The 112,071-nt window shown below is 38.5% G+C and overlaps 2 protein-coding genes across 2 annotated transcripts in view; one reads left to right on the top strand and one right to left on the bottom strand.

Annotated features, from left to right (window-relative positions):
* The first annotated feature begins 6,653 nt into the window (after positions 1 to 6,653).
* Mcf2 (MCF.2 cell line derived transforming sequence) lies at positions 6,654 to 67,275 on the top strand. Its single transcript, XM_051141920.1, has 25 exons — positions 6,654 to 7,059; positions 18,641 to 18,760; positions 19,560 to 19,676; positions 21,044 to 21,193; positions 23,898 to 24,031; positions 24,641 to 24,755; positions 26,195 to 26,314; positions 28,748 to 28,939; positions 30,852 to 31,043; positions 32,811 to 32,982; positions 34,418 to 34,465; positions 37,908 to 37,951; positions 39,473 to 39,555; positions 42,560 to 42,626; positions 43,301 to 43,416; positions 43,869 to 43,938; positions 45,297 to 45,389; positions 52,484 to 52,576; positions 53,579 to 53,704; positions 55,563 to 55,784; positions 59,898 to 59,990; positions 62,816 to 62,894; positions 64,151 to 64,214; positions 65,068 to 65,228; positions 67,115 to 67,275. Exons 1-25 carry the CDS (start codon positions 7,009 to 7,011, stop codon positions 67,273 to 67,275), a joined length of 2,883 nt encoding a protein of 960 aa, XP_050997877.1. The 5' UTR covers positions 6,654 to 7,008.
* Positions 67,276 to 93,265: 25,990 nt separating this feature from the next.
* The window catches only part of F9 (coagulation factor IX), a 28,681-nt gene continuing 9,875 nt past the window's right edge, over positions 93,266 to 112,071 (bottom strand). Inside the window, exons 4-8 of the mRNA XM_051141301.1 lie at positions 110,428 to 110,541; positions 105,618 to 105,746; positions 102,852 to 103,084; positions 94,168 to 94,282; positions 93,266 to 93,817 (exon numbers count right to left, since the gene is read on the bottom strand). Coding sequence (XP_050997258.1) covers positions 93,270 to 93,817; positions 94,168 to 94,282; positions 102,852 to 103,084; positions 105,618 to 105,746; positions 110,428 to 110,541 — 1,139 coding nt within the window. The 3' untranslated portion in view covers positions 93,266 to 93,269. The remainder of the gene's footprint in view (positions 93,818 to 94,167; positions 94,283 to 102,851; positions 103,085 to 105,617; positions 105,747 to 110,427; positions 110,542 to 112,071) is intronic.

The following is a 112,071-nucleotide window of genomic DNA, read 5'->3' as shown; positions in this document are numbered from 1 at the left end:
ATTCACAGAGATCTACCTAGTTCTGTTTCCAGAGTACTGGGATTAAAGGGCTGTGCCACCATGCCAACCAAGATAAAATTTTTAAAGGAAGAAATTTCTACTTATTACCCCTCAAAGAATAGAGAACATAATTTATTTGAAGAGTCTTATGAACAAAAATCAAGCTCAGGAAGAGCAAATTTATAGTGCACTTATTGAAGCTTAAAAGTATTTTTAGGGCAAATCGAAGTTATATTATCTATTATAATACCTTCCTTCAAGCTCAAAGAGCAGCCGGCAGTGAAAAATGATATATTTAACTATATATATTTTTCAAGTGAAGTTAAGCTTGATGCTATGAAAGGCAGTAGTTGTTGAATTTTCTCATCACAAAGATTTCAGGATTCCAAATCCATTTTCCAAACTCATCTTTATCGTAAAACAATTTCTTATTTCATGTTATGTATTTTTATTTTATTTCATATGTATATGTGTTTTTTTGAATGACACATCTGTGTGTGTACCTGTGGAAGCCAGAAAAGGGCAACAAATCCCTTGGAACTGGAGTTACAGGTGGTTGTGTACTAGGAACCAAACACAGGACCTCTGCAAGAGGAGCAAGTAGTCTTAACCACTGAGCCATCTCTGCAGATGCTTCCTTTCCCTACTTAAAATATTGAAAAGGAAAATTTAAATAAAAAATAAGAGAATAAAAATTTAATTTTTAAAAACTCTGTGACTGAGCCGGGCGTGGTGGCGCACGCCTTTAATCCCAGCACTCGGGAGGCAGAGGCAGGCGGATCGCTGTGAGTTCGAGGCCAGCCTGGTCTACAAAGCGAGTCCATGATGGCCAAGGCTACACGGAGAAACCCTGTCTCGAAAAACCAAAAAAAAAAAAAAAAAACTCTGTGACTGAGGTTGTCTGTGTAGCCCTGGCTGTCCTAGAACTTACTCTGTAGACCAGCCTGGTCTCAGACTCAGAGATCCTCCTGCCTCTGCCTCCTGAGTGCTGGGATTACAGGCATTTACCACTATGCCCAGACCTCTTGAATTTGTTTTATATTTAGTAATAGTCATCATTCTGAACTCTAGTTTAAAAATAATTTTTAAAGATAGCAGGGTTTTTTGCTATTGTTGTTTATTTTGATAAGGTCTAACTTTGTAGCTCTTGATGTCCTGGAACTCACTCTTATATTTTTGGTTTGGAGTCTGGCCTTTAACAGGGAGCCATCTCTCTAGCCTCTGGAACTCACTCTGTAGACCAGACTGGCCTCAAATTCAGAGAGATCAACGTGCCTCAGCCTCCCTGAGTGCTGGGATTAAAGGCATGCAGCACTACTCCTAGCTAAGCTAGCACTTCCAAATCTAAACTTGGCTTCAGTTAAGCATCCACTATAAAATACATAATCAGAAATAAAGACACTTAACAAGTAAGGGTTATTACTGACAAAAACGATTTCTTCTTCTCCTATAGGCAAAGTGGCTCTGATTCCCGATTTACTATTATTCTGGATCGAAGACTGGATACATGGTCTTCCCTCAAAATTTCCCTCCAGAAAATTTCAGTAAGTACCATGCACTTTTCTAGTACTAGCTTCTTCTTTTATATATACTTAGCCTTTTGAAAGTATAGGTACAGTAAACTTGATATAATGAGAAGGGAAAGTAGGAAGAAGATTTTGTGGTCTGAAGTAAAGAACTCTCTCTCCCCAATACAAATCCCAGTGGGAAGGAATGAGCAATTGATGGTTCAAGTTATACGTGAGCAAAGACTTGTGGTTCTATATGACTTTCAGGGAAGGCATATATTCCATGGGACCTTTTAGAAAACAGAGATAGCTCTGTTGTATACCTATGGTACATAGCACAATATAAAGGAAAAAGTTTCAAGCAGCAGTTGGTACCCCATACACCTAGAGATAAGCTTCTCCTTTAAGATTTTTGGTGTGTATCTTTCTAGATTTGTTTTTCTTAGGATAGAATACAGAGAAGATTCCTCCCAAATTCTTTCGAACTGAAAGGTAGTCTTTAGTTTTCAAAGACCCAGAAAGAGAAAACAGTTTTCCTAAAAGACACAGTACAATCTTGCCCACAGTCATGAGAGACTTACATTATTAGGATCTCCAGGAGCTAGTGGCTGTTCGAAGCCTCCCTTTAGTAAAAAATTAGGCAAATGAGGAGGTCTGTGGAAAATTCATGTGGCCCATGTTCTTTCTCAGAACCATGTTGCTGGGACCCAGTATACTTGTTCTTTGGGATTACAGTATAATCATGATAAATTCTTTTTTTCCATGTAATTTTTTATTTCCGTCACTTTATTTGAAAAATAAATCCAGAGAACTAAGCAACAAACAACACAACAGGAATTGTTTATTTTTAAGCTATTACATAAAAATATGTTTCATATTTAAGATTATCATGTAAGATTTCATACATCTACCCACTGTATAATGCTTAAATCAAGAAAAGCATCTGCCTTTTCAAACATTTATTGTGCCTGTCAGGTTTTTTGAATGGGATAGTATACTATTGTTGTTATCTCTTATAAGCTCGTGTGTAATAGCTCGCCAGAACTTCTTGCTCCTTTGGTCTTCTCTTTCTCCTGACTTACTCAAAGACCACTCTCACCAGAGGAAGCTTATTTGGTTGCAAAGGCATGACAAATATTGAGGTTGTTGAAATTCTGAGTCAGTGCTTTTTTGCTATATTATTTGTTGATGAACACACAAAAAATATAGTAACACCTGGAGCCAGATATAATAATAGCAAAGTGAGTAGATCTTCTGTTTATATTCATTGTGAATTACTTATTTGGGGGTCATTCGGTAGTAGTTTCCTGTTACTTGTTTAGAACAGGTATTTAATCATGAACAGTGCATCTTAATTTCCTTTTCTGTTGTTGTAATAAAGCTCTCTTGGGAAAGCAACAGAAGGGAGAAAGCTCATGATTCTAGGCTGTAGGCAGAGAAGTCATAGTAGCACGAACTTGAAGCAGCTGATTTCATTATATCCTCAGCCAAAACAACGGAGAAATGAATGTCACATAATCCAGGATTCACTGCCTTGGGAAGGGTGCTTCCACAGTGGGTAGGCCTTCCCCACAGTTAAAATAATCCCCACAGACACATCCAGAAGCCCATCACCCAGGTGATTTTAGATTTTGTCAAATTGACACTTATCACTATCACATAGTAAAGAAGATACCACAAAAAGTCAAACAATTTACTAAAATAAAATAACAGCACTGACTGTAACTCTGTTGGTAAAGTGCCTGCCTACAAAGCCCTGGGTTCTATGAATCAGGCATGGTGGTACATGCTTATAATCTTTGTCCTAAGGAGGCAGAGGCAGGCGATTAAGTTCATACTCCACTATGTAGTGACCGTAAAACCAGTTTGGACTATATGAGACCCTGTTTCAAACAACAAAGCTACAGCAAAGCCTTCATGAGTATATTTTCCCACTGAAGAGCATCTGTATTTATTTAGTAGCATTTTTACCTCTATTTCTTGATTAAGAACTATCATCAAGCGGTGGGTTGGAGAGATGGCTCAGAGGTTAAGAGCACTGACTGCTCTTCCAGAGGTCCTGAGTTCAATTCCCAGAAACCACATGGTGCCTCACAACCATCTGTAATGTGATCTGGTGCCCTCTTCTGGCACGCATGTGTATAGGCAGGCAGAGCACTGTGGTCTTAATAATAAATAAATAAAATCTTAAAAAAAGAACTATCATCAAGCACCAGAATGATCTCATATATACTTACATTACATATGGATATAAAATTTGTTGAAAGGTATATGATGCAGTAAATAAAAAGTCAGAGCAGGAATTGAAATTTTATGAATTCTAAGTGGTGTCCTTCCTACCTGTTTCTTTATATAATTCATTACGTGGATTATAGATAAACAACTAAATTGAATGCTTTAAAAAAAGATAAATTCTTTTGTGGTGATATATCTGCCCTTCATATACTATTGAGTTGTATCAATGCCTACAATGAAATAAAAGCTATTTCCCTTGTTTTATAAACTTGAGGTCAGTAGAGGGTAATGACTTGTTTCTTCTTGTCCTAAGGCCATTTCCCAGATGGGAAGTAATTCTATTCTCAAAAACAGCTTGGAGCTCAGGGGATTTTTATTCTTAAATTACCAAATTAAGCAAGATTGGGGGTACAAGATTTTATGGCATGTAATTGGCTATATTGAGACTCTGTCTCTAAAACACAAAATATAAGCCTGGGGAGATGGTTCAGTATATAAGAGCACTCGCCACACAAGCATGAGGACCTGAGTTAAAATTCTCAGACCCCATAAAATGCTGTGGAAACAGGAGAATCGGTGGGGCTTACTGACTGCTAGCCTAGCTCTAGGTTCTATGACAGAATTTGTCTCATTGGAGCAAGGCAGAGAGTGACAGAGCAGGACACGCAACATCTTCATCTGGCTTCTGTGCACACATGGATGTGTCAACGCACATATTATCACACTCATTGTATTAGTTTCTGTGGCTCTGATAAAACACTTTAGCCAAAGCAAGTTATAGAAGAAAGAGTTTACTTGGGCTTCTGGTTCCAGAGGGAAGAAAGCCCATTATGGCAGGGAATCATGACAGAAAGAGGCAGGCATGGCTGCAGGAAATGTATGCTGAGAATTCACATCATGAGCTACAAGCATGAAGAAGAGGGAGTAATTGGAAATGATGAGTCTTTAAACTCTCAAAGCTTGTTGCCTGAGCCATAATTAGTTCCTCCAACAAGGCCACATGTACTAAATCTCCCCAGACAATGCCACCAGCTGAGGACCAACTGTTCAAATACTTGAGCCTATGGGGGACATTCTCATTCAAAGGATCACACTCATACAAAACAAAATAAAACAAAACAAAAATGTTCTACAGGTGCCATTGGTTAGATGGTGTTTGCTTATGATATTTTATCGTATTTCTTTTTTTTAAAAGATTTATTTTCTTTTTATGTATGTATATAGGTTTATATATGGGTATGTGTATATTTGAGTGTTGGTGTTCCAGGAGTCCAAAAGTAGATGTTGAATCCCTTGGAACTGGTGTTATAAGTGGTTCTGAACCACCTGGCATAGATGCTAGTAATTGTATTTGGATTCCCTGGAAGAGAAGTTAGTGCCCTTAACCACTGAACCATCTCTTCAGCCTCTCTTTCTAGCATTTTAAATGTTTCTGCCTTTGCTATAATTTATATACTCATGCTCAAGTTCACATTAATTATACCTCAACAATCAATGGCTAGTAGACATGTTTGGAGTAAAGGTTACTATCGATGAGATAAAGATGTGATCAAAGCATTGTATGAAAAAAAAAAATCTAAACTTAATTTTTCTTGAAGAAGGTGACCATTGAATGCCAGTTGATTTCATGAGTTAAAGTTAGCATTGTGTAAGGACTTCTGGTGAAAGTAACCATTGTGTAACAGGGGATGTTTGTGGTCCATCACTTGAACATTTGCTATTTTTCTTCTTCTGATTCTGGGTATGTAACCCAGAGCCACATATGTGCTACCACTGAGTTAAAACCCCATGTGGGCGATTACTCTCAGTAAGATCACTATATAGTTCAATTGAAGACCTTAACTCACAGCTGGTAGGCTAGGCTTCATAACCAATGAGAGAAGACATTTGAAGCTATTGCTGACTGACACGTAATAATTGTACATATAGGACTGCAGAGATGATTCAGCAGCTAACAGCACTTGCTGGTTTTCCAGAGAACAAAGGTGCAGTTCCCAGCACCCACATGGCAGCTCACAAATATCTCTAACTCCACTTCTTGGGAATTGGACCTCCCTCCTAACCTCTGTGGGCTCCTGCCTGCATGGGGTACACAGATAAACACTGAGACTCACACATATATCCATAAAATAAAATTAAAATTAAAAAACATGGCCAGGCATGGCTGTACCTGTAATCCCAGCACTTGGGAGACAGAGGAAGGCAGATTTCTGAGTTCATGGCCAGCCTGTTCTACGGAGAGTTCCAAGACAGCCAGAGAAATCCTGTCTCAAAAAACCAAAAACCAACGAAACAAAAATTGTATATATCAATGGGATAAAATGTAATGGTTACACACACACACACACACACACACACACACACACACAACTATCACATTAAACATTTATCTTTTTTTTGTGGTAAGAACATTCAGAGCCAGGCGTGGTGGTGCACACTTTTAACTCCAGCACTGGGGAGGCAGAGGCAGGTGGATCTCTGTAAATTCAAGGCCAGCCTGATCTACAAAGAGACCAAGCTTTGTCTTGGACAGCCAGGGCTGTTACACAGAGAAACCCTGTCTCTAAAAACCTAAAACAAACAAATAAGAACATTCAGAATGCTCTGTTTTTAAGCTATTTGGGGAGAAGGTTAATTTGAGGGAGAATCTTCTCCATCTTAAAAAGTTGGAACACATGCTCTGTTCTTTCTAGATTACAATTAGGATACAACTTCACAAACTGTAACCTTTCTCAATGCTTAAACCCAGAACAGAATGTAGTAAAACAATACAGAATTGAAGTTTAAGTCTCAGAATAGGGCAGGACAAGAGCACAAGGTATCAGTGAGTACTACCTTCACAAAGAATCTTCACATTCCACCTTAAAAAAAAATCGAACTGCGCAGAGGCAAGCCAGTCCTATCCAGCCTGTTCCTAAGGAGGAGAGTGGGTTTTTCCCCTTCTTCCTCCGCTCTTAGGACGTGCCTGATCTTCTTGAATAGTCCAGCACAAGCTAATCCACAAGGTTCAGTCAGGCGAAGTAGTTGGGGGACTGTGTCAACTCTGAATTACAATGAGCAGCAGGGAAGGATCTGTCAGCTGACTAATCAGGGATAGTGAATTTTTTTTGCAGCTCTGCCGCGGCAGTGGCAATGGAAGCAGCCGTAGCTTTGTTTGATAGAGATTTTTGGCTGCTGGTTTTAAATACCACCCAAGAAGCAGCTCGTATTTCATCAATGTTGCGTTGACAATCGGAAAAGAAGAGTGTAATTGTGTATAGGCGAGATGGCAGAAGCAAATCCCCCGAGAGGCAAGATGAGGTTCAGAAGGAATGCGGTAAGGGCTCTGCCTGCAGTCCTGGAAAGCCTATTCCCAAGTTCAAGTGCAGGGATGCTGCAGCATGGTGCTACAGCACAAATATTGCTGAGTGGGGCTTTTAAGGACAGATGGGGAGAATGGAGGCTTGTATTTTCGTGAATTGCATTGATGTGATTACAGTGAGACTGGCCTAGGGTAATTTAAGGAAGTGGAGGAGGTAGAATATCGCTTCAAAATCTGAATGTCATCAAGTTTATCAGAGAGTATTGTTGGTCATGTCATTTGTTTAAGAGTGTATTAACAATATGGAATTGTTTGCCTGCGTAGCTTTAAATCACTAGTTAAAAGAACATTTAACAAAAGGATTTATATTTGGTTTTGGACAACGGTCAAGTAGAGTGTGATATCCTGGATGTGTCTAGAGGTGATTTCATCAGCACTTAAAAAGGCAGCGCTGCTTAGCTGTCACTTTAAAAGTGGAAACATTTAAACATCTGTAACCAGAGGAAATTTGTGTAGTTTCAGTTCTGTTAGAAATGTGCACTTTCAAGGGGCAAAATTCCAGCCTATTGACAATTGTTTTAAGGGACAAGAAAGTGACTTGTTTTCCAACCTAAGCCAAAAATTTCAAGTCCCTCCTTCATTTACTTTCCAGAAACTTTTCTACCTGCATTTTCTTCATTCATTCATTCATTCATTCATTCATATATTCATATCCTAATTTCCTCAGGAAATTTCTAACATGATCTTACAATTTGTTTTAGAGAAACATTGAAATAATTCTAGCTAATTTAATAACAAACTAGTCATCCACATGTCCTTAAATATCACCTAAAAAAACTTCATGTTATTGTTGTGATGGTTTAAGGTACAAACTTGTCTGCTCAACATACACAAAAATAAAAAGTAAAAATTTCCTTATAGAAAAAACCTAACTAAAATAAAATTCAGCTCAGGACAAGGAAAGTAAAGAATTACATTGTTGCTGAGTGGCAGCCAATGGCAATAGTTGAGTGAATTATTTTTCTAATAAGGTTTTTAGCACAGAATTATTTTAATTATGTCTATTTTGATAAAGTTATGTATTCAGCCATACACATGATTTTATGTTATGAGAATAATAGCTTCAGACATTTAATGGACAATTTATGATGTGTGTAAAATGTCTATGTATGTGTTTTTGGAATATTGTGCGGAACTGACATCAGCAGTTTTATCATCAAAGGGGCCTTGCCTTCACCTTTTTGAAAGTTCCTAATCCTTTTCTGTACATACATACTTTTCCATAATAAACTTAGTATTATGTATACATGCCTTAGTATACACATAATTACAGCACACAGATGTCAATTGTATAGGTGTGTCTTCACTGTCCTACCTATGACACCAGTTTCAATGGTAAATATGTAATAGCTACTGGCTAAAGGTGCTCTCAGTGTAGTAGAGAGGTAAAGTATATTTGTAAATATCTACTTCAAAAGAACTTCAAGCTGGGAGTGAGGAAGGCCTTCCATAGAAGATGTGTTCATTTGTTTACACTTTAAGTCACTATATGTGTTTCTCTTACTTTTCCCTGATTTTTTTTCCCCATAAAATTTATTTTCATCAAATTAATTTAAGTGGCCCCTTAGAACAGGTATCTTAAAATGTAATCGATTGGATTGATTCTGAAGACTAGAGGTACAGTGGTAGAAAATTTTGCTTTGTTTGACAAGAGTGAAAATATTTGGGCTCTCCAGTTAGTGACAAAATGGCTTACTTGGGAGGGTTTTTTTTTTTTTTTTTTTTTTTGATTTGGGCTGATTCTGGAGGCTATGGTCGGCTGACCAATGTGGCCTAGTAGAATGTGAAGAATCAAGAAAGGATTAAAATGATTACCTGGTGGAAATGGAGTGAGCAGCTGAGTGGTGAGGATGGAATTAGAAGCTCTTGGCAACACTTGAAGTAACTCATATGTTCTGTACTCTTGCAGAGTAGGGTGGGAGAGATAACTGAAGTGGCTTTTACAGTAGAAAACTCCTCTTTGTAGCTTTAAGTCATAGAGTTTTCCCATGACATTGTATTCTGTCACGATATTAGATTATAGTAGTTTTCATTCCGTGGGCTACATCATGGTAAATTGTTTTTTAGAACTTAAAAAATTGTTTCCGTTCCCATTTTGTAGAGTCAAATGAATTCATTTCTAAATTTCAAAGAGTAAATCTGTGTGTACATGAAAGGTTAAGTGTCTGTAAGAAGCTATTTATGATTCAGATAGGCTTTAGCACCGCTGTTTACCCACTGTGCTTCACTTGGTACATCTGTAAGAAGGGATAATACCTACTGTGAACAGCGTATCTAACAAACCTAGAATGTAGGTAATGCCTTTCACTCAAGGGTCCTTAATATTGTTGTCTTTCTTTGCCTGAAAGGTTAAGAATGATATGCTGTAGGAATAGAAACTGCTTTCTAAAATAGTCATTAAGCAACGCTTTATGTTGTATAACACAGTTTGAATATTTCCAAAGAAATAATGAGAGAGGCTGGAGAGCTGGTTCAATGGGTAAGACTGCTGGCTGCTCTTCCAGGGTGCACCCAGATTTGCTTTCCGGCACCTACAGGGAACTTCACAGCCATTTGTAATTCTAGTCCTGGGCAATCCTATGCCCTCGTCTAGCTTTTGCAGACAACAGGCATGCACATGGTACACAGACATACTTGCTGGCAAAATACCCTTATGATTTTTTTTTTTAAAGAAATAGCTATCACCTTGATAGGATGAGTGAATTGTCTCTCTAAAAGTATCAGACAGAACAATATTAAATTATATTACTTTCATGGCTTTAGCAGTTATTTAAATGGTGCATCAGGCTTATGCCTTACTGAAAGAGCATCTACTTGGGTAGTCTTGGGCTTGGTATGAGTCAAAGGCAAGAGAATCTGTTTCCTAGGAGAGAAAGATAGTAGAGAACGTGTTTTGAGTCTGTTTCTCTGAAGAACCAAGAAGAACTATTGCAGATAGCTGGGTTGGCACTAGAGCAGTGATTGGGCTCATGGGACCAAGCCCCGTGACAGTGGGCAGCATGTTCCTGTGCCTTTAAGTAGCCGCATGTTGGAACCTCAAAAGATAAAAATGTCTGCAAGAAACTCAAACCAGTGCTGATTCTTCTCATACAGTTTTTCTCTTTGTGTGTGTGTGTGTGTTTTTTTTTTTTTTTCTAAGAAGAAAGAAAATAAAAGAAGACTGATCTATGACTGCTTCTCTTAGCTGTTTTGGAAAGTTCTTAAAAATGATTTATGGATTTAGAATGTAGAGTTTAATTTTGGAGAAGGTACAAATTGTGCCTTCTCATGTTTATGTAACCACACAGATTAGATATTCTTAAGGCATTTGCAAATGCTGTATCACTAAAGTGAAGCATCACAGCTCAGTGGTCAATGGTGTCTGTGATTGCTGTGCTGTGCATATCTGTTATGATTGCTGTTTGATTTTTCATGAAAATGCTCATTTAAAATATATTGTCTTGAAACTCATAGTTATAAGCATTTCTGTATATAGAGAAATAAAGCACTTTTGCTACCTTCCTATATATATACCCACATGGACATGGACAAATTTATCTTAATCTGAGTGGCCTACCAATTTAACTTTTCTCTATCTAGATTCTCATATCAAGCACAGAGAGGAGAGTAATATATATATATATATATATATATATATATGTATATATATATATATATATGTGTGTGTGTGTGTGTGTGTGTGTGTGTGTGTGTTATAACATGTATATCATATATAACATATGTATAGTATATATATTTCATATTGGCCCCACGTTCAGATATATGAAGATTCTCATTCAGCAGTTGTAGCCCACAGATGTATTTTGTTTATACTGTACAGTGTTTTCAAAAAGTTACCAGCCGTTTCTCTTTAAAACTATGGGTTTTGCTGAGCATGGTGCTGCACACCTTTAATCCCAGTACATAAGAGGCCGAGACAGGCAGATGAGCTCTGTGAATTTGAGACCAGTTCTAGTTTAGTTAGGAGAGACACAGTAAAAAGAAACCAACCAACCAAGCAACCAATCAACAAACAAAACCCACCATAAAACCTAGATCCTTAAAGCAAAGTTACTTACAACCAGCTGTTTTTGATACAGTTTTAGTAAGCAGCCCAGGCTGGCCTAGACTGTGAGGTTGGGACAAGCTCCTGCATGCTAGTGTTCCAGACATGAGCCGCCATACCCGATACAACTTAGGAGCATTCAATCTTATACTTATAAAAATCCACAAACATTTAAGTTCTCAGAAAGATAAATGAAGAATGTGATATTAAATCAATGAATAAATTATGATGAGAAATAGCCATAAATTAGGGGCTAGAGAGAGATGGCTCAGTCATTAAGAGCACTCTTTTGATTTTGTGGAGGACCTGAGTTCCTTTCCTAGCAACCATATCAGGAGGCTCACAACCATCTGTAACTCCAGTTCCAGGGAATCTGACATCCTCTTTTGGTCTCTTTGGGCTTCTGAATATATGTTAGAATGCACACACGCGCACGTGCGCGCACGCACACACACACACACATGCACAGACACATTCAAACATACACATACAATATAAAATAAGCAAAGAAATAGACCTAAGTTAGGATGGCTGTCTAACTGTCAATTCCCTGAAGGCAACATTTTTCAGTTACTCCTCCTTTCATTTGAGAAACCATTCTCTCTACTTAACTATTCTAAACACTGGTTCCAAATGTCTTTTTTTTTTAAGTTTTTTTTTTTATTAATTTATTCTTGTCCAAATGTCTTTTTGGTGTCCAATAATTACTGAGGATTTGAAAAGCGTGGTTCTCCTTAGGATTTTTTTTTTTAATATAGTGCGGAGGGAGAAAAACTTCAGAGACATCATTTTAAAGGAAACTGTCCCATCAAAGCATGAGTGGTTCCTTTATTGCCTATAGAGTTACACTTGCAGTGCTTTTTGCTGTAGAATGATTCCGAAATTATCTTTGTAGATATTATGCTAACTCAAAAGCTTGTCTCAAATTTAGTAGATGCTTGAAGTCAATAGCTATGCAGCTATTCAACAAGTGAGTTGTGTCAAATCGTTCACCTGATTTATCAGCCATTTATTTTATGGAATAGAAGCATGCAGTTCAGACCGTGTCTATGCATTAGCTATAGCTTCTATGTTCACACTGTGTTCACATGGAGATCAAGTACATTGAGTTTTCAATCTTAGTCACATAGTCTTAATCAGCCTTGAACAAACTGTCCTGTAAAGAAATAAATCTACAGCCTTACGCGAATCCTTCTCAGAGACCCTCTTTTTTTCATATGATATTTTTGTTGTTTATGATGCTGAGGAATGATCTCAAGACCTTATGCATGCACTGTAAATTCCCAGCACATATACTATTTAACAAATAAGCAACCAAACAAAAGATATATAGAGAGCAGATATATGTTAAAAGATTTTTCAGTACTTCTCAAAGCCTTAAGCATGCAAGGGTAGGAGTGTCAATCAGTATTTATTAAATGTTTCTTCTGAGACTCACACACACAGTGAACATTATTAAAACATTGTGCTAATTCATTTTTTAATTGAAAAAAATTCAAGTGATTTATTCAGATTACATCCCAGTTGTTATCCCCTCGCTTGTATCTTTCTGTTCCCACCCTCCTTCCCTCTTCTGCCTATTCCCCTCCTCTGGGTCTGTGACAGAAGGGGACCTCCTCCCCCACCATATGATCACAGCCTATCAGGTCTCATCCAGATAGCCTGCTTATCCTTCCTCTGAATGTCACCGGGCCTCCCCACCAAGGGGAAGTGGTCAAATCGGTGGCACCAGAGGCAGTCCCTGTTCTCCCACAACCATGGAGAGAACAAGCTGTCCGTTGGCTAGATCTGAATAGGGGTCTAGGTTTATTGTATGCATTATCCTTGGTTGGTATAGCAGTTTGTGTAAGCCCCCGTAGGATCATATCTGCCAGCCTTGATGGTCTTCTTATGGGGCTCCTGGACCCTTTGAGTCCTTCTATCTCCCCATTCTTCCATACCACTCTCACCTGGAGTCCAATAGTGAATCCCAGATCCTGTCCTGGTTCCCTGCTGAGTGGAGTCTCTCAGAGGACATCCATGTTGGGCTAATATCCACCTATAAGTGAGTATATACCATGTGTGTCTTTCTGGGTCTGGGTTACCTCACTCGGGATGATCATTTCTAGTTCAATCCATTTTCCTGCAAATTTCATGATTTCCTTATTTTTAATGGCTGAGTAGTATTCCATTATGTAAATGTACCACAGTTTCTTTATCCATTCTTTGGTTGAGGGACGTCTAGGTTGTTTCCAGATTCTGGCTATTATGAATAAAGCTGCTGTGAACATAGTTGAACAAATGTCCTTGTGGTAAGGTAGAGCATCTTTTGGGTGTGTGCCTAGGAGTGGTATAGCTGGGCCTTGAGACAGAGCTATTTCTAATTTTCTGAGAAAGTATCAGGTGGATTTTCACAGTGAGGAGACCCTATCTTTGATAATCAAAAAAAAAAAAAAAAATCTTGAGATTGAGAGATTATCCAAAATTTCCAAGGTGGGGCTTGTATCACCAAAGGATCTTCAGTATCAAAAGAGAGAGGAATGGGGTGTAACTCAGAGAAGAGATCTTATCTGACATGTGCCGACCTTGGGTTCCATCCCGAGTATCTTTTGTTGTTGTTTTTGAGACAAGGTTTCATTGTGTAGCCTTGGCTGTCCTGAACTCGTTTTGCAGACCAGGCTAACCTTGAACTCACAGAGATTTACCTGCCTTTGCCTCCCAGCATGCTGGTATTAAAGGCGTGCATGTGCCACCATGCCCAGTATCTTAAAAAAAGAAAAGGAAGTAGAGAAAGCATGAGAGAAAATGCAAAGACAGACACGGAAGTCAAAACAATTGCAAGGTCGTACACTCAAGAGGTGATGGACAGTCCCTAGAAACTGAAAATGTTCAGGCAATAGATTCTTAGCTAGAGAAAGAAGACAGCCCACAGTCGATAACTTTGGACTTCTCACCTCCAGAAATACAGTGGGAATTTGTGTTGTTTTAAATCATTAAACTTGAGTAATCGCTTGCAGTCCCAGAGACACCTGTACAGGGAGAGTTCATCAAGTTTAAAAGCAGAATTAATACCCTAGTTTACCTGACTGCAAAACTAGACTCTTATCAGCATGGAAAATTTGGAGAAACATAACGAGGATGGTATGAGAATCAGTTGACAGTTTAGTCCATGACCTCGACATGCGAGACAAAGGTGACAAATTGAAATGCTCACACCATATGTGAGGATGACAGTGCAATGTGAAGTAGCCTGGATTTAATTACAATAGAGCCTAGAATGTAGCATTTGTCCAACAGCACACTTCCCTTATGCGCAAAAGCAACAGGGAGTGGAAGTGGTGAACACTGTTGAAAATTAGAGGACGTCTCAAAATGGGGCACTGACCAGTCAGCCCAGATCAAGTGTTGCCATGTTGGGAAAATGGGCACAAACTCTTGCATGATACCACTGTTTTTATTTCATTGTTAATATTTTATATATTCTTGGTGTGTGTGTGTGTGTGTGTGTGTGTGTGTGTGTGTGTGTGTGTGTGTGTGTGTGTGCGCGCGCGCATGCACGCAGGTGCATGTATGTGAATGTACAAGTTTACTCAGACGCCATAAGAGGGCTTTGGACTTTCTGGAACTTGAGTTACAGACAATTGTAAGCTGTTTGATGTAGATTATGAGAACTGAACTTGGGTCCTCTGGAAGAGCAGCCTGTGCTCTTAATTACTGACCCATTTTTCCAGCCTCTGTTAGTTCATTTGTCTGTCTGTCTGTCTATCTATCTATCTATCTATCTATCTATCTATCTATCTATCTATCATCTATCATCTATCATCTGTATATAGACAGGGTCTCACTATGAAGCCCTGGCTGGCCTGCAACTTTCTTTGTAGACCAGGCTGTCTTCCAACACACAGAGATCTGGATATTTAAAAATATGGATATTCTGTTTTTAGTTTATGTATATGAGTGTTTGTCAGAACGTACTTCTGTGCACCACATGATTGTAGTACGTGCAGTACCTGAGGAGGACAGAAGATGACAGATCCCTCTGGACTGGATTTACAGATGGCCATGAGCTGTCTGACTTGGGTGCTGGGAACGAGACTTAGGTCCTGGTAGAGCAGCCAGTATTCTTTGCAGCTGAGTCACTTCTTCAGCTCTAAGATCTAGCTTGCTGTTATATTTTAAATAGACTTTTAACTGCTAAACTAAATTGAACAGGAGTTACAAGGAGTTGTCAAACTCATTGTTAATTTTTTGTAGCTTTGTTCAATTGTTAGTAGTATATTGAACTTAAAATGAGTTTGCTTGAAATATTTTTTTTTATTTAAGTGATTTGTTCAGATTACATCCTAATTGTTATCCCCTCACTTGGATCTTCCTGTCCCCTCCGCCCCCCCACTGCCTCCCTTTTTCATTCTCTTCCCCTCCCCTAGGAGAAACTGAGCCATGATGAAGTAAATCTATAATTGTTAGCAAAAATATTTGACATAGAGTAGGCATTTAATATGTGCTATACATTAATATTGGGCCATGCTGTTTCTTTTTATTGCTATTCCCTATTCTTTTACTTTGGAATTCTTATATGTAGTAATTATTATTTTCTTTCTTTCTTTCTTTCTTTCTTTCTTTCTTTCTTTCTTTCTTTCTTTCTTTTTCTCAAGACAGGGTTTTTTTGTGAAGCCTTGGCTGTCCTGGACTCAACTTTGTAGACAGGCTGGCCTTGAACTCACAGAAATCTGCCTGCCTCTGCCTCCCGAGTGCTGGGATTAAAGGCGTGTGCCTCCACGCCCAGTGTTGCAAGCATTTTTCACTGTCGTGATGGTTGGTTTTAATTGTCAACTTGATACAATCTATAATCCTTTGGGAAGAGAGTCTCCATGACTCTAGATCACGTTGACCTACGGAAGGTTGCCTTGATTACAGTGTGGGAAGGCCATGCTCATTGCAGATGGGGCCATTCCCTGAGCAGCTTATCCTAAACTGTATAAGAAAGGAGAGGAGCTGAGAAAACAAGCAATCACGGTGTGCTCATTTTTTTTCTCTGCTTTTCATTGTGGATGTGACCAGTTCCCCCATGTTCTTTTGGGTTTGTGTTCCCTGCATGATGGACTATATCCGGTCCTTGTGAATTGAAATTAACCATAAACCCTAAGTCACGTTTAGTCAGAACATTTTATTGCAGAAATAAGAACTGGAACAACTGCCTACTGTGTTCCAGCTTTTCTCTAGAAGCTAAGAAAAACTAAAAAGTTAGGATAACATTTTGTTATTTTTTTAATTTTAATTTTTAAAAATTTATTCACATTACAACTCAATTGTTATCCCATTACTTCTATCCTCCCATTCCTCCCTCCCTCCTGCTTTTACCCTATTCCCCTCCTCTAGGTCCATGACCTAGGGGGACCTCCTCCCCCTCTATAGGGTTGTAGGCTATCAAGTCTCATCTTGGTAACCTGCTTATTCTTTCTTTGAGTGCCACCAGGCCTCCCCACCAAGGGGAGGTGGTCAAATATGGAGCACCAGCATCCATGTCAAATTACTCTCTTTTTTCTTTAAGGCCATTTTGGTCCTTGCATATTTCACAGACTTTGTGATATTGCTTCTTTGCATACATTGTTCTAATTCTTTTGTTTCATTTTGTGACTTACTGTGCTATAGTGTTACTGATTACTAATACATTCAGTTATTAAACTGTCATTTTCTTGGGAAGGGCAGCACTTAATTAATCTGTATACCTTTGATGCCTAAAAGCACTTGATCAGCTTTCATTTAAATGGAATGAACACATAGTGATGAAAATAAGACTTCCTTGGATGAAAGAAAAAATATCATTCTATAACATAGTTTCTACCCATTGTCTAGTGTAGATAGACAATATTTCATCTCCCTTTGCTTTTTTGGGTTATCTCAGGATCAACAAAAAATTCAAGAGGATATATAATAAGTGAAATTGGAGATGTACATATGTGAATGAAACTAGTTTCCTGTCTCTCACCATAAAAAATTAACTCAAATTGGATCAAGGGCCGAAATACAAAAATACAAAACTACAAAACTATTAGCACTACCAGAAGATTTAAGAAAAGTCTTTAAATAACTTGGAATCAGTAAAATGTGCACATGCACGTGTACACCCACACCCACACACCCCTAAAAATGCTGGCTTTAGAACATGAATAGGTAAACAGGATTAATGAAGCCTTCATTATGAGAACAGTATTTGTAAACTGTTTGACTACTAAGGAATTAATACCTAGATTATTAATAAAAACCAAAAACAAACCTCAGCAACAAAACAAAACACTCCTCAAAAGCCCAGTCTAATTAAAATTTGGCAAATTCTCTGAATATCATTTCTTAAAAGAAGTTATACATTTATACAACAGGTATATAAACATGCTCAACATCGCTAATCATGGACATGCAAAGCAAAATCACAAGGCTGGAATGGCTAATATGCAAAAGACCAAAACCAGCATGCTGCCAAAGACAACAAGAGGAGAGACCCCTTATACAGTACAGTCATCATTGGAAAACAGCTTCTTAATAAAAAATGAGAATATAACTAGTCTATAAGCCAACAATATCACTTGTGGATATACCCAAAGAAATTGAAATCAGCATCTCAAAGGGATACTTACCTACATATCCATGTCGATTGCAACATTATCAACCATAGACAATGTGTGGAACCGTGCAAGATGTCCATCCATGGATAAAAAGATAAAATGTTTATACACAATAAAACCATGACTACCATCCATCATTTTTTTGTGACATGGATGGAAGTGGAGATGGAAATTTTATGGAGTTAAATGAGCCAGGCACAGAAAAGAACTAATTTCATATTTTCAGCCATTGGCAGATGCTACAAAAGTTGATCACATTGAAGTAGAACATAGACTAGGAGTCAGTATAGGAAGGGAGAGTGAAGAGACATCAAGTGATGTTGGATAATAGTAACCAGCATAGAGTTGAAGAGAAGGAAGTAGTTCTGGGTCCTATAAGGCAGAGTTAATTACACTCTGTAATTACAAGATTACTAGAAGAGTTTGAAAGTTCCTAAGAGAAATGCTGATGTTTGGTGTAAAAGAAATGCTAATTGCCTTGATTTGATCTTTACACGTTATATATAGATATCAGATTATAATAGCATACAACTATTGAACAATTAAAATATTGACATTATTAAAAATAAAGAAGCTATTAAAAGCAAAGCTAACTTCAAGATAAGGCTTCAGAGTCTAATTCTTTGCAAAACAGAGCCTGCTTGTGTCCTGTGAGAAAATTCTTTACTGAACATTATAAGGATCTGGCTTGATAACCCTGTGTTATTTTTATTTTCATTTCCATGTTCTTAGATATTATTAGCATCCATTTAAACTTGTTGACCTTTTACTGACTTCTATGACTTTAAAATTTGCTTCCTCCAATGTTATCCTTTTGGATTTGTGCTCGGTTGGGAGTTTGTGTTACCAACTGTGTGCCTGCTCACACCTTTGCTATTTCTTGCTGCAGGCCTCTTTCCCTGGGAGCTTACACTTAGTCTTGGTTTTACGTCCCACCAGTTTTCTTCAACGGACTTTCACAGACATTGGATTTCGATTTAGCCAGGAGGATTTTATGCTGAAATTACCAGTAAGATTATTGCTTGAATCTTTGGTCCTTCTAATGCTTATGTATTCTGCATCTTATACTGTTTGTTTTATATGTCTTTGTGGAACGCTTAAAATTTGTTTCTAAAAATTAATTCTGAAATGTCCTATAGCCAACTGCTTCTACTGTTAAACGGGACTAGTTCAGGCAACTTATAACAAAGCAATTCCTTTTGAAAAATATGTTACATGTTATACATGTGTGCGTATATCTATGTGTGAGTATGATTAACAATTTTTATTTTCAGTTACCATTGTGTGGTTTTTGTATCTGAAATGCCATGATCCTAAGCTACCCCAGAGCACCATGATCTTTATTTTGAAAATATACTCTGTGTATGTTTTTATTGTTTGGAATAGAGTGCTAATAATATTTAATACCTGAATTGTAACTTACTACATAAAGTCCTTTTGCTTTGTTCTGAGCAAAGAAATTCTTTTTATGTGTGCGTGTGTGTATGTATATGTGTGTATGCATGTATATTTATGTGTGTGTGCAAGGTTGCTCATTAATAGCGAAACCTTCTAGACAAAGATGAATTAGGTGTTTTGGTTTCTGTAGAAGCTAATTTTGGTTGATAGAGATGTTTTGGAAATAAAAACTGTGGTTTTCTAAAGAAGGTTAATGCATCCAGCTATGTGGGGCATGCACAGGAAAGAACCGTTTGAAACTTTTATACCAGATAACATTCTTCTAAGGTTTTGCTGAAATTCATTTTGCAGTTTGATGGAAGGATGTCATGAAGGGCAGTTAACAGTGTCTTTCTTGCTTATTTACATAGGTTGTTATGCTGAGCTCAGTTAGTGATTTGCTGACATACATTGATGACAAGCAATTAACCCCTGAGTTAGGCGGCACCTTGCAGTACTGCCACAGTGAATGGATCATCTTCAGAAATGTATGTTGCTTCTGCCCTTACTGTAGAGCCTATCCTTCATTCTATCTAGAAAACTTTCCTACTTGGGAAAAGCAGATTTTTGGGTCTCCTACTTTTCAAATACATGTATCATTCAGCATTTCGGTTTTCTTCTGTAAGAGATATCTAGAAATGATGAAGATTCACTAAGGAAAGCAATTAAAGGAGAAGCCAAGTGGAAAAGAAAGGGATTCTCTGTCTGTCCCTTTCTGTGATTATACAGTAACAAAGAAACGAAGGGTTTGGGTTCAAATCCTGGCACTGCTGAGTTATGTCTTGGATCTTAGACAATATATACCAACTCTCCAAGTCTTTTTCCATCCATAAAATGAGGGCTCTTGGGAAGATTAAATGAGATAATGAGTAAAAAATGTTTGACTCACTGCTTGGTACATGGGAGATCCTCAGAAAAGTACAAGTGTATTCATTTCAGCTTAGTGCCACTCCCAAGGCTATTTGATTAGACAGAATCTGTTTTAGAGATTTTCAAAGAGGTAAGGGCTGTGGCCTCCCTGGTAGAAGAAAGCCTATGATTTAAGTGTCTTACCTTTTATCGCATGATATGAGAACTTCTTTGAAGAAAATAATGATGACCATTAAATCGGGGTCACATTGACTAGCCCTTATTCAAACTACATGTTTGGCAGCTTCATTCAGCAATTTGGGTGTTCACACAAAGGTTAACTGTTCGAGTGAGCAGTGTCTTGCCCTAAATAATCTGCAAAGACTAAACGAATGAGCAAATATCTTGAGATACATGTCTAACAGATGGTTTATGTTGTGTCTGCATTTCCCCCCTCTTCCTGTGAGGGACTGATTTTTGGAAAGAAAATAGTGCAGCCTTCCTTGCCATTTTAGGGCAAAGCACCTTTTGGATAAGAGTTTCAGATCTTTGGCAGTACCTGCAATGAATTGTTGTGACAATTTGCTCTCCGGTTCCTTAGTATCAAGTGGCATTGCTGTTCTCATGCCTCTTTAGAAGTGAACTTAGTATAAAGCAGTTTTGCTAAGTGCTGAGTTTGATAAAGGAAGAAAGACACTGATGTTCAAGGCCACACAACAAATTATCAGCACGTGGCACCATTTAGAAATAGTTTCCATGAGTGTCCAAGGAACAAGCCCAGAAATGTGGAAATGTATATCCAAGGGGTTTGACACCACCTTTTAGTCTCTTAGAGGTTTAGCTGCAGCATTAGCATTAATTGTCAGGGGTAGTGCCAACTTTTCTTAGTAGAGTTCATAGTGCACATGTTTGCTGTTTATACGCTTATATAGAGCAAATCAAGTTACTGATATAAATTTTGATATGTGGTCAGAGTTTCCATCAAAGATCCTCTGGCTTTTTACAGGCTATAGAAAAGTTTGCTGTTACCGTGAAAGAAATGGCTCAGATGTTGCAATCCTTTGGAACAGAACTGGCTGAAACAGAGCTACCAGATGATATTCCTTCAATAGAAGAGGTCCTGTCACTTCGTGCTGAAAGGTATCATCTGTTGAAGGTATGTCTGATTAGAAAGGGAACACATGAATTTTATCATTCACAATCTTCATAGTCTTTTGGGGGCTGGTGAGATGGCTCAGAGGTTAAGAGCACTGTCCGCTCTTCCAGAGGTCCTGAGTTCAATTCCTGGCAACCACATGGTGGCTCACAACCATCTGTAATGAGATCGGGTACCCTATTCTGGCCTGCAGGAGTACATGCAGGCAAAATAGTGTATATATAATAAATAAATAAATCTTAAAAAAAAAAAAGAATGGAACCCAGGACCTGAATGCTAGGCAAATAGTCTGTCATTAAGGTGTGGTTGTTTGAGAACTAGGTTCTCATTGTGTATCCCATGATGACCTGGAAGTCACTAGGTAGTCCAGGATCATCTCAAACACTTTCCTCTTAGCCTCCTGAGTTCTGGGATTACAGGTGTGCACTATCACACCCTGCCACATGGTATTATTGTTCTGGAATGGTGTTCAATGTGTTCATTCCACACTGATTTTCACATAGGGAAGATGAAAGATACATTGAAAGTATTTTTCTTTTATTTTTACCTTATATGTGTGGGTATTTTGCCTCTATGTATGTGTGTACCTCATATGTGTGCCTGGTGCCTTCAAAGACCAGAAGAGGGCATCACATCCCCTGGAACTAGAGTTATAGGTGAATATCAGCTGCCATGGGGATGCTGGGAACTGAACCTGGGTCCTCTGCAAAAGAAGCAAGTGTTCTTAACTGTTGACGCAACCCTTCAGTTCCCTGGGGGAATCGACTTTGTTCATCTGTACTAGGAGAGAAACAGTTTTGGCAATTTAGAGGCACTTTCCTTAAAATGTTGGGGGAAAATTTGAATAAGGAAATTTGGGCATCTGAGCATTATTTATCTCCCTCACCCATAATATGTGTGCTGGGTGCCCCTGCATTCTTGAGTTCTGTATAGGGTGATATGTTTCAATTAAGATATGTGAAACAAAATGTTTGCATCCTAATCTAGAGGCAAACCCTGCAGTAAGGTGATGCCTGATGATGATGATGATGATGATGATGATGATGGTGACGACGATGCATGGCTATTGTGGTTGTTGTTTGAGGAAGGGTTTTGTGTGGTTGAGGGTGATTTTTAAGCTCACAACTGTAGCTGCCCTTGAACTCATGAGAATCATGCTTTCACCAGTTACAAGCATGTGCCACCACTCATGACTAATTTGTATGCACTGTTCAGATGATGTAGCGAGATATGTGTGTAGTGTACATGCAATACATTAGCACACAGTTGGTACTTTACTAATACTGGTTGTTTGATTTTTAAAATTTTTTATTTTCTTGGTGATGGGAATTAAAGTTACAGCATCACATGTTAATTACATATTATTCCATTGTGCTTCATTACTTATTTAGGACAAATATCTACTCATAACTTTGTAAGTCCTTGGACCTTCTGAAGGAATTTTTGGATAGTTTAGATATCTGAAGAAGGTGTAGGTTTATAGACTACTTCTCAAACATATGTTTTATGGTGTAAATTAAACCCAGATGTGAGATAAGATATGATTTAAGTCAGAAAGTGATTGGTAATAAGTAATGATTAGTTAGAAAGGTATATGAGTTGGGCTGTGGTAGTGCATGCCTTTAACTCCAGTACTTAGGAGGCAGAGGCACATGGATCTCTGTGAGTTCGAGGCCAGCCTGGTTTGTAGAGTGAGTTCCAGAATAGCCAAGGATACACAGAGAAACCCTGTCTTGAAATATCAAAAAGAAAAGAAAAGAAAAAAAGAAAAAGTATAGGATTCTTTCTGACTATGTGTTAAATCTACTTTGTAAGGTCATGCTTTCTGATATTGTACTTGTTACTGTGTTAATATGGTCTTATCTGACATGAAGAGTATTATCAGAATAGAACATGATTGGTTAGAACTTGCTGTCTGTAACAGGAAGCTAGAAACAAAATGTTTGGTATTTCTTTTTCAACATCTATATCACCAACTCGGGACTTCAGCCTCTGCTTGTAAGGAAGGAGCTTCTTTGAGCCTCATGTTTATGTCAGTGTACATGTATGTGAAGGCCAGAGGATGTTCTTCCTTCTTCATTTTACATCTACCTTGTTTTTAATTTGTTTATTATTTTCTTTTTTTTTTTTTAAACATCTACGGATACTTTGCTTGCCTGTTTGTGCACTGTGTTCATTCAGTGCCCACAGAGACTAGAAGAGTGTGTCAGATCTCCTGGACCTGGCCCATGAGGGTTATAGAAACCCAACCCAGGTTGTGTGGAAGAGCAGGCAGTGCTCTTAACCACTGAGCCATCTTTCCAGCTTCCTGTCTTATTTTTTGGAGACAGACTCTCTCAGTGGCCCAGAACCAAGTAGGCTCTGCTGGCTGACCAATGAGCCCCAGGGATCTGCTTACATCTAACAGCTATTATAAATGTACACCATCATAGCTGACTTTTAAAAAATGTACATTTTGGATATCAAACTCAGGGCTTCATGCTTCAAAGGTAAGTACTTTATTATTTTTTTTATTTTACCAACTCAACCATTTCTCTAGCCACAGAGCCTCACATTTACAGATTCTTTGATCCTTAAATACTGTGAAAGCAAAGACCATGCTAGAATTGCTTCTATATTCTATGTCATACACCCTCTATAGCTCTTCAACTCATTCGTGTTCAATTACTAACTGGCTGACACATCCTGTTGTACCTTTATATAGAATGACTTAACAGCTGTAACCAAAGAAGGAAAATTTCTGCTCACGAACCTGCAAGTGCCTAACACTGAAGAAATTGCCAGTTCAAGTCTTGAATGTTCTCAGCAAATAAGTGGTGACTGGCAAACTATTAATAAGTAAGCGCTCCCTTCTTTTTAAAAAAAAGTTACTTATATTTTCAAACTAGGAATTTTACATTGTTTGTTGCTGTTAGGTAAGAAAGTATTTCTGGACTTCTGGAAGTCTGGGAACTTCTTCTCTGGGCTAATCTGCAGACATTCGTTTGCTTGCAGAACTAAGTTCCCCAGACATTGATTTTTCTTTGCTCGAGCCAAGTGTCACAGTGTCATAAACTATTTTTGCCTATACTTCTTTTTTTTTTTTTTTGAGAAAGGATCTCACCATGTATCTCTGGTGGGCCTGGCACTCCATATAAATTGGGCTAGATTTAAATTATAGAGATCTGCATTCCTCTGCATCCTTAGTACTAGATTAAAGGTGTGTGCCACCATGCCTACCTTTTGCCTCTAATTCATTCATTTTTTTTTTTCCTTTTTGTTCTTATGGAGGAAATGTTTATTTTGGCTTGCGGTTTCAGAGATTTCAGTCTATACTCACTTGAGCCTGTCACTTTGGGACCATAGCAAGACAAGTACATCATGTTGCTTGGGAAGGTTTATATGTAGCTGCATACCTGCCTCACAAGTGGTTATTTCTAAGGAATTCTTTCATTTCTGTTTGTCAAGGTTGCTGGCTCAAGTGCATGATATGGAAATCGCTTTTGATGGATTTTGGGAAAAGCACCAGCTAAAAATGGAGCAGTATCTACAACTGTGGAAGTTTGAGCAAGACTTTCAAGAGGTCAGTTAAAATAGCTCTTTCCTGGTGATGGAGGCCCTTATTTATGAGCATTAGAAGGGCAGTCTTGCAAGATGTCAGTTTTTATCTTGGGGAGAATAAAGGTGACAAGTTCCTTAACTTGGAACAAAGAAAATCTCTGCTAACATTCAAGCCTTCACTTCTTCAACTGTGACAAAGCAGTGACATGGCATTGAGTATGACAAGGACAGTCTTTCTCTATCTTTATGTTGGTTCTTTAAACTTATTTTCAATACAATCTTACAGCCTTCAGGCTATAAGATAGTTCTCTAAAGAAACAATACCTGTGGTATGTGGTATCTGAAGATCAATGGGTATTTTTTTTTATAGTAAGGACATTGTCTTACAGAATCATGGGTTCAGTTATCAAAATTACTACATTCAATGACAGTACAATACCATTATATTGCCTCCCATCATTATTCTTTTTTTAAAAAAATTATTTCCTGTATATGAGTGCTTTATCTTCATGCACTCCTGCATGCCAGAAGGGGGTTGTGGGCCACTACATGATTGCTGGGAATTGAACTCAGGACCTCTGGAAGAGCAGTCAGTGCTCTTAACCTCTGAGCCATCTCTCCAGCACCTGCCATCATTATTCTAATTTTGTTAGTTAGCCCAATTAAAATTTATGTAAATATATATGTAATACCTCTGTCTCCTGAGTGCTGGGATTAAAGGTGTGAGTTATTATCCCAGACTAAAAAGATTTTCTTTTATTCTTTTAAAATTATGTGTATTTGTTTATGTGGATATGTGGGTATGTGTCTGTCAGTCCTGGTAATTGTGAGCTCATTGTTAACCTCTGAGCCATCTCACCAGCCTCTCCCTTCCGATGCTATTCCTAACTACTTTGATGTTTCAAACTGGCTACTCTATTCTTGTGATATTTGTCAAGATTAAAAAAAATTACCTCCTTCCTTTCTGGCATGACTATGTGATTCAAGCTCATCTTTTCTGTGTTCTGTCTTAGCCTTGGAAGCAGCCATTTTTCTGAGGAACCTTGGTTTCTTTTTATGGGAATTGGTATCAAAGATGAAGATGTGGGAGCAAGGTGTGCTCATTGCTGCTGGAGGTTCTATGTTTCCAGGGCCAGTTAACACATTGCTGGGGAAAACATATGCACATATATATATTTATATACATATATACGTATGCATGTATACACATTTATGCAAGTATGTCTGTATATACATGATGCACATATACACAATGATCTTATATAAATCCTGTGTGCACAGATAGCTACAAGGCTACATTTGTAACCAATTATGTTTATTTCTTTGAACAAAATAGCTGAACACATTTTGTATAACTGTTGTTTTGTCATGTTGGCATTCTTATATATGTAATGTGACCATTACTAAAGGTGACTGCTTAATAAATCATGTGCTTTTAAACCTTTATTTTCTTGCTTCTAGGTTGTGACTCAAATTGAATTTTTATTAAATCAACAAAGAGAACTGGGTGATGTAACAGGGAACGTAGCTCAAGTAAAACAGAGACTTAAAAAAATAGAGTTCTTGGATGAAAAATCTCAGGTAAGATAATATTTTAATGTTTGCTGTGTTTATGTTTCACTAGGGCTTAGTATAAATGCTTATTATACTTAATTTCTCATAATTATACAATCAACAGAATGATATTAGCCTAAAACCCATTTTAAGCATGGCCCTATGATGACACTGCAGGTACATCATGTACTTGTAAAAAATTATTAAAGTTGTAGGACATATTAGAAGGGCCATCTGTAGGAACAAGACTGTAAATTGTCTTGGAGATGGTAGAAAAATGTATATCGAGAATGATATATAATGGGGCCTCAGATACATACTGAGTTTTAGGTAAGTCTATTATTCTGCATGAGATCTTGTCTTAGAAAGGTTATTTGGTATCTGGAAATTATGACATATGCAGTTGAATCAATTATAGACCCACACAGACAGCTCTACTTAGTGTAACTAGCTCGTAGACCTTGGATGAATTGATTTCTAAGCTTCAATTCATTTTCTAGAACTTCTGCCTCCGCTCTCCTGTCTTGTATATCACAGCAAAGCAATGCTTTTACAGATATGCTCTTAGAAGACAGACTCATGAGTGAACCACGAACATGAAAAAATGAGTTGCAGTAACCACTAAAGGAATTAGGCTTGCAGAACTCTGTGACTGCACTTTACCCCTCCCTATGACTCAGTGGGAAGAGAAGGTGAACTGGCTTGGCAGCCAGGGTCTCTGTTCATTTTTAATACCCCTTTCTAATGTGATGGAAAACATATGGCGCAGACCTTGCCATTAGAAGCATTCTGTTCAGTAGCTGTTTTAGTTTCCTTCCCATTACTGTGATAAAACACTCCGAGAAAAGCAACTTTGGGGAAGAAAGGGTTATTTGGCTTAAGGTCCCAAGTCAAGGCCTGTCTTTAAGTGAGGGCAGGGAAGGACCCTGAAGAAGACTGAGGCTTTCCTTGCACTCTAGGCTGTGCCAAATTGCCAATTAATGCCAGCGAGGACAGCAGTGCTTTCAGGTGTGAACTGAAAGTCTAGACCAGTGGTCCTTGACTTGTGGGTCCAGACCCCTTTAGGGGTCAAATGTTCCTTTTACAGGGATTGTATATCAACTATCCTACATATCAGATAATTACATTAAGATTCACAACAGTAGCAAAATTACAGTTATGAAGTAGCAACAAAACAATGTTAAGCTTGGCAGTCACCACAGCCTGAGGAACTGTATTAAAGGGCCGTAGCATTAAGAAGGGTGAGAACCACTGTTCTAACCCACTTAAAAAAAACAACTCAGATAATCAAGTTTACTCCTTCTCAAGTCTCTGATGGAGTTGAAGACCAGGTAGCTTAGTTTTACAATGAAGTTTAGTTGTTTAGGGGGTTACGATGGTTTTAGGTCGAGATAGATGGTTTAAGTTGCTAATGACCAGATGTGATGGAGATTGAGTTACATTCAGAATTTTAGATGCACCAAGATAGGAAAGATGTTTTCTTCAAGGCTGTCAAATACAAATAGCCAAAAACACTAAGAGTGTAACATTTATATAATTACTGATTGTGTCATTACTTTTCTTGCTGTAGGTAGTTTATTCTATATATGTGTCATAATATAAAAGTATATGTAAAAAGAAAAAATGTTTAAAAAATATTTAACCCATTTAAACATTAAATTTTTTTTTTTTTTTGTTTTTCGAGACAGGGTTTCTCTGTGTAGCCTTGGCCATCCTGGACTCACTTTGTGTAGACCAGGCTGGCCTCGAACTCACAGCGATCCGCCAGCCTCTGCCTCCCGAGTGCTGGGATTAAAGGCGCGTGCCAGCACGCCCGGCTTAAACATTAAAATATTATTAAGGTAAAAAAACCAACTCTATTTTATTGTTTTAAAACCAACTCTATTTTAATTGTGGGTTTCCCAATAGCTAGACAGGCTAGTCACTGCCTCATCTTGGCATCAGTTTGATTTATTTTCCGCTGTATCCCCACTATGTTTCAGTCATTGTAATATAGCAGTCAGTAGTTGACAGAAGAGAGGTAAGACCATGAGAATCCTTTCTGATATTCACTTTAGGTATGTCAAAAGCACTCAAGTAAAGGGCGACTGGAATTGAGATTGAAACCTACTAACTTTCATTTGGCTGGTGTTTGCACTGGGTGCTGCGTGTGTTTCTGTTTTACATCTGTGCATACAGAAGGCAATCTTTATAGCCTGAGTGAAATGTGCTAGTTTACTTTTGTGTTATATCCAGAAATTTGTGGGCTTCTGATGGTTGATGTCACTGCTTAACTAATCATTATCACTGTATGGTCATTTGTGTTTTGTTGAATGCAGGAAAATGACTTGAAACTAATCCTGTTTTTGTGGCCATATATTTCCCCTGTTAAATGTGTTCTTTAGCGTTCCTCTCCACCTGCTCTCTTGTATGAGCAGAGATCATACAATTATAATTTTTTCCTCTCCTCTTTCAAATCAGGAGCTGTTAGCCAAGGTCCGGCTTGTGATACTACATGGCCACAAGCTTGCATCTAGTCACCACTATGCACTTGATTTAATCTGTCAGAGGTGCAATGAGCTACGCTACCTTTCTGATATTTTAGTTAATGAGATCAGATCAAAGCGGATACAGCTGAGCAGGACTTTCAAAATGCACAAACTCCTACAGCAGGTAAGATGATGGGAAATGATCCATTTCTGAAAAAGACCATATTTTTTCTTTTTGGGTTCTACAATCTTTACATTCTTGCCCATATATATGTCTTATGGTCCTTCTTTCATTTTCTCACATACTTGCCCATATGCCTTATGGTACACATTTCATCTTCTTACATACTTGGCCATATGCTTTATGGTGCATCTTTCCTCTTCTTAGAGGTCAAGGGGTCAGTGTCTATAGCTTAGGGTTTAAATTTACAAGAGGTCTTAAAAGACTGCACCTGATTGTGGTTTTTCAGTCTATCTCCCTATGTACTATTCATGACAGATTCAGTATGATACCAATTTTGCCCTGATTTCAACGTGGAGACCGAGGTTGTGATGGCTTCCTTTCTATTTTAAGTCTATCTCTGAAACTTGGTGATATTCTGCAGTCAGTACACTTAAAAGCCTAGGGGACATTTTTGCAGAAGCCTTAAATTCCTTCCACATTTCATAAAGTACAGTACTAAAAATTAACTGGTGACTGAAAAATATTCTGCCATGCCTGTGGGTCAGACCTATTTTATGATTAGGCAGTGAATGGAAATGCCACCCTAGAGATCTGGTCATGGCAGAGGAATGTAAACCGGAATGCCTCTTGTCAACATCACATCTGAGCAGAAGCATGCAATCTGCACATCTCCTCTTCTAGTTCAACAAAACAAAACAAAAGAAACCACTCGCCTTTACTCTTGTCCTTGGCAATCATTAGGCATTGCTATTACATTTTATATATTTTTTAGGGGTTTCATGTTTCAGTCATTGATTTATAGAAAATAACATGCAGCTAAACTGTTAGTGTTGAGAAAATGGCCAGACTCCTGCTGCAGAAAAAAATTACTTGTTATGAAATAAATGCAGTGCTTTCCAACCTTGGCTGTGTATCAGCAATACCTGTGGAGCACTGGTTGGCTTGCAGCCCAGAGCTATTGAATCAGAATTTCTGGTGGCAACACCAGATAGCATTTTTAACAGCTCTGAAAGCATTTTTCTTTTCTTTTTCTTTCTTTGTAAGATTTACTTATTTTATGTATATGAGTGTTCTGTCTTCATGCACACTAGAAGAGGTCATCAGAAGAGGGCTAAATGGCTGTGAGCCACCATGTGGTTGCTGGGAATTGAACTTAGGACCTCTGGAAGAGCAGCCAGTGCTCTTAACTGCTGAACCATCTCTCTAGCCTCTCTTTCTTTTTTAAATGAAGACATAGTCTTACTATGCAGCTCTGGTTGGCTAGGAACGTGCTATGTAGACCATGCTAGCTTCAAACTCTCAGAGATTCACCTATACCTGACTCCTGAGTACTGGGATTAAAATTGGGTACCACCACTGCTGGCCTCTGAAGATAATTCTGATTGTCAGAAGTGAGACTGCTGTAACTCACAAGATCATTCAGTGGGTAAAGGCACGTGCTGATGAGTTTTATTAGCACAGTTTAATCTCAAGGTCTCATGTAAGCCTGTGGTGGTGCATGCCTATAATCCCAGCATTTGGGAGGCAGAGGCATGTGGATCACTGTGAGTTTGAGGCCAGGCTGGTGTACAAAGAGAAACCCTGAAACCCTGTCTTGAAAAACAAACAAACAAACAAACAAACAAAAAAAAAAAACAAAAAAGAAAGAAAGAGATAGTAATTAGTCCAGGCTTTCTGGGCCAGACTATTTTTTAACAAAGGGCCCACATGCTGGAAGGAGAGAGCTGACTCTGGCCAAGTTGCCTTCTGATCTCCACATGTGAGCTATGGCATGAATATGCTCTGTACACCCACCTGCATCCCCCTCTCCTCCACTAAGATGTAATAAGACAATAACAGAAGCAACTCTCAATGGCAAGCCTATGTATCCATTGTCCATTCTTACATTTGCTGCTGTGATTTTCCTCATCAGGCGCGTCAGTGCTGTGATCAAGGGGAGTGCCTCCTGGCTAATCAGGGAGTGGATAAGTTTCAGACTAAAGGAGATGCCCAAAAAGCACTTCAGGACGTGAATAATTTCCTTCAAATGTCTGTGCCTTTCATCAATTATGATATTGAAGACCTGCAATATGAATTTGATGTGCTCCTCTCTCCTGAACTCAAGGTGAGAGACATTTTTGTCAAACACATACAAATTACTTACAATGGTGTAAGGGTTTTACTATCCCACAGCCAACTTGATCTTCGTGTGTGTATACACAGTCCTCCTGAGAACTGTGAGGTGACAGTGCCACTGTCGTGTCTCAGAGAATCCAAAGGCATATGTTTGCTGTTAAGTAAGACTAACTTTTACTGTGAGTTTTGAATTTATTCCTGGTATTTATACTATCATTAATATTATTATTAAGTTTGAGACAGAGTTTCACTGTAGCCTTGCTTGGTCTGGAACTCCTTATGTAGACCAGGCTGGCCTCCTGCTACTATTTCCAGCCTGCCTATTGCTTTAAATGTGCTATGAGCTTTCACACACACACACACACACACACACACACACACACACACACACACACACACATATTGTTCTGCATCCTCAGAGAAGGGCCCCTAAGTGGAGTGGAGTGTCAAGATCAGGTTTATGATTGACACATTTGTAGCTGTCAGGTTGTTTACATTGGGACTTTGGTTTTATATTTATACAAAAAATACACTGTTGTGTTTCTAAAGTTCCTAAAGTTAGTTATATTTTACATCCAAAATAAGTTGTTTCTGTCTTTGTGTTATATGTTTGTATGCATATTTGTACATGTGTGTATGAGCACATGACATATAGTGGCCAGAGGTTCACATCTGGTATCTTTCTCTTCTTCTCTCTACCTCATTTTGAGACAGGGTCTCTCATTGAACCTAGCACTTGCTGGTTCAGCTGGACTGGCAAACTAGCGAGCCCCAGGGATTCTGTGTATGTACTGCCATGCCCCACTTTGTATATGGGTTTTGGGATTCAGAGTCAGGTCCTCATGCTTGTGCAGAAAGCACTTTTCCCAAAACGTCATCTCCCTAGTCTACAAATAACAAAAAAATTATCCTACCATATAATCTAAAGGCATATGACTTTGATACTTACATACTCATTTATTTGGTATATAGTATATCTACATGTTTATGTGGGTATGTACATGTATGTATGCACATGAGAGCCAAAGACTGACCTTTAGTATTTTTCTTAGGCACTCTCCTTACTTTGAGACAGAGCCTCTAATGAACTTGGGGCTCTCATTGATTCACTTAGACTGGCTGACCAATGATCTCCGAGTATCCTCCTGTCTCTGCTACCCCAGCACTAAGGTTATAGATGCTCCTGCCATGTCTGGATTTTATGTGGTTACTGGGCTTCTAAACTCAGGTTCTCATGATTACACAGCAGGTATGTTAGGGGCTGAGCCATCTCCCCAGTCCTGAAATTAATTTTAAAACTGTACACGAGGAATGGAATAGTAGTTACGACTTATTTCAGAAAATAACGCATACATTTTTTGAGACAATTCTGGCTATGTAGCCCTGGCTGACTTGGAACTAGCTATGTAGACTAGGCTGGCCTTGAACTCACAGAGATCTACTTGCCTCTGCTGCCTCAATGCTCATTTGCCTCTGCCTCCTCGGACCCACTATGCACAGCACTCATATAATTTTCTGCTTTATTTTATGTATATGTGTTTTAACTGCATGCATGTATATATGCGTACTACGTGCAATGCCTGGTGCCTATGGAGGCCACAAAAAGGTGCTGGCTAATGCAAAAACTAGAATTAAAGATGGTTCTGAATGGCCGTGTGGGTGCTTGGAATTGAACCAAGGTCCTCTGCAAGAGTATTCCTAACGCTGATCCATCTCTTCAGCTCTGCAGCTCATAGACGTCTTATGTAATTCACAGGCTCAAATGCAGAATGTACAACTCAAGCTTGAAAATATTCGAAGTATATTTGAGAACCAACAGGCTGGTTCTACGAACCCAAACGATGCACCCAAAAGGCCAGACCAGTGTGTGATTCCTGCACCTGAAAATATGATGCTATCACAAGCAATGTTCTTTTCACCTAAGCATGGTAAAGCAGCTTGTTTTCACATTTGCTATTTCTCTTTTGGCTTGCTATTGTTTCCACTGATGCACTTGATATATCTACTAAATACGTTTTAAATCCTGATAAATTTAAAATCTTTTAGCTTCTTTGTTATGTGTTGTATGTACAAGGCAGAGGTCAGAATGAGATTCCTTTATGTTTACAAGCCACAGTAGTAGCACTGAATTCTGTCAGATGATGGACACCTCAGCAAGGAGCATTCTAACTTGAGAAATGAGTGTGACAATTTTGCTAGTGTTAGACTTTTACATTTTCTTCAAAAGGACGTGAAACTTAAATGTACCTATATGCAATTGCAAATATGCATATTTATTGTTATTCCAGTAAGCAGTTGTTTGGTTCTTTTATGCTTGTATTTTAGTGTCTTATATAATAAGGGTGGATTGCCTTTTCTAAATAGATGCTGATAATGCTAATTGTGTTAGTAGTTTCTTGTTACAGATTCCGTTTCCTTGTTGTAATCTCTGAAGTCTATTTAATTGTGTAATATCCCATTCCTTTCTAAATTCTACATGAAAAATAGTTATTCTTTTAATGGCGTTGAACCAGAAAGTCTGAAAATAAGAAATATTCTTACAAGGGTTTCCTGGAGCTAACTCTGCAGCTTTTGGAGAGAAAGCAGTGGTACATGGCAGGTTTTTGTACAAGTTAGGTTTGAAGATGTGAACATATGGCTACATTCAGTCTCTCTGAGTTAAACTGCACCAATCACTTTACTAGGGCAGCAAACCTCTTTGAAATGCAAAAAGGCTTGAGCCAGAGATAATGAATAGATACAAGTCATTTCCAGCACGGGTCATGTTACAAAATGTATTGCAAGTTATATGGTTGGTCCTTCCAAAATGAATGCATCTACATAAAATAAGACGGTGGGAACAATGGTTTAAATGAATAATATTGACTATATTAAAAACATACTGAAGATACTGAAACTATCAAAGAAACTTTTTAAAAAGTAAAAAGAATAATAGTTACAAAATGAACTGGCTAACCCCAACAGTTGAAATTTCTAAGCGCGATGCAAACATCAGTTAGGTCTCTGGATACTTTAGCTGTGTGACTGTAGCAGTTTCCTATTGATGGCTTCAGTTTCCTTGTCTGTAAAGCAGGGACAAATATCTTCTGACTTAGAAGGTGATTATAAAGAGAAAGTCAAATAGAATTGCAGAAAATAAGAATTACTCAATAAATTGGACTATTTCTTCTTTCTGATGAAATCTCGTTTCTTAGTATACCCCAAAAGCTCAAGTCTTCTGAAGCAGAGCACCTTTGTTTGGGACTAGGCTGTCCAAGATCCATTCATGTCATTAGTTATTCAAAGAAAATTTTGTTTTGTATTATTTCATTTTTCTTTCTTTCTCGTATTTTTATTTAATGGCATTACACTTTCTTTCTGCAGTGGGAATTGGATATTCTTTCTTTCAAGCATGTAAACTTTTTTCAAAAGGTACCCATCTTTATTATATTACTTATCATCAATACATTTTATGAGTTTGTATACATGAAAAACCAGTTTGGCATCTAAAAACAGCAGCAGTTCCTTCATGAATTCTACCTGCAAACAGCTTTATTTTTTCGTACAAAGCATCCATTATTCTCTCTCAGCATTGAACTTAACTTTAAAAAATGACTGTATAGAATAGGGTATGCTTTTAAAGTCAAGTTTCTTTCATAAAATAACCACTTAACAAAAAGAAAGAAGCAGAGGCATGGGAAATTGCTCGGTGGTTAACAGCGCTTCCTGCTCTTCCAGAAGACCCCAGTTCACTTCCCAGCATCCACATGGCAGCCCACCCACCCCCTGTAACTCCAGAACCAGGGGAGCTAATGCCCTCTTCCGGCCTTTGTGGACACCTACATAGCTATCTGCCTATTCACACTCACATAGGCATAATTCAAAATAAATAATAAAATGTCTTTAAAAAGTTAGTAAAATTAATGTCAATCAGGGCTTTCTTCATTTTTTTCAAGACTCCCACATCACTCAAAATCAAAATATGTGTTTGAAGTAGCTTGAATTTGCTTCAGCTTAAGACTACTTAGTGTATTCATGAGAAACAAGGCACCTTAATGAGTAAGTGACTGGGATGGATATACATGGTTTTCTCCATCAACCAGTATGGTTTGTAAATGAACCAGATCACTATTTAAGCTATATACCTGCACATTACACTATCAATCTATGGGTAATGCAGGTTATAACATATGCCAGACAAGATTTTAAAACTTGGAATTGGTAAACCTTGTATTTGACCAAATCAAAGTATGTGATAATTTTTTCATAAAATGAGTCAAACTGGTTTTTTATTCTGCTTTTTTCTTTTCTTTTCATTAAATTTATTTTCCACCTAGACTAGGCATTAGCAACTAGCAGGAAGTGATGAGATGTTTGATGAATTCACACCGAGTATGAAGGGAAGTTATAGAAGGGCTGTACCAGGGAAAAATAAAGCTTAAGATATGATTGGGCTCTGAAAGCTCTATTTCTAGTTTAGATCTGTCACTTAACCTTCAGACTGCTATTTACAACATGAAAATTTCCAAACAAAACAGTCTCACCATACCCTCCATGAACGTATCTCTTCTGCAAATACTTATCTTGTTGACTGGTACTCTGATGTCCCCACTTGTCCCAAGTTAGTTGTTCCTGCTTACTCTTATCCTACTAATTGCTTTTGTTGCTAAATATGCCATCTGTGCACCTAGTTACTCCCATCATTACTTTCTTCTTTACTGTCACTTTCTAAGTCAAAAATAACATCTCTAGTGGCCTTGACAATAATCCCTTTGGTTCTCATTGCCACACTCTCATGCTCCCTTTTCTCTTCTGTGTGACCTTGTGGAGTTGATGGAGATTGCTGCTGCTTCTCTGGACCGTTCCCTCCCCCGCCTGCTCCATTGCTTCTTTGTTGCCTCCTATCCGAAGGCTACTTCTTCCAGAAAAGCTTTTCTCTACTCTCTGCTCTTGCCCTGTAGCCTGGCTCATTTGGGTGTTCATCCCATGTAACAAGAAGTTTCCTTATTCCTTTTCTCAACTGCCGCCTACTTACCTGTTCGCCATTGCGTTTGCTAAACAGGATGCTCTGCAAGGATAGGATCTGTTTGGAAGCCACCTTTGTATATACCCAAACACAGAGCTAGCTTGTCATAGCACACAGGTGCTCAGCTATTTTGTAAGTCTTTACATTGTTGAAAGAATGAATATATTTACCTTGTTTTTTTTTTTTTTTAGAAAAAGATGTGTTACAGAGATACACGTATATACCCCTTTGCATCTTTCAATGTATTTGCAACCAATCCATAATTTACTATTAGAAGTAAGCTTAGATCTTTGTATGTTAGGTATCTTTAAGGTGAGACACACCAGTAATTATTAAGCAGCTGAGCTTATATGGTAATTCACACTAAGTCTAATGTATCGTTATATATAACTTTCATGTGTCAATATTTGGTAATAAATGACAGTGAAGTATACATATTTTACAACGTGAAAGATCACCCACTCCTTGAGTGTATCTGGCACTAGCTCTTGCCAAGGAGAGGAGGATGAAAGATGCATTCTTCCATGCTCAGAGCACTACTCATGCACCCCAGATGAGGAGCAGCCTTCATGATTCAGAACTGAAGATATTCTCTGCCTTGTTTGTGCCTTTACTTTTTTTTTTTTTTTTTTACTTAGTCTATTTTTATTCTTATTTATTTTTTATTTTTTTTATTAATTTATTCTTGTTACATCTCAATGTGTGCCTTTACTTTTAAAGAACATCTTACTCTGTTTGTTTCCGTGCAAACCATCTTTTTTTCAGTGCTAAGAGTTGAACATATGCTAGGCAAATTCTCTACCATTGAGCTTATTTTCAGTTTATTCTCCATCCTGTTTTATTTTGTCCCAGTGCTGGAAATTTATTGTTTAAAAATAAAGATTAAGGCTTTGAACTTTTTATTTTTTTATGAGCACTTTACCTTTCTTTGTAAATATTTTATGTAGCAATTAGAAACATGTATGGGTTTATATCCACTTCTACGCCCTGAACAAGATATTAACCTTAGTGATATCTGAAAAATGAGATAGATACTGTTTTCTATCTCTTAGCAAGGATTTGAGAATTAAAAAAGAAAAAAAATCATTGGGCTTAGATCAGGACCCATTTGGGATAAGTGTCAAATAAATGGTGGTTGCTATAATTATTAGGCTAAACTTGGATTTTTTGTTATTAATTTTCAAGTTAATGTATGAAGCAATGGCTTTCATTGTGGCATTTTCATACATAATTTGTTCTTATTTGCATTTGTGTGTGTGTGTATGTGTGTGTGTATGTATGTGTGTGTGTGTGTGTAAAACCATACACATGTGTAGACTAGAGGACAACTTGCTGGTTTGTTTCTCCCCTTCCACTATATGGGTCTTGGGGAGCAAACTTAGCTCATCAGGGTTACCAGCAAACAATTTTACTTGATGAACCATCTTGCCAGCTGCATAATTTGTTCTTTTCATTACCCTCCCCTGTCTTCCCTCATCTCATATATGTAGGGCTAGATGCAAAGAACACATTGATCTAGTCAGTAAGTGAACTGTAATCTGATTGAATGTTTATGTGGCAGAATGTATAGTAAATATGCACATAATTTTGAACACTTAATACCCCTTTCTTTTGAAAAGTAAGTGAATGTGTAGAGAATGAGAAAATTGGTAGTACATAGCAACATCATGCTCCAAGAAAAGTTGGATTTATGTAGACATCTAACCAATTGCTGTTTTCCGTTGAGTGATGTAAAATACTAACAAATATATCAAAGTATTAGCTTTCTTTTTAGTAAATATACATGTATTTTCACTGAAAGTGTTGACTTTAATTCTGGTTTAACATTATTTCACATTTATCTACCAGCAAAGAAGTCTTGGAGACAGATTCAAGCTGAGAGCAATGTGAAAGTAAGTATAATTGATTAATGAATTCAAAGTTGGCCATGCTGCTATAATTGCAGTATTGGTATGGGGGTTTCAGGCCTGTTTTCCACTCATTACACTGACCTTGTGAATTTGAAAACCTTACACGTATAAGAAAAATCTGCTGCCTTGTGTCTAATTGCAGTACTGGCATAGTCCCACTGTGTGAGCATTTTTTAAAAAGTCCTGGCTTAAATTCAAGATCATTTCTGTAGAGCATTGCATATCATTTCCAGTTCGTCATGCTGCTCACCTCCACACGCTTAAGCAATACTTGCCCTTCCTGCAAACGGTGCTTTCTTTCATGAATGAGTGTAGCACTGCAAGAATGAAGGGTAGAGTCCAGTTTATCATGGACCATCAGAAACTGACTGAGGATGCAGGAAATGCATCTATTTGTTTCTTTAAAAATTTTTCTCTTTCCCCTTCCCCTCCTTCTTTGTTTCTTTCCTTTCTTTTTTGAGCTGTCCTGGGGCTCACTGTGTAGACTAGGCTGGCTTCAAACTCCTAGATCTACTGCTTTCAGAGTGCACCACCACACCCAGCTTCTATTTGTTTTTTGATGTGCATAGCACTATTTCTTATTTCAGTTTCTGCAGCCTTATTTCCCTGAGGTCAATGGTGGTTCAAAATTAAATGGAAAATTCTGAAGAAATAGAGAGAGAAGCTATATATGTTTTATTATGAGTGAAGACATTTTATTATGAGTTATTATCGTTAATATCTTACTTTGCTTAATTTTTATATGACATTTTAAAAATCATATATATACATATGGGGAAAAGTGTAGTACATAGAGGATTTAGTACTGTCCACAGTTTCAGGCAGGCATTGAGGGTGCTGGAGTGTATTAAAGGGGAAGAAGTAAGTAGTGCATGTGTCTAAGATTTTGTTCTTCTCGGTTATCTGTGATAGGCTGATATCTGCAGAGTAGCCTCTTCACAGCTGCAGGACCCTATGTATTACTTTCTATGTCCTTGGTAGTAAGTGGTAGCAAGAGTCTGTCTCTCAGAGCCATTGTACCATAGCATAGCAGTGTAAACTGTAACTGGATTGCTTGGCTTTTGATACCAGACTCTCACTTATTGATGGGATAGTTTTCGATAAGTTCTCTTAACATCAGACTACTTAATTAACAGGGGATAATAGAACACATGAAGTTAGGATTAAAAACAAATGACATGCGTGAAGCTCCTTAGTTCACTCTGTGTGGCCTATAGTGATGCTCGACCTTGTTTCTATTATCATTACCATAGACTAGCAAGTGACATTTGTTGATTAAATGGAAGTCTACAAAATAAATCCCAGTTAGTACCTTAAGTTTGTGCCCTTAGGTAACTCAAAGCATATATTTTACTAATATACATCCAAGTCATTTTTAGAAAAAAAAAGTGTTGTATATTAATTTATCATCAAAGTTAGGATTGAAGTTAGTGTAATATAGATGTATTTGAGAAAGTACTGTACCTACATAGACATGATTGACTTTTATTTTCATTATTTCAGATTGAAGTCGTTCATGATAGCCAAGAGAAGAGGAATTCTGAGGAATCTCCAAGATTGGACAATAGCTTGGCTATTTTAAAGAAGTATTCTTTCTTTTTTAACTTACATTCATATATACACCTCTCCACAGGAGGCGCTGGTTCAGTGTCCAAGGCTCATGTGCTTAGAATTTTCAGTTTGCAAACTAAGGTTCTAGTGATGATATTAAAAGAGTATTAGCAAGGTGCACAATTTCTGGATTTAGGTCTGAACAGTTGTGAACTGTGTTATGAGACTTGAGAACTATTTTTGGTAGTATTGTGGATTGTAAGGCAACTGTTCTGCCACTGAGCTATGTCCCAGTCCCTTTTTAAGGATTTTTGAAGCTTTCATTTTTAGATTGAAAGAGACAATGAAAGAGTTTTATTTTTTCATTTTTGTGTTTCCCAGTTTAAATCATACATACATGCATGTATGCATGCATACATACATACATACATACATATGTAGTATATGAAGGTTTTGCCCACATGTCTATGCACCATGACTGTGCATGGTGCCCAGGGAGGCAGATCTCTTGAACTTACAGCTACAAATGTAAGCCCTCATGCGTGTCTTGGGAAAGACACCTGGGTCCTCTGTAAGAGCAGCATGTGCTCTTAGTCAGTGAGTTAGCCATCTTTCCAATTCCTTTGTTTCCCAGTTTTATTGAAAAAAATCACTGGGAAATAAAAATGGACACTTTTAGTATACACAGTGTGAGATATGATAAGGTGATTTCTATAACAAGTTAGTAACACTGGCACTTGGTTTTTGGTAAGAATACAAGTGTGTCAGTTTTATTTTTAAGTGCATCTCCTATATATGTGACACGTCATTAATAATAGTAACGATAGTAACCATACTGTGCATTAGATTCCCAGAATAATTCAACTAATATATGAAAGTTTGTGCCCTTCGGTCATACCATCTGCTCTAGTTTGCTTTCTGTTGTTGTGATAAAGGCCATGACCAAAAGCAATTTGGGGGAAACAAATGGTTTATTTGTCTTACACTTCTAGATCACTGTCCATCATGAGGGAAGTCAGGGCAGGAACCTGGAGGCAAGAACTAAAGCAGAGGCCATGGAGAGGTGCCGCGTACTGGCTTGCTTCCCACTAATTGCTCAGCCTGCTTTCTTATAGAACCCAGGATGGCCTTCCCAGGGGTGGCACCACATACAGTGGCTGAGCCCTCTAACATGAATTGAGAGAATGCCCCACAGACTTGTCCACATAGCAAACAAACTGGGCAATTTTTCAGTTGACATTCTGCTTTTCCAGGCTATTGTAGTTTTCTGTCAAACTGATAGCTAAAACTAACCGACACTATTTTTTTTTTTTTCATTTTAAACGAAAGTAAAATCAATGAAAGGGTTTGTGAAAAGTTATACAGGATTATAGATACGATTTCACAGATATTAACAATGACCCTTTATATGCTTTTATAATATTATGTTAATATTCTAAACTTGAAAATCCTGGCCTATAAGTTTCATATGAGCCAGGTCTGGAGGAACATTCCTTTAATCCCAGACCTTGGGAGGCAGAGGTAAGTGAATCTCTGAGTTTGAAGCTTGCCTGATTTACATATCTCCAGGACAGGTGATCTACATAGTGAGGGCTGTCTCAAACAACCAAAGGAAATAAAGTTTCATATCTTGTTGTTAGAAGTAGCCAGGGTTTTTTTTTTTTTTGCACCAAATTGCGTGAAGATATCTATCTATCTATCTATCTATCTATCTATCTATCTATCTATCTATCTATATCCCAAGATTATTTAAGATAACTTAAAGGAACTAATTTTGATAAATTAGGATCTAAATTCTTTAAAGTATGAAAAAGAAAAGAACAAATGTACAAAGGTAGAGGTTAAATAGGTTGCTTATATTAGAGAGGTGAGTAAAATTTAAATATGGCAGTTGGAAACCACATGGATGGCACACAGTGTTGCTATAGAATTTTAAGTTTTACTTCTATCTCATGTTTAGGTGAATGTAATGAATTTACCATCTGTCTAAGGAAAAAAATCAGAAAGTTACTGGAAACTGGGGAAAATGGTGTTTAAAGGGCTAGTATCATTTTTTTTTTTCTTTTTGAAAAGGAGATGATTTTAGAGCGCAGGAAATTTCACTGTTCAGAAACATCAAAAGCTGGCATTCAGTCTTAGCAAATTTGTTTTTCACCTAAGTGAATTAGAAATCATTTTTATAGCCGGATGTGATATTGCACCCCTTTAATCCCAGCACTCGGGAGGCAGAGGCAGGCAGATCGCCGTGAGGTCAAGGCCAGCCTGGTCTGCAAAGCAAGTCTAGGACAGCCAAGGCTATACAGAGAAACCCTGTCTCAAAAAATAAAATCATTTTTATGTTAGCTCATGGCCCTTGGACATTTGCTTTTCTGCCCCCTCCCCCAAGATAGATTCTTGCTATGTAGCCTTGACTGGCTTGGAAAACAGGTTAGCCTTCAACTCAGAGATTCTTCCACCTCTGCCTTCTGAGTGCTGAGATTAAAGGTGTGTGCCACCACATCTGGCCTTCTTTCTTTTAAAGCTATTTAAGAGCCTTTTGAGTGGTACTTTTTTCAACAACCATAAAATAAGCTTCATAGTTTGATACTAGAACTGCCCCCCCCAAGGTAGTTTCAATATATTGTTAGCTTACTCTACTTTATTTATTTATTTATTTTTATTAATTTATTCATATTACATCTCAATGGTTATCCCATCCGTTGTATCCTCCCATTCCTCCCTCCCTCCCATTTTCCCTTACTTCCCTCCCCTATGACTGTAGATCAGTCTTCTCAACCTTCTTAATACTGCAACCCTTAAACACAGTTCCTCAAGTTGTAGTGACTCCTCCAACCATATAATTATTTCATTGCTATTTCATATAAATGTGCTTCTGCTATGAATCATAATGCAAATATCTGACATGCAGGATATCTGATATGTGATCACAAAGGGGTTGAGACCCATAGGTTGAGAACTGTTGCTTTAGATTATTTTTAATGATAACTGAACTGTTGCAACGTGGTACATTAACTGATACCTACGGTCTGTTTGTTCTAGCCATGTCCTGAATGAGCTGATCCAGACAGAGAGGTCATATGTTCGAGAACTCTTCACTGTTTTGTTGGTAAGTGTAGCGAATTGTTTTTCCTAACTACTTTCATTAGAATGTGTTCTAAGCAGATTTGTGTTTCTGTCTCTGTCCATTCCTGTCCCATGGTAGCAGTGGGTATTTGCTGTTGTTTGAGACTACATGTTGTTTAAGTGATTACATTTACATTGCCTCTCAACAGTGGGGATACGAGATTCAGACTCTTAGAGAGAAGAGAAGCTGTTCTCTTAGGGACACAGTGCATTGTTGTAATTATTCCCAGGTTGCTACTTAGAGGCTGAGATGGAAAGAACTGAGGGTGGGATAAAAATACTCGTTTGACACAAATGCCATGATACTAAATTGGTCTGAACAGAAATCTAAGCACTTACTTTCAATTTAAGAAGAATTTCATATATTCTGTACTATAATTTTTCATAGTTGGTTTTTTGTTTGGTTTCCAACACTACAATAAAAGAATGAAGGCCAAAATACTACTTTTTATTCTGATTGTGGAGTGGAAGCCTTGACTTCCTTATCCTTCATTCTAAATAATGCCACAGATAACTCTGGTAACTAAGGAATCTAAACATCAAAGTACAAACAGTTGTACCCACAAACCTTTATATTTTGTTGCATGTATACTGTCAGTAGCCGAATGAAACATTAATATAAATATTAAAAATGGAAACTTGACTTATTTTTAATAGGGCTACAGATCTGAGATGGACAATCCACAGATGTTTGATCTTATGCCACCTCTCCTGAGAAATAAAAAGGATGTTCTTTTTGGAAATATGGCAGAAATATATGAATTCCATAACAAGTATGTAATTGCCAAATTGAATTTTCTGGTGATTTTATTTTTTTCCAAAAAGAGTTATTGCTGGCCGGATGTGGTGACACATGCCTTTAATCCCAGCACTCGGGAGGCAGAGGCAGGTGGATCACTGTGAGTTCAAGGCCAGCCTGGTCTACAAAGAGAGTTCTGGGACAGTCAAGGCTACACAAAGAAACCCTGTCTTGAAAAACCAAAAAAAAAAAAAAAAAAAAAAAAAAAAGAGTTATTGCTGTGTGCTGGTGGCTCATGCCTTCAATCCCAGCACTTGGGAGGAAGAGGCAGGTAGATTTCTATGAGTTCCTGGTCTAAAAACTGAATCCAGGATAGCCAGGGCTACATAGAGAGGCCCTGTCTCAAACAGTGGGAAAAGAAATGTTACTGCTTGCTTTGTCATTATATGTAATAACTAACTTTTTTTTTCTCTGAAAAATTGACAGCATTTTCATGAGTAGCCTGGAAGATTGCTCTAACGCTCCAGAAAGAGTGGGACCTTGCTTCCTGGAAAGGGTTAGTCTGATTATTTGCTTTCAAATTATATAAATATTGACAAGCCAAAAAGTATCTTTAGTATGAAGCTGGTTTAGAGACAAGCTATGCCTCCCTTTCCCTTTAATGTCTTTGGAGAAGACACATCAATTCCAGCAAGTATTTAATGTAAACTTGTTTTGTTGGACAAGTGATGTAAAGGATACTCAGGGCAGATTTGTATTCTGTGATATTAAACGTTTCAATTACCCAGGTAGTAGCAGTGGAATCCAGAGACCACCCTCGCTATGAAAATATGAGAGATGGGAGCATATTAGTACAGTTGCCCTGAGCTTGGTTAAAGTTAGAATAAAAGATTCTTTTTAAAAATGGCCAAATTCATCCATTCCATTTTCAAATAGCAGTTGGTTCAATATCCTTTGGAGTCTAGTTCTTAAAACACTGTGGTAATCTGCAAGACATGATGATGCAAGCACTCGGGAGATAGAATCAGGATTGCGAGTGAGTCTCGGGCCATTCTGGACTACTTAGTGAGATCTCATCTTTAAAAATACCCAACTCTCTGCTACTCAAAAGAGATTTTATGTTTACTGTGTACCTTTACATGTATACATAAATTATTTCCCAACCTGATGAGAAAGTCTCATATCCTATGAATCTTTGTATCTGTCAAAGTTGGCAGAGTTCTTGTCAACTACTAGTGGTTTAATAAGTACTTCTTGATGATATGCCCATTCAGTACCCATCTACTTAGTATTTACTGATTACCAAGCACTGTGCTGGTCAATGTGGAAACCAAGGTAAAGAACACTTAGGTAGAGAAACAGAAGCCTTAAATCACGTACAGGATGAATTATACTCATTAGAAATACACAAAGTGTACTATGGGGCTCAAAAGAAGGACAGCATCCACAGCTTGAGGGCAGAAACAGTGGCTAGATAGAAGACACTCATGAGATGAAAGTTAAAGTGTGAGTAGGAGACAGACCAATAAATGAGGATTCGGGAAAGATGATTCAAGGGAAAGCAAATTGTTCAGCCATGTGCTGAGATGTGCTGATGTCCCAGTGATGAACCAAGCACTATTTCTAACTTGGAAGTAAGTTTTAAGCTCACTAGCGTACTAATAGCACAGAAAACTCATTTTTGGCACCTATTAGATCATGATAATAAGTAGTTTAAAAAGATAAGGCTTTTCTTGCCCAACTGCCAAGTTTGTAAGCAGGAGTTCTGAAATTGTAGAGTTATGTACCCTGCTGTCTGGTCCTTCTACGTCGCATTCACTACCACGGTTGGCCACATACTCTTGCTCAGCCTTTTCGAAAACAAAATTCATGTTTATAAATTGGTAACATATTTGCATTTGTGCTTCATTACAGAAGGATGATTTTCAGATGTATGCCAAGTACTGTCAAAATAAACCCAGGTCGGAGTTAATTTGGAGGAAATATTCAGAATGTGCCTTTTTCCAGGTATTAATTATTTACGTATTGAATACATTCCTGTTGGAAAATATTCGAATATTTCTCAGTAGTAAATTCATTTTCTGCTTTGGCTAAATTATTTACGTATATAAGCGAAGCGGCATTCTGCTCTCAACCAAAGTACACACATAAGCACACTTAGGCATATAAATATATATTTGCTGTTCCCCAGAGACAACCACTTTTAGCTACTTCTGGTATTTGCCTCCCTATCTCCAAATAACATGCTTGTCTTTCTTCTTCCTGCTTTAGAAAACGAAGATTTAGGTCTCTTTCACTGCTCCCAGTCCCATGACCATAGCCACGTCAAGTTCTTTTTCTCCAAAGCTTCCAGTATATTTTTGTTAGACCGATTGGCTATATTTAACTCAATTATTAAGACTGGAATTTCTCTGTGTAGATGACTCATATAGTAAAATATTGTTGCTTTTCCTTCTCTTGTGTTTTTACTACAATTTTCTTTTTACTCACTTAATTTTCTATATGTTTTGCTTTCTCCCTACCTAAGTCTTTTCTAATTTTAGGAATCACAAAACATGCATTGGCTGTCTTTAAATTTCATCCTAAAGAAATACCTTCTAGAGTTTCTGACCTGCTTACAGCTTTCATCTCAGGGTCTTGGTACATATCATTTGGAGGTACTTCTCACTGCTCTCTTCAGTAGCCTGTCCTCTGTGCACATGGCAAGTCTGAAAAGAAGATTTATTTAATTTTATGTGTATGCATATGTGTGTTTTGCCTGTGTGTACACATGTGCACTTTGTGCATACCTGGCACCTATGGGAGACCTACTAGGGCGATGGTTTGCATGGAACTAGAGTTTGGATGGTTGTGACACACTATGTGGACGCTAAGACTTGAACCTGTGTCCTATGCAAAAACAACTGTTGTAAACTACTGAGTCATCTTTCCAGCCTTATGTCTTTCTTATTGTTTTACCCTCTGTTTGGTAGAATAAATCTAATAGTTTATTTAGAAATTGTGCATGTTAGGTAATATATTTGCATACGTTTTGGAGAACTTATATGAGCAAGTGTCTTTATTGTACCCTAATACTTTGATTGTAGCGTTGGCTAATTATAGAATTTTAACTAAGAAATAATTATTCCCAGAAAAGTGAAGATACTATTTCACTGTTTTCTGACTTCTAGAAGAAATAGATGATGCCATTTTGACTTTGTTTCTCTGAAAGATATGGGACATAAGACTTAGAATTTGATTATTTGCATCATTTTTCTTCATTATCTTGGTATTTTAGGTATTATTTCTTTTGACTTTTGTGGTAAAGGTGTGAAGCCTGTGTCTTTTATGTACCAGGAAGCATTCTAAGCCTATGCAGTACCCTGGCACCTCCTGATTGCCCTGAAACTGGAACCCCCAGACCAAATTTACTCTAGTTTTTTTCCTTTCACCTAAGTTTCACCATTTTTCTTTTCCTGGAATTCCTGTTGTAGTGATGTTGGAGTCCTAGACTAGTTCTATAATTACCTTTTTTCTGTTTTCCAAGCTTTTTGTCTGTCTGTTCTGATCTCAGGAATTAACTGCTATTCCTCTTAATTGAGAGTTTTACATTTGCTGTCTTGTTTTAACTTAAAATTTTATTGGTGTAATACTTGTTATACAAGGTGATGGATTTTATAACATTGATTTAAGTATATCATGTGTATTGACCATAGTCACCTCCTATTCTCCTTTCTTGTTCCAACACTAATCTCCTTAGTCTCCTTCCTCTTCTCAAATAGTCCTTTATTAATATATAAATGATACCTCTCTATATGTATATATATTCTTCTTGGTGTTCTATGTTTCTTTTTGAGTTTTGCTTATTTTACTTAACATGGTTATTTTAGCTTTATTCTTTATTTCCTGAAAATGACGTAATTTCTTTCTTCATTATGACCCAATAAGACTTCACTGTATGCCATTGTCCATTCATATGTTGAAGAGACTCTAGTCTTGTTGCATATCTTGGCTACTGTGACTGGTACTGCAGTCATAGATGTGCAAGTATCTCTCTAATATGCTGAGTTAGAGTCCTGGGAATGGTATAGCTGGGTCATATATATGGTAGATCTAGTTTTAACTTTAAAAAATATGTCTATGTGTGTATGTTCATGTGTTTGCAGACACATGTGTGCATGTATTATGTGTGACTGGGGTGTTGAGGCCAGAGGTCAACCTTTGGTGTTATTGTTTGTTTGTTTTGGATAGAATCTCCCATTAGCTTGGAACAAGCTAAGTAGGGCAAGCTAACTGGCCATTAAGTGTCAGAGATCTGCCTAGCTCCTCCTCCCTAGTGTTGGGATTATAAATGTATAAGTGCTGCAAGCCACTGTGCACATCCTTGTTGTGGGTGGTGGGTTTTTATTTTCTCCGAGACGGAGTTTCTCTGTGTAGCCCTGGCTGTCCTGCAAATGTTGCTGGTTTCAAATTCAGTGATCTGCCTGGCTCTGCCTCCCGCTTGCTGGGATTAAAGATGTGCACCACCACTGGCTGCCAAGTGCAAGTTCTGGGGTGTCTAGCTCAGGTCTTCATGCTTGCAAAGCAAATATGTTATCAACTGGGCTATTGTCATAGTTATTTGAAGAACTTCCATCCTGATTTCCACAGTGGCTGTGCCAGCTCAAATTTTTCTGTATTCTGACTAACTTTTAATGGAATCCTGATTTTTGTTTTAGAATTTTTTCATTTATCTATATGAAGATAATAATAGATCTTCATTTTAATGTAGTTTTATTCTGTCTGTATAGTTTCAACTGCATTCAAATTGCTTTTCTATTCCTTTTCTTCATTAGCACCTGCCACTCATCTTGAATGCTCTCTTGAAATGCCTGTTAATTGTCAGGTTCCATTAAAGACAAGCATGTGAAATCTGATGAAGTTTCTTGTGTGTTTTTGGGTTTATTGAGAACGGTCCTCAGCCTGGATTGTTTGTCTCAGGTTGTTTCCTTTGGTGTGCTATTGAGAGACAGGGTGTAGGGGGTTCTTACTATATCTATCTTTCGGTACTTTTTCTTCAGTTGCTTAGATCTTCCAGGCTGCTGTTCATTATAAACACCATTAGCGGCTGTTATGCTTAAGGAAAAAGGATGTGAGCCTCAAAGTTGTTTGGTATATAGATATTCAGCTCCTTGCTTTCAGTATGATGATGTGATCTCAGTTGAACCTTATATCCCGTAGTCCAAAGGCCGTCTGATTTACTTTTTATAGAGAATAATGTGGGTGTGCATGTGACTCAGTTGTACTTATTGCAGCTTAAAATTTTTTATTTTAGATTTTATTTTTATTTTTATTTTATTTTAGATTTTAATGTCCATTTAACTTTGGTTTTGACTTATTATGGTGCAAATAAAATACTATGAAATTCATCCCATTAAAGTAGGAGCTCTCAACCTCCCTAATGCTGTGACCCCTTAATACAGTTTGTCCTGTTATAGTGATCCCAGACTGGGGAGTCATTCCTCCCCAGTGTGGTCATGACCCATAGGTTAAGAGCCATAGTTTTAAAGCATACAATTCAGTACTTTAATTGTATTCTTCAAATTGTATGGTTATAAACACAATTAATTTAAGAACATTTTTACCATTAACATTTTTCACCCTAAAGTCAGTCATGGTGGCACTGACAGTCCTGAAGAAGGATCTTGAGTTTGAGTAATGCCTGGGATACATAGTGAGATCCTGCCTTTGAAAACAAATAAGTAACAGCAACCAACTAATGGATCAAGCCATAAAGAAGAAAGAGAGATTTATACCACCTTGTACTTTTATTTTATTATTTATTTATTTATTTATTTTTTCACCTTGTACTTTTTAAAAAAATATATATATTATTAATTTATTCTTGTTACATCTCAATGGTTATCCCATCCCTTGTATCCTCCTATTCCTCCCTCCCTCCCATTTTCCCCTTACTCCCTTCTCCTATGACTGTAACTGAGGAGGATTTCCTCCCCCTGTATGTGCTCATAGGGTATCAAGTCTCTTCTTGGTAGCCTGCTATCCTTCCTCTGAGTGCCACCATGTCCCCTGGAGGGGGACACCTTGTACTTCTTAATAGTCACCCCTTACACGGATTTTCCTCAATCCATTCAGATTTGCCTGTTCTGAGCATTTCATCTAAAACACACTATATGGTGTTTTTATGTGGCTTCTTTAACTTAACACAGTGCTTCTCAGCCTTCCTAATGCTGTGACCCTTCAATACAGTTCCTCATGTTATGGTGAACCCCAACCACAAAATTTCTTCATTGCTATTTTGTAACTGTAATTTTGCTACTGCTATGAATCATAGTGTGAACATCTGATATACAGGATATCTGATGTGCAATCCCAGAGGGTCCATGACTAACAGGTTGAGAACTGTTTACTTAACTTGAGCTTCATGCCACTGTATATAGAATTATTTCATTCTTTTTCTGTTTGAATATTTTCCTGAGTTGTTAGATCATATTTGATTAATATGATTATTAATTGATGGAGATTTGGATTGTTTCTATCTTTTGTTTACCATAGCTATTACAAACATTTTAAGAAATTTGATTATTTTATAGTGTATATGTGTTTTCCCTGCATGCTTGTTTGTATACTATGTGCATGTAGTGTCCTCAGAGGCCAGAAGAGGGGGTTCTGTATTTGTTGAAGCTGTTGTGAACCACTATGTGGGAGCTGGAAAGCTAACTCGGGTCTTTTGGAAGAGCAGTCATTGCTCTTCATCACTGAGCCATCTCTAGTCCTGTTACAAAAACATGCAGCCAATTTTTCTTTTTCTTTTTCTTTTGTCTATATACCTAGGAGGAATTCTATAGTAACTATATACCTAGGAGTTACCTATGGAAACTCTATGTTTAGTGTTGAACAGAATCTTACTAGGTAGTCCTGGCTAGCCTGGGATGTACTATATGGATACCATATCAGCCTTGAACTTACAGAGATACATCTGCTCCTGCTTCCTGAAGGGATTAAATGTGTGAGCCACCACACTTGGTTCTGTTTAAAAGCTAGCTGTTAGATTGTTTTACATAGTGACTGCAGTTCTCTATTACTACCAAGAATGTATGAGTCTGCTTGCTCCACATCCTTACCAACAATTGTTAGTATTGATTTCATAAACACTGAACTTTTTTCTTTTAGAGGTACTGGGTAAGTCTTTGAGAAGGGGAACGGGGCATTCACAAACATAAAAACTGAGCTGTTTTTGTCTTTTTCCTCTCTCAGCTTATAATTAGACATCATGTGTGAATTTGACTTTTAGTTTTTTTTCTTTTTTTTTCCTTTTTTTATTATTAATTTATTCAAATTACATCTCAGTTGTTAGCCCATCCCTTGTATCCTCCCATTCCTCCCTCCCTCCCGCTTCCCCCCCCATTCCCCTCCCCTATGTCTGTGACTGAGGGGGACTCCCTCCCCTGTATATGCTCATAGGGTATCGAGTCTCTTCTTGGTGACCTATTATCCTTCCTCTGAGTGCCACCAGACCATGTCCCTTGGATGGGGACTTTTAGTTTTTAAGCTTTTTGTCTTGAGAAAAATATAGTTCATTATTCTAGTTGGGTTTCATGAAGGAGATCAAATCCATCAGTCTCTCATCTTTATGTGTTGGCTGTTTATTCTTATTTGAGTTAGGTTATGTGTTGAATTTTACTCACATCCAGTGAAAGGCCCTATATCTTCTTCAGGTACATCCTCCTCCCAGTCCTTTTGTGTTATGCACTTCCCATATGCACATTCATCGTCACTACCCCCATCCTCTCCTAACTATGGTCCCTACACTGTTCCCAGGACCCAGTGTCATGACCCCTATATTTATAGTGGCAGCAAGCCAATTACTGAATGAAATGCAGCACCAGTTGATGAAGTCTGTATTTTTCTTGCGATCTTAGAAAATACTCTGTTCTCATACCCAGTCAGATTTATATTTAGCACAACCTGTTTCTTTTCTGGGCCTTCGCCTATGGAGCTGGTCTTGGACAGTCTGAAGAACGCTTTAATCATTCTAACTTATTGTCATATTTTGCTTTCTCAAATTTTATGTAGTTTATACCAACGTGCATTTATATGTAGTATTTGAAATGCTGTAATTTTCTACCTTCCAAGTCCTTCCTTTCTTCCTTTCTCCTTCCCTCCTTCCTTTCCTCCTTCCCTCCCTCACTCCCTCCTTTGTTTCTTCCTCTTCCTTCCCTTTCTTTTTGAGATTGGATCTCTCTATTATGTAGCCCTAGTTGGCCTGGAACTCACTATGTATACCAAGCTGGCTTTAAACGTCTAGGGATCCACTTACTTCTTACTCTTGAGTGCTGGCATGTGCTCTTAAAACTTTAAAATGGTATTCATAACAGTTTTTCCAGTATATTATTTCTCATAATTTTTGTACTATATGCAGCAGTGGTTTTTCTGATACACGCTCCTTAAGATATACAAATGATTCATGTCTTGGTCTAATCAGTGAGTTCATGTCTTTGTATTTTTATTAAAATTGTTTAAAGACTTACTTATTTTTTATGTATGAGTATTTTGCCAGCATACATATGTATGCACACAAACATACATATATACATGCATACATACATACATACATACATATATAATTTGCACACCATATATGTTTTTGTTGCCCATGGAAGTCAAAAAGTGCATTGGATTCCTTGGAACTAGAGTTTTGGATGAGTGTGAGTCACTGTGTGGATGCTGAGAACTTAACCCTGGTTATCTGGAATTTTCGTATATATATTTTGTTTGATTCTTGTGTTCCCTCTACATATCTTTGTTTCTTTTCTTTTCTTTCCTCCTCCTCCTCCTGCTCCTCCTCCTTCTCCTTCTCCTTCTTTTCATCTATAGCCCTGGCTGTCCTGGAAATCTCTTTGTAGACCAGGCTGGCCTCGAACCCACAGAGATCTGCCTGTCCCTGCCTCTTGAGTGCTGGGATTAAAGGTGCACACCATCGTGCTCGGCTCCCTCTGAATTTCATAATTTAAAATTTATTGATTATTATCTCACTTAGATGTGCCTGCCTCTGCCTGCAGAGTGCTGAGTTTAAAGGCATGTGCCACTGTACCCAGCTGATCCTTATGTTTTAATGACAGGAATGTCAAAAAAAATTAAAACATCGACTTGGTCTGGATTCCTACTTGCTCAAACCAGTTCAGCGAATCACTAAGTATCAGTTGCTTTTAAAGGTAATTACATGAAGCTTTTACTTGTTTCTTGACTTTAAAAATGATTTTCTGTGTATGAGTGTTTTGCATGCATGTATGTATGTGTAGCATGCCTGGTACCCATGGAGGCAAGAAGAGGATATTAGAGTTATAGTCTGTTCTGAGTCACAATGTAGGTACTGAGAATAGAACCCAGCTTCTCTGTAAGAGCCGCCAGTACTCTTAATCAATGAGCCATCTTTCTAGTACCTACTTAACTGGCCTTTAAAAAAAGTCAGATCTGGTAGTCATTGCAAAGGAAGTGCTTGACTAGGAAGCACTAACAATAGGTTGAAAGAGAGCAATGGCCTTATTGACCTGGAAGATTCTTGCGGTGTGTTCTTTCATGGTGCTGTACAAATGGTATATCCAAGATGATTGAGCTGTGTGAATATGGAATGTTAGCTCTTGATCCTCCATACAAGTTTGAGATGTATTTAAGCATAATGTTTTACGAAAGAATTTTTCATATTGTTAAGATCTAAATATATATTCATTCATTTTGAGATTGTGTTTTTCTATTGTTCTTTTTAGTGAAAAATGCAAATGACACTCCCCTAGTTCAACGGCAAAGGATTAGTAGAAGCTATATTATATATAAATACAACATAGTTTCTTTTAAAATGTTTCTCATGATGCTATATGCATCATGGTTGACAAATTAGTATATGTGGAGGAGGAAAACGCATGCAATTGTTTTGAAAATGAATCTCTGATGTGTTTTTGTAGCTGTTGTCTTTTTAGCTCTAAAAGCACTGAATGCCCTTTGTTTTATACTCTTTAGTCATTATTCTACTTCTTTCCCAATTCTGACATTGTTATTAAATATAATGTTAATGTGACAGACAGTCTGAAAGAAATTACTCTAAAAATGACGGTGTCATTGGAGAACTGCTCAAAATCACATTAGCTTCAAAGTATTCATTTTCCAGCAGTTTTCATATGTGATTAATATTAATTTTCATTCTTGACTTCTAATTACAGGAGCTCTTAAAGTACAGCAAAGAAGGTGAGGGGACAACTCAGTTAAAGGAGGCGCTCGACACAATGCTGGACTTGCTGAAGTCAGTGAATGACTCTATGCATCAGATTGCAATCAATGGCTACATGGTAAGTAAATTGTAGTGATGGTTGGAACTGCAGGGTGTAAGCTTGTAAGAATCTCTTCTTTACCTCCTGGGTTCAATTGGGAAATATATAAGAGGCAGACAAATGGGACTAAAAATATAAGCAGGATTATCGATAATGATGAGTGGAGAATTGGCTGCAGATCAGCAGCCAAATGGAATTTTATGACACTTTCCTGGTCTGTAGCAGCCTGCCTTCAAGTCTGGAACTTAGGAGATTTTGCTTGACTAAATGCTTTGGTAAGCTAAGCAGACATACTGTCCCAGCGTTGCTGCATGCCCTAGTCTAGATTAGATATGGATGAAAGGGTCAGCTTCATCCAGAGGGGAAACTTGGGATGGTAATATATCATGTACCTACTGGGAATGAGGAAGAGATAGGAGCATTGCTCCAGCTGAAATAGCTCCACATAGGAAATGCCAGGAAGCCAGAGAAAAGGAAGGTTCTTTCATGCTGCAACCTCACAACAATGTAAAATATAAGTGAGACATGGCATGTGTCAAAGGAAAATGCTACAGCACAGTGAACATGGCTTAAAACCACTCTTTTTTTTCAAGTAGAAAGACCTGAGTTCGATCCCCAAAAGTCACTTTTATTTTTATTATTTTTATTAATTTATTCAGATTACAACTCAATTGTTCTCACATCACTTGTATCCTTCTGTTCCTCCTACCCTCCCACCCCCACCCTATTACCCTCCCCTAAGTCCATGTCCGAGGATGATCTCCTCCTCCACTTTATGGTCGCAGGCTAACAAGTCTCATCTTGGTAGGCTGCCTATTCTTTCTTTGAGTGCCACCAGGGCTCCCCTCCAAGGGGAGGTCATCAAATATGGGGCACCAGAGCTCATGTCAAGTTAGTCCCTGCTCTCCATATAACTGTGGAGGATGTCCTGTCCATTGGCTAGATCAGAGTAGGGGTTAAGTGCCTTACTACTTGTATTGTCCTTGGTTAGTGCAATAGTTTGAGCAGACCCCCCCTGGGCCCTGATCCACCTGTTAAAACCACTCTTAAGGGCAGCCCCGTGCTCAGCAGTAGATTGCCCACATGAAAAGAACTCAAATGACATTTTTGGAGGCTCTTTGTCTCATAATGTTTTGTCATGGAATTAAAAGCTTTTAACCTTCAGGGGATTAAAAGTTTTTAAATCTATTATGGCTTCTGGTTATATGTTTTTATGGAATTTCTGTTTGTACAAATGTGTGTGTGTCTGCGTCTATATGCGTTTCTTGTGCTTTTTCTTTGGTTCTTTTTCTTCTGTCCTATTCCACTTTGTTTTTGTTTGTATCTTATTTTGTTATATTATTATTCCTTAGATGCTTGTTTGTTTTCTAAAGAGTGACAGAAAGGGTGTGAATCTAGAAGGGAGGAAAAGTGGGGAAGGCCAAGGGAACTTTGTAGAGTGGTAACTGTAACCAGAATATAGTATATGAAAAAATTATTTTCCATAGAAGAAAATAGAGAGGAGGGCTACGAAAGCAGTTAGTTGCACCCAGCTGCTCATGTCACTATTATATCAAATGGCATATCTTGCCATCCTGATTATTATTGTAGTTCATATGCTTCACAGTAATGCCAATCGACTCCTCTGCTCACCCCCACTTGCACCCTGACCAGCAGCCTGTATGAAAATGAGCTTGTAAAGGGTAAACGTACAGGTAAGTACCAGATTGATTTATCCATTACCTCTGATGAAAATGTGATGGGTCCTCAGCAATAAAGTTTTACATGTTGATTTGAGAAAAAAAAAATTAGGCAAAATGTGCTTCGGTCAAGCTAAACACAAAGATGTCAACGTCTGACACATGAATACAAATTGGCTTTCATATTTTTATTCTAGGGAAATCTGAATGAATTGGGCAAGATGATTCTGCAAGGTGCATTCAGTGTTTGGCTAGGACACCGGAAAGGTCCCACAAAAATGAAGGATTTTGCAAGATTCAAACCCATGCAGAGACACCTTTTCTTGTATGAAAAAGCTGTTGTGTTCTGTAAGAGGCGTGTGGAATCTGGAGAAGGTGCCGCTAGATACCCGTCATACAGCTTTAAGCACTGCCTGAAAGTAAGAACACACATGTTGTGCTGTACAATATTGTCTGGTGTATGGTCCATCGCTTAGGTTTTCTTCTTTAGCTGCACATCCTTCTGTTTAAAAGAATTTTAAGCTGGCCAGTGGTGGCATATGCACTCAGTAGGCGGGGGCACGAAGATCTCTGTGAGCTCAAGGCAACCTTGGTCTTCAGAGTGAGTTAGTTCCAGGACAGTCAAACTTATACACAGAGAAACCCTGACTTGAAAACAAACCAAAGAATTAAAAAACAGCAGTGCATATGTGTTCGTGTTTTTGTACAGGCACATGTTTGCTACAGTGCTAGTTTGGAGGTCATAGGATACCTCAGGCATTAGTTCTCACCTTCCATCTCATTTGAAAAAAAGTGTCCTATAGGTCACACCAGTCTTGTTGGCCCGAGAGCTTCTAGGGACCCCCTGTCTTTGCCTCCCATCTTGCAGAAGGAACACTAGAGTTCCAAGCATGTACCACCAACTCTAGCTTGACATGGGTTTTGGGAGTCTGAAATCAGGACAAGAGGTTGGGCCCAGGTGCAGAACATTCAACTCCCCTATCGCTGTGGTCTCAGACATTCTCCAAGGTGCCCTCCAGTGAACTGGCTCACCAATGAGCACTCCTCCAAAGTTACTGCGTAAAACTTTGGTCTTGTTATCAAGAAGCCCTTGTTATAAGAGAACAAAGAGGAAAGGGATTTTCCCCTTCTCACTGCACTTTCAGAGTGGAGAAGTGTTGCGCTTAGCATATTCCTTCCTGCCTTTCTTTGTCCTTTCTCCATTTCTTGGCCCCATCTTTTCTGGGTACCCCAAGTTACAACTGGATCTTTCCCATATACATGCTCTCCTATTCTTGGAATTATTCTGTTTTCTCTATAACCCAAACTACCATTTTGTCTTGACATTAGTCTTGTGTTAAAATCAGGACAGTGTTGTTTGTGAAAGTCATTAGCAACCCAGCAATACTTCCAACTCACATAAGGTTATAATTGGTAAATTTGGTTATTTCAAACCTAATAAAATTTATCTTTCAAATTTAAATTCTAAAAGCAACACATTTGTTTATAGAATAACTGAGAGATAGATTTTTACCTTCAATTCTTCAGTCACTACTATTTTTGTCATTTTTCCTTTTAGTCATTTTCCATCAATGTTTTCTTTCATAGTTGGCTTTCTCAGTATAGTTGAGAGCTAATGAAAATTTAGCTGTGCTTACATTGATGGGCCTGTCATGGGCTTAAGGGCCTAGTGTAAGGAGGCCACCTGATAGGCAGACCCTGCTTTTGATTTTCCTCATATTGCTCAGCTATCTCTAGCTATATCTGGCAAAATCCCTACCCAGGGTCTCCCTTGTTCCCCATCATGTCTCATTGCTCATTTTCTGTTCAATTCTGAACCCACAGTAGCTCCACAGCTTCATCACAGGTTTTAGATCTTACCATCTACATGTGTACTTTTTGAAAGGTATTTCACCTTTCTAAGCATGTTTTACATAAGCCAATTTGATTCACATTGTGTTTGTGGGGTGACTTTGTCACTACCTAATGCAGAATTTCTTATTTGTATTGGTTTTCTATTTTATTTTAAATTCGGTATGATGATAGGCATGTCAGCAGAGTGTTTCTGAAGTTCATTAAAGTAAAGAAGGACTGATGAGGTAATGAAGCCAGAAGGATTACAATAGTTACCATGGTAACAGAAGGAGGAACTGATGCAGGAAACATTTCAATGGAAGGCAGACATAAGGGCTTAGTGACTTACCAGATACAGAAAATAAATACTACTTGACATTTAAAAGAAGAAAATCTGTCTGTTTTTTTTTTGATTCTCTGATATAATCATATCTTTAATAGAAAATTAGTCAGTGATGCTTTCAAAATTTTAGATGAAGATTCCTGGGAAAATGGTGATTCTATAGACTAAAAAAGCAGACTATTTCTTAGGTTTCATTATGCTTGTTTCCTCTTGCTTACTTGTCATGAGAGTCTATCATTAGTGGTCAGTGTGCTACTAAACAAACCTGATCAACTTCTCTCTCCTGAAATGAATTTTTGTCTTGATTTCATCACACCAAGCTGGAATTAAATAGCATTCTTGTGTCTTTCTAATGACTATGTACTGTAATGCAAACACTTTGCACCCATAGGAAACCCATATGTCAGGCCACACATAATTGGATAAAGAGATATGGCTTTGCCAGATCCATCAGGTTGTGTGCTTGCTTATTATCAACTGTTGTTTTAACTTAACACATACACATATAGTGTTAACTTGGTGTTAGATAAAATATCTTGATTTCCAGGGAAATCTCCAAATCAATAATGATGCAATTCAAATATAAGAAAGGATGGGAATCAAAGCCATAAGTTCAAAGTTCATTATGGACTGGAGAGAAGGGTAAAGAGCTTGTCGTTCAAGTGTAAGGATTTGAATTCACATCACTAGTACCTACATAAAATGCTATGTAGGTGTGGCTGCTACTTGTAATCTAAGCTCTGGGGAATCCCCAGAATAAGCTGGCTAGTTAGTAGCTGGATCAGGTGAGCTCTGGGTTCAGCAAGAGACCCTGCATCTGTAGAGTGGAGAGCTATTGTGAAAGATATGTGATATCACCTCTGGCCTCCACACAGGTACATGTACACACATAACCCACATATAGGTGAACACATATACACGAATGCACACAATCCCACAAAAATGTATATGATCTGAACATGCTGTTTAATAACATATCCTTATATCAACTCTATGAAATACTTGCTTTCCAAATTTTATGGTTGAAAAATGTGGAATTTAAGAAAAACCTAGTTCCTTACGCGAAGGCACATGGCTGATGAATGCTAGAGATGGGTGAAGGTCTAGGCTGGCCTTCTCTGATTCTGAAGTCTGTATGTCTGCTACCTATCATCATATGCTGAAACATAATTCACACCTTAAAAGATTCAACATAAGTGTTACTATATCTTAATATTTGAGCAGAGGTAGATTAGAGTGACGTAGGAAGGATCTACTTGGGAACATTTGGAAGTTACTTTAGATTGCTTCAAAGTGGATATTAGTGGCTCTTTAATTAACATAGCTGAGTTGCATTTCTAAGTATAACTGTTTTCCTTTACCTTAATGCAGGAATCTCATGAGTGCTGACCTTAATGTTTATTAGTTTTAATTAGGGTTATTTTGTGGGTTCACAAGTGGAACAGTGTGATATTCCTTCAGACAATTAAGAAACAATTAAAAGAAAAGAGAAAAGGCAGAGAAAACCTAAGAGAAAATGTTACATAAGGGAGTGAAGTTGTCCCACATGGAAATAGCTAAGGTTAGCAGCAAATGGTAAAAGAAAAGTGTGCAAAGCACAAACAAGGATGAGAAGAAAGCTGTGGGAGGAGCTCATGCTGCACACTACACAAGTCTTCCTAGTGGGGTTGAGAAGGTTGTGACCCTTTCAACTTAGGTATGTATTTCCTTTGCTATAGAGGCTCAGGGATTGGTAGGAATAGAAAAAAATCTTTGTGAATTTGGCTGGTTTTCCTCTGACCCATACATTTACTATTTATACCTTATGGAGAATAAATTTGTAAGATCAAATTGATCTGGTCAATAATTACTTTAGAAGTCAGTGAAATTAATCAATTTCTGGTAGCTTTCTCAATTTATGTTTAATTACCTTTTTTTTTTGTTTTTTTTGTTTTTTTTTTCAAGACAGCCTTTCTCTGTGTAGCCTTGGCTGTCCTGGATTCACTTTGTAGACCAGGCTGGCCTGGAACTCACAGCGATCCACCTGCCTCTGCCTCCTGAGTGCTGGGATTAAAGGTGTACACCACCACACCCAGCTTGTTTAATTACTTTTATTTCTGAAAAGATTTTGTTTTATACCAAGTACTGGACTGGAGCATGGCACCTGAGCCCTGAGAGCATATTTATTTCCATAAGAGCACTGAAGTTCTCATTCCTATGGCTGTATTTGTCATTTCCATTTCTTATTTGTTGAAAATAAAATGTGTGTTTTGCTTAAGTGAGACATTCTGTTGTTTCCTTTAAATTATGAAAGAATGTGATGAATGTATTTCCATATTTGTAATCAGATGCTCAGGGAAAGTTTGCTTTGTTGTAGATGGAAGAAGCTGGAATCACAGAGCACGTGAAAGGTGATAACCGCAAGTTTGAAATATGGTATGGTGAGAAAGAAGAGACTTACATTATTCAGGTTGGTTATTCTTCTAGAAACCATAATCAGCCTTAAGATTTAAAACTTATTTACATATTTATGTATTTATTTAAACGTAATAACCCACCAATTTCTATTGGTGCAGGGGCATCCTCTGGAGAGCTTACCATATGCCTCATTCTTAAAGAAACCTGGCTGTCTTTCTTCCACATCCAAGACAGGGTTTCTCTGTGTAACAGACCTGGCTGTCCTGGACTCCCTTTGTAGACCAGGCTGGCCTTGAACTCACAGAGATCCTCCTGCCTCTGCGCCACCAAGTTCTGGGATGACAGGCATGTGCCACTGTGCTCAGCTAGAAAATGACTGTCTTTATCCAAGAAGCCAGTGTCTATCCTTTGGTCCTCAATTAGGGATGAAGTCTCCATGAATCCCCTCCCACACCATGTTGGAATGTTGACTGGCTTGGGCTTGTGAAGGCAACCACAGCTGCTGAGAATTCTTGAGTGCAGCAGCAGTCCTGTAATAGCTAGAAACCAGTTTTGGTCTGGTCTCCCTCCTGTTCCCTCTTCTGTGATGGTTTTGATCCTTGGGGAAGGAGTGTAATATAGATGACCATCTATGTCTGAGCACTCCATAGTCACTTAACTTCTCTATTGCGTTAGCAGTTGTGAGCTTCTTTGTTACCTTTCAAACACTGTACAAATACACATTTCTGATGAGTTCTGAGAGTTGCACTAAGGTAGAGAGAGGTCAATATAGAGAACAGTTTGATATTATGTCCAAGTAAGAAAATACTACTAGGGCTGGAGAGATGGCTCAGAGGTTAAGATTGTTCTTCCAGAGGCCTGAGTTCAATTCCCAGCAACCACATGGTGGCTAACAACCATCTGTAGTGAGATCTGATGCCCTTTTCTGGCATGTAGGTAGGTGTACATGCAGGAAGAGCACTGTATGCATAACAACAAATAAACAAATCTTAAAAAAATAATACTAGTAGGTTTACCTTTGGATCCCATGAGCTCCCCAACCATGGTTCTTAACCAGCTTTGTAATACCAGGCCTGTGTTCTTTTTCTAGTGGAGCAGGACTTAAATATAATCAGAAAGCAGTTGATTACTCCCATAGCATTCATACTAAGGATTTTAGGTGTGTGTGTGTGTGTGTGTGTGTGTGTGTGTGTGTGTGTGTGTGTGTGTGTGAAGTTATCCATTTGTGCAGTGCTTTTAGAAGCCAGCAGAGAGCAACAAATGCCCTGGAGCTGGAGTTACAGGCCATTTAATCTATTCCATATGGGTGCTGGGAGTCACAGTCTGGTCCTCTGCAAGAGCAGCACATACTCTTCACCACAGAGCCATCTCTCTAGCCCCAACATTAAGATTAAAAACTCTGGTTCAGTTTCCAATACCCACAGTAGGTAGCTCACAACTACCTACAACTCCAATTCCAGGGGTATTTGACTGCTTCTTCTGGTTTCCATGGGCAGTGAAGGCATTGGTGCACTTAACACACATGTAGGCAAACTAACCATATACATTAAATTAAATTAAATAAGTCTTTGAAAAAGATTTAAAAATCTGCCTTGGGAAAAATGTTGGTCACCTTTTATAAAATCTCTTATCTTTCAAGTTGGGCTGTTCTTCTTCTTCTTCTTCTTCTTCTTCTTCTTCTTCTTCTTCTTCTTCTTCTTCTTCTTCTTCTTCTTCTTCGAAGTTTCTAGAGTTAGTGTTGAGTTCCCTTTGTCTTCAGCATTCAAAGACGTGAAGAGATGACAGTTTAGATTTATTCCTGCCTTTGAGTGAGCATAGATAAGATCCTGGGCAGGTGTGCTCTGAGGCTCACCCTGTTTCAGGGAAGGGGGAACAGTAAGGAGCTGTCATGAGAGAGTATTTCAATTTCACTAACCTCTGTGTCACAACTTGTGGTGGATCCATACGTTATTATCTGAGACATGTTCTGGGTTTGTTTTTTTCTTGCTTGTTTTAATTTTGTACTAATTATATTATAAGGGTGGATAAACCCTTCTTGGTTTGCCTTATATAATAATTGGTACCATAGAAGAGACTTACTTTATAAGCAATGGAGACTATTTAGGGACTCGGTCATGTGAGTATCAGTGTTTTATAACATTATGACATAATTGATTTTAGTTTGGAAAATATTAGAGCTTACTTTGTTTTTACTAAAGTTAAAACAAAGTGACACACACACACACACACACACACACAAAATCCAGTAAAGCAAAAATAAATGAAAAGATCTCTGCACATTCTCCTTGAGGCACTTTTAGAATTATTTTGATCATAATATCTCTGCTAATCAGATGGCTAAAGATTAGCCCCCTAAATGATTTAAGGAAGTTGCTAACCTGCACTTCCGGGTCACTCAGGTAATTAAGTTTTATTCCTTCTCAAGTGTCTGACGAGGTTGAAGATCACAGAGCTTACTCTTTTAAATTAAGCTTAGTTGTTTAGGGGTTCAGGTGTTTTTAGGTGTAGATAGATGTTTTAAGTTGATAGTGATGAGATGTGATAGATATTGATTTACATTCAGAATTTTAGATGCACCAAGATAGGAAAGATGTTTTCTTCAAGGCTGTCAAATACAAATAACCAAAACACTATGAATGTAACCTTTATATAATTTCTGATTGTGTCATGGTTCTTCTTGCGATACATAGTTTATTTTATATATGTATAATAATATAATGTATATGTAAAACATATTTAAAAAGAAAAAAAAGAAGCAAAAGGGTAGAATTTGAACCTTGTGCTTTATATAGAGACTCATGTTTGATTGCATTTGTTTTATTATGAAAAATTCCTTTCAAACAGAAACATACTTTTCCCTTCTGTTTTAATTTTTAGGCTCCAAATATTGATGTGAAAATGTTATGGTTAAAAGAAATCAGAAAAATTTTGTTGAAGCAGCAAGAACTTTTGATTGGTAATTTCATCTTTTTTTGGGTTGAAAATAGAGCTTTTTTTTCCCACGCAAAATATCCTGATTACGGTTTCCCTCCCCTCTACTCCTCCCAACTCCTTTCCACCTCCCCTCCCATGTGCATCCATTCCTTGTTGTTGACAAGTAATTTCAAGCATGCCTTATGAGGAGAAGCATAACAACTCCTTAGCTTTGATTTTGTGAAAAGTTTTCCTAGGGATGGGGCTGATCATTTAATAACAACGAAAGGATTTATTAACCTAAAAAAGTAACATTGAGTTCAGAGAGCTTTCAAAAATACTAGTTTAAACTCAAAGGTGAACCGTGGTGGTTCAGAACCAGTTGAGAATCAACAAGGTGTCAGTTTCCAGTCCTTCCTGGCAGGTGACTGTGAGAAGAACCTCCGAAAACCAGTGTCCACTAAGGTTGGGATGGATGGTTGCACTTTTGAACTTATACTTAAGAAAAAGAATATTTGTGTGTATGTATACGTATGTGTGTGTGTATGATGAACATGTAACATGTTCTTCTATGTGACTATAGATGTGTGCATATGCTTGTGAGTGTAAACATAGATGGAAGTGTGTGCGTGTGTGTGTGTGTGTCTATGATGTATGTGTACCAGTTTGCATATGTGACTATAGGTATGTGTGTGTGCGTGTGCATGCCACAGTGAGCCTGTGGAGATCAGAGGATCAATTCCATTCTACCCTGTTTGAGGATTGACCTTGTTCTGCTGCTGCATAAACAGGCTAGCTAGCCATGGCACTTCCAGAATTCTCCTGTCTTCACACTCTATCTTACTGCATGAGTGCTGAGCCCAAGGTTGTTCTTTCTTGTCAGTTTAGAGATTCAATTGCAGGTTCTTATACTTGTGTAGAAGCTGCTTTGCCCGCTGAGCTGGCACCCCAGACCGTAGTACATGGTTTGGACTTTCCAGATTCCTGTTTGCTGGTCAGTTTAAATCCCTGAAATCTCTCTCTCTCTCTCTCTCTCTCTCTCTCTCTCTCTCTCTCTCTCTCTCTCTCTCTCTCTCCTTCTCTCTCTCTCTCTCTCTCCTCTCTCCTTTCCTCTCCTCTCCCTCTCCCCTCCCTCCCCCTCTCTCCCTCCTTCCTTCCCTTACCCTCCCTCTCTCCCTCCCTCCCTCCCTCGCTCCTCTCTCTCCCTGCCCCCCTGTGGTGCGTGTGAAAGTTATTGGCCTTCAAAGAAGTACAAAACATGATTTCTGAATGACACATAGGCTTTGTTTTACTCTATAGCTAAAGACCAGCAGGGTCAGTCAAGAGAGCAAGATCAACTTCCTTGTCAGCAGAAGAATGCTCAGTAAGTGATTATTTCTTTTAGAAACATTCTTTAAAATGTATTACTCTTTATGAATATTTCGCCTACATGTACATATGTGCAGTGCATGTGTGCCTAGTGTTTGGGGAGGTCAGAGAGGGTGGTGGATCTCTTGCAACTGGAGTTACAGACACTTCCTAGCCATTGGATGGGTGCTGGGAACTGAACTGGCGTCCTCTGAAAGAGCAGCAATTAATCTTAACCAGTGAGTAATTGCTTCAGCCCCCAGAATACTATTCTTGTCATCTTCTGTTAGTTTGATGTATGTAGTACCAAACAATGAAATTACAATATATCAGACAACAGCCAGTCTTCTGTGATAGCAGATAACAGAGACACCATGTTTTCTTAGGTCTAAGCTGTATGTTGGAGTTAAGATCTGAGATAGTATATGATTTTCATCGGGACCTTAAGGAGAACCAAGCCACTTTGAAGATCTTTTCATGTCTAGATTCATGATGTTTAAAGAGAAATAAAGACTTTATGTCATATCTAGTAGTTGCTGTAACAGAAGCTGGTGCAAACTTACCAGTGAGAGTAGGTTAAAAATTTACCTTCATATTTATATACATCTTACCTGACATTAAGATGAAACGTCTTCAGAACAATGCAGCCTTTACACATACCTGTCCTGGGTCTAGAAGGGAGCGGTTTTATCTTTACATAAAAGGAACCTGCTGGCTTGAATCCTAGGACTTAAGTTTTTGAAGCCGTTTCATATTATCAACTATTGTACAGACTTAAATAAGGGCACACAAGCTGTTGGAATGGATTCTCAGCTTATTTTTAACACATAGTATTAAGATAGACCATTTTAATTTCTCACTATTCTTAGACTATGCAAAAGCTCACCTATTTTTATATGTGACTTTTTCAGAAAGCAAGAGGAAATTTTTATAAATGTCATGGAAGCAGGAGCAGAAATGGAGCAAACCAGTGCCATGGTGGAGTTCAGGGAGGCAATTGTACCACTTCGGGCAGAAGCAAGTTCCACAGGTATATGTCTTGGTTATCTCAAGATGCGATTCATAATTATGTGAATTTTTAACTCTTGTTCCTAATTTGTGAAACAGAATCTAGCCATGTCTTATTTTTGTATAATAAAAAGGAAGCTAACCTGTTTTAGGAAGCTTTTATTTCTTGCACATGAAAAACACCCTGGTGGACACTACAGAGCACTGATTTTCAAAGTGTGGGTCCTGGATCCATAACAGTGGCATCATCTGGGAAGTTGCTATATAGAAGACAAAGCTTTTGGCTTTCTCTGCCTCAGATCTTTGGGTGTTAGGGCCAGCTACCTGAATTTTGACCAACTTTCTATACAATGCTGATCCCTTGCAATAGAGGACAGATGAATGAATACAACACATATATTGGATTTGATGGATATACTGTTCATTTACCATTGATTTTGTGTCCAGAGCTGGGATATTTGTTTTTTATGAGAATTGTATCATTTGAAATGATTTTGTGCAATACATTTGGTTCACCAAATCCTAATATGATCAGTGTGCATCAGGGGTTTTGTAGAGCTGCCATCTTTACAATGGTAGGAAGGTAGATAATTCAGCAAGCAGTTAAAGTGTAATGTGGCTAAGGATAATAAGGAGGTACAAGATGGGGTGCAAGCTTACAAGATCTCTGGAATAACTTTGTCAACAACAGCATAAACTCCCAGAGAAATGCCAAGTACTCAGTATTTGATATAATAGTCTTTAACCCTACATGTTAAGGTGGAACAAGGAATGATGACCTTATTCAGTCTTTAGTTATCCATTTAGACTTTAGCTCCGTCTCAGATCATTATGTTGTAATTCCCAACCTCATCAACAAAGGGAGAGTCTAGTATTAATTTCTTCATTTGACAAGTAGGGAAATCACATCAGAGAAGGCTGATACAATGTTTCTAAGGGGACATGAATAGTTTACTATGGCCAAAATGGGATTCTGTAAGTTTGTGACTTAGATTTGCCCTAGTTTCTTTTCTGTTGCTTTGATGAAATACCTTGACAAAAACAATTTAATGAGGAAAGGGATTGTTTATTACAGTTTACAATTCCAGGTTACAGTTTATCACAGCATGGAAGTCATAGTCATAGGAGCTTGAAGCAGCTGGTCACATCATGACCACAGTCAGGAAGCAGAAAGAAAGAAATGCATTCATGTTATTGTGCTTTCATGAATAGCTTGCTTGGATAACTTTCTTTATGCTGGGGAAGTCCAGGGTTCCAAACCAAGAAATAATACTGCTTACTTTCAGGCTAAGTCTTACCACATCATTTAAGGTAATTAAAACAACCCCCCACAGACTTGCTCATGGGCCAATATTATCTTGCCGAAACACTCACTGAGACTGCCTTTCCATCAGATTTGAGCTTGTGTCAAGTTGACCATTAAAACTAACAATCAAAGATTACTTTATCTAAATCAGTTCATTAAAAAAAGAAATCTTGTACCGCTTACCTACAAGCTCAGTTTGGGGGTGGTGGTGAGGGGTAGATACAGAGTCTCACTATGTAGCACTGGCTTGCTTAGAACCTGCTTTGTAGGCCAGGCTAGTCATGGACTTGTAGAGATCTATATGCCTCTGTCTTCTGCATGCTGAGATCAACGGTGTGCAATGTCATGCCTGGGTACATGCAGGCTTTTATAAAGCATAGAATGTGTAATGCATGCTTTCTGCGTATTAAGAAAGACAATCTAAGCCAAAATAATATCAACACCAGGCAGAATCTAACAAGTATTATTTGAATGAAACAAATAAAATTATGATAGAATTAACATTCAGTTTGTGTGTGTGTGTGTCGGGGGTGGGGGAGGAGGTAAGAATGATAATATATTTTAGAAATGTTTAACTGCTACACTTGTCATTTTTCTTGTAGCTTGGATTGAGATGCCACCATCTCCAGAAGGCTCTGCAGCAGCAGAACATTCAAACAACTATATTTACCCTACTTACAATGACAATGGAGAAGATAGGCCACAAATGGTTAGTATGGCACACTACATCAAATTTCCAGAAGCACTTTTACTGATGAGATAGACAGGGCACGTAAAGAGCAGCTTTTTGTCAGGATCCTTGAGGTTTATTGAGTATATTCCATAGTGAAAAGATTTGAAGCGAATCTTGTAAGCATTCACAAATCACTTCTTTATGTGGAATACATCTCAATTACACACAGAATGCTACTAAAGTTAGTTAAATAACCAGTTTCCAAATGCGTAGTCTCCTGTTTAGGCTGTCAAGTGCTAGGCTTATAAATGTATGGTTTTGAGCTGGGTGTGGTGGCACATGCCTTTAATCCCAGCACTCGGGAGGCAGAGGCAGGCGGATCGCGGTGAGTTCGAGGCTAGCCTCATCTACAAAGAGTCCAGGCTACACAGAAAAGCCTTATCTTAAAAAAACAAAAAAACAAAAAAAAAAAAGAAGAAGAACGTGATTTCATGACTCTGTCAATTTTAGCTTTAAAAAAACCTAAAGTGTTTATTTCATAACATCTTTCTGTGTATATGAAATTTTTAAGCCGAATTTTTGAAACTATTAGTTTCACAGGAAGGTAACAAAAATACTACTGAATTGTCTTGTGTTCCCTTCACATAGTTATCCCAATGGTAGCATCTTCTGTAATTAGAGGAGAGTACCAAATCTTGGAGATTGACATCAGTGCTATCCACAGGCTTTGCTCAGATGTCACCAGTTCTCCATGTGCTTTTGTATATGTGTATATGCAGCTCTGTATAATTTTGTCTAGACCTGTGTTTTTCACCTAGGAATGAGGGATAGACCCAGGCATATGAAGCTACAAATATATTTTCAAAATTACTTTGCACAGTTATTTCTTTTTTTAAACACAATTATTTCTTAGTTAATATTAACACTACTAGTGTGAGAAAGGTTAAATTTTGGTAGTTATAATTTAAAGAGGAAGAAATTAAGGGCTGACAAGAAATTTGTCTTAATTGTCTATATTCTAGCTCTCATATTTTGAATGACAGAGTGCTTTATTTGTTCTTAAAATATTGAATACGTTTTGTCCTTAAAATATTGAGAACGTTAATATTAAAGTGACTGGAGAGATGTCTTAGCAGTTGGGAGCACTGGCTTCTCTTCCAGTGGACCTGGGTTTGATGTCTAACACTTACATGGTAGCTCACAACCATCTGTATCTCTAGTTTTAGGGGATTCTATGCCCTCTTCTGGCCTCCAAGAGCCACAGGCATATATAATATACCTACAATTTTTAAAGGAACTTTAATTTACTTTATAAGTTACATCTATTGAAAATATACTTAATACTTAATTATACATTAAAATGATAAATAAGAAAGATTTAAATTAGGAATACTATAATTTTGAATAAATATTTTTATTAAAGAATGAATTTGTTTTTTTTTTAGTTAAAAAAACTTGTGAGAAATAAAGCACTCTTGAAAATGTCCTTAATATCTGGCTTATTTAAATATCTCCTGAGCCAGGGCTGGTGGCACATACCTTTAATCCCAGTACTCCAGAGGAAGAAGCAGGTAAATCTCTGAGTTCAAGACCAGCCTGGTCTACAAAGTGAGTTCAAGGACATCTAGGCTACAAAGAGAATCCATGTCTCAGGAAAACAAAACAAAACAACAACAACGAAAAACCCAAAATAACAACAACAACAACAACAAAATCCCGATTCGTATGTGGTTTTGAATCCACTGCATTCTACTATCATACATAAAATAGGCTCTATAAACCTTTGTTAATACATGTGAGAATGAGACTAAAAGAGGCAAATAATATTGTAATGTAAGGGGGCTGGAGAGATGTCTCAGAGATTAAGAGCTCTGCATGCTCTTCCAATGGTGCTGAGTTCAATTCCCAGCAACCACATGATGGCTCACAACCGTCTACAATGAAATCTGGTGCCCTCTTCTGGCCTGAAAGTCTTACATGCAGACAGAACACTGTATATTAAATACATAAATCTTTTTAAAAAATATTGTAGAGTAAGCCTGACCCTCAAGACCTATTGAATGGCTTGTAGAAAGAAATGGTCTACTTCCTTTAATTGGCAGCCAACTGGTTTAGACCAGTTCTAATAATAAATGACATTCCCTTAATTTATATTGTTGGTAGATGAATTAGATTGGAGTAGCTGGTCAAATGTGAGCAAGAAGTCAGAGGAGAGCAGTTGGTGTTTGAGCCCTGCCTATAGATGCTTCTGTCTTGAGGGGTTTGTCAGAACCGGGTCTTGTAGCATTTATCCAGTTATGGAGTCAGAAAATAAAGTGACCAATGCTTTAATCACAGGCATTGGTAATGCAGGAAAACCCATTAGAATTCCTTTTTGAATACCTTCCTGAGTCCTTCTACCAAGGAAAATATGCAAAAGAGCAGTGTGATATGGCCCACAACACCCTTACCTTAAAGCTTAAAAGAAATTATGAGAGACCATGTCTCAAAGGAGGGGTGATGTTCTTAAGGATGACACATGATGCCCTTTGGTCTCTGCATACACACACACACACATACACACACACACACACACACACACACACACACACACACACACACACACACCAAACCAACCTAAGAAATAATGGGTTCCACTTCTTTTGCAGAGACTTATGTCAGAGGTGAGTTTCCTGGTGTAAAGAAGCTCCTGCCTGCCTGCTTTCTCAGCCCATGTGGAAAAACACCTCTCAAAAGACTCAGCTCAAATGATGGGATAATTTTTCCAGGTTAATATATTTGAACATGCAAAGAACCAACAGCATATACTTCTTTCTTTCCTTTCACTTAAAAGCGATTTCCTTGTAGTACTTTCTTTTCCTTAAATTGCATAGTAAGTGTGTAAGACATTGTGCTGGACAAAATCTCATCTCAGAATATTTTTGACTTGAAAATTGTTTCTTCCCTGTCTACTTTGTAACCAAATGCAATCAGCGTGCCTTGAATTATTTAGCTTATTATTAATTAAGTTAAACTTTGGGCTGTAGAATAGTTAAGGTCAAGTGAAGCACAGCATTATGATTTACTTTGCTTTTTAGACTTAGTGCTCCTTTTAACCTGCACAAGACAATGGCAGAGTTCAGAAGTCCTGGGGGTGGGGGCATTAGGGAACTCTCTTCAGGGCTATTGCCTTTTTCTATGTGCCAAGATGAACTGAGAGTAGTTTACAAATTGCATTTGAAATGTAATATTTTCACGCTTGTTTCTTTTTCTGAGTTTCTGCTTATAATTCAGGTAGCATATAAGTTGTGCTCTATTATCTTCTGTACATTTCATGCTGTAATTCTTCTTTTCCAAATAAAAATGAAACCTTCAGGTTCCACAAATTCATACCCTGGTGTCTGTTTGTTTCCCATCACAAAACGATCCCATTTCCTTGGTCCTGCACAGGAGAGAGGCTAAGGCTGCCACCTTTGCCATTGAAATAGAGCGTGAATTTTTTCTGTCACAGGCAGCAGGTGGTTAGGCAGGTTGCTTCACAATCAAGCTTCTAATATGGTTGTCCATTGAGACTTTACAGGCTGAGTGAAATAAGGCCCTAACAGATTGAAGGCACAGGGCTTCAGAACACTTCTAAGGAAGAAGATTCTCCATGAAGAATCTTAGGGTCAATGAATGGTAGGTGTGCTTGCAGTGGCTGTGGTGACTTCAGGCTGGTACGCATGGGTAGTGAGTCAAAGTGTCTGGCTTGTCTGTGTCATACAGTCTCCAGCAGCAGGGGCCACAGGCATGCTTTTCATTTTCATTGCTTCAGTGTACTTACGGAGCCACCTAGAAACTGGCTAATTTTTGCTGAGTGAAAGGCACTGGGAGAAAATTCTGGGCTATGTTATTTAGTTAGGGCTCAGATGATTTAGTTGGTGACCAGGCTTTCATAACGCTACAGACCCCATTCCACTTGGTTGCCTAAGCCGTTTATTAATCACGTATCTAACACACTCTAAAATGTCAGACTCTCTGCTTTGATCCTGTACAAGAGAGCCATAATTCTCTTTGTCGGTTCAAATATTGACATTTTAGCTCTATTATCCAGTTCTTATACACTTATCTTTATGTAGCAACAAGGGCAACCATCGTTCGGCCGGCATGTTGTTTAATTTGAAGAGCACCAAAAGTGAGATGATACTGCTTAGAAGACTAAGCAAAGCCCTCATAATTACTTTAAAAAACTATTAAATGAAACCTTATATCTTCATAGTGTCAATAACTTGAGCTAAAAGTCACATTAATTGTACACTCTAACTCTGAAGGTGAGCAGTCACACATATGAATCTTGGGGCTGGAGATATGATTCAGCAGTTAAGAATATTTATTGCTCTTGCAGAAAACCAAGGTTCACTCTTAGGACCAACATGACAGCTCACAATCAGCTATAACTCCAGTTGCAGGGCATTCAATACCCTCTCTGACTTCTTGGGACACTAGGCACACATGTGCTGCATGAATATGCATATATGTATAAAGGCAAAACACCCATGCACATGAAAAAGAATTAATAATAAATCTTTAAAGTAATAACCTGCCCCCCAAAGTCCTGTGTAGGTTATTCGAAGGGCTCAGAGTGTCAAACAAGACTTTGAACACATGTAAGAGTGCTTGATCCCAATCTGTTTACTATTTATGTTGGTGAAAAATCTAAATAGAAGAAAAGAAGGGCTGACTGATTGTAGGAGATAGTTTACAGATTTTAATTGGGTAACCATAGGTTTTTGAATGCCTCAATTTACATATACAATATGATTAAACTGTCTAATATTTGAAGGCTAAAATTTCCAAATATTTGCCGAATATTACACTGGTGTAGTGTAAAAAAGTCTTTCTGTAATTAGAAATAAAGGTGCAAATAAATTATGCTTGTTAGCATTCAATATTTTCTTCAATAGATTGGGGTTTGTGAATCAAACATTTTAAATATGTTAACCTTTTTTACAAGGTTGCTAGGTTTGAGAGATTTCACATACTGTGATCTCTTGTTAACAAATCCTTCCAAATGTAACACTGGGACTATGCTTGATGATGTGAGACTTACCGTCCAAGAATGCTTTACTAATGTATGTTTTTATTTTAGTCTAAGAACATATTATTTCTGTGTGGATGGCTTCCCCTACACACACACACACACACACACACACACACACACACACACACACACACCTGTATACCTGTGCAGGGATCCATGATTTCAGTGTGAATTTTACAGGAAGCAATGAGAGGTAACTTAATGTTTCTATTAACCCTGCCCTTAGAAAGGAAAAAAAATAATACTTTATATATTAGCATTCTCATAGATTTTATTCTTAGTGACATTTACCTATCTATAAAAGCATAGCACATAGATGACAAGATTGATATGCATATAATTCATATGAAATGCTGGTTTGTGACGTGTGTTGAATTCCATGTAACAGTACATGGTTATTACACATATCTGACAGACTAGTAGCCAATAATTTGGTTTCAAGTTCCATGTATAAAGTGAGAACAAAAACAGGATAATAATGCTCAGTGGAAACACTGGGTCACTTAGGAAAGCCAAAGTACTCTAAGTTGTGCCACTTCTGGTAGGCTTGCTGCACTTATTGTTGGATTATTTGGATAATTGTTGAATTATTTAGATGACTAATAATCAAAACATGTTGTCATACCAACAGTCAGAACTGATGATTAGCTATTTAAAACCTACTCTCAACAATTGCACCACACACAATTATTTTTAAGACTACAAGGAACGTTCATTAAGAAAACATCTGCTGTTGTATGAGCCAATTTTAATTAATTTAAGAGACTGGAATCATATAGAGTGTCTTAGGGTTTTTACTACTGTGATAAAACACCATAACCAAAAGCAACTTAGGGAGGAAAGGAGTTATTTCATCTTACAGCTTGTAGTTCATAATCCAGAGAACTCAGGGCAAAAACTCACAGTAGGAGGTAATGTAGCAGCCCTGAAAGAGTGCTGTTTACTGTTCTGCTACTAATGACTTGTTCAGCTTGCTTTCTTATAGCACCCAAGACCACCATCTCAGGGGAGGTACCACCTACAGTGAGCTGGACCCTACCACATCAATCACTAATTATTCAGAGGACTTGGAGACCCTCATGGCTACCTCCTAGCCAGCGGGACTTCCAGTGGAGGGGAGGGGGACACCAATCCACCCACAAAACCTTTGACCCCAAATTTACCCAACCTACCAGATGTGCAGGGATAAAGATGGAGCAGAGAATGAGGGAATGGCCAACCAATGACTGGCCCAGCCTGAGACACACTCCAAAGGATAGAGTCAATCCCTGACACTTTAAAAAAAAAAAGATTTATTTATTTATTTATTTATTTATACAGTATTCTGCCTGCATATGTACCTGCACTCCAGAAGAGAGCATCAGATCTCATTATAGATGGTTGAGAGCCACCATGTGGTTGCTGGGAATTGAATTCAGGACCTCTGGAAGAACAGACAGTGCCCTTTACCTCTGAACCATCTCTCCAGCCCAACCCCTGACATTATTAATGATGTTTTGTTATGCTTGCAGACAAGAGCCTAGCATGACTGTCATGTGAGAGGCTCAGCCCAGTAGCTGATCAAAACGGATGCTGACTCCCACAGTCAAATGGGCAGAGCTGGGGGAGTCTTGTGGAGGAGTGGAGAGAAATATAGATGTTCCTGGAGGGGACAAGAACTTCTCAAGAAGATCAATAGTGTCAACTAACCTGGGCCCGTAGGGGCTTACAGAGACTGAAGCACCATCCAATGAGAGTGCTTGGAGTAGATCTAGGCCCATGACATATATAACTGATGGGCAGCTTGGTCTTCCCTTAACAAGTGGAGCAGGGGTCGTATCCAACATGGACTCGATTGTCTGCTGTTGGATCACTTTCCCCTAGCTGGGCTGACTTCTCTGGCCTCAGTGGAAGAGGATGTGCTTAGTCCTGTTGTGACTTGATGTGCAGGGTGGGTTTGTAAGGAAGGGAGGCTCCCCTTTTCTGAGGAGAAGAGGAAGGGGAGAAGGGGGAAGAGAGTGGGAGGGTGTAACCAGGAGGAAAGGAGGGAGAGTGCTGTGATCAGGATGTAAAATGATCAAATTTAATAAAACAAAATCAAAATCAAAATATTCTACAGGCTGGCCTACAGGCCAATTTGGTAGGGGCATTTTTTCAGTCAAGGTTCCTTCTAAGAACATGACTCTAGCTTGTGTCAAGTTGACACAAACACTAGCCAGCACATAGTCTCAAGGTATTATGTTACCAATCAGTGTCTCCAAGTATTTAAAATTTAAACATTTTACATGTAAATAGCATATGTGATTATGTAAAAACCACAGAGGAAATTAGGTTGATTTCAAGTTGTATTAACAAGATAATGTAACATCAAAATTCATGTATGTAGTTAAAGAAAAAGGGAAATACACAGCTTTAAATATTTGTGTTACCTACTTAAAATCAGTGTAATTCACCATAGTAACATAATGGAGGAGAAAATTATATGTAATCATTTCAATAGACACAGAACAGCAATTGAGAAAACTCTATAGTCATCCATATTAAAACACTGGAAAGAAAAGGACCTTCTTCCAACTCACTGATGAAAAGCCATTAGCTTTTTTTATAATGTGGAAATACTGGAAGTTTTCACTCCAAAACTAGAAAGAAGTCACAAATATCCTTTCTAACAATTTCCATTAAGCATTATATTAGAATTCCTAGCCAGTGATGTAACTTCAGGAAGAGAGAAAATGAAACAGTGTCGTGATTTGTGGTTTATACATGTGTACAAATGTACAAGGATTCATGCACTAAAATTACGGGGTGAATTTCACAAGGCTATAGTGCATACAATTATTGTACAGTAATAAATTTAAAATTCTATCTCCTAGCAACAAAGAATTGGAAAAAATACTAAAATTTGAAACAGCATTATTTCTAAGAACTTATGTGTTATATAGGAACCTAAAGTGTTAAATAATGATATGTGCAAGGCTTCTATGCTGAAATGTACAGAAATGTGCTCACATACATTTAAGTTGAGTTAAAAACTGATATACCAAGTTTGCAGATAGGAGTTATCAATGTCAGGAAATATGTGTAATTAGCCACATTACATATAAACATCATCATATTTATCTGTTGGTTCTATGCAGTATAAAACTCAAAACTGACCAATTATATTCTAAGGTGTGTATGAAAAAAACAAAGCTTTAATACTGAAGAATTTTGAAAACTTGAAGGAATTGACCAAGGTATATGGTATAAATGACAAGGGTCATCACACTATCACATAAATATAAAGATATATTTGTATATCTGCACATATTGAGATTTCAGATATCTTCCATACAATAAATTTTAAAAATGGTGCTGGTCCAACTGGATGTCTACATGTAGAAAAATGCAATTACATCCATATTCATCACCATGTACAAAACTCAAGTCCATGTGGATCAAAGAACTCAACATAACACCAGAAACAGTAAAGTAAATCTATTAGAAGAGAAAGTGGAAACCAGATTTGAACTCATTGGCACAGGAGACAATTTACTGAACAGAAGAACACCAACAGCTCAGGCTCTAAGATCAACAATTAAGAAATACATGGGACCTCATGAAACTGAAAAGCTTCTGTAAGGCAAAGGATGCTGTCAACAGGGCTATTCTGCAGTTTCCCTTTTATTAGATTTTAATGTATCTGGTTTTAGTGCATATGGTCTGATCTCCACTTTCTCTCCTACCTGTTCCCTCCCTTCAACCACTACCTCTCTTTATTCTATTTCCCCTTCTGAGTGGGATTTCAGCATCCTCCTTCAGATCCTCTTTGTTACGTTTACCCTGTACTATACGGTAAAATCCACTTATAATTGATACACATCATGTGTGCCCTTCTGGGTTTGGGTTACCTCGCTCAGGATGATTTTTTTTTTAGTTTAATTCATTTGCCTGCAAATTTCATGATTTCTTTGGTTTTAATAGCTGAGTAGTATTCCATTGTGTAAATGTACCACAGTTTCTTTATCTATTCTTTGGTTGAGGGACATCTAGGTTGTTTCCAGATTCTGGATATTATAAATAAGGTTGCTATGAACATAGTTGCACAAATGTCCTTGTTGTGTGGTGGAACATCTTTTAGTTATACACTCTGGAGCGGTATACCTGGGTCTTGAGGTAGAGCTATTTCCAATTTTCTTGAAAGAGTGCCAGATTGATTTCCAAAGTGGTTGTACAAGTTTGCACTCCCACCAGCAATGAAGGAGTGTTCCCCTTGCTCCACATCCTTGCCAGCATGTGCTGTCACTTGAGTTTTTGATCTTAGCCATTCTGATGGGTGTAAGATGCAATCTCGGAGTCGTTTTGATTTGCAATTCCCTGATGACTAAGGACATTGAGCATTTCTTTAAGTGCTTCTCAGCCATTCAATATTCCTCTGTTGATATTTCTGTTTAGCTCTGAACACCATCTCCTAATTGTGTTATTTGGTTTGGTGGTGTTTAATTTCTTGAGTTCTTTATATGTGTTGGATATTCTTTTTAATTTAAAAACATTTTTTAATTTAAGAAATTTATTTAGATTTCATCTCAATTGTTATCCCCTCACTTGTATCTTCCCATTCCCCCTCCCTCCCTCTTTTATCCTATTCCCCTCCCCTAGGTGACCGAAGAGGACCTTGTCCCCCACTATAAGATCCAGCCTATTAGGACTCTTCCTGGTAGCCTGCTTACTCTTCCTCTGAGTGTCACCAGGTCTCCCCACCAAGGTGAAGTGGTCAAATAGGGGCACCAGAGTTCATGTCAGAGTTAGTCTCTGCTCTCTACACAACTGTGGAGAATGTGCTGTCCATTGGCTAGATCTGGATAGGGGTTCTATCTAGGTTTACTGCATCCATTGTCCTTGTTTGGTACAGTAATTTGAGCAGACTCCTCTGGGTCCACATCCATCAGCCTTAATGGTCTTCTTCCAGGTTTATAGGACCCTCTGGATCCTTCTATTTCCCCATTCTCCCATAACTCTCTCACCCGAAGTCCCAGTGGGAAGTCCCAGTATCTATCCCAATCTCCGGCTAAATGAAGACTTTCAAGGGACATCTCTGTTGAGCTAGTGCCCAATTATAAGTAAGTATATACCATGTGAATCTTTCTGGGTCTGGGTTAACTCAGGATGATCAGATGCTGAGACTTACAGACAAGCAGTAAGCAGAGCTTGGAAGTCCAGTTGAAGAGTGGGAGGGATAGATAGTAGGACCTGGAGGGCATAAGAACCCACAAGAAGACTAACAGAGTCAACTAACCTACACTGATGGGGGCTTACAGAAATGGAAGCACCAATCAAAGAGCATGCATGGACTTGAACCAGGCCCCTAATACATATGTAACTGATGGGAAGTTTGATCTTCAGATGGGTCCCCTAGTTAGTTGAGTGGGTGCTATTTATGACATCGACTCTGTTGCCTGCTTTTGATCACTTTGCTCTAACTGAGCTGCCTTGTCTGGCCTCAGTGGATTAGGAGGAGCTCAGTCCTTAAGTGACTTGATGTGCTGGGGTGGGTTGGTGGGGGGCTCTCCTTTTCTGAGGACAAGGGGAAGGGGTATAGGGAGAAAAGGGTGGGAGGGAGGGAATGGGAGGAGAGGAGGGAGGGGTCTAAGATCGGGATGTAAAGTGAATATATAAACTAAAAAAAAAAAAAAAAAAGTAGTCTGTTTCTCCACGTGGAGATAGCTTCTGTGTTAGGGATGGGAGATCATGTCCACCTCCCACTTTCAGGACTAGGACCCCATCTGGCTTGAACTTGTGCAGGTCATGTGCATGCTGCCACCATCTTTGTGAGTTCATATATGCGCCAGTCCTGTTGTGTCTGGAGGGCACAGACATATACTTTCTTGGCATTTTTACTAAATACATTCAATTTTTGTTAACAATAGTCCCCATGTTGTACAACAGTCATCTCTCTTATACTTATTCCAACAACATCTTCACCCAAGCTGCTCCGGATATTGGTGATCAGGCACAGGAACACATTGCTGTATGATGTCACTCAGATATAGAATCTGCAATTTTTTTTTTAACTCAAGGAGTCATGTCAATGGAATGGTGAAAGGAAGGCTGTTTTGAAAAGTGGTCTTAAACAATTAGGTATTCACATGGAAAAAATTAGCATCCTTATACTGGATTCTACACACATTTCATTTGAGTTGAACCATAGATCTAAAAATTAAAGCTAGCATGATGAAGCTTCTAAAAGCAAACACAAGGCACTGCGATCCTGGCATTTTGTAGTTAATACTTTCTTTTCTCATTAAAAATGATCTTTATTAAAAATTTAAACTCTTTTGTTTGTTTTGTTTTTGTTTTGAAACAGGGTTTCTCTCTGTGTAGCCTTGGCTGTACTGGACTCACTCTGTAGACCAGGCTGACCTGGAATTTAACGATGATCTGTCTGCCTCTGCCTCCTTGAGTGCTGGGATTAAAGGTGTGCACCAGATAAGATAAGAGGTGCCATGAAAGGCTACTGGACAAAATTACACTTGCAGAATTGAGCACTGTAGAATAGACTTCCATTTTATTTATTGATTTTTTAAAGATTGATTTATTATTATGTATACAGTGCTCTGCCTGAATGTACACCTGCAGGCCAGAAGAAGGGGCCAGATCACATTATAGATGGTTGTGAGGCACCATGTGGTCGCTGGGAATTGAACTCAGGACCTCTGGAGGAGCAGCCAGTGCTCTTAACCTTTGAGCCATCCCTCCGGCCCTAGACTTCCATTTTAAACATTACAATAGAATCGATCTAAGGCAGTGTTATTCTCAACACTATCAAAAGTTAATTGGTTCTAATGAATCACATTGTCTCCAAGGTAACTGATTCCATATTAACATAACTAAAGACTTCAATTTCAGGGCACTGTTCTAATCCTAGAACTCAGGATGAAGCAGGCGGCTAGTCTGGGCTATGTAATGGCACTCTATCTCAAAAGGCAGAAAGGAAAAAGAAACAACAGCTGTATGATCAATATTTTGTGAACTGCTATTGTTTGTTAAAATAGTTAATGAGGAAAGACCAAGAGTCCCTTATACAATTCTTTAACACATATTTAAAAAACTCTAAATTAGGGTTTTCAGCCCTAAATACATATAGATATGAGCCATGATATGAACTCAGTAGTGTGTGTGTGTGTGTGTGTGTGTGTGTGTGTGTGTGTAACCATAATTAAGAAGAAGTCATGAATCTGAGAGGAAGTGTGTGAGTGGGCATGGGAGGGGTGGAGGGAAAGAAGTTGAGGTTTCAGGACTGTAAATATGGTATTTGTGAATGAAATCCTCCAAAAAATATTTTAAAAATCAGATTTTTAGAAGGAATTCAGCAAAACCAGTGTAGGCAAGAAAGAACAATGCAATGCATTTGCTAGAAAATGCTCATGGCATTAAAATACAAAAGGAAAATCGTAAAGTTTTTCTGCTTGACTTATATTTGCTGTGGACATTTGCATTCAACATTGAGAAGATTTAGTATAGTTTAAAAAAATAACTCTTACACCTCTCATTTTAAATATAGATGCCTGTTACTTAATTCAGGACAAAATTAATTACTTTAATTTTTATCTAACTAATGAAGAGCATAAAATTACATATTTAATTAGCTTTAATTGGAAATGACTGTATTACTGTAACCTCAGTGGACTCAGGCTTATGAAAACACTTTGACAACTAGATGGCAAAACAACAACTTCGGTCTGCGCTGAGCCTGTGCTTATTTTTAAGTGTATAGAGCTAAGTGTGTATTCACATAAAAGAATTTTTTGGGGGTATCTAACATCACTTTCTAGTTACTTTTCTTTTTATTTTGTCCTTTTTCACCACATCAAGTTTTGTATTGCTCTTGAGAGAGCCTTAGTGTGATGGATTTCCATGTCATCAACTGTCTAAGCATTTACTTTACCCCAGTGTTGTGTAGTTAGATAAGGTAATAAAATCTTGTTGATCTGTATTCTCCAGAAAATTTTGACTTTAGATATTATTGAAATATCCATCACTTGGGGGAGAGAGAGAGAGAGAGAGAGAGAGAGAGAGAGAGAGAGAGAGAGAGAGAGAGAGAGAGAGAGAGAGAGAGAGAGAGAGAGAGAAGAGAAGAGGAGAGGGAGAGACAGAGACAGGAGAGAGACAGAGACAGAGACAGGAGAGAGAAACAGACAGAGAGACAGAGACAGAGAGACAGAGACAGAGGGAGAGAGAGAGCGAGAGAGGGAGAGAGAGGGAGAGAGAGAGAGAGAGCTCAGCTGTTAAAAGCACTAACTGCTCTTGCAGGGGACGCAGATTCAGTTCTCAGCACGCACAGTGGGGCTCACAAACATCTGCAACTCCAGTCTCACAAGATCAAAGATCTCTTTTAGCCTCCATGGGCACTAGGTACACACACATGGTGCACTTGTATACATCTAGGTAAAGCATTCATACACATAAAATAAAAATAAATATGTCTTTACAATATTTAAATAATATGTTTCTATGCAGAAATGTCATACAGTGGTATTAATAAAGATATTAATAATTTAAGATAATACCAAGTTCAGCAGATTCAAACGTAGTTATGATCTTGAATGTTGTAATCAATATACACAAAATGCTGTATTTGAGTTTGTTCATAAATGTAACTGCAGTATATTGATTTTATTGGGCCATGAATGTGTGTTCTATAAGACATAGCAGCAATTTCCCTTGAAGTATTCAAAATGTAATTACATTGTAAATGTACTTACAATGCAAAGGTAGTTGCATTAATTCTACATTAAAATATCTAACCTTAGTTGTTTAGCATATTTTTTGAGGATAGTATGATTTATTGCCCATTCTGAACGTTTTGCAATTAAAACAATTTCAGGTCTAGATAGATGTTTTAAGTTGATAATGACAAGATGTGTTGGAGATTGATTTACATTCGGAATTTTAGATGCACCAAGATAGGAAAGATGTTTTCTTCAAGGCTGTCAAATACAAATAGCCAAAACACTAGGAGTGTAAAATTTATATAATTCCTGATTGTGTCACGGTTGTAGGTAGTTTATTGTATAATATGTGTAATAATATAAATGTATATGTAACAATAGTAATAAAATAAAATAAAACAACAAAAAAACCTACTTTCAGATTTTAGATGCCCACAAAAAAGTCCGCTTCCATAATGTCCCTGGAAAGCATTTAGGTACATACATTTGTTTGAATTTTTACTTGCTTTTGTAAAAGTCTCTTAGCTGGGAGTGGCAGACTGAGCGTTTTCTTTGTTTCACATAGGAGCTATAATTTGCATCTGAAGGTAGAGGGGGATACCACATCCCATAACTTTGGCTTAATTGAATTTTTCATTTTTGGACCATTGAATTTGTTTGGGAAGTACAATCAGTGAATTAGCTAATCAATATTTAATTCATCTCCAGATAATTACCTGAGAAATGAAATGTACATTCAAGTTATGTTTGTGTTGGTTGAATAGTAAATGTTACTGTTGAGATTTCCAAAATGATGCATTCTTCTTACAGTATAGAATACACAGATGTTAGGAAAAGTGACTATCTGGCTCATAATATTCTGTTAAGAAGAAAAGACATTCAGCGTGTAGTTTGGAAAGGGTGAGTGAGAAGAAATACTCCACTTGAAGAAAAATTAGGTCTGTGATTTTGGTTATGGTTTAGGAAGAAATCAATCCAGTTTGTCATGGACCTCTGAGAACAGTGCTATTGTTGGTGTATTACTATTATTACGAGTCAGTACAAAATCACAGAAGCCGCCTTTTTGCCGGGCAGCAGACTCTACAGTCAAGTGAGCAATCACGCAGAAAACAAGCCATTTTTTGTTATATGCCAGTGACTTCTCCTTTCTCTGAAATGTTTTGAGGCAGTCATCCTGGAAGGGATCTTATGGTTTAATACATGTAAAAGACTAACAGTATTAGAGACAAAACTTAACCTATTTATATTGCCTAAAAGTAAATTGATAGAGCTGCCAGACAACCAGATATTCTATTTTCTTTAAAAAAATGTGAACACATTTTAGATCTAAGAGTGTAGCTCAGTAGTACCAATGAGGGAAAATAAAAAGAAAACAATTTATCCTTTTCTAATTCTAAATTCATTTTGTTTATTAAATTTCATGGACTATTCAAGGCTCCTATTTCCTGGTATTTTGTGAGTGCCTACCGGCTGCTATTTGATCACCTGATTTTTCACGTGTATAAATAAATAAACACATTAAATCCTGAGGAAATATTTTTAGCTTGTTTCTACTGAATAGGACTAACGATGCACCATGAGAACAGCCAATGGTTGGACTTTGTAAAGATAAGCTCCTTAAGCTAAAGGAAACAGGCCTGGAACCCAGAGCAAAACACAATGTAAAGCATTTCAGTGATAGATTTTATCTAAATATTTGAGCGAGAAACTCACTAATTTGATTACTCCTCTAATAAGCCTGTCCAACCAGTCTGCAGAGCAGGCGGTAGCATCTGAGTGGGACAGAATCACAACGAAGAGAACAATGTAGAACATAAGAAGAAGATGGTGGGCTGAGCTCCCTTGGTAATAGCTTGTAGGACAATCTGAGCACACCTTTTCAGATGGCAAGGTATGAGCTTTCAAATAATAAATATGTAACTTAGTAGGCTGTGCTTTTACAGACACATTAAATATGGCTTAGAAGAGAAAAGGAAAAGTTCTGATGATAGTTTAGAATTTAATGTTACAGGCTAAAATGATTTTCTTCTTGGACATAGAAAAGATATGAATATGTCTTACATTTACAGCTGTGGTGCTTTCCAAGTACCAGGATCTGACACAAAGTAGGTGTTTTATCTATGAGCATCATTAGCTTAGAAAATCTGTGTGTATTTTTTAAGATGCCCTGCTACTAGGAGCATAACTTGCTATGAGTGGTTAATGAGTTGCTTGTTCATATCAAGTGAGGTTAAAGTGTGTGGACTATAGCTTAGTGATTTCTCTTATGGACATGCACCCACACAGTTGCAGAATAGTTATACTAGAATTGTTTAGCAGAATAAAAACATTGAAAATAACATAAACAATAGGCAGGTAATCAGATAACTACATTATAGACTGTGATACAATTAAATATGTATAGAAATAAAAACAGATGATTTAGAGCCACACATAGTATCACCAATAAATATAATCTCACAAAAATGTAGGATAGAATCAATATGATAACATTTGTATAAAATTATGGAGCGCAAACTATGCAAATTATATTTTAATGCACAACTTAGTAAAAGGATATGGTTCTGGATAATGAACAGAAAATCAAAGATGGTAAAGGGAGGGAGGGAGGGAGAAAGAGAGAGAGAGAGAGAGAGAGAGAGAGAGAAAGAGACAGACAGACAGACAGACAGACAGAGAGACAGAGAGACTAGTATCCAAGAGTTCATGTTATTCTCTATACAATTTTATTTCAGTAATATTTTCATACAAAATTATTCTGCTCTCTTTTAGGACTAGGAAAGTGGAATAAGATGTCTTCTCCCATGGTGATTGAAATTGCATCTGTTTTACCTTCCATATGTCCCTGTGAGTTTTTTTTTATTGTTGTTGTTATATTAAGTGCTGACTGAAAATCAGGCAAGAACTTTTTCTCACAGTTTTTATAAATATCTACAAATTACTATAAACATATATTTGCACAGTGGAAAGTTACTAGAAAATAAATCTTCATGGACATACAATGAGTGAAAGTGTTATGTGAAAGAAATACTTTCATTTAAGAATGTGGTCATTAGTTGTCATTTGAGAACCTCTTTATTATATATATATATATATATATATATATATATATATATATATATATTCATTCATATTACATCTCAATTGTTATCCCATCCCTTGTATCCTCCCATTCCTCCCTCCCTCTCGCTTTCATCCTACTCCCCTCCCCTATGACTGTGACTGAGGGGGACCTCTTCCCCCTGTATACGCTCATAGGGTATCAAGTCTCTTTTTGGTAGCCTGCTATCCTTCCTCTGAGTGCCACCAGGCTTCCCCATCCAGGGGATATAGTCAAATATGGGGCACCAGAGTTTGTGTGAAAGTCAGTCCCCACTCTCCACTCAACTGTGGAGAATGTCCTGTCCGTTGGGCAGATCTGGGTCGGGGTTCGAAGTTTACTGCACATATTGTCCTTGGCTGGTGCCATAGTTTGAGAAGGACCCCTGGGCCCAGATCCACCCATCATAATGTTCTTCTTGTAGGTTTCTAGGACCCTCTGGATCCTTCTATTTCCCCATTTGAGAATCTCTTTAAAGCCATGATAACTCAGTAGTTTTACCTGACGAACATCTTGCTTCTTAAAACATTTTGAGACGGGACCTTCACTATGTAGTCCTGGCTGGCTGGGAACTTGTTTTGTAGATCAGACTGGCCTCAAACTCACAGCAATCTCCTTGCCTCTGCCTTCTGAGTGCTGGATTAAAGGAATGTTCTACCCTGCCTGGTTCATTCTACTTCTTTTAAAATATTTTTATTTATGTGTATGTGTGTTCCCACCTGTGAGCATATATATCACATGTATGTGCAGTGCCTGCAGAGGCCACAAAGGGCAGAAAATCTCCTGGAACCAGACTTACAGATGGAAATGAGCTGTCTTTTGGGTGCTGGGAAGCAAACCCAGGTCTTCTGCAAGGGCAGCAAATGCTCTTAACTGCTGAGCCCCCACATTTTCCTTTTAAAGTTTTTTAAAATTAAAAATTGCAACAGGTATTTAGTGCTCATTTGCAGCAATACGTGAGTTTCTGGGCCCAGTAGAACTCCGGAAGATGGCAGCTATTTAGTGTAGAGGATAGTCCTGTACATGATTAAAACACAGCTCTAAAAGCCAGCATCCAAACTAAGAGTTCAATGACTTCAAGAAACTCAGTGCACGCTTGCTAGATAAATAAACCAACGTTAGGCATGAAGTGTGGAAGGAAAAACAGTTACTAACCACACTGCTGTGCAAAATTCCTGAGTATCTAAAATAGGAATGATATATTTATATTGAACACAAAAGACAATAAATATGTCAGGGATGGTTAAGAATACTGGTTACAGATGGTGTCCCAGTTCTTAAAGGGGGGAAGAGACAATTTGCTCCCATCCATAACCCAGAAGATATCTTCAATTGCCAACCACTCACAAAATAAAAACTAGTTTTCTCCAGCAGAGTCTCCCTGCATATACAAACAACACTTAAGGGCAGGCCCCTTGGCCAGCAGTAGATGGCCAACATAAAATAAACTAAATGGTATTTTTGTAGGCCTTTTGTCTCACAGTGCTTTGTTAGGGCTTTTTTTTTTTTTTTTTAAACCTTACTGGTCTTTTGTTTGAACATTATGGCTTCTGCTGTTGCATTTTTATGGTTTTGTTTGTGTGTATGTGTTTCTTGTGTCTTTTCTTTCTATTCCGGCTTGTTTTTAATTTTTTTATTTGCCAGTTTATTTTAGAGAGAGGGAGGGAGAGAGGGAGAGGGAGAGGGAGAGGGAGGGAGGGGGGAGGCATGGAGTTAGGTGGATGGGGAGGTGGGAGGGAGAGGAAGCCATGTTCAAACTATACTGTATGAAATTATTTATTTTCAATTAAGAAAACAAAACAAAGCACCTACATGGCAGCTTACAACTGGGCATAACCTTTCTTATAGGGAACCTGGTGTTCTTTTCTTGCATCTGTGGCACAATGAAAATTTACAGTACACACATGAATGCAAAACACTCATATATATAAAATAAAATAATCAAATCTTTTAAAAGCAAAATACTCATCTACATGAAATAAAATAAATCTAAAAATTAAAGAACAACAATAACAGTGCTATGCTGTAGGAAGGGAGACAGAGCCAGAAGCTGACTTTGTTCAGCCCTCTCTTCATAGGCTCCAAGGACTTATCAGCAGTGCATAGGTAATGTGAAACAAATCAGCAGAGAGAAGTGCTTAGAGCCTGTGCCTCTTGCTGTGCTGTTACCATGTGATGCTTTCTTGATCTTCAAGCTAAAGCAACCTCTCTCAGCAGTGCTTTATCTATTCTCTGGGTAGCTCTGGTATTATTATGTCTTATGCTTATGAACTCAGAGCTTAGTTTTCTTTTTTAACTTTTTCTTTCCTAGAATATGTACTCAAATGACCCAATAATGAAGTTTAGCATCTCAGACAAGCTGTTGTTCTTGGACCCAAGGATTTCATTGAAGCAAGCAGGCCTCCCATATGTTTTCACATCTATGTTATCTTTCTTATGTTCTGTTTTCAGACCTAGAAGATCAAGCTTAAGATTAGAACCTCTTGGGCTGCAAACAATGCCCAGTGGTTAAAAGCACTGGCTGTTATTGTAGATGACCCTTGTTCACTTCTGAGCACCACCCTGTGCCTCACAACCATATGGAACTCTAGTTCCAGAGGATCCAATGCCTTCCTCTGGCCTCCAGAGGAGCCCGTCACACACCGAATACACGTGGTACATAAACATCCACGCAATTAAAACACCCATATACATAAAATAAAAATAAATAAATTCTAAAGCCCTGTTTCTTTGGTTTATAAAATGTAAAATCTGAAGAACAGATACTGCTGTTGTACAGGGCATCTGATGCCCTCTTCTGACCTCCACACGCACCAGGCATGCACACGGCGTACAGACATGATGCAGGCAAAACACTGAGAGAAAACAAAATGAACAAAATAACCTTTAAAAAGGAACGCTTTAGACAAAAATTAACTTAAGGGCATTTATTTGAGCAAAGAATAACTGCAGAATGGAGTCTTGCTGGGAGCCAGCATGCTTTATTTGAGAGCTCTGCAGAGGTGTGAGCAGTGAGCCTTGATAACGAAAACAAAGGAACACAGCAAAGCGCCTTCCTCAGTTAAGTGCTATAGGTGCTGGTTCTGCTTAGTAACAGTTTCATTCCCCTGCTCTCGCTAGGTTTTAGTGTACTAAGAAGCTTCCATCTAGTGGCTTCCCAATTTTTAAAACAATACTATTATTTATTCTTTGAGAATTTCACGCAATGTCTTTTGATCGTATTTATCCACCTTGCCCAACTCATCCCAATCCACCTCTCTACTAACCCTACGCCACGTGCTCTTTTTTGACCCACTGAGTGCAAATTGGGTTGCAGAAATACTGCCAGGCGTTGAGCCTGCCCTGGAATGTGCTCAACCTATCAGGTGGTCTTATCCTTAAAGAAAACTTACTTTTTGTCTCCTAGAAGCCATCAGTTGCCAATAGGTCCATGGCTAGGGGTGGCCTTTGTGCCTTCCTCTCCTTCTCCATGCCAGGATTTTTGTCTGGCTTGGGCTTGTATGGGTCATATGTGTACTGCCACAGTCTCCCTGAGTTCTTAGGTGCAACTGCCTTGTTCTGTTGGGCCTGCTTGCCAATGATCAGGCCAGCTGAGCGTGTTGACAATTTACCTCCCTTCATAAAAGAAAGGAGCGGGGAGGGTCATATCCGGTCATTCCTCAGAAACAGTTGTGTGCAATCCTGCCCAAACTGCAGTGGACTCAGGGGCTTGAGGGAGGGCCTAGAGGTCAAATAAGGAAGAAAGGATGAGAGGAGGAGCTCCGTCTACACTTCCCTGCAGAAGCCATCACCCCTAATGGGTGCACACTTTCGAGTATGACAAGCTTAAGATGACCTAAGCTTCTGCCCGTAACCCCTCACTCCTTGCTCTGTAGGTTTGCCGCATAAACTCATTGGTTTCTCTGAGTGAACACTTGTTTCAAACCTTACTTGTTGTTGGGACCTTAGGAGGGGCTATAGCCATTGTTTCTCTCTCTTCCAGGAAAGAAATTTAGAAGTAAGCCTCATAAAAATGCATACTTATTTTTAAATAGAGTTCAAGAAGAAAATCTTCTTTTATTTTTTTATTTTTTTTATTAATTTATTCTTGTTATATCTCAATGGTTATCCCATCTCTTGTATCCTCCCATTCCCCCCCCCCATTTTCCCATTATTCCCCTCCCCTATGACTGTTCCTGAGGGGGATTACCTCCCCCTGTATATTCTCATAGGGTATCAAGTCTCTTCTTGGCTACCTGCTGTCCTTCCTCTATTAATTTATTCATATTACGAAGAAAATATTTTTAATGGACTGAGGGATGTTTATTAAACTTGTACTATGTGTGGATCTTTTTTTTTTTATCTTAATATGCTCAGCAAGCAAATCATGTCACAGGTACAGATCTGCAATCACTCTAAAAGTTTAAGATTGATAGTTTGTAAGATTTTATAGATTGGGAACTTTAAGTTTCACATTACACTGAGGCACATTTAATTTTTTTAAAATTATATTTATTTGTGTTCATGAGTGTTCCGGCCATAGTGTGTGTGGAAGGTTGTCATGTCAAAATTGTGGGACTCGGTTCTCTCCTTCTATCATGCTGGATGGAATTCAGGTGGTCAGGCTGGGTAGCAGTTGCCTTTATCCACGGAGCCATCTTGCTGGGCTTGAAGCAGCTTTTTGAATGCAAGTCTTTGAAATCAGCAATGTCCCTGTTTCTGTCACTCATGTCTCTCAAAAGGCTCGCTCCTGAACTACAGTGCGATGATCTGGCCAGGAGACTGAAAGAGCTCTGCCATGCTCTGTGCAGTGTGGACAAAATGCCTTGACCCTAATTCAGCAACTGTTGCTTCTTTGTAGATTTTAGAATGACTGCATTTGCTACCCTTACCTTTATTAGAAGTTGTTGATTAACTAACAGGCCTGAAGGACAGGATGAAAAACGTCTGCTTGAAACTGTGGGAGGAAAGGAGGAGACAGATCTGTGGATGAGGAATGGCTGGAAGGAACGTGTTCCCAGGGTTCCCACACTCTTTTATTTTTTTCCCCTGCTACAAATCCTTCAACAGCCTCTATGGTTTACAGAGCACTCTAGATATTTGTGGCTATAGCTGAGATTTCTAGATGGACATAAACCTCACATTGAAAAAAGAAAAAGCACTCTAATTTTTGATGGCTTTACCCAGACAGGCCTGTCAGCAGCTGTAGTGCTTTCCTGGTATGCCTATCTGTGCCCCATTGTTAGCCTCCCAGTTGCTGGGGGGCCTTAGAAGACCCCCTTAAGCTCTCCAACAGCGTCTGCAATAGCCTGCAATCTCCTAGTGCTGCACATGTCTTCCCCAGCGTGGTTGCGAAGAGGAAAATATTATGCTGCTGGAGTGGCGGTGCAGCAGATGACACCAAGCAGTGCACTCTACAAGTCAAATGTCACATCTGGAAGGCCCAGTGCTCACAATTGGGATAAAGGGCAGACACTAGTCCTGCAAGTTTATATCTATGTGTTTACTCAGTACCTGCTGTGAGCCACGGACTGCACTGCCAGTTTATTTGACAGCCACCGTGCCTTCCAGGCTACCTGCAGCTCTTGATTTTATCACTTGTTTTCCACTCAAAGTATTATTAGTAAGAATGCCAGACAGCTTTCACTCCGAGACACTCTGAATAGATTTCCATCAGCACAGATAGCCTTGGCTGCTGTAAAAATGCAGACAGCAGCGCGAATGGACTCTAGTTGAAAGTGGTATGTTTCACAGTGCAGGATAGGCCATCTGAACTCTCTTCTGGGCTTTGCCATTTTGTTACCTGGGCCTGGCCTTCACTTGACCTCATATCCTCATTTGTAAAAGTGCAGCGGATTGGATGGTGTTTAGGGGCCCTTGCATCTTTGACACTCTTAGGCTGAAATTATGCAGAATTTATAAGGAAGCCGTTTGTAAATGGTTGTTTTCAGAAGAGTACCCTTCCTTTGTCTCTTGGCAGAGAAAATTGACTATATTTGGTTCCAGACACCATAAAGCAACTAGTATTCCAAAGGACTAAAGGCAATTAGATTTAAACATCAAGGTAAAATGCATGCATGATATTAACACACTTTTCTTCACTTAGCAAGAGTTCTATTTTAATCTGTCACTTCCAATATTATACCAGCATGTTTCAGCCCATTTAGGCTAAGTAGTTACAGCAATTTAGAATGTACTAATGGTTCTTATACAGTGACTGCAATGTGCCCTAGGCAGGACCCAGTGAGGCCTGGTGCTTAAAGGCCCACATGTTTAGTTGTGGCAACATGTCACAGATGGCCCAGAATGGAGTCAGTTGTTTTCGAACTCATGGGAGAAAGGGTAATTATGGCTCGGCAGCTTAGAAGCTCTTTCCTGTGCCACATGGAAGGCCAATGGCTTGAGGTATGAGGCCAGTTCATCATTGCTGCTTTTATAAGGGATGGTTTCCATGACAACATGATCAGTGATTCTCATTTTTCCTAACTGAGCACTGGGGTCAGAGAGCATTAGTTATTCAAACTTGAAGTAACATGCTTCATGCATGAACTAACATTCTCCTTAAATGTAAAATTGACACATATAGTGGTTCATTTCTCTTCCCGTCCTTTAGCCAATGATAACAGAACTGATTTCTCTAGTTTGTTCATGAGGTTTAAAGTTCGGGGATTTTTTTTTTTTTTATGTTTTAAGTATGGTTCCCTTTCAGGATGCAGAGCACAAGACTAACTGCTATTCTGGAAAAAACATGAACTTCAATTCACCTAACATTAAAAATGTGTATCTTTATGTGTGTGTGTGTGTGTGTGTGTGTGTGTGTGTGTGTGTGTGTGTGTGTGTGTATGTGTGTGTGCGTGCTTGTCTGCCTGTGCACCACAGGTGTTCAGTAGCCATGGCGGCTAGATGGGAGTGTCAAATCTCCTGGAAATGGAGTTACAAATGGTTGTCAGCCTCTTGGTGTGATGCTAATATTTGAACCTGGGTCACACACAAGAAGTAAGTGCTACAGAAAATGCTCTTAGCCACTAAGCCATCTGTCTAGCCCCAGCTAACATTGGTTGAGCAACTACTATGCCATAGTATAGTAGACACTGATGATAATTTACATACATTTTTGTAAAATTTTCCAAACACAAACATACTTATTTCAAAATGTAATCATTATTTTTGGTGATGCTACACTGAGGACTTCTCAAATATTTGTTGAATGAAGGAATAAAGAACAAAAAACCCTACATCTTCTTAATAGCTTCAGGGCTTTTTGAACAGTGTCTCCTCAAAATATCTTATTTTAAAATTTGAGGTATTAATTGCTCAAAGGGTATGTGATTTATCCATGGTCATGCACACACTTAATCAGACCTGTCCATAGATTCCGAGCATTGCTCTCTTCTGATGGAGTGCAGAAGCCTTACGAGGCTGGGAGACATCAGAGTATAAAGTCAGGGTTACATTTCCTCAGACACATTCTTTTCAGGGCCTTTCTCCTCTAAGTGACTTAACAAGAAACACTTGAAGCTATCTGGAAAGCTGGTTATTGACACTAATTTCAAGACAAAAGAGGCAGGAAGTAGCAGAACTTTAGTAGCATCAGCAGTAATGAAGTTTTTGTGTGGTGAGGGCAGGTGGCAGTGCCACGGGGTTCAGTCATGCTTTTGTCATTTGCTCCATTTATGCATCATTAAGTGTGGGGGTGACTGGTTCAATACCAAACAGGTTCATACAAAGATCCAGATAAGTATTAAAATGCCAGTCCATTAAGTCACAGCTGAAAAAAATGTGTCGGTTGATCAGTGCCCCTCTAGAAAATTCAATATAATAGGATTAATTACAATAACAGAATTCACTGGTGAGTAGAAAACCCGTTTGCAACAGCTCCTATACTCGAGACTGCTGGGAGAGACATGCCACTTATGTTGTTTATCTTGTTTACAACTTGTGATTGGCACTGGAGAATGCTGAAGAGTCATGATAAAACTAATTTTGCTTATTATTTTTAAACTCCGTGTTCAGTAACTTCATGTTAATAGCTTGAAATTTACCAAGGTAAAGGTATTTACGCCATAGAAATAAATTGCTACAAATATGGTTTTGAGGTGTTTTAAAGAGACCTTGTTTAAATATTTACCAATATGCTACTGTGCACAATATAATTATATGACAATATTCATCATCTAATCTCTCTTTCTTTTCTTTGAGATAGTATTTCTTTGTGTATCTCTGCCCATCCTGGAACTCACTGTGTAGACTAGGCTGTCCTCAAACTCACAGAGATCTGCCTACTTTGGCTTCCCAAGTGCTGGGACTAAAGGCGTGCACTGTCACTCCTGTTTCATCATTTGCTTTCTATTAGCATTTTCCAAACAAGAGAGAGTGCTGGGACTAAAGGCGTGCACTGTCACTCCTGTTTCATCATTTGCTTTCTATTAGCATTTTCCAAACAAGAGACAATGGATTTTTAATTTTTTTATTTTGATCAATGCAATTTTTTCTTATACTTATAATGACTTGTGAGTTTGCTTTCTCGGAGGCATCCCTAGTCAGGCCTCCATGATCACTGATTACACATTCTTAGGAAACTATGCTGGATGATGTATTGAATGGACCACTCCCATTACGGTCATAGGCATCTTCATCCCCATGTTATTCAAAGTAAGTTCGAGACCAAACTGAAAGCGAGTCTGGGGTTGACATGTATGTTCACCATCAAAACAGCAGATGAACCTCTTTCACCTTCAATAGCTATGGAGAAAAAGATGGTGGGAATGAGGGAGGGGAACAGTGATTTAGGGATTGGGTGCTGAAAAAGATACAGGATTCAGAAAAACATGAGAGGAACTAATGCTTTTTGTAAAAAAATGAGTTTTAACCGATCAGCGTCTCCTATGTGTTTCTGGACTTAAATGGGCTAACGATTCTGTATGAGGAAGATTTGAAACATGGATTGCTGCTAAGGAGGGAGAGTTGGACAAATCTCTATAGTCAAGAATCACAATCACGGTGCCTGGTAGGCAACATGGAAAGCTTCATTTTTCTAATTTTGGCAAGCTGGACTTACAGAAATGGTAAATCTCTTACCACATTATTTCTCTAGTACAATGTAGACCCTAGTTGGGATCCTCCCTTGCACAGAGAAAAATCAGCATTTATGGAACTTATATATTTAAACTTAACAGCAGGAGGAAAAGAGACTAGTTAGTAAAGGGCCTGGTCCACTTTCAATCCCAGTGATTGACTTTGGACATATGATTTTTTTTTATTAAGCTAGCTTTGTTTTTTCCTTAATCCAGTTGACGTATCGGGAAACCTTAGTATATATTCCATATTTGCCTCTTATTGCACACTCTTCACCCCAGCTAATAATGCCAGTTAGAAAACTGGTCCCTTCCACTTCAGTAACATGGGGTCCCCCACTATCTCCTTCACAGGAATCTTTGCCTCCCTTACGGTAGCCAGCACAGAACATGTTGTTATAGATGGTGACTGTTGTGGACCGAAGGCATGTGGCTCTATCAACCAGTGGAACTCTAAGGACCTGAAGAATGGAAGCCTGCCTCCCTTTGTTGAAGATTTTTCCCCAGCCACTCACATAGCCAGACCTAAACTTGAGGAAAATATTTGTATATTCCCTATTGGCCACACAGATAGGTGTTACATAGCTGTTTAGTATTAAAGGTTTATCCAGCTCCAGCAAGGCAATGTCGTGGCTGTACTTATTAATAGTTGCATTGTAGTGGTAATGAGGGATGATTTGAATCACATTTCGACTTTGCTCCGTGTCTTCCTTTTCGTCAATGTTATAGTCACCTGTTGAAAACAAATGGTTTCTCATAGTTTATAGTCTTCCACATGAATGCATTTCCCATGGGTCTACATTCTGCTTGGCCCACTGATCACTAGCAACCAAGACTTCAATGATCTAATATAGTGGGTGGGGAAATTGACATATCAATAAATGATTGCACTATGCTGACAGTGCTTTATGGGTTCACAAAAAGAATTATGGGCTTGGAAGGTGGAATAAGTTAAGATTTGAAATTATGACCCCTCTACCCTTAGCTCACTTTACTCAGTAACAATCCCATTGGATCTTCAGGCAATATGATATGTCCATTATACACTGATGTTGCCAATTATTATCTATTTTTTTAACTTACCAGCAACAACCTCAATTTTATCACCAGGTTTAACACAGTGGGCAGCAGTTACAACCCATTTTTCATTAATGATGGCACCTCCACAGAATGCCTTGACTTTACCATTTAAATTGACCTGTGGAAATAAAATTAAGAGTCTAACTGCATATGATATTTGATCCAGAGAAGAATGAATACATATGGTGTTTGCGGGAGTGGGGAAAAGTTGGCTTCTGGGTTCTTGGCAGAAACGGAGGATTTCTGGAAAGTGTCAGCTGTGCAGATGAATTAGTGTTTCTGCAGCACAGACTGAACTCTCGTTTCTGTAATGGGCTTGAAGTGAATACAGAATGAGAGATAGGGAGGTAGAGATGGTACTCCAGATGAGGTGAATCTGAGGAGTGCCTTTTTTTTGGTATGCGATGTGGGGCCTTTGAGTTCTGTTCCCATATTACACAGAGAGTCTTCTGGCACAAGTTACTCCAGCAGATACAGTTGATAAGCGAGGAAGTAATGACCAGCTAACTACCCAGGACAAAGAATTAGGATCGAATCTCTTGCCTTGTATAAAGACATCTCTTTGCTACAGGTCAAGTGAAAAGAAAAATGACCGGTTTTCTTAGGGTTTCTTTCAAGCCCTGTCCAAATTAGAATACTATGAAATGATACCTAAGGAATCCACAGGGGCTGTATTTGTTAGTCACCTATGTGCTGATCACAATCAGGCTTCACACAGTCCTTCCATCTCCCGTAACCATAGCCAGTTTCCTTTGGCTGAAAATGTAGGCTGTCCTTGCTCTAAAAAGCCTGCTTTGCTGTGCTTGATTTTTAGACAATATGGGCAAACATGTCTGGCATTAAACATGAACATTATAGGTAAGAGGATAAGTCATTCTCTCTTGCACATATTCACATCATAATCAAAGAGGACTATCAGTGTTTTTACCAAATCAATGTCTAAATCAATGTAGAGGATATCAGTTGCAACGTAAAGGTCTTTTTGATCCACATTTTCAGAGATAGAGCTGAGAAATGTGGACACTAGAGGGCGCACTCAGCATTCGGTAAACTGCAGGAGCCCGCTAGCCTCTGGGAACTGATGCCTTTTGCCTAGGTTGTAAATAGTCCTTTGGCTAAGCCTGTGCCTAAACAAGACAAAGGGTGCTTTTGGTCCCTTTGAGTGAGGGGCATAGATGGTTCTTTTGAAGGCTGTTCTGGGCCTGAATTCAACTTACTGAACAGCTACTGTGTCCTGGACACTAAAGTAGTAGCTTGGTACACAGAGTCCTGAAGGGCTCACTGAATTGTTACTGATCTCTTACCTTCTTTCCCACACTCAGGCTCTCTGGCTCTTTTTTTTTTTTTAAAGCTATTGTTTTATATTTTAACAAATTGCAAAAATACAGAAAAAACATAATTATATAATTAACACCAGCATTTCTACAACCTAGATTTAACAATCCATATGTCTTTCTTGTGTGATTATTTGGGGCTAATAACTGTACTGATATGGACTATTAGGCTCTTTTTTCACAAATGAGCAAACTAACATTTCAAGCTACTTACCCACTCATGCTACTGAGATAGCATAGTGGGTGCGACTCCATAGTTCTGTTCTGCATGGCTCCAGCATATCTGTTCCTGAGCATTCAGAATCCCTTACAGATGTTCAGAGAGCCAACTGTGGTATCATGATCTGGGTTTCTAGATTTTGGGGCTCATAAAGACTTAATGAGAATATTTGGTGGGTAGGGCTAGTGAGAATGGAACTCTAGACTATTCGTACAGTTCTCACAATTAGGCTTGAGAAGTGTTACATGGATAGTGAATCCAAATTCTCATGGCTGGATAATCTTTATGTTTTAAAAATGCTCATACAGGATGGAAACATACTTTATAGGGTCAATATGAGACTCCTTGTTCTAAAGCCTGGATATAGGTGCTGTTGAAGATACTGAAATAGAAAACATTCCTTTTTCTTCTAGGGTAGCTTTCACGACTCATCATTTAAAACCTATTTAGTGCTATACTACTTCTGGCATAGGGATGGGTGTTTGCTGGCTGACTGCAAGCCTTCACAGGTGTGTAGGGGCTGCAGTCTGCAGCTTAGCACACATAGTCTTGATAGCCCATTGCTAACACCAGACGATCCTCACACTTCTTTCACAGTCCCTACCAGGGGAGGGTACATCACTGTTCCCTTGATGGACTACCACGGCCGTCAAAGGAGAAAGGTGATTCCAAAACAAACGCACTTCCATATCAAGATGTGCAGCGGCCCTGGAATTCTCTACTCACACTTTGATTTTGCTGGAGGAGCAATATTCTGGGTGCAGAGAAGCTATGTTAGTATGCACTTTCCACCGAATGACTTAGATTATGTACACTTGACAACAATCTTTCCTCTGTAGGAAGGAAGGCAGCAATAGCATTTGTGTTGGAACAACTATAGGACATTTGTCTGAGTACCATGGATTAGGGGATGGAAGTGCTCACTGGGTAAGTGTGGGGAGAGGTAGGTACTATGAGATACCATGGGCAGGGGAGTGGGACGTAGTAAAAGATGTGACTACAATACCCCAAGTTTCTGTGCCCTCAGCACATGTTCTATTATTTCATTAGGCTTAAGATAAAGAGTATAAATACAAAATACTTAACCTTTGATGTGAGACCCTTGTCAGTATACAGCACTGTACAAGTGTACTGGTCAAAATAAGAGATGGCTGACCCTGATCCCAAATGATTAAAAAAATTTTTTAAAATTAATTTATTCTTGTTACATCTCAATGTTTATCCCATCCTTTGTATCCTCCCATTCTTCCCTCCCTCTCATTTTCCTATTATTCCCCTTCCCTATGACTGTTCCTGAGGGGGATTACCTCCCCCTGTATATGCTCATAGGGTATCAAGTCTCTTCTTGGCAACCTGCTGTCCTTCCTCTGAGTGCCACGAGGTCTCCCCCTCCAGGGGACATGGTCAAATGTGAGGCACCAGAGTACGTGAGAAAGTCATATCCCACTCAGCAGTCAACTGTGGATACTGTTCTGACCATTGGCTAGATCTGGGTAAGGGTTTAAAGATTACCACCTGTATTGTCCTTGGCTGGTGCCTTAGTTTGAGCGGGACCCTTGGGCCAATATCTGCCTATCATAACGTTCTTCTTGTAGGTTTCTAGGACCCTCTGGATCCTTCTACTTTGCTATTCTTCCATGCCTCTCTCATTTAGAGTTTCAATAGGATGTCCTCCCCTCTGTCCCAAATGATTTTTACCATCAAGTGAATTTGAGCAACATGGTTCTATGCTGGTCCTGAATATTACAACCCAGCACATCTGTCTCTGGAAGTAGAATTAACATGCCGCAGTAGAAATTTGTTTCTCTTTTGGCTACTATTATGATATTTATTACTGAACAGCTCCCAGCTTAGTGCGTTAGTTAGGTCAACCTAAATGGTATCCACAGCCCAAGAGCTCACAGACTGTAGTACATTCTTTATGACTCTGCCAAAGGTTTGCTGCCTGAAGATTCTGCTGCTCTCTAGTAGATGACTGTGAAATATGGATGTGTCCTTTTAAGCCTGAAGAGCATTCTTTGCCAATCACTAATTGATGTTTTTAGCAAACACCTTTGCCAAGAAAAGAGGACTAAGATCTATTTGCAATTAAAAGATTACAAATGCGTGGTTTTGGAATGCTTGCTTGGCCATCTCAGGATTGTAGCTATCTAAGTATTAGCTACTTGGAAGATGAGCTGTCTGCTTGGCCAAGGATGAGTTCTTATAAGACTTTTGAGATTCATGGGGAAAAGAGGAAAGCATATGTTCTGAGCAAGGTATCCAAGTTCTGATCTGTCATATGTTCTCATAGTCACAGTCTAGTAGGAGCTTGTTTCTGTCTAACACTCTCATCTCAGACATACCTATATACATTGACAAAATGCGTACAATTGCTATATCCTACTCATGGCAATGGCAGCCCACAACAATAGCTGAAGTCTCATTGTTCGCTCTTTAACCTTTAACTCTAGTCTATCCTTTCCCTGTGAGTTCACTGAACCCATATTCTCCTTTGCCATAGGTTTCAGCTTTCTAACAACATAACTTATTCCATATTTGATATTATACAAAGTAAGATAAATGGCATACTGCTTGCTAGGCCCACAGATGTTGCTTACCAAATTCATGGCAGTAGGTTATTTTATTTAGCACAGAAAGCATACTCACTTTGGTTTTTAATGCTTAGCTATTACCACTGAATACAATGACGATTGCTATGTACTTCATCAAACAATACTGCAGAGTAATAGTCCAAATGTTCTGTCCACACTAGCTTTATAGATGTAGGCAAGATTACATGTGCCATTTTCTTTTTTCCTCTTAATTGGAATTTTATCATTTAAGCTAGGAATAATAGCTTTCAAGGAAGACAGTTCTTGTTTTGTTTTGGAGACATGGTTTCACTATGTAACCCCAGCTATCCTATAACTTACTCTGTACACCTGCTGGCCTTAAACTCACAGAGATCTACCTGCTTCTGCCTCCTGAGTGCTGTGATTAAAGGTGTACACTACCACACATGGATAAATAAAACAGACCTGTAGAATTATTATAGTCATGTAAAAGAAAACGTCTCTGGATCATTCATATTTTAAGTTAGATGTAGTAAATCATTGCAAATGGCAGCATAAGCCAAGAGCTCAGGTCACATTAATGACAGCTGGAGAAAGCTGGAAATGGGGAAAATGAAGCTGTTTAAGGAGGATATTTATGCCTAGACTACAAATATAAGATAAAAATACCTCTTTGAAAAAGATCAGGTATTTATATAGGTATACACAGACTTTAGCAGAAAGCAGAAAAGGTTTGCACATGCTCAGAATTGTTGGGCTAGCCCATGACTGGGAGAAAAACTAAATTAAAGCTTTAGACCGGTGCTGTGTTGTTTCCTCAAACCTCTCCTTTGGAGTTGTTGATGAAAGTGATCTAGTAATATAGGCGTTACCGTTTGCCTTTCCCTCCCTCTAGTGTTCCAAAGCTTTTATTCTTCCCTATATAGCTGTTTTAGTTTTCTCAGTCAATCAGATACAGTTTCTAAGAAAAGCATGTTTCTGCTAATGTGCAGAGCACTTAACTCTCTGGCTTTGCCTCTCATCCCCTGAAGTGCTCCTTCACAGACTCTGCTTCTTTTCCAAGGAGCTCTGGTCCACTGTGGGAGAACATGGGGGAAATGACCTCTTCTGCCTGCCTTACACCTTTGGCCTGGCTGGAGGGGAGGAGTCTGAGCCTAAACTGGGTAGCTGTGCAGTTCAGGACTCCTAGAGCTCTCAGGAAGTGATCCTGCTGTCTGTTCTGACAGGCCACTCAGGCCCTGGCCACTAGCCAGACAAATGAAGTGGAAGCCATGGAATAAGGTGAGAAAAGACAGTGACAGTGGCCAGGCTCTTGGAATCCCCTAGCCTGTGCCATGGACCTCTCACCTGATAGATGAGCACTCTCTGAGTCTCAGGCTAGGACTGTTAGTTTTTTTTTTTTTTTTTGAGCGCGGGGGTGGGGGAGGGGCAGGTCAGAAGATCTCTGCCGATTGACAGTTCCAAAACATTTGTACAATAAGTCTCTTGTCTACCAACTGAGTCAGGGATTCAGAAAGGGTTTCTTAGTTGAGACCAGATTACTGGCTACAGCTTTTACCTGTAAGTCCACAAAGAAACAGGTATCTTCCTCTTCCTCATTTCCTTGGCAAGATGCAGACAACTCATTTAAACATCTGTCTCTGTGTGTGCATGCATGCATGTGTGTGTGTGTGTGTGTGTGTATGTGCACACACACATATGTGTGTACATGTGTGTGCGCTTGTGCGTATGTGCTGAGACTTGAACCCAAGCCATGCTCATGGTAGGCAAGCACTCTACTACGGAGATAGCATCAGCCCCACCAAACCCTTTGGCCAGACTAAGTATGTCTAATTCATTCAAAGGACAGCAGGTTGCCAAGAAGAGACTTGATACCCTATGAGAATATACAGGGGGAGGTAATCCCCCTCAGTCACAGTCATAGGGGAGGGGAATAATGGGAAAATGGGGGGGGGAGGAATGGGAGGATACAAGGGATGGGATAAACATTGAGATGTAACAAGAATAAATTAATAAAAAGGAAAACAAAAAACAAAACAAAACAAAAAAACAAAGTGCTGGTGACTCCTGATGAAAGTCAATTCTTTGTTCCTTCCTCTTACTGACTTGCCCAACAAGAGTCAACTCCGAATGGAAAGGCTTTTAGGAAACATCACCAAGTACAGACACTTTTCTAGGTGACAGTTGCAAGTGGTATTTCAGATTCCAGAACCACAAATTTAATATGGTGGTCATTGAAAGCACTATATCTCGCTTTCTCTCAGTGCCTTGGCCACAGCAGCTGGGTTCAGTCTTGTCTGTAATTAAATCTAGCAAGCTCAGGACTGGAGAGATGGGTCAGTGGTTAAGTGGTTCTCAGCATCAACATTGTGGCGTACAGCCATCTCTAGCTCCAGTTCTAGGGGATCTGGAGGTCCATGAGAACCAGGCAGGTACATGGTATGCAGACATACATTGAGGCAAAACATTAATATGAGGAAAATAAATAAAATAATTAAAAATGTAGTGCTCCCATCTGACAGATTGACCATTTCACAAGTGAGAAGAGGCTGTGGTTGCTTTCACTTCCTCCTTTGTTGAAAAGTGGCTTTTGTAAATCTAGTTTATCTTCTATTTTTAAAAGGCAGCGATCTTTCCTGAGGAACTGGACAGAGATTGGTGTGGAGAGACCTTCCTTGGCTAGGAAGGAAAAATGCAGAACCGACAGGCAGTCTCTCTCTCTCTCTCTCTCTCTCTCTCTCTCTCTCTCTCTCTCTCTCTCTCTCTCTCTCTCTCTCTCTCTCTAACCAAGAAATATCTCTGTGTCTCACTTCTGGAAAAGAAAAACCCTTGGCTATATACTTCAGTGGGAGAGCAGTGCTTGCTTAGTGTAAGGATGGCACTGGATTCAGGTGCCAGCACACCACACACATGCTCTTGCCTGTGTATGCGCGTGCATGCACGCGCACACACATGCTCTTGCCTGTGTATGCGCGTGCATGCACGCGCACACACACATACACATGCACACCCCCCTACACAAAGTTTAGGTAAATTGTCTTTATCTTGGGTGGAGTGGGGCTGGAGGGAGTGGGCAGGGGAAGACACCTGGCTTCTTTGTGGAGTTACAGGTAAGACAGGTAGATTACTGGTGCAAGTGATCTTAATCATCATTGAAATAGTCAGTAACTGGCATGTCAACATGCATTTGTCAGTGAGCATTCCCACTGATCCTAGCAAGAGTTGACAGGAAACAGGCAACAACTCCAATAACATAAAGACTGTAGTGAGGAAGGACCTGGAAATATTTGAAATGGTATATAACATTTCCATTGTCTTTCTCATAGAGCTGCAGACACCATCCAATAGACTCTTTACTTAAAACGAAAATCAAAGGGCTTCTAGAGTTACTAAATGTCCTTTTAGGAAATATTGTGGGAAATGCAGATCACGTGACTAAACTGAGGCTATATTTTCCCTCCCACTTTAGTTATGGTTTAATTGGGTTTTTTTTTCATTTCCTTTAATAAGGGGCAACTCTAAGACCACAATGTGAACATCTTGGGAATAGAAACATTCTGCTTTATTTAAAGAGGAAAGGATGTTCTTAGCCAACAAGTCCCTGGACAAAATTGCATTATACCTCTCCAGCACATGGACCATCATGAAGGTTAAGGTGAAAGCTGTCCTCTTCATAGGCTCAGATATTTGAACATTTGGTTGCCAGCTAGCAGTGCTGCTTTGGGGAGCGGGGCAGCCTTGCTGGAGGAAGTACATCGCTAGGGTGTGCTTTGAGATTTGATAGCCACACCCCACTTCCAGTTTTCTGGTTCTGCTTCATGTTTGTGGTTGAAGATGTGCTTTCTCACCTTCCCACTCTGGCTGCCATGCCTCCCCACTAAGATCGACTCTTACCCTTTAGAATCATAAACTAAAGCAAGTCCCCCCTTCCTTAAGTTGCCTTTGGTCTTGGTGCTTTGTCACAGCAACAGAAAAGTGACCAATGCAAGCCATCCTGTACATGGACATTGTGGATATAAGATATAAAAACACATGAGAATACAGAAAATTAAATAGAATTAGCTGCCCTGATGTTAAATAGAATGAAAATCCTTACAGTGTCAGGACCCAAGAGAGCCTGTTCAAAGAAAGGTCACTGGAGAGGGTTAGTTTGACCAAGAATAGTGAGACTTTCTGACTCACTGGTTTCCTCAGGGGCTGAGTCCTAGTGTGTGTGTGTGTGTGTGTGTGTGTGTGTGTGTGTGTGTGTGTGTGTGTGTGTGTATGTGTGTGTGTGTGTGTGTGTGTCCGACCCTCATTTACAGACATCCCTATTGCTGAAAAGTTGCTTGTTTGGAATCCTACTGTGCTATTTGTTTAATGCCAAATTTCTTTTTGACATTGTCCCGCAGCTATCCTGGGGCTTGTCTTTCACCAGATGCTTAACGATAGGGGTTTTATTTTGCTGAATGATGAAATTTACCCAAATACATCCCACAATCCCTATGGGTCTTTTTAATACCCTAGCCCAGTTCTTCATCTGGTCTGTAGTTTGCCATCTGAGAGCCAGCATTTAGACACACTATCAGTATAGAGTACCTGCCAAGGGATTTGACCTGGTTTTGTGTTTTCTCCACCAACAATTCGAGTGAAGTCATTAAATGATTCAGTATTTTCAGTGACGTTATCCAGAATGGCACTGCCAGTGATGTTATCCAGAAATAATTCAGCTTCAGTAGAATTTCCAGAGTCCATATCAGAAAAAATAGCCTCAACACGGGTGATCTTCTTAGGACTATCTGAAACAGAAACTCTTCCACATGGAAACGGAACTACAAAAGTGGAAAAAGGGAGAATAGTTTTATATTTCATAGTGGCAAATGGAAATGCATTATGAAAATTGAGAATGAGCCCCATTCATTGCTGTCACTTTGGAGAAGACTCATCAACATTAAAAAAAAAATGAATACAGTTTCAATCTAAAAGGCTGACTGCATTATTTTCATGCAGAGTTTTCAAAGCTTCCATGGGGAGACTGCTTGGATCTGGAATCCACCATCTTTATGAAAATAAAATAGGTGTTCTAAAATCAAACTTACTAGGACTTTAAAAAAATCTAAGTACTTTTGTCTAGTTTCTTAATTAAAGTCTTACATCAAAGTTCCCTCCCCCTGAATAGAAATCTAACAGAGATACTCTGTAACTTTCGTTTTAGGATAAGATAAAAGGGGCTTCCACTACTTGCTATTAACAGGGTCTTTTTGTAGACGATTAATGCACTAGAGATTCCAACATGGAAGTTTTGAAGAGAGAACTTTATGATTCAATTACATATTTGTCAAAAATTTACCAAATAGATTGTTAATATGGTTACCAAATCCATATTTACTTGGATCTGACCACCTCCCATCTCCAACATTTCATTTATTTCCCAACGAATTGTCTACTGATCCATGAAAGGACCACCAAAATAAAAATATGTAGCTAAACAAAGTCACCTCACACTTTATTTTCACGTTTTAACTCCTTTTAGTTACGTTCCATATACCAGACATTTCTATAGCAACCAGCTATGGCTAAGTATCATGAAGGCAGCTTGCGGTTGAAAAAAGTAGGAAATGAGTTCAAAATACATATGCATAAGTATACGTGGTCAACAATGGCTTGAGAAAACAGACCGTTATCTTTGAAAAATCAGAACAGCTTATTTTAGGTTTGGCCTACTTACTAAAGCTAAGGCTACATTCAAATAGAACTCTTAATAGTTGGAGGTGCTTTTCAAGTTTCTTCTCTCAGAACATTGAAAAGCCTATAAGGACTAAGATTCTCTGCCAGCTACCTTCATTAGAAGTTAGCTTTTTTATGACAAATATTCATAGATGTGCATGTGCACACAGACACACACGTACATAATTCTAAGGCAGTGTATGTGAAGAAGCAGGCAGAAGGTGAAGCGTCACAGACTCTTCATTTTACTTACAGAAGATCCATTCTTGTATTCTGGGCCTTTCTTTAATTTCCTCTGCCTGGTACATTGCTGAGATTGGTATCAAATCCACTGTTACAGAGGAATGGTTCCTAATTTAATGTACCAACTTAATAAAAGATCTGGCTTTGGAAATGCAAGCGTAACTGTATCTGGCTTGCTTCAAAATTGTGCTTACTTTGTATTTGTGAGTATGCGATATGTGTGTGGTCACATGTGCGTGCTGGTGTGCATGCCCATGCTTGCATGTGTGGACACCAGGGGTTGACATCAAGCATCTTCATTTATGTCTCTGACGTCTACATTCCTTTTTGAGACTGGCCCCCTCACTGAACCTGGGACTCACTCTTCTTCCTCTTCCCCTTAAATTTTGGGTTCACACTGGCTTTTATATACTGAATATCTAAACTCAGGTCCTCATGCTTGCACACGGAAGGCTTTATTTTCCTTTTTTTAGTCTTCCAAAGCTTGCCTCCCTCTCTCTAAATCAAAACTGTGGCTTCTGAGATGAGCTATGAGTGTGGAGATGCTCTCCGTACAGCAGTTAGATGTCAGTATGGTGGAATGCTCATACCACAGTGAACCACTCCCCTTCACTGTAAAGACTATGTTGGTCAGCCTAGGAGAGCATAAAGAGTTGCTCGATCAAGTCTGACAGCAAGTACAGAGATTCAGTTTATGACTCCAGTTAGGAAGTAACTTTCATAGCCTGAAGTAGCTAGGCCCCAATAGATTTATGCTTAACAGTTAACATCTTTTTTTTTTTTTTACCAGAAACTTACTAGTCAGCTAAGTATTTATAAATGTCTTTTGTTGTATGATAATGCATCGTCAACTTGATCTCACTGAATCTTAAATATTGCGCACAGAGATCACACAGATCCATTTCTTTGTGATATAGAAACCAAAGGGAAAAAACAGTTCAGAAATGAGTTCAGGCTGTACATAATTATTGAATTTAAGTCTGAAATGATGGTGCCATTTGGAAAATTAACTTGTTCATTTAAAGCAACCAATATGTTGTTAAATTTCAAAGAGATACAAGTAAGTATTAAACTAAGGTAATTTGGGGGCTCAAGAGATGTCTCAGTGGTTAAGAGCACTGACTACTACTGCAGAGGCCCTGAACTGGGTAACAGCTGGAATTATGGAGGGTTAGTAGACACCTAAATCACTAAGCTTCCGTAACTCCTGTTCAAGGGAGCTTATACCCTCGTCTTACTCCCACAAGCATTGTACACTCATGCGTGAATACATATATGCAGACAAGACACTTATACACATAAAATAAAAATGATCATTTTAAAAGTGTAAAATAACATTTAAATGCTAAAGATTCAAAGACAATTTTTTAAAAAATAACTTATTTAGATTTTGACCTGCTGGTTCACAGGACTTCTGGTCTTCTGCAAGTTGGTATCCCTCAGTGCAGGAACAAATTACCTTGTTATCAGCACCATTTTTGCAAAACTGCTTGCACCTGCCATTTTTAATGTTACATGTTACATCTAAAAGAAAAGGAAAAGAAAACCTAATGGCTCATCTGACATACATTTCAAAAAAGTCCATGGAACTACAGGCTCATATATGGGTTAAACATAAGTTGAAACAATCTAGGAGCCTAGAGCTAAGAGTAGAAAATGAGGTAAAATAAGATTCTCAGTAAGTCATGAAGATGTTGTCAGCAATGTTTTGCTTTCGTGTACCACCAAGTAACTGAATATTGTACTTTGACTAAATCATGAACTACAACTAGAAACCTATTTGTTGAAGTAAAGCACAAATTCAGGAAAATCAATAAAAATTTTGTGTGAAGCTTTACAAAGTAAATGCACTTGTTTAAATGCTGCACAGGTTAATAAATAGAACATTATCAACCCTCACAAGTCCTGTAATGTTCCCTCCCAATTATTCTACCCTTCCTCCTTTATAAAAGTTAACATTTACTGGGATTCAAACATAATAAACACCTTTGATCATTCATGAACTTTATGTAAACAGCACATATTTATTTGTATTTTAGCAATTTTTTGTGAGATTCATCTATTTGGTTTCGTATAGCAATAGTTAATTTATACTGCTCTGTACTACTCCATTGTATTAATACATTTTCATCCATCTATTCTACTACCTGTTAAAAGTACTTGTGTTTGTGTGTGTGTGTATGTGTGTGTGTGTCCACAGAAGCCAGAGTGTGTGTCGAGTACTTTTACATCCTTCTTTTACTACTAAGCATTTAATTTTCACTCTGTTCTAAAATTTGTTTTTTATTTATTATGGTATAAATTGAATTGATACTTTTTTATTGCCTTCATATATAACACCTTTTCTGTATGTTTATTTATTTTAGTTGTTTAAAGTTAATGTGATAGATAGTTCACAGTCCAGTAAATCAGGAGAGGAAAACAAACTGTTATCAGGGCAAGGGAATAAAGAAACTGACCTGAAATTTTAGTTTTGCTATTAATAATCCACTAAGTACATGGTCAAAAAATATAGTATCTGGTCTTTTGCATTTGCTCAGTTTTGAAGATCTTTCTCCTCATTAGTGATGGTAACATCTCTGGCTCTTTTCTTGTTCCTAGCTATCATATTGTTGCTACAAAGCAATACTAAAATGTTCAGCCAAATCAAATACCACTTGTAGAAAATGTTCCATCAATATGAGGTTGCGATAAGTTAACAGAGGTGGGTGGGGAGAACAAGCTACCTGTGTCCAGAGCAAGTATGAAGAGAATGAGTAAGCTTGGTGTGATTTTTCTAGTCTGCTTCTGTGTCCTTGCTTAAGCAACCAGACCTCTCCATCATTTTCTTATTTGCTATTGCCCTTTCTGGCCCAATGCATCCCTGATATTCTTGATCTCTGGGTTGGTTGGTGCATGTGGTGGAATGTATTGCTGTAGCATCAGCAATCTTTTGCCTGCAGTCGAAAGGCTTGGGATTCTAGAAATAGAATTATAAGTACAACTCACGAAATTCCAGGGGAGAGGTCAATAGAGCAGGATCTGAGAAACAGAATGGAACTCATTAATCAAATATTGAGGACTTAGATGTCACACTCTAGGTTGGGTATGGGTTTTCCTTGGTCCTAAGGCTGGCCTTGGTACCTAGAATATCCGTTGAAGAACTTTGTAAAGCATTCATTTTATACCTCTTCCTGATAGCACTGGGTTGCCCACCACAGCCTTAACAAAATTTGTTCTGTTTAACAGGTCTGCCAGAAAACATGCTATTCAGCTAAACTCAACAATTTTCCCATGCCCAAAATATATAGTAAATGAAATAGTTGGGACTATGGTGTGTTGAAAAACAAAAAACAAACAAACAAACAAACAACAATACCAACAGCACAACAAACTCTCAGGCAGTACTCCTTTGTTTGTAAGTTTTTCTTCCTATTTTGTTTTTCTGCATTCTTCAGGAGGAAAGGATGCCTGAATACTTGAAGACCTTGATCTACCTGATAGACATTTGGACTTCTGCAGTAGAGGAAATCCAGAGATTTTTACTCTAGGCAAAGAGACCCAGTAGCCAGCTAATTCTTCTTTTTATTAACTAGAAAGCATGTCTCAAATGCTTACTCCTCATTCCCTCAACTAAGTCTCCCCGATGAACACATGAAAAAAAAGCAAAAGGTCACAATAGTGGAAATCCTTTCTTTTCCAAGACAAGATAAGGCATGCGCTCACATCCCCATGCACTGTGCTGCCTCATGACTTTTCAGATTTGTGTTCAGTTCAGCCTGAGGCAAGAAAGTTAAATGGGAGTTTGTATATGCTTTGTTGTTGCAATTCCTCTACTGTCTAGAGCATTCTGACAGAATTCCCATTTTTTTTTCTGAACCAGCTGAGCTGAAAAGATTAAAAAAAAAAAAAAAAACAACAAAAACCTCCTTATCAAATTGTTTAGATCTGATCAATAAGCCCTAGAGGCTAAGTGTGGTGGTGGCTGCAGCACAGAGACAGAGTCCTGATCAAACAAGTGTGGGAACCAAGGAGTATTGAGATGCTGCCAGTTGTAGACTTCACACTTTTTCTCTGTGGACCATAACCTCCCATGTACAGTGTATTCTATTATAGAATTCTGAGCTTATGTTCACATTCCTCGAGGGTGTTCTCGTCCTCCTTTTAAACCATCTATCTTTTAAAACAAGGTAGAGAGCCAGAGAGCTGGTTCATTGGTTAACCGCATTTGCTGCTTTCTTAGATGAACCGACTACACATCCCAAAGGCCACAGGGAAGCTTACAACTTCCTTTTACTCCAGTTCCAGAGGACCCCATGCCATCTTCTGGCTCCTATGGGAATTACATGCACATGATACACAGACAAAACATCCGTCAACATAAACGAAACTAAGTGAACATTAAATTAGACAGAGGTATATTTTTATATTAAAATTTATTTTATTATTATACTTGTCATGGGCATGGGTATGTTTTGCCTGCATGTAAGTTTGTGCACCATGTGCATGTTTGGTGCCTGCTGATGCCAAAAGAGAGCATTGGATGCCCTGGAACTTTAGTTACAGAGAGTTGTGAGCCACCATGTAGGTTCTAGGAACTAAACCTAGTTCCTCTAGAAGAGAAGCCAATGCTTATAACTGCCGAGCCATCTCTCCAGCCCAGTGTTTATGTTTGCAGTTACAAAGTCTATGCTGTAACCTTCAAGCACAGCAAAGACTGAGTTATTCATTCCTTTTACTCCAATGGCATCATCATTTGAGCCAATAATGAGTAAGTACACAAAATATTCCTTTATTTTATATGTCTTGGAATATGAGGAACAAATTTCACTAAGTCTGAATTTTAAATTACAATCTTTCAGAACAAATGGCATTTAGAGACGTTGGACCAATTAACACACCCACAGGAGTGGTGGTGAGTCAAACAGTGGTTTCTTCGCTACATAAGGAATCTTAAACAAATGAAGTCCAGCCCGAGTATATTAGTTCACCCACTTTCATTCTTTCTTTTTGAATCTCTTTGTCCTTTCAACTTTTCCTTTTATTCTGAGATCTTTCAGGTTTCAAAGGAAGATGATCAATGAACCTCCCCTTGGCACTGAACAATATTACAGGGACTTTTATCCCCCTTTTCAATAGGCCGAGTGCAGCTGGTGCCTTTCATTTCATCTTGTGCCTTGTTCGCCTGTCAGAGAGATGGCTCTATTGCCTTAATAGTGTCCCGCTACTCTTCTACTCTTTATCCTTAGCCATGTAACCTGTGGTGTTAAATGCTTTTTCTCAGATTGCATCTCTATTCTTCCAGAATTTCAGAGTGCAGAATCTTTTCTTGGTACCATGTGCTTCTCTCAGTCACAATGTCAGCAATACTGCATCCAGAGGCAGTAATCAAGCAGGTAAAGGACTTTGGGATTTACTGCTCAAATGACCAAAATATTCTAGAAATATTCTAGGCTATAAGAAGAAAAGGTAAACAAAAATCTCACATTTGCAAGTTACTTCTTTCTTCTGTTACTCTTTGTATAACCAACATGTTGAAGTGAGGAAGAACCTCTGATTTTTACAACAAATTTAACTTACAAAACGCTTAGTCCATCTGGAAGAGTTCCTATCACATGGGGGCTGGGCATGCCAATTTCTAAAGCCTATTTATTTCCTTTGGCTGGATCAACACTGATGCAGTTACAAGTTCAAATGATTTAATGGGTGTAGTTTCCTCAGAGTTTTGAGTACAGTGCAGCTGAAGTTCACTTCCTGGTTCAACCATTTTATTTATTTATTTATTTGTTTGTTTGTTTGTTTTTTTGAGGCAGAGTCTCTCTGTGTAGCCTTGGCTGTCCTGGACTCGCTTTGTAGTCCAGGCTGGCCTCAAACTCACAGCGATCCGCCTGCCTCTGCCTCCCGAGTGCTGGGATTACAGGCAGGTGGTTCAACTATTTATATTTCTGATGTTTAAGCCGAAGTTTTCTTGTGTTCATAAAATGAGGATAATAATGGTACTGAGCACATATGACTGTATTAAAGATCAATAAATAACGGAAATTTAATATTACCACTCAACACTAGCTTGAATTCACATCCTGAAAACTCACACAGAGAAAGTGAATGTTTATAAGTTTTCAAAGTATGTTTTAAAAGAAATATATGGTATATAAATATTTAAATTTCCTGTTTCATCTGGCTTGAAAGGAAACTTTGAACCACGAATAATAAACAGGTTACTTACCTAATTCACAGTTCCTTCCTTCAAATCCAACTTGGCACCAACATTCATAGGAATTAATATCATCCTTGCATTTTCCACCATTTAAGCAAGGATTTGATTCACACTGATCTCCATCTTTAAGACAGGGTAAGAAATTGAATTATCAGATAAACTGCTTAGAATACCTAGCCTTCCACTGAATAGACTTAGGAAGGTAGGATTCTGATTTTAGAGTCAGAGAAGAACTACTAAGCTGCAAGCTAGCTGTGTAGAGGCCAAGTGATGCATGTTTCGCCGAGTTTCTAAAAGCCACTTCCACCAAGGTTTTCAGGCTAATGCTATCCTGGAAAATTACAGAGTGAGGCATACACAGTTTATACAATCTGAAGGAAGAGGGAAGATGCCTTTGCATGGAAATTACTACAATCATCAGACAATGAGAAGGATTGTCAGTGTTTCCTCATGGAATGGGAACAGGTGAACCATAAATTAAATTAAATTGAACCACTTCAACAAATAGTATTTGTATTTGATATGAGGAAATTTTATTGTAGGTCTTGAAGAGCAAGCTGTGTTAGACAATAAAGGTGTTTCCACTCGTGGAACTGACAGCTCAGTCACAGTATCTATCTTCTTGCATTGCCTTTTAATGCTTACCTATCATATAAAGTAAGGACCTGTGACAACAGAAGCGGTGCCAGAAGCTTAAAGAGAGTTTTCTGCATACCAGTTAGGCTCCAACTGGGCAACTGGGTTCAGTGCATCATCGTCTGAAACTTAAAAGCACCATTGGACGTGCTTTGGGAATACATTTACTGTTTCCATTCTATGTTTTCTGAAGTTTCTACACTTACACAGTCTTTGAAGACAGTGATAGCAGAATAGAGAAAGAAAGAAAAATAAAAACAGGAAGAAGGAATGGGCAAGAGGAAAAGGGCCGGGAGCATAAGGAACCCTTTAAATCTGGCTTCTTAGTGTTTGACCTTCATTCATACTACTAAGGAAGCTTCAGGGGGATGAGGTGAACCCAGCTGTAAGGAAAGAGCTATGTATTGTGAGCTATAGAGAAACTGCTGACTATGTCTGTAAGACTCCACATATGAGAAAGAAAACCATGAAACAAAGTGCTATCAAAGATGAAAGAGAACAATGGGGAGAATCAAAGAGACATTTCTAGTTCTTCATCATACTTTATAGCCAAACTATTTGACATATATTGTTTAGACACCCACATACTTTTCCTGTTCTCTTATGGAAGCATGCATCTATGTTCTGGTGACTAAGGGACTAGCATCCATTTTCAGAAATAAACTCTCTGGAAAACGGGATTGCTGTAAAAATTAGAGCTTGCTCTCCCTGCCCCTTGATCCAATATGCTTTTGCATAGATACTGCAATTTGTTCCAATTCTATGAAAACAAAATACATTATCTCTGGTTTATTATTATTGATGTTCAGAACTGGTCTAAAAATGAGCTACATTTGCACTTAATATTATAGACCAATGAATCTGAATTATTTAGGGTGTTTCAGTGAAAGGATCTGGGCTTGGAGCCAACCACACAGGAAACTCATTTGCTGAGACATATCTTCAAAATAAGTGTCATTTTATTTTGCATTTAGGCCTCCTTTGGGTTCTTGTCTGTGTGTGCTATAGGCCAGGAGA

This window comes from Acomys russatus, chromosome X (genome assembly GCF_903995435.1).
Source record: "Acomys russatus chromosome X, mAcoRus1.1, whole genome shotgun sequence".
Classification (NCBI taxonomy): Eukaryota; Metazoa; Chordata; class Mammalia; order Rodentia; family Muridae; genus Acomys; species Acomys russatus.
Note: the sequence above shows the minus strand (reverse complement) of the source record. Positions and strands in the feature narration are given on the sequence as shown.

Coding starts and splice junctions, on each gene's coding strand:
- Mcf2 (XM_051141920.1), top strand. CDS start 7,009: ATGGCAGAAGCAAATCCCCCGAGAGGCAAGATGAGGTTCAGAAGGAAT. Junction 21,194..23,897: donor AAAGGTATCATCTGTTGAAG/GTATGTCTGATT, acceptor ACCTTTATATAG/AATGACTTAACAGCTGTAAC. Junction 28,940..30,851: donor TGCACAAACTCCTACAGCAG/GTAAGATGATGG, acceptor TTTCCTCATCAG/GCGCGTCAGTGCTGTGATCA.